The 123,443-nt window shown below is 43.5% G+C and overlaps 2 long non-coding RNA genes across 3 annotated transcripts in view; one reads left to right on the forward strand and one right to left on the reverse strand.

The window, feature by feature from the left end:
- Window positions 1-8,607, forward strand: part of LOC137617019 (uncharacterized) — a 39,932-nt gene extending 31,325 nt beyond the window's left edge. Inside the window, exon 4 of the long non-coding RNA XR_011039547.1 lies at window positions 7,368-8,607. This is a non-coding gene — a long non-coding RNA (uncharacterized lncRNA). The remainder of the gene's footprint in view (window positions 1-7,367) is intronic.
- Window positions 8,608-40,240: 31,633 nt separating this feature from the next.
- On the reverse strand, window positions 40,241-121,118 carry LOC137617282 (uncharacterized). Of its 2 annotated transcripts, XR_011039601.1 has the most exons (4): window positions 121,091-121,118; window positions 61,194-63,592; window positions 52,568-52,799; window positions 40,241-41,495 (listed from the first exon to the last, which is right to left on the reverse strand). It is a non-coding gene; the product is annotated as an uncharacterized lncRNA (long non-coding RNA). The 2 variants fall into 2 exon arrangements; XR_011039602.1 differs by lacking the exon at window positions 61,194-63,592 and having other exon boundaries at window positions 40,245-41,495.
- Between the last annotated feature and the right edge of the window lie 2,325 nt (window positions 121,119-123,443).

The raw sequence follows: 123,443 nt of genomic DNA on the forward strand, positions 1-123,443 counted from the left end.
AATTTGTCATTTTCAGTAACTTGTTTGGTTGTTAGCAGTAGATTTTTTTCTAAACGTCACTTTTTTTCTAAACGTCACTTTTTATTTCGGCTCAGTTTAGTGTAGACGTGTGTCACTCTCCAGTTAACCTTAGCTAGCTGGAATTAATTTCTTTTCTCTTTTTCTCTTTCAGGTGTTCCTACCCGTGAGGTCCAACCATGCCACTTTTTCCAGGCCATGAAGGGCGCCGGTACAGTGCTTGCGTGTCCTCGGAGGAGCCAGATCAACACAGTGTCTGTCCTTCGTGCTGAGGTTAATCGTATTAGAAGGAATCTCCTTGCAGTGTGCTGGGAGTGTTCGCTCTCCCAGTGGGTGAGGTTTGGTGGGCAGAAAAAGAAGTTTAAAATGGATTCTCTCCGTTTGGGGTAATACTCGAAGTGGAAGAAGTCGAGTACGAGTGGCACCCTGGTAATGCTGGGACAACCTCGTTTGGGGTCTCCTCCCATTGTCTCCCCTAGAGAGGCAGTGAGGGAGCCATCCACAGGGGAGTACCTCTCAGACGATGCTGTTCGTCTACTGTGGCCCTCCTTGTGGTTGACGTGTTCCCCATCAAAGGAGAAGCTACAGGTGGTCTTGCGTCTTGGTGTGCATGCGCACTCAAGCGATGAGTCCTCTTCTGCTCTCCTAATAGGTTCGCTAATGTACCTATTAGTCCGGACCTTTCTTCACGTCTAAAGGAACATGTTCCTTTACCCCAGAGGTTATCATCTATCTTGACTGGAGCTGCTATAGTTCCCCCCCAGCTACCCCCACCCTACTGCTCAAGTGGTAGGCAGGCTTACCACCTCGCAGTTGAAATCTAATGGCTACCTTCCAGCTATGCTGAAAGATAATCCACATAAATAACTCTAGGTCTGTATTAGTTAGGGAAAAATACAAATTATCAATGAATTTGTCCTTTTCAGTGACTTGTTTTGTTTTTAGCTATAGATTTTTTCTAGCAGGGGTTTTATATGAACATTAGTTGTCCCGACGCAAGATACAAACCTTCCGCTCTTTGACCTAACATTATTTCGGCTGAGCTGAAAACTAGTCAAAGTTAACCAGGGTTTAACTAACCTGCTAGTTGACGGGGGTGTGTTCACCCACTGCTCCACACCCACTGGTGACTATGTCACTTTTTATTTCGGCTCAGTATAATGTAGACGTGTCTCACTCTCCAGTTAACCTAAGCTAGCTGGAATTAATTTCTTTTCTCTTTTTCTCTTTCAGGTGTTCCTACCTGTGAGGTCCAACCATGCCACTTTTTCCAGGCCGTGAAGGGCGCCGGTACAGCACTCTCGTGTCCTCGGAGGAGCCAGATCAACACAGTGTCTGTCCTTCGTGCCGAGGTTAATCGTATTAGAAGGAATCTCCTTGTAGTGTGCTGGGAGTGTTCGCCCTCCCAGTGGGTGAGGTTTGGTGGGCAGAAAAAGAAGTTTAAAATGGATTCTCTCCGTTTGGGGTAATACTCGAAGTGGAAGAAGTCGAGTACGAGTGGCACCCTGGTAATGCTGGGACAACCTCGTTTGGGGTCTCCTCCCATTGTCTCCCCTAGAGAGGCAGTTAGGGAGCCATCCACAGGGGAGTACCTCTCAGACGATGCTGTTCGTCTACTGTGGCCCTCCTTGTGGTTGACGTGTTCCCCATCAAAGGAGAAGCTTCAGGAGGTATTGCGTCTTGGTGTGCATGCGCACTCAAGCGATGAGTCCTCTTCTGCTCTCCTAATAGGTTCGCTAATGTACCTATTAGTCCGGACCTTTCTTCAAGTCTAAAGGAACATGTTCCTTTACCCCAGAGGTTATCATCTATCTTGACTGGAGCTGCTATAGTTTCCCCCAGCTACCCCCACCCTACCGCTCAAGTGGGTAGGCAGGCTTACCACCTCGCAGTTGAAATCTAATGGCTACCTTCCAGCTATGCTGAAAGATAATCCACATAAATAACTCTAGGTCTGTATTAGGAAAAAATACAAATTATCTATGAATTTGTCCTTTTCAGTGACTTGTTTTGTTTTTAGCTATAGATTTTTTTCTAGCAGGAGTTGTCCCGACGCAAGATACAAACCTTCCGCTCTTTAACCTAACATTATTTTGGCGGAGCTGAAAACTAGTCAAAACTAAAGTTAACCAGGGTTTAACCCTTTTACCCCCAAAGGACGTACTGGTACGTTTCACAAAACTCCTTCCTTTACCCCAATGGACGTACCGGTACGTCCTTGCAAAAAAATGCTATAAATTTTTTTTTTCATATTTTTGATAATCTTTTGAGAAAATTCAGGCATTTTCCAAGAGAATGAGACCAACCTGACCTCTGTATGACAAAAATTAAGGCTGTTAGAGCAATTTAAAAAAAAATATACTGCAAAATGTGCTGGGGAAAAAATAACCCCTTGGGGGTGAAGGTTTGGAAATTTCCAAAGAGTTTGGGGGTAAAAGGGTTAACTAACCTGCTAGTTGGGAGGGGGGGTGTTCACCCACTGCTCCCACCCTCACTGGTGACCGACCGTCACTTTTTATTTCGGCTCAGTATAGTGTAGACGTGTCTCACTCTCCAGTTAACCTTAGCTAGCTGGAATTAATTTCTTTTCTCTTTTTCTCTTTCAGGTGTTCCTACCCGTGAGGTCCAACCATGCCACTTTGTCCAGACCGTGAAGGGCGCCGTTGCGGCACCTTCATGTCCGCTGGCTATTACGGTACAGTAGTGATTTCGTATACAAAAAGAACGAGAGAACCTATATGACTACCAAAATGGTGTCAAATAAGCAGGGTTGTCATCATTATCACATTGTTAATCCCCTTCATATTACATAGAATAAGTGAAGAACATTGGAAAATCACCTCGTAAGTAACTTGAGAGACGTTTAAAAAAGGATTGCAGTGTGCTCTAGATCATCAACATGTCCGTAACACGATTTGCTTTCATTAACTTTTCTTTATAGTGCACACCTAAAACTAGAGCAATCCCCTTAACTAAACAAGACCTAGGTTATAGTATTTATACTAATAATGTGTAACCCTTTGAAGAAATGGTTTTTTTATTGTTTGGAGGGGGCTGTCTTCAATTTAATCCAAAGGCGAATTATTGTTAAGACGCGTGCGATCACTTGTCAACTTTTATATAAACAGCGAATGAACAAAGACCTTTCTTTGACTTCACAAAATTCTATAGTTCATATATGAAAGATCTATTTTAAAGCTATTACTAATTTTAAGGTATTTTATTTAATTTAGTATTTGTTACTTCATATATAGTTTATTTATTAACTAATTTCTGTTCCTCACTGGGTTATTTTCCCTGTTGGAGCCCCTTGGTGTATATCGGGCACTGCAACAATGTAGGAAGCAATATCTCGCTGACTAAAGATCTTTTATGAATTGGTATCGGAATATTTATTAAAAGATAGCATACAATCATCATCATCACTATCTCCTACTACGCCTATTGACGCAAAGTGCCTTGGTTAGATTTTGCCAGTCATCTCTATCTTCAGCATTTAAATCGACACATCTCCATTCATCATCTTCTACCTCATGCTTCACAGTCCTCAGTCATGTAGGCCAGGATCTTCCAACTCCTCTCTTGCCTTCTGGAGTTCAATTAGATATTTATAATCAGGTGGAATGGAAATTAGTATATACCTATAGTTTGGGAATTAGAACCATTTTTTTTAGCATTACATTGCTATATTTCAAGGTTACTCACAAAGAATGTGGGTCGGTGTCTACCGACGATGTGAAGGTCCCGCAAGTACTATCTCCGGAACCAGGGCATGTACACATCATCAACTAAGCACAATCACACTTGAGAAAGAGAAAGTTAGTGTAAAATGAGTGTAAAACAACAATTTTCATCAGTGTCTGTGGGAGCCTTGAGAAGGAGAGAGAGGAGACGTCCGCTCTCTACAAACCAAAAAGAGAAAGTGACTAGCTCATCACTCCGTGAGTTATGTACAGGTGGCTGGTATCACCGGTAGCCCCCTACCCAAGTAATGGCTAGGGTTGCCACCTCCCACTGAAAAGTCTAATTGGCTTCCTTCCAGCTTTGCCGAAAGATATATTTGGGAAAGGTACGGGATGGGGTGAGGGTAGTCGTAGTAGCGGGCAGTAGTCTGATGTAGAACGGCACCTCGTGTATCGAGGGATATTGAGGAAGGAGAGGACTGGTGAGGGACCTTTGGTCGTGGTTCTAACAAGACCCAGTTACTGTACCGACACTCAATTAGAGTGAGCGAGCTGGGTTTATTCCTGGCATTCCATGCATCTTTTTTCTCTGGTATATTTAGCAGTATTTATGACTTCGAAATGGTGCTATAAGGAGCGTTTCACTGGGCGACACAGGTTCCTCGTCCAGAAATAGATTTTTCCTTCGTCAAAATCCCTTTCATATATAAATAACTAAAGGTTTGTATTACGAATTTGTCATGTTACTGGATATGTCTAGCCTGTCATGATGCGTACCAAAATTTATACCTCCAACTGTACTATAATTCACATGCTTATGTCATCAAATTCCTCACATAAATTGGTACCACTGTTGACCTTTATAGCTGTAATATCTGCTTATGGTAAGGAAACTTAGAATATAATTCTTAGTCATTGTGGTTCAAGGAATTGAGTTGTCAGGTACTTGAAAGCATTTAATAGGTATATTACAAATTGTAAGGTAGGATTTTGAAGCCTGGTGATAGTGTAATATGTACTATCATATAAAACCATTTGAATTGATTGGTATATTTGTGAATGATGGTTGGTATTATCATAGTAACTACTGGATGAGTAGCACTATGTAACCAGGGGACTGGTATATTTGTGAATGAGGGTTGGTATTGTCATCGTAACTACTGGATGAGTAGCACTATGTAACCAGGGGACTGGTATATTTGTGAATGAGGGTTGGTATTGTCATGGTAACTACTGGATGAGTAGCACTATGTAACCAGGGGACTGGTATATTTGTGAATGAGGGTTGGTATTGTCATGGTAACTACTGGATGAGTAGCACTATGTAACCAGGGGACTGGTATATTTGTGAATGAGGGTTGGTATTGTCATCGTAACTACTGGATGAGTAGCACTATGTAACCAGGGGACTGGTATATTTGTGAATGAGGGTTGGTATTGTCATGGTAACTACTGGATGAGTAGCACTATGTAACCAGGGGACTGGTATATTTGTGAATGAGGGTTGGTATTGTCATCGTAACTACTGGATGAGTAGCACTATGTAACCAGGGGACTGGTATATTTGTGAATGAGGGTTGGTATTGTCATAGTAACTACTGGATGAGTAGCACTATGTAACCCCCAGGGTGTTTTTTTTTTTCCCAGCACATTTTGCAGTATATTTTTTTTAGATTGCTCTAACAGCCTTAATTTTTGTCATAGAGAGGTCAGCTTGGTCTCATTCTCTTGGAAAATGCCTGAATTTTCTCAAAAAAATTATCAAAAATATGAAAAAATAAATTTTTGTAACATTTTTTTGCAAGGACGTACCGGTACGTCCATGGGGGTAAAGGGATGGCTATTGTGAAATGTACCAGTACGGCCTTTTGGGGTAAAAGGGTTAAAGTAATTGACAGAATTACTGAAAACATGCTTAACGTACAGTAGTCGTGCGGGAATATATGCAGCCGCAGTTCATTCGATCCTGTGATGGGAAGGGCAGAGTTTTGAGTCTGGCAATGTTTATGTCAGACTATTGCTTTTCAGGGGGCCAATTGGCAAAATTGTGGCACCCTAGATATACCGGAAAAGGTACAAATGACACAATTACAGCAATTGATTGTGTAAAACGTAATTGTAAGAAAGGAAGTTAAACCGAGCGGTTCTTGGAGGTGTAAACGTAGTCATAATTCAGTCGTGTTCTGAAATTTCTGCCTTCAGTGCACACAAACCCATTTCCTCATAACCTAACCTAGTCTGTCATTTTGTGTTTTCATGTTGGTTATTAATGAATTTACTAAAGGCCAATTGCTGAACATGTTAATTTTCATCAGGTTTGAACAATGCAAAGTGTGGCTAAAGGTACTCAGACTCTCTGTATAGTACAGTAACCTTTACTGCAGTGCATAGGTAACAAACAGTACTGAAGTACTGCAAGATTTGACAGCATTGTTTTGAAGTGACTACTTGAGGCATCATCCATTTGTTACTGCTGCGCACAATACGTAGATGGCTAGATAAGAACGTGAGATAATTCAACAAGCAATTTCATTGTTTAGTGAAGAGTATTTTATGATACTGTACTGGGCATCTTCCAGCAGCCAGTATATACATACATACATACATATACCAAGGCACTTCCCCCAATTTTGGGGGGTAGCCGACATCAACAAATGAAACTACCCAAAACTAGAGTGCGGGGAGCAGTCACTCTCCCCCCCAGCTTCATCTCTTTGTTGCTGTCTCACAGGATGTAGATACAGGAGAGGGGGTTCCCAGCCCCCTCATCCCGTCCCTTTTAGTCGCCTCTTACGACACGCAGGGATAACATTGGCGCTATTCTAATTTTTATATGCCCCCCGGCCACAGTATATAGTGACAAATGATAGAATTGGAGAAATGATTTCCTAAACTGTAGTTTTATTAATAAATTTCAGCATCAACTATCGAGTCCCTTCATTTTACTTGCTTTTGAAAGCTCCTGTGCCCTAATTTAGTCTTTTTTGCCGTCGGACTCTAGGCGCTTCTACTTTATTATTTTTTAGGTGTTTCTACTTTATTATACCAGCTTTCTTTCTCCCACCCTGCTGTCTTGCCTCTTTGTACTTCATATGGGCTAGATTCTATATATCCAATTGCAATCCTGTCGAGGTGTTTTGTTGAAAATCGTCAAGTATTGAATGTGGTTTTTTTTTTCCATTTTGGCCTTTTTGTCTTGTGGTTTTTTTTTCCATTTTGGCCTTTTTGTCTTTCAGTTTAATGAAATTGGAACCACTATAGTTTTTCAATTTTTAATTACTAATTATTCATAATGTGGGAGGGTGGGGTGGGCTGTGCCACCCTAGCAGTACCAGCCGAACTCGATTGAGTCCCTTGTCAGGCTGGGAGGAACATAGAGAGGAGACGTCCCCTTTTTTGTTAAATTTGTTTGATGTCGGCAACCCCCCAAAATTTGGGGAAGTGCCTTAGTGTATGTATGTATGTAATTATTCATTCATTTGTAGATATAGCTAGGATTTTTTTAGTATTTATTCTCATGTATTTAAATGTTGTAGTAAAATAACTTGCTTTGCTTTGCTAGCTTGTTCAATGTGATCTGGTTTTTTGCTTAGCTTAGTAATAAGTGAATTTGATGTTGAATGAACAAAAAAGTCAATGTTTTTAATACTTAATTTATTTCTACAGGTAATTCTTCACGGTCTGCAATGCAGTACGTCTTATTCGAGTTGATCTGACTATCAATCAATCAATCAAGAAAGAAAATGAATTTCAAATTATCAAGATTGTTTAAAAAATTTGCATCAGGAAAAATTCGAGTTGATCTGACTATCAAGATTAGAAGTGAATTTCATAATCTCAAGAGTATCCTTACGTCATTTGCATCGAGAAGAATTTAAGCTTTTTTTTTACCCAAAAAGCATGGGTAGAAATTTTCTCATCACTGAATGTGAAATTTGAAATAAGACATTGGCTTGATAATTTTTTTTTTTCTTAAGCACCGCATTTTGGGTTCAGTTGTCTTTTAATTTCTATGTAAACTCATTGCCTTCAATCAATTTAAAGTTTAGTGTGGTCTTAAGACCAGCAAGTATGAAGTTTTACTGTATTTTTTTAAAACAAAATACAGTATAACTTCATACTCATTACAAAAGATTGTTTCAAATCAATAATGTGTCTAAATGTGGAGTATTTATAATTGGTCTGTTCACAAACCCTTGGGTGTCTTCACCCTTATTACTGAAAAGGGATACTAATTGTCAAAATTTATTCTGTTACCATTTTATTTGTAAGAAAATCCAGTTTTTGTCTAAAAATCTCTTGATTTATATGTGCCATTATTTTATTGAAACTTACTGGAATTCATTTGCTATTTATTCTAAAACCAGGAGCCCTCTCAATGAGAGAATGCCTTGATGAAGTCATTGAGCTTCAGCCGTGCTATTTATTCTAAAACCAGGAGCCCTCTCAATGAGAGAAAGCCTTGATGAAGTCATTGAGCTTCAGCCATGCTATTTATTCTAAAACCAGGAGCCCTCTCAATGAGAGAATGCCTTGATAAAGTCATTGAGCTTCAGCACGGCACACTTGATGGGCAAGAGATCTCTTGAACTTGGGGAAATTGCTCCCCCAGTTCGAATCTAAATTTCTCTTATCTTTTTCTTCGGCGTCAATGACCTTAGATGTCAGGATGCCTGAAAACCTTCAATCAATCATCTTTTTCTTTCAATATTAATTTGACCTTGTCCTGATTTTATAAACTTTTTTTTCGTGTTGCTTTACCAACTCCACGAGAAAGGTTTCCCCTATTATATATATATATGTATTTATTAATTTTTCTTTTTCCTTTAGCTTGGATGTTTCTACATCCATTATAGCCACTGGCACGGATGGTTATATATTTGCTATTGCTGCCCTGCTTTGATGAATTGGAGGTGGTGGTGTGGTTGGGAGGTATTTGCATTCAAAGCTATATGTGAGCGTATTGGATGAACTCAGCCATCCCGAAGATGGTTTGGACCTTTTTGGCGGAACTATTCTCAAGTGTTGGGTCTTCAGAATCCGGGGGGATCCAACGCTTGGCGTAGGACTCTCGGCTTTTGGGCGGAAGCCCGTCATTGCAGATATGGGGAGGATGATTCCATAGTTAATTGGTCCTAGTCCTAACAGGTGGGTTCAGCTTACACATGTCTCTATATCTGTTATGATGCTATCCTTCGGGTGGGGTATGGAGTGGACCATTTGGGAAGTACACTCATTGTGCTGATAGTGGAGAGTGCAAATTTCCTTTCTGACGTGTGTTGGCCTAATATTCTCGAGCAGGTACAACAAACTAACCCTTTTCTCTCTCTCGTCTAATGGATTCTTTAAGTAACGAACCCCCATCCCCTGGATATGCTGACTTTCCCCCGGCACTGTTGACGTCCTATTGCTAATTCAATTAAGGAAAATTCTGTTGACGACCTAGGAACAAAAAAGGACCCCTCTACTAATGTATTAAAACCAATTAAGTCGGATAATAAAGGGAAACTTTGAATCCTTCATGTTACCCAAATTCCAATAAATACTGATTATGATATGCTATATAAAGCATTCAGATGCTATGGAGTGATAAAAGAAATTAGAATGAAACTTAGAAATGAAAAATGGCATTCATGGATAACTTATAATAATCATGAAGCATTCAATGCAATATGTAACATCAATAATATCAAAATTAATAACTTTAAAATATCATGGGTCCCTATGTGATAAGATACCAAACTATTTGGATATATATAGACCTGCTGACTGGTTTGAGAAAGATATCAATTTAACTGCTCCCCCAAAGAAAGCCAAAACCAATAAGCCACTTGTTGCCGAGCCTAAAGGGAGTAATGGGAATTATTTTAAAATTAGCAAACTAATTCGGAAAAAGGTAGGAACCATTGCACCAGGTGATATATCTCGCTTTGGGAAAAATAGCTTCCTAATCCATGCAAAATCATATATGCAATCAGTAGTACTGTCTAACCTTGAGACAAGCAGTGATGAGGATATGTTAGATGTCAAACCCCACCTAAATTTTAGTTAAGGAAGGGGAGTAGTCTTCAATAAAGATCCGTATGAATTTACAGAAGAGGAAATACTAGCCATGTGCCCATTAACAGCGTGGAAAGTGCATAAGATTCCTGGGACGTCGATGATTATTCTTTACTTTCCAGGATGCTGATGTGCCTTTCCACATCGTTATTGAAAATGAAAGAATTAAAGTTTGACCTTTCAAACAAAACCCCTTTCAATGTTTCAAGTGTTTCAAATTGGGACATCCTTCTGAAGTATGTAGAAATGTATAGCATCTGTTCCAGACCTTATCATGGAGACTACACTTGAGACCAGCTGTTTGAACTGCAATTAAAACCATAAATCCCCTGACAGGAGCTGCAAGATTTATAAGTTTGAAGAAGCAGCCCTCGACAAATCCAGTGTAGAACACACAAGTGTGAGGCATGCCAAAAGACTACTGAAAAAACCAAACTGCTATGCAAAGGCATTGAAATCAAGAGAAAATATACCACAGGAGACATCAAACCCATGTATTGCTGCCAGTAATTTCAAGAAAAGAAATACATCTAATGATAGTAAAGTTTTGCTTGACAAGGTAAGCATATTGCCTTCCAAGGCTTTGCCAATGTATTAAAACTGCGGCACAGCCCACTTCTATACAAACTTCATCCCCCATTACCAGCAATAGTACTAACCTCTCTCAGGCCATGTTCTTGCCTGATTTGATGGAGGTTCCACCCAAAACCAAGATACCAGGTGCACCTGTGGTGGGGAGGATGCAAAAACCTGGTAGGCCCTCTCCACCTATAAATCGGAAAAGAGAGAGACCCCTATCTCTCTCACCCCCTTCCATCAGAAATATTAGAGTTATGACATCAAATAAATATGTTTTGTCTGTTGATGTTTCTAATCAACCAGAAGACATTTTAAGTAAATCAGAAATTCAAGTTCGAGGTCCACCATCCCCTTCAACAATTGGATCAAAAGGACAACAAGAAAAGCTCAAACACAAAACCATATTTATCAAGACCCTCTAATAAAACCACCGGGAAATAGCGTTAGATCAAAAATTGCTAATGGAAAGACTTCATCTAAAAGTTCTTCCAAAAAATAACCCATAGTTTTTCCTCCATTTTGCAATGGAATTGTCAGGGTTTAAGGGCCAAATATGAAGAACTTAAGCTCTTAATTCACGAGCATTTCCCCATAATTGTATGGCTATAGGAGAGCAAGCTTGATGCTAATACCCCTTGTCCTCGTGAATATATTAGTTATAGGACACCTTATGATGACGGAGTAGGGAGCCATGGCGGAAGTCTCACGTAAGTTCGTCGAGGTGTTCCTTCCCCAAATACTTTTATCCGTCCGTACACCTCTACAGGCAGTGGTTGTACAGATTGATATAGGGAGAAAATATACAATATGTTCACTGTACTTGCCTCCAAATGATAACATATCGTATGATGATTGAGTAGAGGTGATTCAACAGCTCCCTCAACCTTTTCTTTTACTTGGAGGTTTGAATGGTAGACATCCTTTGTGGGGTGATGTTTTAGCAAACACCAGGGGCAATATTATATCATCGATTGTGGAAAACGAGGATGTCGGACTCCTTAATACACGAGAGCCCACACACTTCCATGTACAGACAGGTACCTTGTCCTGCATCGACCTTAAAATTGCAAGCGCTCAACTGTCTCCTTGATTTCGATTGGAGGACATTAGATGATTGGCATACTAGTGATTATGCACCAATCATTATAAACACCAACAATGGTCCTCTTTTACAAAGATCTCCATGATGGAATCTTGATAAGGCGGACTGTGATAGATTTCGTGAGCTAAGTGAAATTGAAGGAAATGCAGAACAGTTTGAAAATATTGATGATGCCATAGACTTGCTTAATGGAACCCTTCATACAGCAATTGATTCAATTCCTAAAACAACACGGTTATTCAAACGACGACCAGTCCCATGGTGGTCTCCAGAACTAACTGCCCTGCACAGAGCCACAAGAAGGTCTTTAACTCAACTGCCCAGACACCGCACTGAGGGCAATTTGATTCTATACAAGAAATCTGGAGCAAAGTTCCGTCGTGCCATGAAGGAAGCTAGGCCCCAGTCATGGGTGTCTTTTGTTTCCTCCGTTAACAGTAGAACACCACCATCTGCTGTGTGGAGGAAAATAAAAAAGATTGCCGGCAAATTTACCCCGAACCCTCCACCAGTGTTGAAGGTGAACGGTCAGTATGTGACTGAAGCAAATGATGTCAGCAATGCCCTGGCTGACCATTTTTCAAATGTGTCATGCAAGTATGAACGGGCTCCTGGTCACCAGTATAGGAGCAACGAGGAAAAAAATTTAAATTTTATAACAGAAAGGGAAGTCATATAATTCTCCTTTCACTGAAAGAGAATTTGATTCCGCACTTGCTCATTGCAATGATACAGCCCCTGGACCCGATGGAATTCCATATGCAATGATTAAACATGTACATTTTAATACAAAGCTATTTATTTTAAGTATTATTAATAGAATATGCCATGATCATAGTTACCCAAGTGTTTGGGAACTAGCCATTATTTTAGTCTTTAAAACCCGGTAAAGACAAGTTTTTAGCAGCAAACTATCGTCCTATTGCATTGACATCTTATTTATGTAAAATCATGGAGAAGATGGTCAATGCAAGGCTGATGTGGTACCTTGAAAAGAAAGGTATTTTATCATCGATTCAATGTGGATTCCGAAAAATGCACTCAACGACTGATGTGTTGATACGACTTGAGTCTTCTATTTGTGAAGCCTTTGCTTCCAGACAGCACCATGTTAAAGTATTTTTTGACCTTGAAAAGGCATATCATACCACATGGAGATATGGTATACTTAAAACCATTTATGAAATCGGATTGAGGGGAGAGCTGCCACTATTTATTCAGGCATTTCTTTCACGTAGAGTTTTTCAAGTGAGAGTTGGGGATACTTTATCTGAGAGTAAGTGCCAGGAAGAAGGAGTTCTTCAGGGTAGTGTGCTGAGTGTAACCCTTTTTGCACTAGCAATTAATGGGATATCCTCAGCCATTCCCCAGGATGTTCTCTCAACATTATTTGTGGATGATCTCTCAATATCATTTGCTGGCACTAGAATGGCAATGGTTGAGAGAAAAATCCAACTCGCTATTGATAAAATTATCCAGTGGGCTGACATGAATGGATTTAAGTTCTCGACAAGTAAAACTACCATTGTCCATTTTTGTCGTATCCGGGGAGTGCATCCAGACCCGGATATATTCATTAAAGGTCAACGGATACCATGTGCAAGAGAAGCTAAATTTTTAGGTTTGATATTTGCTTGTAGGCTTACATGGGTTTCTCACTTAAAAGCGTTAAAAGCTAAATGTGTTGAAGCTCTGAATATCTTGAAAGTATTGTCCCATACATCATGGGGGCCAGACCGCAATACTATTTTAAAATTATACAAGGCCTTGATTTTTTCCAAAATTACTTATGGTTGTGAAATATATTCTTCAGCCACCCCAAGCCGGTTAAAAATATTAGACTCGATACATCATGCAGGTATTAGATTATCTACTGGAGCTTTTAAAACCTCGCCTATCCCAAGTCTCCTTGTTGATGCTGGAGAGTTACCTCTAGACTTTTACCGAATGTCTTCCATTCTTCGGTATTGGTTTAGATTGCAGAGACTCCCTAACTCTCTAGCATTTCAGACTGCAAGCCTTGTAAGACACGCATCATACTTTGAGTTGCACCCAAAATCTCCTCAACCTTATGGCTTTCGGGTGAAACGATTATTAAATAGTCTGGATATAATTAGAAATAAGGTACTTCCATTCAAGGTATCATCAACGCCTCCATGGAAGTTACCGGAGATATCTTTTTGTAAATATTTTATTGGAGATAAGAAGAATATGTCAGACCTAGAAGCCAGGTCTCTTTTTAATGAACATGTTAAAGAACATAGAGGATCAACTTTTATCTATACTGATGGCTCCAAATCTGATGCTGGCGTTGGATTTGGAGTACATAGTAATGGTTTTAATTGTAGAGGTGCACTTCCTCTGACCGCTTCCATATTTACTGCCGAACTGTATGGCATATTAACCGCTATTGAGAAAATAGCGTTGGAGAAGGAGGGTAATTTTACAATTTTTAGTGATGCAAGGAGTGTCCTTCAAGCTATGGAAGTTTTTAATTCTAATAACCCTCTAGTTTTAAAGATTTTAGAATGGCTTTTCATTATTGGACGGAGAGGTATAACTGTTCAATTTTGTTGGGTTCCAGCACATGTAGGTGTGTCCGGGAATGAGAAGGCAGATTCACTGGCTAAGGAGGCTGCATCCGAGTTGCTGCTAAGAAGGTATCCCGTTCCCTGTGATGATTTCTTACCTGACATCAAGAAATTGGTTTGCAATAAATGGCAACAGCAATGGGATAGTCAAGATGGCAATAAAATGAGGGAAGTAACAAATGACATATCTCCTTGGAGGTATAATATGATGCCCCGAAAATGGGAGACGTCTCTTTGTCATCTCCGTATTGGTCACACTCGGTTGACAAAGGAGTTTCTGCTGAAGGGCCAATACCAACCGTATTGTGACAACTGTTTAGTACCTCTAACAGTAAGGCATTTGTTGACCGAATGCCCCAATTATAACAACTTGTGGAATAGATATTTGTTTGAGGCTCGAGGTGAGGGTGGCAGGTTCATCCTTGCCAAGATTCTTGGAAATGATGTGTCCTACCATGCAAGTGGCATTTTTAGATTTCTTTCAGAAGCAGGTCTTCTGAAAAATATTTAACTTTTATGACATTCAATTTTTATGATTTTAATTGAATACTCTTTAATTTTTTATTTTATTTCATTTTTTATTTTTGTATACATAAATTAAATGTTACCGGCGTCAATGACCTTAGATGTCAGGATGCCTGAAAACTTTAAATCATTCATTCATTCATTCGACAAGTAAAACTACAATTGTCTATTTCTTTCGTATCCGGGGAGCACATCCAGACCCGGATATATACATTAAAGGTCAACGAATCCCTTCTGTAAGTGAAGCTAAATTTTTAGGTTTGACATTTGATTGTAGGCTTATGTGGGTGTCTCACTTAAAAGCTAAATATCTTGAGGCTCTGAATCTTTTAAAAGTATTGTTCTATACATCATGGGAGCAGACCGTAAAACTATTTTGAAATTATACAAGGCGTTAATTTTTTCCAAAATTAGTTACAGCTGTGAAATATACTCCTCAGCCACCCCAAGCCGATTAAAGATATAGATTCAATACATCATGCTGGTATAAGATTGTCCACAGGAACATTTAGAACCTCGCCTATCCCAAGTCTCCTTGTTGATGCTGGAGAGTTACCTCTAGACCATTACCGCATGTCTTCCATTATTCGGTATTGAGATACTACCGCTAGAGAGTTAGGGGGTCCTTTGACTGGCCAGACAGTACCATATTGGATCCTTCTCTCTGGTTACGGTTCTTTCCCTTTGCCTACACAGACACCGAATAGTCTGGCCTATTCTTTACAGATTCTCCTCTGTCCTCATACACCTGACAACACTGAGATTACTAAACAATTCTTCTTCACCCAAGGGGTTAACTACGGCAATGTAATTGTTTAGTGTCTACTTTCCTCTTGGTATGGGTAGAAGAGACTCTTTAGCTATGGTAAGCAGCTCTTCTAGGAGAAGGACACTCCAAAATCAAACCATTGTTCTCTAGTCTTGGGTAGTGCTATAGCCTCTGTACCATGGCCTTCCACTGTCTTGGGTTAGAGTTCTCTTGCTTGAGGGTACACTCAGGCACACTGTTGTATCTAGTTTCTCTTTCTCTTGTTTTGTTGAAGTTTTTATTGTTTATATAGGAAATATTTATTTAAATGTTACTATTTTTAAAATATTTTATTTTTCCTTGTTTCCTTTCCTCACTGAGCTATTTTCCCTGTTGGGGCCCCTGGGCTTATAGCATCCTGCTTTTCCAACTAGGGTTGTAGCTTAGCAATTAATAATAATAATAATAATAATTTAGGTTACAAAGACTCCCCAACTCTCTAGCTTTTCAGAGTGCAAGCCTTGTAAGGAACTCAACATACTTTGAGTCATACCCAAAATCTCCTCAACCTTTTGGCTTTCGAGTAAAACTATTATTAAACAGTCTTGATAAAATCAGAGCTAAGGTATTTCCATTTAAGATACCATCAACCCCTCCATGGAAAATACCAGAGGTATCTTTTTGTAAATATTTTATTGGTGTTAAAAATAAACAGGACTGAATTAGAAGCTAGGTCTCTTTTTATGGAACATGTTGAAGAACATAGGGAATCAACTTTTATATATACCAATGGCTCCAAATCCGATGCTGACGTTGGATTTGGAGTATATAGTAGTTCTTTTAACTGTAGAGGGGTACTTCCTCCAAATCTTCCATATTTACTGCTGAATTGCTTGGACCTCGTGTACACCGACTCCCTTGGCGTTATAACTAGTAAGGTTGGTTCTCCAGTCGGGACATCTGATCATGCCTTGATTTCATTAGTAGTGAAGACTGAGCAGCCTGTCCCTGATATATCATACTCTTGTAAAATTTATATGAAATCCCAAGCAGACTGGAATGGGGTTTTGCATGATCTTTTGTTCTTGAATTGGTCACAATTATATAGTAGTGTAGATCCTGTTGTCCCTTTGAATGAGAATAAAGTCAACGTAATTGATAGGCGTATCCCTCCTTGTGTGCTAAGGTACGGAGTGAAGGAAACCATGGTTCAGTGATGATAGTAGACCTGCTTATTTGGAGAAGCAGAAGGCCTATCATCTTTGGAATGGTAACCGATCAGATTTGACCTGGAACAACTATACTCAGTTTCAAGTTTTTGCTCAGAGAGTTTATGCCTCAACTGAAAAAAAAAAAAAATTAACCATAAAAGAATCCCTTTCTGGTACAGCTCAGGAACGTAAATAGTGGTCTACCCTTAAATCTGCACACACCGGTGTAGATGCAACAGTTCCTACTTTACTTAAACCAGATGGCTCAGTCACTCGCTGCCCAAAGGAAAAGGCAACCCTTTTGGCTGATGTTTTTGACAGTAAACAGAGCAATGAAAAACTTGAACTCCCTCATTCTTGTTTTCCTGAGGCTAAACTTACTAGTTTAGCTTTTCGATCTTGTGAGATTAAAGCTCTGTTGATGGACCTTGATGCTTATGGAGGTGTAGACCCAAATGATAGTTTTCCTTTGTTTTTTATAAAGACGGCATATTTCTTAGCTCCAAAGTTATTTTGCGCAAGTTAGCAAGAAGCTTTTAGCACTTGTTGGAGAATTGGTAATGTTACTCCTCTATGTGAATGTGTTTGTGGTAGCTCAAGTCCCACTGATTACCGCCCAATTTCCATAATACCCATATTATCTAAAATTTTGTCTTCTGGCTAAACGTCGTAATAGGGAATCGTCTATTCCCTAGTTTGCAATTTGGTTTTCGTAAAGGCCTTGGAGCATGTGATGCCCTTCTTACAATCTCCAATGCTGTACAGAAATCCCTTGATTGGGGTCAGGAAGTTCGTATGATTGGCCTTGATTTTAGTGCTGCCATTGACCGCATTAATCATGAGGCCCTTGTTTTCAAACTCAAACAGTTGGGAGTTGGTGGGTCGTTTCTTAGCATTATTACTGATTTTTTAAGTAATAGATCTCAGAGTTGTTGTTGATGGGCACCATGGTGAGTATAGGAATGTGATATCCGGTGTTCCACAGGATAGGTTTTTAGGCCCATTACTTTTCATACTATATACATGACATGTGGTTTGGGCTTGGAAACAAGCTTGTTGCATATGCAGATGGTGCTACTCTCTTTGCATCAATTCCATCCCCTGAATGTAGATCTGGGGTTGGTGAATCCCTTAATAGAGATTTAGCTAAAATTAGTGCATGGTGCAAATTATGGGGTATGAAGTTGAATCCTAACAAAACTCAAAGTATGATTGTAAGTAGGTCAGGTGGCTCCTCAACATCCAGATCTCGGTATTGATAATGTTTTTCTAAATTTGTATGACTTAAATTTTAGGTGTGATTCTCGACAGCAAATTTACTTTTGAGAAACACATTAGGTCTGTGTTTTCTTCAATTGCACAAAAAATTGGCTTATTGAGAAAGTCTTACAAGATTTTCGGTGATCAACCTATTCTGAAGAAGTGTTTTAATTCTTTCATTCTACCTTGTTTTGAGTATTGTTCTCCTGTCTGGTGTTCAGCTACTGATTCTCATCTTAATTTGTTGGACAGAAACTTACGGTCTATTAAATTTCTTATTCCTGATCTAGATATTAATCTTTGGCACCGTCGTTCAATTAGTTCCTTATGCATGTTGCATGAGATGTTTCATAACTCTGACCATCCTTTACATTCAGATCTCCCTGGACAATTCTATCCTGTTCGTAATACTAGGCAGTCAGTTTATTCTAATAGCCAGGCCTTGTCCATCATGAGGCTCAATACTACACAGTATTCTAGAAGTTTTATTCCAGCTGTTACCAAGTTGTTGAGTGATCTTCCTAATCGGATAGTTGAATCAGTAAAACTTTAAAACTTCAAAGTTGGTGCAAATGTTTTCATGTTGACAAGGCTGACATTGAGTTTTTTTATAGTTTACATATGACTTCTGTTTTTGACATTAATAGTTTATATAGGACGTATCTGTTTTGACGGCGTTACTGTTTTTGGAATGATTTATTGTTAATTTATTCTAATCATTTATTTATTTGCTTATCTCCTTAACTCACTGAGCTATTTTTCCCTATTGGAGCCCTTGGGCTTATAGCATCTTGCTTTTCCAACTAGGGTTGTAGCTTGGCTAGTAATAATAATAATTATATGGCATACTAACCGCTATTTAGCGCTAAAAGGGGAGGGCAATTTTACCATTGATAGTGATTCAAGAAGTGTTCTTCAAGCTTTAGAAGGTTTTAATTCTAGTAACTCTTTAGTTTTAAAGATTTTAGAGTGGCTTTTAATTATTGTTCGATTGTGCTGGGTTCCGGTACACGTAGGTGTGTCTGGAAATGAAGAGGCAGATTCACTGGCAAAGAGTGCTGCAGCCTAGTTGCTACCAAGGTTTCCCATTCTTTGTGATGATTTTTTTACCAGCAATTTGGAATTCTATTTACAACAATTGGCAACAGCATTGGGATAGTTTAAGTGAAAATAGGATGAGAGAAATGGCCATTGGTATATCCCCTTGGAGGTATAATGGGATGCCCCGAAAATGGGAGACGACTATTTGTCGTCTCCGCATTGGTCACACCCGGATGACACACAAGTTTCTGCTGGCTGGCCAACACCAACCGTAGTGCGACAACTGTTTGATACCCTTGACAGGATGCATTTGTTGACTGAATGCCCCACTTATAGCTCTTGAAGAAATAGATCTGTTAGAGGCTCGTGGTGAAAATCGCAGGTTCATCCTTGCCAAGATCCTTGGACGTGTCGTATAATGCCAGTGGCATTTTTAAATTCATAGCAGAAGCCGGTCGTCTTAATACTATTTAACTTTTATACCATATTAACTTCTAGTGGAATTTTTAGATTTTTATCTGAACCAGGTCGTCTTAATGCTAATTAACCTTTATAACTAGTTGTCTCTGGTTTTAATTGAATATTCTTTTAATCTATATTTATAATAAACAATATCGGCGTCAATGACTTTCGATGTCAAGATGCCAGAGAACTTCAAATCAATCAATCAATCAATCAATCAATCAGTGGTCACATGCCAGGAGTATATCAAGACAGTTCAGTTGCACTTTCCTCTTACAGTTTTTCTACCTACAGACGCCTCACTGGATGGATGGTGGGGTCATGCTCCTCTCAAGAAAGTGCAAGGTCGTTGATCCCAGAGTTTCAGGCAATTCCACTTATATATTCTGGGGACCATGGCAGTGTTATTATCCCTGCAAAGTCTATATTTACAAAACAACATTCATTTCCGTCTTGTATTAGACAGCAGAGTAATTGTTCATTGCATCGACAGGCCAGGGTCAAGATCTCCACAATTAAACCATGTACTGAGTGCCATTTTTCATTGGCATAGAGGAGGTGATCTCTGTCTGCATCTCACCTCACAGAATCTGGAATGGGGTGGCAGACTGTATCTCGAACACATCCACTAGAGACAGAAGGGTCTCTAGATGAATCATTCCCTTTCATGCAGGAAGTAGTCCCAGGTCTTCAAGTGGACCTATTTGCAACGAGTCTCAACAAGACATTTAGCAAATGTGGCACCGTATGCAGATCAAAAGGTGACAGGCATGGATGCGTTATTCATGAATTCGAATCATTGGGAGAAGATTAACGTAAGCCTACCCTTCAATCTTCCTTCTCCTGAAGGTGTTAGACAAGTTCTGTTCGTTCAGTTGGACAGCAGCCCTGGTTGCTCCTGTTTGGCCGATGAGCAACTGGTATCTTATGTTGACATGATAACCTCCAGGCTGGTACCTCTACCCAGCCCGGGCCTGTCTCAAGAAGTAGAGGAAAACTGTCTTCGCTTCATCTCAATAACTGAATGTCCTTCATCTCATGATTTTTTCGCATTAAGATTTCAAATTCAACGGGACAAATTGGCATTTGTGGAAAATTATGGAGCTTCCACTACTTTGAATCAGTATGAAACTTAATGGAAGAATTGGGTTCGATATATAGAAGATAAAAATCCTTCTTCTAATTCTATGGATTTTTGTTTAGGCTTTCTGATCGAATTACATGCGACAGATTTAGCATCCTCCACGATTGCGTCATGCAAGTCTGCCTTACCTTGAACCATTTACATAGCTTTTGACCCTATCCTCTTTGCCACGATTCCGAAAGTTTGTGCCAGGTTGAGGCCAGCAGTTCTGCCGAGGCTGGTCTCCCGGTTATCGGATAGTGTTTTATAACTAACTTCGAAAATTGATGATCAAACAATGTCTTTCCGAATTTTATCTCGGTGATTTTCTATTCGCTATGGCTAGTGTTCTGATTAATGGAGTGATGCCTCTCTCTAGAGATGAGGGTCACAGAATTTACAGACAATGGTGAAGTTAATTTATACCCTGAATCTACAGCATTGGGTTAGTCTAAGCGAAAATAAGATGAGAGAAATTGCTATTGGTATATCCTCTTGGAGGTATAATGGGATGCCCCGAAAATGGGAGTCTACTCTTTGTTGTCTCCTTATTGGTCACACCCGAATGACACGAATTTCTGCTGGCTGGCCAACACCAACCATATTGCAACAACTGTTTGATACCCTTGACAGGATGCATTTGTTGACTGAATGCCCCACTTATAGCCCTTAAAGAAATAGATATCTGTTGAGGCTCGTGGTGAAGATGGCAGGTTCATCCTTGCCAAGATCTTTGGACATGTGTCGTACAGTGCCTGTGGCATTTTTAAATTAATATCAGAAGCAGGTCTTCTTAATGCTATTTAACTTTTATATCATAACTTCTAGTGAAATTTTTAGATTTATATCCGAAGCAGGTCGTCTTAGTGCTATTTAACTTTTATAACATATTTACGTCTGGTTTTAATTGAATACAGTATTCTTTTAATCTTTATTTATAATAAACGATATCGACATCAATGACCTTCAATGTCAGGATGCCAGAATACTTCAAATCAAGAAAGAAAGTCTTTGCATTTTATTTTCAGAGAAAGAACTTAACTTTCCAGTTCAAGGTGTTGTGCTTTGGCCTGTCAACAGCCTCATAGGTGTTTACTTGCTTGTTCACTTAGTCTTCCCATTGACAAATGCCATGGGAATAAGACCTCGGTATTACCTGGACAACTGTCTTCTACTTACTGATTCAAGATCTCAGCTTATCCACCAGAGCTTATTCTGGAATTTGGCTGAATTATGAGAAGGTGAGACTCGGCCCTCAGTGTTGTCTGCTGTACTTGGGTGAAAAAATTCCCCTCAAAACCATCCAGCAAAATTCTTGTGTTAGTCTTATTCAAGCTTAACATTTTTTTGGCGAAATAAGTCTTTACACTACTGTAAAAATGGGTATTTTCTTGTCAGGGAAAGCTGCAATTCCTTTTAAGATTGTCGTAGATACAGCAGGGTTTTGTAGACTCCTTGGTTCAAATGTCCTGTGAGGCGTCAATAACTGTAGCACTATTTATTCGAAAATTACAATTTATCAAGGCAAGCTTGTCATCCACAATCTTGCCAAACACCTTGACAGTGTAATTCTTACAGTAGTAACATCATCACAAATGGGAAGGCGGTTGAAATCAGGTTAACACTGCTGCTACCATATTCAAACAATCAGGAGATGTGTGGATATCTTTATTGCGTATCCACAAACATACGAACATGAGGTGCGACACGCGCACGTTATAGGAAAGATTTAGTCCAAGCCAGGTTTTCCATATACAGAGTAGTGATTGTAACAGATCACTACACCTTTTCTCGAGTACCTTCCAGCCCACCTGTGGCAGAAACTCCTGGTTGCCTCGCCTCGCCTCACCTCCCTAGAGAAACTGGTATCCTTTGAGAAGATGCATCTTCATTTAGACCAATGGTTGTAGATATCGGATCCTGTATGGTTGAAGGACGAGAACCTGTTAGCAGGATCACCTCTGCAAATTCCAACTCCAGACTTCTTGCCAGATGCTTCTCGCCAAGGATGGGGAGCCCATCTAAGGAAGAAACAAGTCTCTGGACTATGGTCAGAGGAGCACAAGTTATTCCTCATAAACTATTTAGAACAAAAAGCAACATATCTTGTGTTTCTCCACTTTACAGATACTATCAAAGTCAACAACATGACCGTATTGACATATGTCAACAAGCACTGGGCTCGGTATCTCGCCACCTCAGCCAGTTGGCAGTAAGGATGCATCACTGGGCAGAAATGAATGCCGTTCATGAAGTGGTACCTTGACCTTCTAAATCTCCTATAAGTTCCAAGAAAACTTTCGGATAGGCCAAAGCTTCTATGTCAACCTGTGAAGAAGTTTCATGCCGCAGCTCGCTGCTCATCTCTTCATGGCTGCAGGTTATCCAGCGTCTCCTCCGAAAGAAGGTTTTTCAAGACTGAATGTCCTCCACAGTGGTCTATCAGACAAGGTCGTCGCTTTTCTGTAATTGGTGCTGTAAATATAATGTTATTTTCCTCAAGGCCACTATACAACTGATAGCAAGCTTTTTGGTTTTTTCTGCTGAAGTAGAAGCTCGTCTCAATCAGTGTTAAAAAGCTATCACTTTGCCTTGAGCCATATCTTCAGACCGAAGGGAATTCACCTCTCCTCATGGGACCTTTGCTTTATACCAGAAGTTTTCAGCAGTTTTTCCCACCCCGGGAATTCGAACCCCCTAGCCTTTAGTGTGCTGAAGGTTTCAAGGTCCTTAAAATTACCACCCTACGAAACTCCACAAATCATCAGAGACCTGACTTTGAAAATGATGTTCCTCTTAGCCTGCCCTTATATAAAGAGGAATTCATCCTTTCTTCCAAACATTCTTAACGTGTTTGCAAGTACAGGTCAAAACAAGAAGGGAGTAACCAAGAACACTGTCTATTTATAGTTACGAGAGACAATTATGAGAGCATACAAAACTTTAGGAGAATCATTCGACTGGGGCTCCTCCCAAGGCTCATGACATTCATGGTGTTGCCGCAACCTTGGCATTCCCCAAAAAACCACTAGGTGGCACAGGTTCTCAGTGCTGGAGCTCTGTAGAAGACTAACCACCTTCGCTGCTCATCATTTGAAAGATTGTACCCACAGATCTTTGGTCACATTTTCCTTAGGTCCCGTGGTAGCTACCCGGCAGATATTTCAAAACCTCTGATATATTTATTAGAAATATTCTTACACAAACCACAAATGTGGGTTGTGGCTCTAACACTTATCAAGTGTTTGAGGCTTGCATCATGACTTTGCCTCTCGTCTGATCCGGTCATCGTAGTTGATATTTTTTTTTTCCTTTTGGGTCAAGGGTCACACAGAGCCCCTGATCATTGGCACATGGAGACTTCCTCCCACACAAGGAATACTCCCAAATAAATGACTGATTTGTATTCGCATAGGAACAAACTAACACATTTTTAAATTTGTATTTTTCCTAGTTTTTCAAATCTTATTTTTTTTATATTTTCTGCCTCATCCACCCCCCAAGTCTTAACCAAGACTGAAGTAGGGGTTGACCCTCAGGTTCCGACATGCTTATCCAGCACACATGGGAACATAAGGTAACCATACAATGTTGCCATACTCTCTGGATTTATCAAATTTTGGTTGAAGCAAAATAGCAATAGAATACACCCATATATATGGTGAGCGTTTTTATAGCTAAGAAAAATACAGATTTCTTATATTTCAATTTTTCTGAGGGTTTTTATAGCTAAGAAAAATACAGATTTCTTATATTTCAATTTTTCTCATGTTAAAAACTTTTAACTTTGTCACGGTTATGTCAAATAAATGTTGTAAATATATATCCGTAATAATTTAGCAGATTTTCAAAGTGTAATATGATTTTTTATTCTAAATATCAAATAATTTTATTCAGGTAAATGCTTATATTTTTGCAATAATTTTTTTAATGTGCAAATAATCATGTTAAAAAAAATATTTTTCGTTAGCTTTAACACTAAAAATGTAATTTGTAAGTATGTTTCAATAGGATTTTGAATTTTGCATTTATTTTAGGTTTCACAAAAATATGATGTAACAATAATTTAATATGAAACTGCATTTATCACCATATTCTTTAATAATAATGGTTATTTTCATGAAACTGTATTTTTTAAATGAAATTTTAAAAGTTCCTGGAGTGTTGTGGAAATCCCAAATCACTTTGAGATGTACTGTCCTCATTGTGGCTGAGTGTTATTCACTTTGAAGAAATTGTAATTACTTGAAGTTGTTTGAGAAATGCAAAAAAAAGAATCCTTGAACTGATTTTAGTATCAAGCTATACATTTTCTCTTTATTGTCTTTAAACTATAATAATGGTTTAGATATCTTCCATCGTCAGGTTAAGTTAAAAAATATATGTATACAAAATATAACAGGTAAATGATAAGTTTAAAAGCAGCAAGTTAATGTGGATTGAAACCCTTTTTTGCTGGACAGAGTTGTCCTTAAGTTTGGCTTTAAATTATTCATTGTATATTATGGCAATCGAAGCTCGGTCGTAAATCAGGTTTTCCCTGTAATGCTAAAACAAGCACGAATAAAATTGTCATCAGCCACGTCAATGTTTTATAGGGGACGGAAGGCTTACCTAGTGCTTGGTGGATCCTCAAACCTAGAGGTTCTAGTTTTCGGATCCTCCTGCCGCTAGGTGAGCCGCCACCGTGTCTAAGAAAGAATTGTCTTGGCTCTGGCAATCTTTGTCATGCTGATTTTAGTATCGTGAGGAAAGCTAGATTCAAGACCGAGCTCAGATTGCTTGAAAATAGAAAGAAGAATTTCAAACTAATTTAAACTTAAGACGACACTGTTTTCAGCAGAAAGTTTCAATCTATTTCAACTCTTTAGATTTCATTTACTTGTTATATTTTGTTTAAATATTTTTAACTTAACCTTATGATGGACAGACATCTGATACATTATTATAATTTAAAGAGAATAAATAGAAATGTACTGCAGTTCCTCTCAGAATCAGTGCAAGGGTTTTAGTTAGTTTCTCACAGCTTCAAGTAATCAAATCACTTCAAAGTGATTAACACTCAGCCACAATGAGGACAGTACATTTCAAAATAAATTTGGGAGTTCCATGACACTCCAGGAACTTTAGGGATTTTACATATTCAATTTCTATGGATTTAATTGTTCATTTTATCATGACCCCATTGTTACCATTGTATCATGCCTTTTGCTTATAGAGTAAAAATTATTCATATGAAATTTGACCAACTAAAAATACTATGCAAGATAAAAAAAATGTATGTTTAAGAGGACCAATAAAATTCATAAGTTGACAAGAAAAAAACTTTTATTTCTCATATTTTTTTTGTTTCATTTCTTTGATGTGTATGTGTACAAAGACAAGAAAAAACTTTAATTTCTTATATTACAAAATACTTTATTTAAAAAATTTTTTTTACAATACATTAGTGTCCCCCCCCAAAAAGGGGCTGACCTTACAGAATGATTTCCTGGTGCTAAGAGACCTTCCCTTGTTGCCCTGCAACCCAGAGAACTCATACAGTAGTCTAAACAATTCCAGAGTATAACTACCATGGCAACTGTGGTGTGTGTATTTCTCCTGAATGGAAAATTAATTTGAAAACTGCTTGGTAACTGGAAGCATTCTGTCACTAAGTCATCTTCCTATGTTGGTTAATATTAACTGAAATGAGTTATCTTAAGTAGATAAGAATGTGATTATAGTTTGGGACAATACTGCCAATCTTTTATCCTTCACATAAAAGTTCTGACTTAGATGAGATTCTTAAAGGTGATCAAAATGTTACAGTGGAAGAGGTAATCTTGAACCCAGTACTTGAAAAAAATTCTTTAAGTCACACTTGCATTTTGCCCAATGGCCTGATTTTCAAAAGTTCAACTTCACTAACAAGTAAATTTGCATTTTAAAATCATGACTGGACATTGAATTTAGATTGTTTTACCTATTCAGTTCCCTAAGACCATCTTAGTCGAAACCATTTTCATACTCCTTTTGAAGAAGACCATCAAACTAACTCTTACTTTACATCATGATCTGAAGGAATACCGTACATGGAAAGTATGTTGCATAAGATGAGTGTCTGGGTATTGATACCATATAATTGAAAGCTATCTTCTTTAAAAGACACTAGGGGGTTGGAATTTCATTTTTGTTGCATATCCCTAATTCCATACTGCAATGCATACCATAGAATATAAGTCCAGTTTCAGAATATAGCATGTTCAAGAAGCATTAACATTAGCCGTAAGTTTTACGTTCCTTTCAGATTAATAATACTTGGATAAGCAGGATAAATTCTAACTAAATAAAAGACAAATTTACCAAACTAAGAATATATTTTAAATGTGACTTCAAGGTCAGAGCAAACATTTTCCCAGCATGTACAACCAGATGTTTGATTACAAATGAAATTATTTCACTACTTTTCAAGCAAATGTAATTGTCTAATTTGTCCTGAATATGAACAACTGAGTGTGTGCTCAGTTAAAAGTATGAATCAAGTAATGTAGTATTCATTGATGTGAATTACACAAAAAGTTAACATTCTATTTATACACTTGCATCAGTAGAAATAATGAAAAGCAACTTGAATGTGAATGAATCATCATTAACGTTCAGACATTTGTAATTTACTTGAATGTGACAAGTCACCAACGAAGGCACGAGTCATTATTTCGAGCACAGTTCATTATACCAGGTTTTAAAAACTTCCAAGAAAGCAGTAAGACCAAATACACGTCCGAGAAACACCTTTCGTGCGATGCCTCTTGAATGAGCAAAAGACTTTGGAAAAGGGGATGACATCAATGCAGGGTACTACCCTGACGCCCGCTAACCTCACCCCAGGCGAGACGGCAGATCGAACTAGTGTTGCATTCCCCTGCACCAACGAGTTAGCACAGGCAGCGTACCTACCAAGGCAAGGCTTTGAGAGACGAGCCTATGGCACTGAGGTAATCCTAGATACCATAAGGCAAGCAGTCAAATACCTTCCTTGGCAGGCAATTGCTACCTGACCTTTACATTATATGAAAACCTCTGGACATAATAAAATTATTTCCTGCAATTTCTGTACACCAAAAGGCAAAATTTCTTTAAATGTTTTGAATTATGCATCTTGCTGTAAATGCCCATTTTCAATCATTGGTTGTTCTTAATACTGTATAAATTTGAATACCTTTCACCTATCTTCACCCCAATAGACCAAAACAACAGCAAATTCCAAATAGCTATGGCTTACATCATTTGAGACAAAATCCTCTATCGTTGCAAATGAACTTGCTATGAATGAACCCAATTATCTATTATTTTTACTATATTCATCAAACAGCAACAAACAAATGGACAAAATATTACCAACAGTACAAAGAGAACAGAGACTGGTTTAGGTCAAAGAATGGTAACTGATTAACCTAGGCATTCAAAGCAAAAAAAGACTAAGTCCAATGAGCAAAGACTACAGTAATCAAATGGTAATGTATCTAAAGATCCAATAAAAGCTTCCCATTCATTCTGACCACTAGGTAGTATTCCATGTCTTTCCTTTTTGTAGGGAAATGCAAAAGTCCCTGTCTCCAATAGCAGATAAATGCACAAAGACCATCCAAATCAATTTGATACCAACAAAATAAAAGCAATGAAAATTCAAAATCCAGCTTAAAAAATCCTTAACTCCTATCTTGGAGTAAAGATGAGATTTGGATTTATGAATTCAGGTGAAACAGCACTGGGGCAAAATGAAGGAATATAAAATGGAGAGATAAGAAACCAAGAGGATCAATTGCTCTGTAATGCATCACTTTACTTGACAAGCAAGATTACTGTAGCGTTCTGCAGACCTAGCAAACACAAATGAGCACAGGTATTGAACAACAAGCATGAGAGCAGATTTGCTAGAAATGTAGCAAGGTTGTGAAGCCAACACTTGGCAAATCAAAGACAAATTTTGGGAATGCGTTACTACAAACAGCTTGATGCCTTTACATACCAACTTGAGGGACAATAGCACCATCAAAAGACTCTACAGCAGGGAAAAATTAAGATGTATAATAATATTCCTGCCCTTTTAAAACCTCATTCAATATGCAGAGTTCATATGACCTTCAAAATAGTTTTGCGTAGCAATTAACTACACTACACTTTCAACAAACAAGATGCAGTATACTTAAGTAAATATAAAGAGCAGCAAAGTTATCATTGGTGCATTATTCACCAATGCCTGCTGAAATAGTAGGTCAGCTGATCGGAGCCCTGTTTTAGCAGTCTCATTTTTATTTATGAGAAACAGTGACTGCAGACAATTCCTCTAACCCAAACAAACCTGGTAGCAATCACCATATAATAGAGCAATCTTTAATCAATGAGAAGAAAGCTATAACAACTCAAGTTTAATTTAATAACTCACAAACTAAACCCAAGACAGGATGCGACAAATAGCATTTTCAGGGAACAGAAAATTAATATCATACTAGGGGTAGAAAAATTAATAAGTTATCCAGGGAATATAAAACGGATAGCATATTCATAGCAAAATAGAAACACCATATTCAGAGCACAAACAAACAGCAAAAATGACAGAATAGTCAAAGAAAATTGGATTCCCAGACGTACAGGTGAAGAACCTGATCTCAATTATATAGCAATTACCATTAAAGTTGACCTTATTGTTGCAGACTGATTTGAGAAGTCTACTTTATGAAAGACGGAAGTGTAATATGACAGTGTTACAATATTTCCCAAGTGATACAGAGGCATAAAATCTTCACCTTTAAACCATCACTAAAAACACAAACTTAGATTTCAGTCTAAGGTAACCAGCCATGAATTAAATCTGCAAAACTAGGATGAAATAAATCCATAAAAAAATCCTGCAAGTGCAGGAGAAAAATCCCTGAAAATCCACAGCAGTAATAGCATCATGTATTATCCTACAGCTGCATGACAAGAACAATGCCCCCCAGTAAATTTCATAATAATGATGACCAGTAACTGAAAAAGAGCAATGTATCTTGAAAATACCAGAGGAAGAACCTTGTTTTTTTCTCCTTTCTGACTCCATACCAAGTCGGGATTAACCTATCTTCTTGTCATAGAACATGCATCACTTAACAAATTATCCAGAAAAAAGAACTTCCGTTGTCCCCTGCCTCATTGAGCTATAGAGAATTTAACATCAATGGTAATCACCTTAGATCATTTACCTTCAGCTAGGACTCAAAGCTGTACAAGGGAGTTACAAACATCACCAACTATCCTCCTATCTAATCCAGATACAAGTTACCCATCCAATCCAACAGTAATGCCAAAGTCAGAGCATATGAGCTGCTCAAAATTCAATGCTATCAAAAGACAATATTCATCTAATAGCAATACTTGATCAGTTCCAAATACTAACCAAAGTACAGCCTTTCATAGATTAAATACTAAAAATACCAAGTCATTTACAAATCAAAACCTTTCAAATACAAGGAAAATTGAGTGCTATTTTGCTTTGATTCAACACAAGTGGAAAACACCTTGTGATATGTACAAAAAAGACAAAAGAATTCTTGGATAAAACAGATGCTCTGGAACTTACCAGAAATACAGAGGGGACACTAAAGACATAGGAAGTAAGATCTTCCTGATGAAGAAATTAGAAGTCTGTACAAAAATCGGTATCCCTTATTGTAGACAGGGACCAGAAATCAAGATACAAAACAGGTTCCAAAGTGGCCCAGCATACAGGTGAAGAGTTAATGAGAGGAATGCCCAAAGAAGTGACACCGAGTGGCAGTGAGTCAAGTTTTGACTTCCGTTCAAAAGACAAATGGAGGAACTGATGAGATGAGAGACTTTTGAATGGAAGCTTTAAAATGGACACGAAAAAAAGCATTCCCTTGATGGCGCTTGACATCGTTTTCATCCCTGATTCACAATGAAGAGCTCTTGCAACCTCTTGATAACTTCAAGTACAGTAACTCTTCATACTGACTAACAATGCAACTACCCATGTTCCACATAAGAGTAGGGCAATGTTATTCCTGTGGGACAATCTTAACTGCATTGCTCTGACACATGAATGGAAAGAAATCTTACAAAGAAAGGGTTCACATCAGAGCAGATATACATGAGAGGAATATAGAAAAAGCAAAGATAAATGAGTATATAAAAATACCTTAAAGTCAACTTTGACCATTTTCATAATGGATCCCTAAGGTAAATTCCTTAGATCTGCAAGAAATTCAGCAGGGATTTATCAATGCAAGGTACATCCTGATATTTTACATAAAACAAATTCAAATCCAACATAGATTTACAAGGATTAACCACAAAATAAATCCTTCAGAAAACAGAAAGAAACCCATGGTGAAATATGAACCTTTCATTACCACAAATTGAACTTTTAGATAAGACATTAGGTTTTAATGATTGAAGCAAAAACCAATCCCCCACACCAGAGTGGAATAAGTCCAGGTAAAATACGGAAATGAAATTAACAAAACTAATCTTTCAAACCGATGGGAAAGTTGTTTAGAATAGATTTAGCACAAAAACAATCTCCTAACTGGAATAAAAAAACAAAGTAAATTAAGGTTCAGGTCTTATTGGATTCCCTGTTCTAGCCTTAAACAGGAAAATCTTTGGAGCCCATACAGCATTTTAACACCCCAAAAAAGTAAAAATCCATCTATAGCAGCCTGATGACCACTTCTAGAGAGAAAGAAATATTGGGTGAATTTACGAGAGGCAGATTGAATCCTTCGAAACAGTGAACAGATTTATGAATGCAATGCAAGCAAGAAAACTTTTAGTCATTCTTGGAGTTAAGTGAATCTTGTGATAGCCATTTTATAAGTTGTGATATGCATAAAATACTCTTGAAAATAAAGATACGACACATTGCTTTATAAACTTTGGATTCTAAAACACAAAAGAACTCATGAATGCCAGAAGTGAATACCAAATTCCTGAACAAAGACTGACAGTAGAAATACAGTATCCAAGGTTAATGTGAAGATACGTTTCCCATTACTGTCTCCAAAAAAATACACTGTAATCTCAGTTCTGATACTTAGCAGCAACCAAAGCTACAACAAGAAATTGAATTCTACAAGAACTTCTCCAAAAAAGAGTAAGTTAAAGTATTACCACACAAAACCTCTCAACAGATACTATACACAGAACATTGCAAAGTTTACGCAATCCTGCTTTCGTCTTAACCCTTTAACCCCCAAAGGACGTACCGGTACGTTCTTGCAAAACACTGTTAATTACATATTTTTGATAATTTTATGAGAAACTTCAGGCATTTTCCAAAAGAATGAGACCAACCTGACCTCTCTAGGACAAAGATTAAGCTTTTTGGAGCAATTTAAAAAAATCATATAGCAAAATGTGCTCGAAATCTAACCTTATGGTGGGGGTAAAAGGGTTAACAATCTTGCATGCTCTCAGTGTCACTTATTTCAACCAAAACAATGGGTGTACTTTGGAATCCTTTACTATTAAGTTAAAGCCACTACAGTGTCATAAAATGAAATTAGTCTTGAATAAATGGTAAATTACTTTCACATCATCATGGAAAAATTTCCTAAGTTCTGCACTTTACAAATGCTAAAGCTCAATGATTCTGCAGTATTTAGTACTCTTCCTTTTTGTACTGTGGCAGCTTTCTCTTCAGCGTATGCAAGTTACTAACACTAACAGCCTCAATAAAATGGATGAGATAACAACTTTTAACAAATAATTTGGGTTATTTTGAATTTTGATTGTCAATCAACATCTCAGAATGAGTTATTATCTCCTGTCTAGTGTAATTTTGCTCTGAATTTTGGCCCTATCTAGACAAACTTTTTCTGACATTCTCTACCATTCCTAAAGGTTTTTATCTTGCTGTTTCCATGCTAAGTTTTCTATCCAACTATGCCTCAACTCTTCTCATGAAGTCCAAATCTTCTCAACATGATTACTCCATCCGGAGAGGAACAACGTCCTCTCAGGCAAGAAAGAGCTGCAAGGCCTTCTCTTATGGAGGAACTCCTGCCCCAGAACAGGGAGCCGAAGGACGTATTCACCAATTTTCCAAATGGTTCAATATGCAGATAGCCTAGAGTTCTGTCTCGATACTAGCTATAATATAATCAACACTATATATATCCTTCTGTATTGTACCTGTCATTGGTTCCCTTCAGTCTCTTCTGACTTTGCTGTCTTATTGCTTACTTTACCTGATTCAATTCTAATTTTCTTAAGAGAAATCCTTGTGTAAGTCCTATGTGAGGGTATAGCAACACTGTACAATGACATATCTTGATAACCTACTTTATAAATCATAAAACAGACAATTGTCTTTTCAGCTATTTGGAGCCCTGTAAATTGCACAATAAAGTGACAGAATGGATCTGACTAATGATTACTAAATAAAACCAATCCCCATCATAACCTTATCAATCTGATTAAAAAACAAAAAATCTTTACCAACTCCTCTGCTTCAAAAAATCTTAAGAGTGAGTTTATGTCTAATACAGTTATTTTCAATGGATTTCTGTTCATTATCAACTTCTTGTGTTATAAAAACTAACGGCATAAGAACAAAATAAACAGCTTCAACAGTTGCCATTTTATAACCTCAGCTTAAAGTATGGCCTTCTTACAGGATTCCAAAGTACAGTATGTTTTATCCACAGGCAGAAACATGCAATAACTCAATCCCTCAAAGCATCCGACTATCACATTTGCCAATCTCAGTAAACTGGGCATGACAAAATCTCCAATGACGACTACCAAAGAAATGCAATATTGAAGATTATACTCCCTCCACATTGCATGTAGATTTGCAAATAAATCACCGATTTGAGATTAAAGCAGACTGGCTAAAATCAAACTTACAGGGAATGGGAACATTTTCTTGAAGGGTTTACAGCTTAGCTTTTTAATATTCCCTCACTACACATTAGCAACATACAAAAGCATCCCCCATCTATTAAAATACCTCAAAATATGACACTGACGTCGGTATTTTAAGCTTTCGTGGTATTTCACAAGACGATAATGTCTACATTGTTTCCAGGAACAAAAACCAATTACCTTCAAAACAATGAGTCTACTCAGAATTAACATGCCAATATGCTTCAACTTTTTATACAGTTTGCAGGAAATTCGAATACATGTCCAGATGAAAATTCATATAATGAAAAGGTTGTTGCATCATCTCAGGGTGAAATGATACGACCAAGATGCTTGTTCACTTTCCCTCACTCAATTACCCATAAAGGAAGATCACACATGGTGAGAATAAGACATGTACAGGGTGATACCGGACTCCTTTCTTGGAAGTTTTTAAAATACCTAAATATAAAGGAAAATGTACCCAAACTCTTCTATGTCCTTCGTGGGACATGTTACATCTATAAATAACAAAAGTCCTAGAATTAATAACTCTTAAATTCACATTCTTTGCTTTTCATTTCTTCAGATGTAATTGTATAAAAAGATTATTTAACTGTTATGTTTTCACCTAAAAGTAATGCTACATTCCAAAATTCTTACATGTAATTGAGCACACACCAAGTGTTATGTTCAGATCTAATTAACAAAGACATTTCTCACAAAAAGTAGAAAAATATTCCCTTGTAATCCACCATTTACTTATACATACAGGGCTAATTGCCTGACAAATAAAGTCCTACTTAAAACAAATTTATATTTTGGCAATTTGGCATCTGAATAGCAGAATATTTAAAAGCTTATCCAAGCATTTTCACTCTAAAAGTCATGCAAAAGGCCTACGGCTAATTCCTTTGCTTTCTGAAGACTATTTTCATAAAGCTGGACTTTCAATCTATTTTATACATACACTACAGGAATCAGATTATACAACAAAACTGTAATCAACCTTAGCAGACATCTGGTAAGGAAGAAGCCTTCAATTCTATGGTAAAGTAACCCAAATACTGTACTTATGTTATGAATACTTTCAATCTACTGTATTCTTTTCATTCATCACAATGTAAGTAGGGAATTAATATGAATGATCCAACTTCCTAGATAGGAATACAAAACAGCATTGCCAAAGATGGTCTATCATCACTGAATATTTACAAAAAATCTATTTCCACTTATTGAACCAGTCATAATTTCAAAATGCAATTTTACTTTACATTAGTGAAATGGAACTTGAAAAATATGAGTCGGGCAAATTACAATTGTGACTCAAAATTTTCCTCAAGTCCTCCAAAGTTCAATATTACCTTTTGTTGTGACATTTTAAAAACACCTTTAAGAACTATGATTCATCTAAGTTAAACTTTATACAAAGGATAAAATCAGCAGCGTAATCTCAAGCTATAACTTTCTCTACATTCTTATCAATCTTAACCGAGATAACCCATTTCAGCAAATAAAAACCAACTGGAAGATGACAAAGTGAAAGAATGCTCCCAGTAACCAAAGAGTTGTCAAATAAATTATTTCCTTTTCAAGAGAAAACACGTACCATTGCCACGGGAGTAACTCTGGGACCATTTGACGACTGCATGGCCTCTGGCAAGCAGGGAGGGAGGTCTTTGGTAGCACCAATGAAGTTCTAGTTCCGTAAGCTCAGCCCCTTAAGTGTGGGCCGAAGCCTTTATTTTTTTATTTTCCAAATTCAACATCTACATCTGGAAGATAACTTTAACTTTAGATTCGATACAATGGCAAAGTCAGTTACATAATGGATTTCCTTTTGACATAAGACTGGGATCGTGCTCAACCCAATGGTAAGACATTTGATTAATTCTCAAAATGAACTTATTAAAAAGTGATCTATTACATATATCCCACTATACCTAAAATTATTATAATTCAGAACCTTACATCCTACGTTCATCTTACTAACATTCCCTTCATGGCTATAAAACTTGACTATCAGAAATACTTTCAGGCATGTTTACTCTGAACTAAGAATATAAATGAAATATTGTACAGCTACCTATATAATCTTCACCTAACTCATCATTACTATCACATTTGTATGCAGTACTGTACACTAAATCTCCATTAATGGGTCGATCTGTGACGGCCGGTGAAAAGGGTCCTTCTTTACACTTTTCTAATATAAACCTTCCAAATATACTAGAGAAAGATAAAAGCATGGAATGCAGAGGTTACAACCCTCGCGCGAACATCTTGTTGGTGTCGTGTATTCAACAGGGGCGTGTGAAAACCACTATTCACAGGCTGTCTTCCATTTAGATAATTCCTTCATCAAAGGCGAGGGCCGTGACAGGCCCTAGAGAATACAGTTGGACTACTCCACCGACACCCACCACTCCTCTCCCCAGAAATAGATTTTTCCTTCGTCAAAATCCCTTTAATACATATAAAAAAAATGACCTAAGACTTTACTATTAACTTTCTTCATTTAATACAACACTGAGAAATATTATTTTCCTGGCTAACTGGTGGGAATATCAAAACACAATAAAGAAAGTGATATCAGATTTTCCCTTTAAGTAGTTACTCATGAAAAGATTTGTCTTCATCCAGTTTCTCAATATATATTCTTTTGAGTCTATATAGTCCTGCTATTTTCATATCTATTCATATTTTAGTTATTGCTTCTCATTCTTTCCCATCATAGACATATCCATCCATCCATATACCAAGGCACTTCCCCCAATTTTGGGGGGTAGCCGACACCAACAATGAAACAAAACAAAAAGGGGACCTCTACTTTCTATGTTCGTTCAGCCTAATCAGGGACTCAACCGAGTTCAGCTGGTACTGCTAGGGTGCCACAGCCCAACCTCCCACATTTCCACCACAGATGAAGCTTCATAATGCTGACTCCCCTACAACAAATAATTCTCAGTCTAAACTAAATGTGGAAAACCAGTCTTATATCAAAAGAAATTACAGATGTCAGATATCAAAACATAATTAAGTGACTTTAGATAAAAGTATTCATTAACCCTTTTACCCCTAGACTATTTGGAACTTTCCAACCCTTAACCCCCAGGAATTTTCTTTTTCAAGCACATTTTGCAATATATTTCTTTTAAATTGCTCTAACAGCCTTAATTTTCACCATAGAGAGGTCAGGTTGGTCTCATTCTTTTGGAAAATGCCAGAAGTTTCTCATAAAGTTATCAAAAATATGTAAAAAAATTTAAATGGCAGCTTTTTGCAAGGACGTACCGGTACATCCTTGGGGGTAAAGGGATGAGTTTTGTGAAACGTACCAGTACGTCCATTGGGGTAAAAGGGCTAACAAAAGTAAAACTAAAGTCACAATACCTTTTGAATTGTACAATAATATAAATAAACCACTAGAAACCCACACTGCAACAATGACCAAATTCTTTACTGTAGAAGGCTTTTAAGCATACCATATTCATAATAAACAAATCCTTTTTAAATCTAAGGGTTCACAGCATAAATTACGGCTACTAATTAAGTATGAAATTTCCTAAAAAGGTCTTTCACCTTATCTTAATCATAAAACTCCTTGATAAACATATTTTCCCAAACCCTAAAGACTATTACCTGGTATCTACTAAAAAAATTTGATTGAATGACTTAGATAAGAAATGCTTTTGCTAAATAAATCAATACACAAAAGCTAATGCATTATGGATGCATTTTTCTGTCTGAAACGGAGCAAGATGTTCATAAAGTAACAATCGTACAATGACGGAAACTTACTGATTTCCACAAAAATATCCTGAAAGTTTAATCAAAAGCAAATATAGAATCACCCTAAATATTCTATCATTTCATTGGACTAACATTTTGATGGGTGACAAAATATAAGGCACAAAACCTTTCAGTAACAAAATCTATGTATAAAAAAAGACCCAGTAGCACAGCCTATGCTTGAACAATCTAGCAAAAATCAAATAAATCTACACCCATCATTAAATTTTAGACTCGAAAAGTTAAAGCATGAAGACCAAAAGTCTTTTTATAGTTTATATGTTTTGACGTTGTTACCGTTTTTAGAATGATTTATTGTTAATTTGGTGTCATCATTTATTTATTTCCTTATTTATTTCCTCACTGGGCTATTTTTCCCTATTGGAGTCCTTGGAATTATAGCATCTTGCTTTTCCAACTAGGGTTGTAGCTTGGCTAGTAATAATAATAATACCTAATATCAGTGCCACTTGGACAATTGGATTGAAAAAAAAATGGGAATTTCTGGTTCTCCTTGAAAATTGGGAGTTTTTTAACCTGTGAACTAACTACCATTTCCATATCTTTATCTTTTCACTAACACTTCATCATGAGATTTTTCTCTGCATAATCTAGAAAAAAAAGCCTAATAAAACCAACTTCTTTTAGCATGAACAAACACCTTTTCAAGACTACAAGAAAAACTAAAACTTATCCTTGCAACGAAAAAAACATCCACTAAAATTTCCCTTTTCAACAGAATTCAAAGATCTGGTCAATGCTGCAATGGGATACTATAGAACATCCTAAACATAAAAAATCCTATTATGATTATTAACAGGCAGAACATATTTGCAGTATGTAACAAAGGAAAAATAATCTTATTAACTCCAAAAACTAGACAAGGAAGCTGTCAAACATTAAAAAAATTACTTTTTAAAGTAAAATAAATAATCTTTTCACTCCAAAAACTAGACAAGGAAGCTGTTAAACATTAAAAAAATTACTTTTTAAAGTAAAATAAATAATCTTTTCACTCCAAAAAATAGACAAGGAAACTGTCAAAAATTTAAAAAATTACTTTTGACAGTAAAAAAAATTATCTTTTTCTCCAAAAAATACACGGAAGCTGTCAAACGTTGAAAAAAAAATTACTTTTGAAAGTAAAAAAATAATCTTTTTACTCCTAAAAATAGACAAGGAAACTGTCAAACATAAAAAAAAATTACTTTTGAAAGTAAAAAATATATAAGAAAAGCTTTGAAAACAATCAAGAATGTGCAAAACCGTAGAACTTAAACCACTAAAATGGAATTCAAACCCTTAATCAAAGTAGTTCAAACTAAAATTAGTTAATAGTGACACTTTCAAACTTCCCTTTACAGAACTTGACTATTCACCTTATTCAACAATTTCCCTACTGATGACTGACTAATAAATAGCCTAGATATTTGACTAAGCATTCTGGTTAAGACACTAAAATAAATGTACCCTGCATGATAATTGATTTCATTCAGATCCATCTTTCTAGCTAGAAAAATTCTTGTTAACTTTCAAACATTCAAATACAAGTTTAAAATAGAATCTTTTTGCAGCATTGAAAAGCAAAGTGTTCTGCCTGCTAATAATAAAAAAGCTAAACATAATATACAGTGGACATTAAATGTACAGAGAATGCCAACGAGCTTTTTAAAACGGTCTAAAGAAATCGAGTACAGAAGAGGTATCCACGAGAACCAGGCCCCAAGGGATAACAAACCCTTGAATATACTGTGCCAATTTGATTTTGATTAACTGAGCTTTAGGAGTAAACCAATGATAATGAGAAGTCAATAAAAGATGGCTTAATAGAAATTCTATGAGTCTATACAAAGCTTGAAATACCCAGTTTATAGATTCTTCTTTATAGAGAACCTGATGTCAAAAAAGCATGTTTGTAATAGGAAAAAAAAATAAAGTTGGCTCACTGCACTAGAATCTAGAGGCTAAATAATTGCTTTTGAAATATTGATTTTCATTAAATAAAAAAAAAACATACAGTATTCTAAATAAGAAATAAGCAAGAAATAAACTAATAAACTTATTGGTATTCTTTACGCTCAGCTAGCAAAGTGAAAACGAATATATGAAATCTGTGAAGGACAATGCTTTCAACAAGCCTTATTTTCTTATATCATAACTCATTCTTTAATACAAAATATTTTAAAAGCTTTCCTTCTTGTGCTATTATACAAGGGCTATATCATTCGTTATTTCAATAAAGCTGATTCTGCAAAATTCTTCAAGAGTGTTTCTTCAAGGCTAACGTGAGTCTTATAAAATTGGCTAGCTTTTTTGAAAGACAAAACTACTCGAGAAAAAAAGGGGACTAACACTATACCTGAAGCTGGAAACTTAAGATGATCATGTACAGTATGTAATTCTTCACAGATAACTTGAGATATATGTAAACGATTCACTAACCATTCAAAAATTAAAATAGAAAGCTTGATTATAAAGCAAAATATAACAAATATAGCTGAAAAGCTCCAAGAAGTAATAAGAAACTAACCCTTACTTTATAGGAACAGCAAAACTGACAGAATTAAATTAAACTATTCCTAACTTACTGATCATAAAAAGTAAAATTTCACGGCATTCTGATTAATTTTTCAATAACGGCTCAAAGAATAATTGTCTGTATCTATCCCAAATACAGAAAGAATCAAGTTAAACTATTCCTAACTTACTGATTATACAAGTAAAATTTCACGGCATTCCGATTTATTTTTCAATAACGGCTCAAAGAGTAATTGTCTCAAACTGAATCAAAACTTGTTGTTGACAGCTACATAATTACAACAAATTTGATACTAACGAATCTACGCTGTATAATTTTCATTGACGTATCAATAGGGAATATCCATAATTCCAAACATTGTATTCACATGATAAACTACTTTATCCCTTGAAATCTATAAAAAGTTTTAAGCTCGCTGGCATCTCTAAACCTTTAGAATATTACAATTTGTCATAAAATACAAATAATACAAAACAAGAACCTTACAAAATTCTACAAAATCTTTTTACATAATACACAAATTCCCCCATTCAAATCTTTCACAACACATTCTACCACAAATAGTAATTAGAGTATTCCAACACCAAGGAGTTGCTTTCCTCTTATATTTTTGCTATTCAATTCTATTCTTGGGACCTAAAATACTTTCATCCATATTCACCTGATCTTTTTCTATCAAAGTTGAAAATTTTTCTATTAAGAAAAAAAATTGTGAAACTAGATACTAAATACGCATCAAACCCATTGAAAAATAAACCAAAGTTTCTTAAAAGTTAAAATCATTTGGGAGGAGAAAACTCTACACAAAATAGTATTTTGAAGATAACTAACTGGGATTGACATTATAAAATCAAGTATATACTGTATGTGTCTCTGGAAATGTTAAAATCAAAAGAAATTATATGAACTTGGGGAAACCATTTTTAAAACCCAATAATGGCCCTTCAACTAAACCTTGAACTTAAGAAATCTACTGAAAACAAACTTTTTGTATATATGCTTTTCTGTTGACCAGGTTGATATGTTTAGTTCCATATTGTATATATGACTGATCTCCTTTAAACGTTGTTACTGATCTTACAACATCAATTCTTTATTCATTAACCCTTTTACCCCCAGGCTATTTGGAAATTTCCAACCCTTAACCCCCATGGGGTTATTTTCTTTCAAGCACATTTTGCAGTATATCTTTTTTCAAATTGCTCTAACAGCCTTAATTTTTGTCATAGAGAGGTCAGGTTGGTCTCATTCTCTTGGAAAATGCCTGAAGTTTATCAAAAAATTATCAAAAATATGCAAAAAAAATTTTAATAGCAGTTTTTTGCAAGGACGTACCAGTACGTCCATGGGGGTAAATGGATGAGTTTTGTGAAACGTACCAGTACGTCCTTTTGGGGTAAAAGACTTAATTATATCCAGCTCATTTCTCCCTCTTGGACTTGAGGCATTTGGCCAGGGTTGTAGCTTGCCTAGTAATAATAATGATATTGACAGAACAGTTTAGGTCACAGACTTAGATCTTTGGAAAGGAAGAATAGATCAATATTGAACATATAAATGCACCTATCAATCAATAGGAAGACCCAGTTCAGTTAATATACTCATTCAGTCATTGGTCATTAAGCTGCAAAAGACAATTTTCATGTAAGAATGTATAAATTCCTCAACATAATCATCGATCATCGGTGAAATAACTAACATTCAGACGATCATGCATCGATCATACACACACATGCAAATTACAGAATTAGTCATTATAATGTGGCAAAAAAACAATGGCGTTCCTTGTAAACGAGCAGTAATTTCCATCAAACAATTCTTCAGCGGTGTCGTCAATCCTTCAACTTCATGCCGATGTCAATACTGTAATCTGAAAAAGAAAATTAAATATTCTAGCCATGTTTTTAAAAACATCTTAAAATAATAGGTATGGGAAATTTTTGTAATAAGCGTCTCTATGAACCTCCCTGGATATTTATATTGCTTTATAAATATTTTTGTTATTGTTGCTGTATCAGTTAAAGATGGCCGATTGAATCACATTCCAGGTAATAAAAGCAAGTTTAGTATTCACCCAAAGTAAATCCGTAATGAGCTACAAACTGAGCTTGCAAGCGAGCAGAAATGTACTGTCATCAATAACTTGATGCAATCACCAATACATAACCAACAATTAAAATATTTATAAGATATTATGAACATCAGGTGAGTATAGAAATTACAAATTCTATCATTAACCCTTTTACCCCCAGGCTCTTTGGAAATTTCCAACCCTTAACCCCCAAGGGGTTATTTTTTTCCCCAGCACATTTTGCAGTATATATTTTTTAAATTGCTCTAACAGCCTTAATTTTTGTCATAGAGAGGTCAGGTTGGTCTCATTCTCTTGGAAAATGCCTGAATTTTCTCAAAAAATTATTAAAAATATGAAAAAAAAATTTTTATAGCATTTTTTTGCAAGGACGTACCGGTACGTCCATGGGGGTAGAGGGATGAGTTTTGTGAAACGTACCAGTATGTCCTTTGGGGGTAAAAGGGTTAAAAATGTTATTTTCATTAGTAAAATAAATTTTTGAATATACTTACCCGATGATCATGTAGCTGTCAACTCCGTTGCCCGACAGAAATCTACGGTCGGGATACGCCAGCGATCGCTTATACAGGTGGGGGTGTACTCACCAGCGCCATCTGTGGTCAGGTACTCCAGTACTTCTTGTCAACAAGACCTCAATTTTCTCCTCGGTCCACTGGTTCTCTATGGGGAGGAAGGGCGGGTCATTTAAATCATGATCATCGGGTAAGTATATTCAAAAATTTATTTTACTAATGAAAATAAAATTTTTCAATATTAATCTTACCCGATGATCATGTAGCTGATTCACACCCAGGGTGGTGGGTGGAAACCAGTATACATGTTAACAAAGAAGCTAAGTATCCCGTATTTCATTTTTATTAGTTATTCAAAATAACAATAAAAAATAAATAAGTACCTGGTAAGGAAGTCGACTTGAACCATTACTCTGCCTTTAATAAGTACGTATTCCTTACTGAGCGTAGCGGTCCTCTTAGGATGCTGAACGACTCTTAGGTGGCTGAAGTATAAAGGGCTGCAACCCATACTAAAGGACCTCATCACAACCTCTAACCTAGGCGTTTCTCAAGAAAGAATTGACCACCCGCCAAATCAACCAGGATGCGGAAGGCTTCTTAGCCGACCGTAAAACCCAAAAAGAACAATAAAAGCAATCAAGAGAAAGGTTAAAAAGGTTATGGGATTATGGGAATGTAGTGGCTGAGCCCTCACCTACTACTGCACTCGCTGCTACGAATGGTCCCAGGGTGTAGCAGTTCTCGTAAAGAGACTGGACATCTTTGAGATAGAATGATGCGAACACTGACTTGCTTCTCCAATAGGTTGCATCCATAACACTCTGCAGAGAACGGTTCTGTTTGAAGGCCACTGAAGTAGCCACAGCTCTCACTTCATGTGTCCTTACCTTCAGTAAAGCAAGGTCTTCTTCCTTCATATGAGAATGAGCTTCTCTAATCAGAAGCCTGATGTAGTAAGAAACTGCGTTCTTAGACATTGGTAGCGAAGGCTTCTTAACAGCACACCATAAGGCTTCTGATTGTCCTCGTAAAGGTTTTGACCTTTTCAGATAGTACCTAAGAGCTCTGACTGGGCAAAGTACTCTCTCCAGCTCGTTACCCACCAAGTTGGATAGGCTAGGGATCTCGAACGATTTAGGCCAAGGACGTGAAGGAAGCTCGTTTTTAGCCAAAAAACCGAGCTGCAAGGAACATGTAGCCGTTTCCGAAGTGAAACCTATGTTCCTGCTGAAGGCGTGGATCTCACTTACTCTCTTAGCTGTTGCTAGGCATACTAGGAAAAGAGTTTTTAATGTGAGGTCCTTGAAAGAGGCTGATTGTAGCGGTTCAAATCTAGATGACATCAGGAACCTTAGGACCACGTCTAGATTCCAGCCTGGAGTGGACAACCGACGTTCCTTAGAGGTCTCAAAAGACCTAAGGATGTCCTGCAGATCTTTGTTGGAGGAAAGATCCAAGCCTCTGTGGCGGAAAACCGCTGCCAACATACTTCTATAACCCTTGATCGTAGGAGCTGATAGGGATCTAACGTTCCTTAGATGTAACAGGAAGTCAGCAATCTGGGTTACAGTGGTACTGGTTGAGGAAACTGCATTGGCCTTGCACCAGGTTCTGAAGACTTCCCATTTAGATTGATAGACTCTGAGAGTGGATGTCCTCCTAGCTCTAGCAATCGCTCTGGCTGCCTCCTTCGAAAAGCCTCTAGCTCTTGAGAGTCTTTCGATAGTCTGAAGGCAGTCAGACGAAGAGCGTGGAGGCTTGGGTGTACCTTCTTTACGTGAGGTTGACGCAGAAGGTCCACTCTTAGAGGAAGAGTCCTGGGAACGTCGACCAGCCATTGCAGTACCTCTGTGAACCATTCTCTCGCGGGCCAGAGGGGAGCAACCAACGTCAGCCGTGTCCCTTTGTGAAAGGCGAATTTCTGAAGTACCCTGTTGACAATCTTGAACGGCGGGAATGCATACAGGTCGAGATGGGACCAATCCAGCAGAAAAGCATCCACGTGAACTGCTGCCGGGTCTGGAATCGGAGAACAATACAATGGGAGCCTCTTGGTCATCGAGGTAGCGAACAGATCTATGGTTGGCTGACCCCACAGGGCCCAAAGTCTGCTGCAAACATTCTTGTGAAGGGTCCACTCTGTGGGGATGACCTGACCCTTCCGGCTGAGGCGATCTGCCATGACATTCATATCGCCCTGAATGAACCTCGTTACCAGCGTGAGCCTTCGATCTTTTGACCAAATGAGGAGGTCCCTTGCGATCTCGAACAACTTCCTCGAATGAGTCCCCCCCTGCTTGGAGATGTAAGCCAAGGCTGTGGTGTTGTCGGAGTTCACCTCCACCACCTTGTTTAGCTGGAGGGACTTGAAGTTCATTAAGGCCAGATGAACCGCCAACAACTCCTTGCAATTGATGTGGAGTGTTCTTTGTTCCTGATTCCATGTTCCCGAGCATTCCTGTCCGTCCAATGTCGCACCCCAGCTCGAGTCTGATGCGTCCGAGAAGAGATGGTGGTCGGGGGTCTGAACAGCTAACGAAAGACCTTCCTTGAGAAGAATGCTGTTCTTCCACCACGTTAGAGTAGACCTCATCTCTTCGGAAACAGGAATTGAGACCGTCTCTAGCGTCATGTCCTTGATCCAGTGAGCAGCCAGATGATACTGAAGGGGGCGGAGGTGGAGTCTCCCTAACTCGATGAACAGGGACAGCGATGAAAGTGTCCCTGTTAGACTCATCCACTGCCTTACTGAGCATCGGCTCCTTCTCAGCATGCTCAGGATGCACTCTAGGGCTTGGTTGATCCTTGGGGCCGACGGAAAAGCACGAAAAGCTCGACTCTGAATCTCCATACCCAGGTAAACAATGGTCTGGGATGGGACGAGCTGGGACTTCTCTAAATTGACCAGGAGGCCCAGTTCCTTGGTCAGATCCATAGTCCATCTGAGATTCTCCAGACAGCGACGACTTGTGGGAGCTCTTAAAAGCCAGTCGTCTAAATAGAGGGAGGCTCTGATGTCTGCCAAGTGAAGGAATTTCGCAATATTCCTCATCAGTCGCGTAAACACAAGAGGTGCCGTGCTTAGGCCAAAACACAGGGCTTGGAACTGGTACACAACCTTTCCATAGACGAATCTCAGGAAAGGTTGGGAGTCTGGATGGATGGGGACGTGAAAGTATGCGTCTTTCAGGTCTAACGAGACCATCCAGTCCTCCTGCCTGACCGCTGCTAGGACCGACTTCGTCGTCTCCATAGTGAACGTCTGCTTGGTGACATAAGCATTGAGCGCACTGACGTCCAGCACCGGTCTCCAACCTCCTGTCTTCTTGGCTACCAGGAAGAGACGGTTGTAAAAGCCCGGGGATTGATGGTCCCGGACTATGACCACTGCCTCCTTGTGTAGCAAGAGCGACACCTCTTGTTGCAACGCTAGCCTCTTGTCCTTCTCCTTGTAGTTGGGAGAGAGGTTGATGGGAGATGTAGCTAGAGGGGGATTGCGGCAGAACGGAATTCTGTATCCCTCCCTCAGCCACTTCACAGACTGAGCGTCTGCACCTCTGCTCTCCCAAGCTTGCCAGAAGGTCTTGAGTCTGGCTCCTACAGCTGTCTGGAGAGGAGGGAAGTCAAAACTTGCCTCTTGTGGACTTGGAACCCTTCTTGGACTTGCCACGGTGACTGTCTGCACGGGTACCTCCTCTGCTGGAGGTTCTGCCACGAAAGGGTGGGATGAACCTGGAAGCAGGAGTATCAACTGCTAGAGGGCGGTAAGGTTTAGTCACGGAAGGTAAGGTCTTAGCCTTACGTGCAGAAGAAGCCATGAGGTCATGCGTATCCTTCTGGAGAAGAGAGGCAGTCATCCCCTTAATTAATTCCTCCGGAAACAGACACTTGGACAGAGGAGCAAAAAGTAACTCTGACCTCTGGCAAGGGGTGATACCAGCAGATAAGAAGGAGCACAGATGTTCCCTTTTCTTGAGGACCCCTGATACATAAGAAGCCGCAAGCTCGCCAGACCCATCCCGTATTGCCTTGTCCATGCTGGACATGATCAGCATGGCTGAGTCCTTGTCAGAATGGGCAGTCTTCCTGCTTAAGGCTCCCAGACACCAATCGAGGAAGTTGAATATCTCGAAGGCACGAAAGACTCCCCTTAACAAGTGATCAAGATCTGTAGGGGACCAGCAGATCTTCGAACGTCTCATAGCCAACCTGCGGGGAGAGTCAACCAGACTTGAGAAGTCGGCCTGGGCAGAGGCAGGAACCCCCAAGCCAGGTTCCTCTCCCGTGGCATACCAGACGCCCGACTTAGAAGCCAGCTTGGGAGGAGGAAACACAAAAGAGGTCCTTCCCAGTTGCTTCTTGGACTGCAACCAATCCCCCATAACCCTCAAAGCTCTCCTTGAAGATCTGGCAAGAACAAGCTTGGTGAAGGCAGGCGCAGTAGACTGCATGCCCAGAGCAAACTCGGAGGGAGGAGAACGAGGGGTTGCAGACACAAAGTGTTCAGGGTACAACTCTCTGAACAAAGCAAGGACTTTGCGGAAGTCTAAGGAGGGTGGCGAAGACTTGTGTCCTTCAACATCAGAATGAGGATCATCAAGATGAGCAGCTTCATCCTCAGAAGCCTCCTCACCCGACAGTTGAGTTGTAAGAGGCAAAGGCAGAGCAGCAAGCTGAACGGCTGAATCCTGCAGAACGGGTGCATGCGTACCTGCGGATCCATCATCATGCCTCTGCTGGACAGACTGTGAGCTGGCAACAACAAAAGCAGAGGGCCGGTGTGAGGGAGGGTCTGCGGTGGGCTGAGGAGCATGCGGTGTGGTATGCAGAGCATGCTGTGAGGCATGCGGCTCATGCTGCATGGCATGCGGCTCATGCTGCATGGGATGCGGCTCATGCTGCATGGTATGCGGCTCATGCTGCATGGCATGCGGCTCATGCTGCATGGGATGAGGCTCATGCTGCATGGTATGAGGCTCATGCTGCATGGAATGCGGCTCATGCTGTAAGGTCTGCAGAGCATGCTGCATGGGCTGAGGACTGCGCAACTGTGGAGGAGCTCTCACAGGAGGAGGGATGTTAACCTTCTCTGCCTGATAATCCTGCATAAAAGCCGCAAGCTGAGACTGCATAGTCTGCAGCATGGACCACTTAGGGTCTACTGTGGTTGGAGCAGAGGCCTGTTGAGGGACCACTCTACCTCTCTTGGGAGGTGTGCAGTCATCCGATGACTGCGGCGAGTCCGAACTGACCCAGTGGCTACACCTGGGCCGTTGGACTAGCTCTGAAGGGACTTTACGCTTAAGCGGTCGTGAGACCTTAGTCCACCGTTTCCTCCTGGAAACCTCTTCCACAGACGAGGAATGTAAGGGCTCATTCGTCTGGGAGTGGAAGGGACGATCCTTAGCAGATACGTCCGCAACCACTGAGGATACATCTGTGCGCCGATCAAGGCCTGCCGAACCCTTTGGTCCTTCGACATTGCTTCTCCCCTGGGCTTGGGAGCTTGCAAGAGGTCCCGGACTGGGCGGACGACTGGCACGCACAGATGTATCCTCATGCGCAACACTGACACTGACACTATGCACAGCACTTGCACTAACACTTCCCACTGCACTCTTCGCTTTCAGCTCTCTGACATCTGCCAAGAGCTGATTGCGGTCACTAACCAACGACTCCACCTTATCACCGAGAGCCTGAATGGCACGCAACATATCAGCCATTGCAGGCTGAGCACTCGTAGCAGGTTCGGGGGTCACCACCACAGGGGAAGGAAAAGGTTGAGGGGCATGGGGAGAGGAAATATCCAAAGAGCGAGAAGAACTCCTCCTATCTCTCTCCTTCTCTAACCTACGAGTATATCTGAGGAATTCATTAAAATCGAATTCCGAAAGCCCAGCACATTCCCCACATCGATCTTCCAATTGACAGGATTTTCCCCTACAATTGGAACATACGGTGTGAGGATCAACAGAGGCCTTCGGAAGACGCCTATTACAAGTCCTAACACTACATCGCCTGTATTTAGGAACTTGGGAATGGTCAGACATCTTGAATTTTAGAAGTAGTCAAAGGGGGAATTCCAAAGTAAGCAAAGATCGTTAACCAATGAATCAAATTAATACCAAAAGCTTGCTAAGCTAAGGCTAAAGCTTCCTGTACAGCGAAGGCTAAAATTTCAGAGCAAATACTTCACCAAATCGTGAACGAAAGACTCCAAAATCAACAGCGTATCCATGTAGGTCTTGCCGGTGGCACGACAGAGGAAAAATTGAGGTCTTGTTGACAAGAAGTACTGGAGTACCTGACCACAGATGGCGCTGGTGAGTACACCCCCACCTGTATAAGCGATCGCTGGCGTATCCCGACCGTAGATTTCTGTCGGGCAACGGAGTTGACAGCTACATGATCATCGGGTAAGATTAATATTGAAAATTCTGTTTTTATAAATCTCTCAAGTTCCATTCAAGACTTTTATTTCATAAATGTATAAGCAATGGCATTACTGAACTTGTCTATCTTCAATAATATCTTGATCATTTACTAAGCCTATCTGTATAATTTATCTTCATAAAAAAGATTATCTAATTTTCTAAAGTTTATCTCGCTAGCTATTCCATCTTTAATTAACATGAAATCTATCGTGCGAGACATTTTAAAGTTCAGAAATAACAACACTTGAATTAAAATAATTTTCTGGAACTAAGCAATACATTCCCCAATCAAAGGTAATACTGTACTACAAAGTCCATTACACTTCTCAGTATCTTGGATATGATATTTTTATATTAAAGTCATAATTATTTCAATAACATATGGCAATAATAATAAAATAGTGTTTCATATCATAAAAAACATTTTCTTCAAATGTGTTTAGAAATAGGAATGAATGGCGAGCAATTGTGACGCAGTTCCAATAGGGCCTACTGATTCCTCCGGTGCCTTAGATGACCACGGAGATTGCAGTTATGAAGCTTCATCTGTTGTGGATAACGGGGAGGGTGGGCTGTGGCACCCTAGCAGTACCAGCCAAACTCTGTTGAGTCCCTTGTCAGGCTGGGAGGAACGTAGAGAGGAGAGGTCCCCATTTTTGTTTCACTTGTTTGATGTCGGCTACCCCCCAAAATTGGGGGAAGTGCCTTGGTATATGTATGTATGTATATATGTGTGTGTTTAGTCAATGTTAGTTAGGACGAAAACACACGACAAGAATCATCAGCCAATATATACCCAACAAAATTGGGATGAATACGAATAAGGCCTGAGAGCAAGCACTTCAGGTGCCAATCTGAAGTGGGTCTGACTGAGAAGCTTGAATAACTGTGGGAGTTCCCTAATGGAAACAGACATTTTTAGGGTGAAATGAAGCAACTATGGCATACTTTTAACCCTTTTACCCCCAGGCTCTTTGGAAATTTCCAACCCTTAACCCCCAAGGGGTTATTTTTTCCCCAACACATTTTGCAGTATATTTTTTTTAAATTGCTCTAACAGCCTTAATTTTTGTCATAGAGAGGTCAGGTTGGTCTCATTCTCTTGGAAAATGCCTGAATTTTTTCAAAAAATTATCAAAAATATGAAAAAAAAAAATTTTATAGCATTTTTTTGCAAGGACGTACTGGTACGTCCATGGGGGTAAAGGGATGAGTTTTGTGAAACGTACCAGTACGTCCTTTGGGGGTAAAAGGGTTAAAAGAGGGGAAACTAACTCCATCTTGCTACTTCTGTGTATCATATCCCAGAGATGGATTGGATATTCAGGTGGGCATCCCATGCCTCCCCGAGGCGTCTATGGACGACAGATTTCCCAACGGTGAGGAGATCCCACGTTGAGGATCGTTATGCAGAGGGGATCCCCCGTTGAGGATCGTTATGCAGAGGAGATCCCACGCTGAGGATCGTTATGCAGAGGAGATCCCACGTTGAGGATCGTTATGCAGAGGAGATCCCACGTTGAGGATCGTTATGCAGAGGAGATCCCACGCTGAGGATCGTTATGCAGAGGAGATCCCACGTTGAGGATCGTTATGCAGAGGAGATCCCACGCTGAGGATCGTTATGCAGAGGAGATCCCACGTTGAGGATCGTTATGCAGAGGAGATCCCACGTTGAGGATCGTTATGCAGCTACCAGGGTAGATCATTCAGTGTGGTGAATTCTTGCAGATCACGAGTGAATATTATTTATTTTCATGGCAGAATCACTGTACAGTTTTCAATTCCCCATAGTTTCAGGTTTGTAGTTAGTACGTAGGTGGTTTGGCCATGTTGAGAGAATGGAAAATGGTTGTCTGCTAAAGAAGGTGATGAATGCAAGAGTTGATGGGAGAAGTACAAGAGGAAGGCCAAGGTTTGGGTGGATGGATGGTGTGAAGAAAGCTCTGGGTGATAGGAGGATAGATGTGAGAGAGGCAAGAGAGCGTGCTAGAAATAGGAATGAATGGAGAGCGATTGTGACGCAGTTCCAGTAGGCCCTGCTGCTTCCTCCGATGCCTTAGATGACCGCGGAGGTAGCAGCAGTAGGGGATTCAGCATTATGAAGCTTCATCTGTGGTGGAAATGTGGGAGGTTGGGCTGTGGCACCCTAGCAGTACCAGCTGAACTCGGTTGAGTCCCTGGTTAGGCTGAAGGAACGTAGAGAGTAGAGGTCCCCTTTTTTGTTTTGTTTCATTATTGGTGTCGGCTACCCCCCAAAATTGGGGGAAGTGCCTGGGTATATGTATGTATGTACATAGGCTAACAATTATCCAGATACTGTACTGTTAAAACAGTTATGGCATTCAAGCACTTACCCACGCTAGTCCATTTAGGTTTCCAACGGACACACGAGATGCTGAACTTAAGACGACTTTATTCAGACAAGTACAGGGCACTTACAAAATACTGATGGGGGCATTAGCATGTTGCAAATACACTCTAATTAGTTAAAAACAGTCGACAACTCCAAATAAGGTTGAACAATTTACAAGTCACACTCTTGTGGTTGCTTCTGTGAGCTCGTGACTCCAACTGACTTCCTAACTTGCAGCTCGAACCTCAACATATTTTTGTTTAAATTTTACAAGTGTTTGATTTAAAAAAAAATCACATTCAGAATCACTTCCATGAAATTAATCGTAAAAAAATAAACAATTACAAATAAAATAAAAATAAAAAATTTATTTTCCTCTTTAAAATTTTCATAATTTTTGTAATTTTAACTGAAGCTATGAATACTCTACATCCAGTATTCCTGTTCCCATGGAGCCAGAATAAAGGGAATGCTAGTTGCTGGATAGAAATGCCCTGCATTCCCATTCAGTGGTGGTATGCGCAGTCTGTAAGTTGTGAGAACAGATGTTTTTTCCCATTATGGGTCAACTCTCAACCTTCACAACTGGCACTAAACCAAGCACAAGAAATTTGTGTGAAACTCCACCGAGTATCCAGACACTCGTTAACCCTTTTACCCCCAGGCTCTTTGGAAATTTCCAACCCTTAACCCCTAAGGGGTTATTTTTTCCCTAGCACATTTTGCAGTATATTTTCTTTAAATTGCTCTAACAGCCTTAATTTTTGTCATAGAGAGGTCGGGTTGGTCTCATTCTCTTGGAAAATGCCTGAATTTTCTCAGAAAATTATTAAAAATATGAAAAAAAAAATTTAATAGCATTTTTTTGCAAGGACGTACCGGTACGTCCATGGGGGTAAAGGGATGAGTTTTGTGAAACGTACCAGTACGTCCTTTGGGGGTAAAAGGGTTAATGTTATGTAAACCAATGTTTTTTCCCGCTATTAGACAACTCTTAGAGATCACTCAAGAAGGGAGGTTTCTGAAACTACTGCAACCAGCAATGTCTCTCCAACGGGAGAGAAACGGTAGGGCGTTAACTCCTGTTGATCGGACTTCCTGGACTACTTTCACTCGTTTTCCTTCAGAAGTTAAGGCGAATACTCAGCCAAGACGACACGGTAGAAGGGAGAACTTAAAGACCTTATCTGGAATCGTGCAGGCTGATAATAACACACTCACAGGGGAGAGGCCACAACAGCACAATGACACCGAAAAGTATGTCTTTACTCTTCAGTGGCTTAAGTCAAAGCAAACGTTTTGCTACCTTGGGGGTGGCCTACTTGCCACCCACCAACTACTACGGTGCTACCTCGTTAAAAGTTTAACCGGCCATTTCCAGCCTTGCCGAAGTCGAACGTTTGTATTGTGTGGAGGAACAAAAAAGGGTTTATGAAGCACAAAATATTTAAAGATGTTTTGATACTAACAAAAGATTATAAAATAGAAAAGGGAACACAGTGTTTGCCTACAGCTTGTTTAAGTCACGTCCACACTACTTACCACGGCATATTCATCTAAATGGGATTTTTGTTATTCCAATGGGATCTCCATCGGTAATCTCTTCTACGTCTTATGATCACATGATTTCCCCTGAACTGAAGCTTCTTTTCCATACGAGCAACCACGATGAAATCATCAACATCTGTTGTTCGATATAGAGTCCTCACTTTCTTGCAGACACTCACTGCTGGCCGGGGCTGTCATAAATCAAATGGGGCATCATTAACAAGATCTGCAAAAAGAAAAGAATTAATGATGTATTTTTTAGCGCCAAAACTATTCTGCGGATATCGAAGCTGCTTATAATGGCCATGACTCAACGATAATCAACTTACTCTCAAACCAGAATACTTCCCAATTCTGATCTTTCTCAATATGAAAAAATCCTATCTTCAATATAAGCTATTCTACAATGAATAATAAAGGGTCTTCAAAATATGAACGTCTCGTCTAAAATCATGCACGTCCTACACTCCAATTCCCATGAAACTCAAGATGACAAATTCGAAGATAATTTGTATTTTTCCTAACCATACAAACCTTAGCTATTTACAAAGGGTTATTACTTTTAGCGTAGCTGAAATGGCGAGCCATTAGAATTTAACGAGGGTGTATTACCCCCGCGCTAGTTAGCGGGGGGGTAGGGGAGTGGTAGCTAGCTACCCCTCCTCCCCCTCACACACAGGTGAATACTCACTTTCACTTAGAGGTAGGACTTGTCTTGGGGGACAGGGCTGGCGGGCAAATATGTGTAAATAGCTAAGGTTTGTATGGTTAGGAAAAATACAAATTATCTTCGAATTTGTCATTTGTTCCGTAACCGAAATACAAACCACGCTATTTACAAAGGGTGACTTATCCCTTAGGAAGGGTGGAAAGTCCCCAGCCATACTGGCTTTGGCTTTACCCGGGGACTCAGAATCCGAGTGAGTCGCACTCGAGAAAAGGAGTCCCTGCACCTCACAAGTTCCTTGCACCGCAAGGAACCATGTGGCCTACGTAAGCTTGTGTGTGAAGGAAGAAGTGTGACCCGTCCTAGGCAGTTGACCTGGAGTTCCAGAAGGAACTCTGGGTTAGGACGTTCCCAATACCACCTCGTCAGGGTATGGGGGACGCGACAGTATTGACTCAATACTCGGAACACAAGGAAGCATGGTTTACCTGCAGAGGTTCGAGGTCAGCTATGCAGAGACCAGGATGCTGCTTCCCCGTAGAGGGGATGATGAAGAAAGAAGTAAGGGCCAGACATACTTCTTTCGTTCATGCAGACTAAAACCTGATAACAATGCCCTCAACCTTCTGCTACCTGTCCAAAAAGGAGCCTGAGGTTAGACCAGCTGTTGTGTAGCCACCACAGAGCGATAGAAAACGTATCGAGACTCCTGTGGGTCACGCCCTGCAGGAAGCGGGCTGCGAAGGTCATCAGACGCTTCCAGACTCCAGCTTGTAGCACCTGCGTCACAGAGTAGTATTACTCGAAGGCGAGGGACGTTGCGATGTATCCAACATCGTGCTGTAGGGCGACGTGACGGGGGAGGGTCTGAAGACAGGTCGAGATGAATGTCCTTGAGTCCGGGCTGAAGAGGTATACTGGTGACTCTCCCCCCATGTCCTCCTTGTGTTCCCAAATCGGCTGCAACTGAGGCCAAACTGCAGCTGTTCCCAGCGCTAACCTCTCGATTCCTGTACTGGCAAGAAAGAGAAGGTCTTGGGACATCAGACACAGAATGGAGACTCAAAATCTTGAATGAATCGGACCGAAGGGTCGGGACCCTCAGATTCTGAGTCTAGCCAACAACTCAGGAGCGAGCCTGAATGTTGCCTTCCCCTCTTCCTTAGAAAGGGGGGGGAGTAGTATGAGACCAAGAAGATTGCTTACACACTGGCCGTGGCCAGAGTGAGCAGAAGACCCAAGGCGGAATACAATCCGAGGCCTGTCATAAAAGGGTCTTGAGAAGATCTCTTAAAGGACTAAAAGTCCGAGCCATGCTCCAAGTTGGAGGTCTTCCTCCGACTAGGGCAGGGACGATCGTAGCTTCGCATGAGCGAGGATAGATCCAGCGGGCAGGAAAAAGTTATTCCTTTAAGCCTGAAGGTCAGGGAAAGGCTGAGCGACAGGCTTCATTGCCAAGAGCGGAAAGGAGTTTCCTCCCGCCGAAAGGCAATAAGACCGTTATTGCTGGAGAAGAGGCCTCACGGGAAGAGGTATATCTCCCACGGCACCAACCACCTTAGACTCTTCACTTTGCCTGGGAGACCCCTGTGGATGACTATCGCAGATGACGCGACCTCCGTACCGCGACTGTAGCGGGTTGTCTCTTCTAGAGGAGGAAGCGTAGTGTCTCCAGGCATGAAGCCGAAGCGACGTCCCGGTTCGGGAGAGATGTCGCAGTGTGGTTGCTTGAGTAGTCTGCGCCGTGGGAGAAGCTCTCCCGGGAGTTCCGTCAGGGGAAGCAGAAGGTCCAGAAACCGTTCTGCGCATAGTCCCAGTGGAGCTCTCCCATTGAAAGGTTGACAGACAACCTGGTTTTGTTGAGACCCATTGTCCGCAGACAAAAAGGAGGGAAGACGCAGGCGTCGAAGTTGTCCCACCATCACCGGAATGCATCTTGCCAGAGTCTCGGGGTCTGAGACTGGGGGGAAAACTAGCGGAAGCTTGAGGTTCCAAGCTGTCGCGATCAGGTCCCCCAGACCAGCACTTGCTGGTTACCCAAGGTCAAAGACCCTTAGGTACACTCTCTCTATGAGGCTCTGCTCGGATAGTCTGAGAGAAACATTCCCCTGCCTGGAATGAGAGAGCCGATGGTGGAATTGAGAGAATCTCAATCATCCCGGTATCTCTACTGCAAGATGTGAAGGTGTGAAAATGCGTCCCCTGCTGGTTAGCATGAAGTCGACACGCAACGGGGCGACTTGGCAGGAGCGGTAGGATCTGAAGAGGGGCCAGACTAAGGCCCTTAAGCCTGCCTGAATGATGGAGAGGTATCCTTCAGGTCTTGACCATAGGCCTGGACCGGAACATGCCCCCCCCCCTTTCCTTTGACGAGTCCGAGAACCGCATCAAGAATGTGGGGAAAGGACGAGAATATCCACTACCATCAAGAGGCTCCATAGGTCAACACCCATTGCAGGTTTAATAGTTCCGCTGGTCCCATAGGGCCAGGGAGTCCGGTTAAACATTGCCTGAAGCCACCGGAACTTGGATCGCCCCACATGGAACTTATCCTGAGGCGACCGTTCGGACTATAAACGGGTCAATGAGGAAAGAAGAACTAGGAAACGTTCCAAGGTAGGGCTGAAAACTCTGCTTGACTGAGAACAGGTACTGCGACTCTCCTCAGTCTTGCCACAGTCAACCGAAAGGAAGGCTCGGAGGATGTGGTAACAGAATCTGGCGTCCCCAGGTGGTCACCCATCCAAGTACCGACGTTGCTTAACCTCGCTGGACGGACGAGAAGCGGGGTTTCCAACGTGGTAAGGCGGTTGACTCAATATCATGGCCAGATACTCCAGATGTTGAGGCAGAGGAAGAGAAGGCTCCAAGCAAAATACCATGAGCCCACACTCATGGTCAGCATTCGGAAGCTTTTCCCGGCGCTGAAGAAGGTCGAAACCCGAGCCTACCGGAGTTGACCAGCCCTCCAAACAGCAGAGGAGGCGGAAGTCTGCACCTGAGCGGCCAAGAGGAAGGCAGGGAGAGTTCTCTGGGGAAACAAACCTGCTATGCCACGGCGGGATAGCCACACTGCATCATAAGCAGGAATACTTGCAGTTTAGGCTGAATTCGACGAGCACCCTGGAAGATGGATGGAATGGAAACTGAAAGTACCCGTCCTTCCGATCCAGGGTTAAAGGAGTCCTGTCGCCTCGTTACCAGTCTGATCGATTCTGCTGGTCTACGCTGGCCAAAGTTTGTTCGACAAACTTGATCAGGGCTGAGAGGTCGACTATGGACATCCCCTCTCAGATCCTTCCTTACAAGAAAGGATCGACTGAGGGGGCCGGGGGTGAAGCCGTCGATGATCCTAAGGAAGACCTTCGCCTAAGGTATGGATCATTCTGCCCAACCGGGCAACTCTGCTGATGCTATGGCATAGAGGTTCAGAGACACTGAATTCGCTGACAGAGACGGCAGGCGCGATATCCTTGGCTACTCACAGAGATTGTGCGGGAATGGGCATCGGGAAGCTGTCATTCGGATGAGTAACCTTAAGCATCCTCCCAGCGAAAAAACCTGCAATCCTAGAGTTCGTGAACTCCTTTTAGGACTATGCCCCCCCCGGGGGAGTCTCCCGTGCCATCTGTTCCTGACAGGAGGAAACTGCAATTGGACACCTTGTCCCAGTTGTCGTAGCCGATAACTTAGGCCGACGTGGTTGAAAGAAAAGGGAGCTGGAGCCCTGCAGAGTCTGGAAGAAAGCGCCTTGGAGGAGTGAAACCGGAAGTCGATTTACTCCGCACAGCAGATGTTTAAGTCTCTGTCCTTGGGCAAAGACAAAACTCTTCTCAAGGATGGAAGGGTGTCTGAGGTCGTTGACCTCCACAGATGAGACACCCGAAGGAAGCCTTCAGTCAGTGCGTCCAGATGGTACAACATCGAGCTTGTCCGCAAGTAGATACTTAACGACGAAAGGCCAAGGTGCCTGAGCTCGAGAGGAGGAAAGTACCCTTGATCTTCCTGTAGCTTCCTTGAACCAAACCTCGGGCCGTAACCGAGGAGGGAAAGAACCTGGTAAGCTCCCAGAGGAAGAGGTAAGCAGTCACCCCTTGTCCGATGGAGAAATCTTCAACGGAAAGCCCCCCCCCCCCCCCCCCCCCCCCCCGCCAAAAATCCTTCCAGGGCGGGAGAAGGAGAGAGTACTCGTGCAGGAGAGGGGACCCTCGAGACCGACCTCTTGGGAACCAACTTCGCCCTGGGGGAAGTCACCACGAAGTCCACTCCTCTCTTTCTCTTCAGCGTAGGAGAGACAGCCGCTGGTTTGTTACCCTGGCCGGTGAGTGCTGGATTCATAACCCTCATTAACGCCCGTGCCAGCGGATCAAACCATGTCTGCTGCTCCAAGGACACAGAGTCCGAAATCCTCGCTAAGGTGAAAGGGATCGGGCGATCCTTTGGAGAGGACACGACGGTTCCTGCCTGAAAAGAAGGTGGGAAGAATGCTGTACTGACCTGTCTTCGTCCTGCACTACCAACCTGTGCTTGGATGGAGGTGATCCCGAGTGCCGCCTAGGAGCACGCGTCCCTGCTGCTACCACCGGCTGTGGAATTCGCCGCGAACTATGGTCGCGCGAGGGCGAACGGTCGCGCAAAGGCGAATGGTCGCGCGGGCGCACAGGCGAGTGGTCGCGCGGGCGCGCAGGCGAGCGGTCGCGAGGGCGCGCAGGCGAGCGATCGCGCGGGCGCGCAGGCGAGCGATCGCGCGGGCGCGCAGGCGAGCGATCGCGCGGGCGCGCAGGCGAGCGATCGCGCGGGCGCGCAGGCGAATGGGCGTGACGGCGAGGGATCGTGCTGCCGCGTAGGTGAAGAAGATCGCTGGCGGTAAGCGATGGCGAGCAGCATGTGTAGGTGAATGATCGCGTGATAGGGTGCGATGGTGATCAGCATCCGCAAGAGGGCGAGCGTTCAGGGTTGTGCGATGAGGAGCAGCATGCGTAAGCGGGCAATCGTGCAGGGTTGTGCGATGGCGAGCAGCATGCGCAGGTGAATGATCGCGTGAAAGGGTGCGATGGTGATCAGCATCTGCAGGAGGGCGATCGTTCAGGGTTGTGCGATGAGGAGCAGCATGCGTAAGCGGGCAATCGTTCAGGGTTGTGCGATGGCGAGCAGCATGCGCAGGTGAATGATCGCGTGAAAGGGTGCGATGGTGATCAGCATCCGCAGGAGGGCGATCGTTCAGGGTTGTGCGATGAGGAGCAGCATGCGTAAGCGGGCGATCGTGCAGGGTTGTGCGATGGCGAGCAGCATGTGTAGGTGAATGATCGCGTGAAAGGGTGCGATGGTGATCAGCATCCGCAAGAGGGCGATCGTTCAGGGTTGTGCGATGAGGAGCAGCATGCGTAAGCGGGCAATCGTTCAGGGTTGTGCGATGGCGATCAGCATCCGCAGTTGAGGGTCGCGCGATAGCGATCAGCATCCGCAGTTGAGGGTCGCGCGATGGCGATCAGCATCCGCAGTTGAGGGTCGCGCGATGGCGATCAGCATCCGCAGTTGAGGGTCGCGCGATGGCGATCAGCATCTGCAGTTGAGGGTCGCGCGATGGCGATCAGCATCCGCAGTTGAGGGTCGCGCGATGGCGATCAGCATCCGCAGTTGAGGGTCGCGCGATGGCGATCAGCATCTGCAGTTGAGGGTCGCGCGATGGCGATCAGCATCCGCAGTTGAGCTAGTAGCTGGCGAACCATGTTCCTTCAGAAGTGTTGGAGAACGTTGGCGTGCCAGCTGTAACACACGTGGGCGATCCGGAGATCGCTGGCGAGCTGATGATCGCTGACGAGCTGACGATCGCTGGCGAGCTGATGATCGCTGACGAGCTGATGATCGCTGACGAGCTGATGATCGCTGACGAGCAGAAGGCTACGCGTGGAAGCCTGCGCAAAGAAGAGTCCTTGACCCCGACCTGAACCGAAGTTCTAGATCGCGAGGGCGAACGTGGGCGCACAGGGCACGTAACAGGAACCGCAGGGAAGATCATCTTGAAAGCGCTGACGAACAGGAGAGCGCTGACGAACAGAAGGGCGCGCAGGGAAACCCTGACACGCAAGGGAAGAACCCCCGTGGGGGCAACCCTTTGCCCCGAAGGGATCGTTGTCCGCCGGGAGACTGATGTCCGTCGGAAGACCGCTGTCCGTCGGGAAGACCGTTGTCCGTCGGGAAGACCGTTGCCCGTCGGGAGACGAGATTAGACTGCTGTCCATCTGCACCAAGACGGAAGATCGAGAAAAAGAAGTTGTAGGCTGCAAACGGAGATTCAAAAAGGCGCCTCAAGCACCCTTATAGGGAGATGAGAGGCCCTTACGACGAGGCGGACGGAGGGCCTTACGGCAAGGGAGGCCAACAGCAACAGCAACAGAAGAAACCTCCGAAGAGGAGTCTCTATGAGTGTACTCTCTCGCGAACGACAGAGAAACACTTCGTGGAAGAGACTGGTCAGCCAGTGACCTAAAAGGGGCAATCCTCCGAAGAGGAGCCCCTGCAGTTGCCCAGCCCCTTGAGCGAAACTGCAGGTGCGACCGCTCAGCACCAAGAGCATAGTCGCACGAAAAAAAGGCAAGAGAAGAACCCCCCAAAAGAGGAAAAGCTCAAGCCTGGACAGGAAAAAAACTTCCCTCGGAAGGAAAGTTATCCGCCCAAGGAGGCAAGCCTCCTGACTGTTCTAAAATGAACTGGAGAGCTGTCCGTCGACACGGGAGTACTACCAGTAGAAGGAGACACGCCCCTGACGACAATACAAGGGGGGAGGCAGCAACAGCCGAATCCCCAGGACTCAACCAGACAGCTCACACCGTTGCTATATTACAGAAACGAACTAGATCGGTAACTGTAAAAAAAAAAAAAACAAATAATATTAGTACACATTCATTCCCCCGGGAAGGCTCCGAAGAGGAATCCCGAGGAAAAGGAACAAGAATTACACAACAGGCACGTGCCCTCACAACCACTTACACTCGCGGAAGGAGAGCTGTAACCAAAACAGAATTATAACAATTATAATTATGTAACTATGTAATTATGTAATTTAAAAAAAGAATGAACACTAAAGAAAAAAACGAAAACCCCGAAAGGAATCGTTCTACAAGCTGAAAAATTAACAACTACAATTAGATTCATAAACTAATTGAGACAAAATGTACGGCGTAGCAACCCCACCCACACGGGAAGGAAGCTACAAGGGCGTAGTAAAACATAGTAAAAGGGTGAACGACCTCAAGAGAGAGAGAGAGAGAAAGACCGAAGTCAAACTCGATCGCAACCCATAAAATTAGGCCGTGGTGGCCTAACTGCCGAGGCCTCCACGTAGATATCGTACACTACACACACACATCTGAAAAGGAAACTTACTTATTTCTATACTCAAATATATATACAAACATGAAAACATGTTTACATATATATTGAGTAAAAGAAAAGTAAGCGATTAAGTAAAGACAAAACAGACAATGGCTGCCAAGCGAGGACCAAGACAGAGACGTCTGTCACAGTCCGAGCCAAAAGTGAAAGTGAGTATTCACCTGTGTGTGAGGGGGAGGAGGGGTAGCTAGCTACCACTCCCCTACCCCCCCGCTAACTAGCGCGGGGGTAATACACCCTCGTTAAATTCTAATGGCTCGCCATTTCAGCTACGCTAAAAGTAATAACCCTTTGTAAATAGCGTGGTTTGTATTTCGGTTACGGAACAAACTCATTTTCAGAGTACTGTTTTATCTCTAACAGGCAAAACATCACAGGTAAATTCAGGCACAATACCATAATAAAAAAAAGTTTTTAGATTTAAACAGTATTTTCGATAGACGCAACACAACCCATAAATAAACTACAAACACGTATACTTGACTGCATTGAATTCCCCCTCAGTATAATGATTAAGATTTCCCTAAATACAATACAGAAATAAAAAATTAAATATACCTATGCTGTGTAGGGACTTCTCTTTGAAGTGAGATTTCAATCATGCCTTCAGCTTCCAAATCCTGCCTTCGCGGGGTTTGTAGATAGACAAGACCCAGTCATTTTTCTTCCAACTAAAGAATGATGGAGTGTAAAATCTCGAAGAATCTCAATGACACCAAATGTTCATATCTGATTATTGCACTGTATCATATATTTCTGCATAAAGTCTTCAGATTTAAGTCTTCACACCAACATCTTTTCATCTCCTAAATCTGTATCATTTTTATTTATGTATCCAGTTATTTGTTGTTTCTAAAATGTTCTCAAACTCTTCTCTTTCCTCCTCAAAAGGAAGACTTAAATAACTTTAAAAAGAGATTTATCCGAATTGTGCGTCACAGATGCCAAAGAGACGTACATATCTCTTGAGTCGAGTGACTGCTCGAATGGTATGAAGCTTCTATGCTCCACTCGTTCTCCTCTGCTCACATGAAGATCTTGGCTGCCAATCAATACGAAGTCTACATCAAGGGCCTCAATAAACCTGGGCACCCACGCTGCCACTGGCACCAAGGTATTTTGGAAGGGAAAATGAGTGTGGAACAGCCATGGGGTGGTCATATCCTTTGCTATTCTTCCATCAGCTGAGATAACGGTGACCATGAGTAGATTGAACTCAAGAGTTGGTAAAGTTGTCCTTACTGGAGCCAAATCCAAGTTCGGAGCAAAAGTATTTTCATCATTCGAAAACAGCGAACAATGAATTCTGCACAGGCTTGAATATCCGGCAAGCCATTTGTCACCAATGCACTGTACTTTTCATTGTCAAATTTAGAACAGAGTTTTTCCTAGGCCAATGCTATGTTAACCATTTTCAAATATAACACTCTTTTAGTTCAAGTACTGGGATTTAAATTAATTTTGTAGCAGATCCCACACGACGCAAATGAACTGTGGACTTCTTCCCTCAGGCAATTGCGCTTCCATCTTGAGGTGAACGGTAATAAATACGTCTGATTAACAGCGCCACCGTCTCTGAAGCTCAGTTGAATTTACTGTATGTTGAATAGTGATGACACTGAATGGATCTTGAATCATACAACGATCCCATCTCTTGAATCCAACACATCTGAAAAAAGTTTAGACAATTAATAATCTTTCATATCATTGTATTCCAAACTTTTAACCCTTTTACCCCCGAAGGACGTACTGGTACGTTTCACAGAAGCCATCCCTTTACCCCCATGGACGTACCGGTACGTCCTTGCAAAAAAATGCTATAAAAATTAGTTTTTCATATTTTTTTGATAATTTTTTGAGAAAATTCTGGCATTTTCCAAGAGAATGAGACCAACCTGACCTCTCTATGACAAAAATTAAGGCTGTTAGAGCAATTAAAAAAAAAATATACTGCAAAATGTGCTGGGAAAAAAATAACCCCTTAGGGGTTAAAGGTTGGAAATTTCCAAATACCCCGGGGGTAAAAGGGTTATTGTTATTATCTAAGTACTAAGATATGAGTCTAGAATGTTTAAGACAAGTTAAACAATTATCATTCACGCATTTGACTTTATGAATGAATTTAATGACACTAGCAATACAGAGGGACACCTGGGAGATCACTGTACAGTATACTTATGTTGTCCAAATCTCTGGCAAAAATTTATTACAATAGATTTAATTACAATTAACATTACTGAGGGGACATTTCCACATCAGAATGCTTTCCATAGCACACTAGATATATCTGAACACTGTTTACAGGTGGGGTCAGAGAAGGGTAAGTCACTCGAGTTGAATTAACCGTTTCAATTTTAATTCCGGAAGTGGCATGTTTTTATTCAGCTGAACTACTTTCCTCTTGGTAAGGGTAGAAGAGACTCTTTAGCTATGGTAAGCAGCTCTTCTAGGAGAAGGACACTCCAAAATCAAACCATTGTTCTCTAGTCTTGGGTAGTGCCGCAGCCTCTGTACCATGGTCTTCCACTGTCTTGGGTTAGAGTTCTCTTGCTTGAGGGTACACTCAGGCATACTATTCTATCTCATTTCTCTTCCTCTTGTTTTTTTAAAGTTTTCATAGTTTATGTTGGAAATAAAATATTTATTTAAATTTTACTATTATTAAATATTGTATTTCATTTTTCCTTGTTTCCTTTCCTCACTAGGCTATTTTCCCTGTTGCGACCCCTGGGCTTATAGCATCTTGATTTTCCAATCAGGGTTGTAGCCTAGCAAATAATAATAATAATAACTCATATTGCAGACACAACCAAAACCTGAAGGCTATTTGAAACTGAATTCCATATAATACTATATAAACTGAATCAAGGATACAGTATAGTACTTATCTTGGCATGAGAGAAAACCATTCTCATCTTGCTGCTTAGGATCAATGGTTATTCTTTGTTTGTAGAAATCTGGAATTAAAAAAAAAGAATAATTAAAATATGCTCTGAATGCTCAAGTTAACCCTTTTACCCCCAAAGGACGTAATGGTACGTTTCACAAAAGCCATCCCTTTACCCCCGTGGACGTACCGGTACGTCCTTGCAAAAAAATGCTATAAAAAATTATTTTTTTCATATTTTTGATAATTTTTTGAAAAAAATTCAGGCATTTTCCAAGAGAATGAGACCAACCTGACCTCTCTATGACAAAAATTAAGGCTGTTAGAGCAATTTAAAAAAAATATACTGCAAATGCAAAATGTGTTTGAAAAAAAATAACCCGGGGTTAAGGGTTGGAAATTTCCAAATAGCCTGGGGGTTAAAGGGTTAAGATCTCACATCCCGGGCTGGACTCTGAGCGCAGGAAGATCTAGTTCAGGAAACGTTCTCAGCGCATCCAAAGACCTAGAGTTGGAAGATCTCTGGGACTCTGAGCGCAGGAAGATCTAGTTCGGGAAACGTTCTCAGCGCATCCAAAGACCTAGAGTTGGAAGATCTCTGGACTGGGAGCACTGGGAAGAAACAGATAAGTGGAGACCAGTGCATTTGTTCTCTGGCGACTCAAGGTAATTTTCACCTTAACCCTTTTACCCCCAGGCTCTTTGGAAATTTCCAACCCTTAACCCCCAGGGGGTTATTTTATTCCCAGCACATCTAGTTCGGGAAACGTTCGCAGCGCATCCAAAGACCTAGAGTTGGAAGATCTCTGGACTGGGAGCACTGGGAAGAAACAGATAAGTGGAGACCAGTGCATTTGTTCTCTGGCGACTCAAGGTAATTTTCACCTTAACCCTTTTACCCCCAGGCTCTTTGGAAATTTCCAACCCTTAACCCCCAGGGGGTTATTTTATTCCCAGCACATTTTGCAGTATATTATTTTTAAATTGCTCTAACAGCCTTAATTTTTGTCATAGAGAGGTCAGGTTGGTCTCATTCTCTTGGAAAATGCCTGAATTTTTTCAAAAAAACTATCAAAAATATGAAAAAAAAAAATTTTTATAGCATCTTTTGCAAGGACGTACCGGTACGTCCATGGGGGTAAAGGGATGAGTTTTGTGAAACGTACCAGTACGTCCTTTGGGGGTAAAAGGGTTAAGAATGAGCATGAATTCCGTTCATGTGGCTTTAAATATGTTATTTTTATTAATAAAATAAATTTTTGAATATACTTACCCGATAATCATGTAGCTGTCAACTCCGTTGCCCGACAGAATTCTATGGAGGGATACGCCAGCTATCACAATACTAGAAGGGGGTGTACTTACCAGCGCCACCTGTGGCCAGGTACTCAATCATTTGTTGTTGACACCTCCTCAATTATTCCTCGGTCCACTGGTTCTCTCTGGGGAGGAAAGGGAGGGTCGATTAAATCATGATTATCGGGTAAGTATATTCAAAAATTTATTTTATTAATAAAAATAACATTTTTCAATATTAAACTTACCCGATAATCATGTAGCTGATTCACACCCAGGGAGGTGGGTGAAAACCAGTGTACATGATTAAAGGATAGCTAAGTATCCCATATTTCATATAACAGTTATCTCAAATAACAATGAAATAATAAGTACCTGGTAAGGAAGTCGAATAGAACCGTTACTCTGCCTTTTTATTTAAAGTTCGTCTTCCTTACTGAGCGCAGCGTTCCTCTTGGAGGCTGAATCAACCCAAAGGTGCCAAAGTACACGGGGTTGCAACCCCTACTAAAGGACCTCTACCAAACCTTTAACCCAGGCGCTTCTCAAGAATGAATAGACCACCCGCCAAATCCAAGGATGCGGAAGGCTTCTTAGCCTACCGTAACAACCATAAAAAACAACAATAAAAGTATTCAAGAGAAAGGTTAAAAAAGGTTATGGGATTAAGGGAATGTAGTGGCTGAGCCCTCACCTACTACTGCACTCGCTGCTACGAATGGTCCCAGGGTGTAGCAGTTCTCGTAAAGAGACTGGACATCTTTCAGATAAAATGATGCAAACACTGACTTGCTCCTCCAATAGGTTGCATCCATTATGCTCTGCAGAGAACGGTTTTTATTAAAGGCCAACGAAGTAGCTACAGCTCTTACTTCGTGGGTCCTTACCTTCAGCAATGCAAGGTCTTCCTCCTTTAAGTGAGAATGTGCTTCTCTGATCAGAAGCCTTATATAGTACGAAAGCCCATTCTTGGACATGGGTCTCGAGGGTTTCTTGATGGCACACCATAAGGCTTCTGACTGTCCTCGAATAGGTTTAGACCTCTTCAGATAATATTTGAGAGCTCTGACAGGGCAAAGAACTCTCTCTAGTTCGTTACCTACCATGTTGGAGAGGCTAGGTATTTCGAACGATCTAGGCCAAGGACGTGAAGGAAGCTCGTTCTTTGCTAGGAATCCAAGCTGAAAAGAACATGTTGCAGATTCGGTTGTGAAACCAATGTTCTTGCTGAAGGCATGAACCTCACTGACTCTCTTAGCTGTTGCAAGGCAAACGAGAAAAGCAGTCTTGAGGGTAAGATCCTTGAAGGAAGCTGACTGGAGAGGTTCGAACCTAGATGTCATAAGGAACCTTAAGACTACGTCTAGATTCCAGCCTGGAGTGGAAAGACGACGTTCTTTAGACGTCTCAAAAGACTTGAGAATGTCTTGAAGGTCCTTGTTGGAAGACAGGTCCAAACCCCTGTGGCGGAGAACTGAGGCCAACATGCTCCTATATCCTTTAATCGTAGGTGTTGAAAGGGATCTCTCATTCCTAAGATGAAGAAGGAAGTCAGCTATTTGGATCACAGAGGTATTGGTAGAGGATATTGAATTGGCTCTACACCAGCTTCGGAAGACCTCCCACTTAGACTGGTAGACTCTACGAGTGGAAATTCTTCTAGCTCTGGCAATCGCACTGGCTGCCTCCTTCGAAAAGCCTCTAGCTCTAGCGAATCTTTCGACAGTCTGAAGGCAGTCAGCCGAAGAGCGTGGAGGTTTGGATGCAACCTGTCTACGTGTGGTTGACGTAGAAGGTCCACTCTTAGAGGTAGAGTCCTGGGGAAGTCGACTAGCCACTGAAGTACCTCTGTGTACCATTCTCTTGCAGGCCAAAGGGGAGCAACCAGCGTCAGCCGTGTCCCTTCGTGCGAGACGAATTTCTGCAGAACTTTGTTTATTATCTTGAACGGAGGGAATGCGTACAGGTCGAGATGGGACCAGTTCAGAAGAAAAGCATCCACATGAACCGCTGCAGGGTCTGGAACAGGGGAACAATAAAGCGGAAGTCTCTTGGTTATGGAGGTGGCAAACAGATCTATGGTAGGTTGACCCCACAAGGTCCAAAGTCTGTTGCACACACTCTTGTGGAGGGTCCATTCCGTGGGAATGACCTGATTCCTTCTGCTGAGGCGATCCGCTGAAACATTCATATCGCCCTGGATGAACCTCGTGACCAGAGTGAGGTTTAGACCTCTTGACCAAATGAGGAGGTCCCTTGCGATCTCGTAAAGGCTCCTCGAATGGGTCCCTCCTTGCTTGGAGATGTAAGCCAAGGCTGTGGTGTTGTCTGAATTCACCTCCACCACTTTGCCTAGCAGGAGGGACTTGAAGTTCAACAGGGCAAGATGAACTGCTAACAGTTCCTTGCAGTTGATGTGGAGTAATCCTTGTTCCTTGTTCCATACTCCTGAGCATTCCCGTCCGTCCAAGGTCGCACCCCAGCCCGAGTCCGATGCATCTGAGAAGAGATGAAGATGGGGGGTCTGGATGGCCAATGATAGACCCTCCTTGAGAAGGAGATTGTGCTTCCACCACAGGAGAGTGGTCTTCATCTCTTGGTTGATAGGGATAGAGACTGCTTCTAGAGTCGAGCCCTTGTCCCAATGAGCCGCCAGATGGAATTGAAGAGGGCGGAGGTGGAGTCTCCCTAGCTCGACAAACAGGGCCAGTGATGAGAGGGTCCCTGTGAGACTCATCCACTGTCTCACTGAGCAATTGCTCCTCTTCAGCATGCTCATGATGCACTCTAGGGCTTGGTTTATCCTGGGGGCCGATGGAAAAGCCCGAAAATCCTGACTCTGAATCTCCATTCCCAGGTACACAATGGATTGGGAGGGAATGAGTTGAGATTTTTCTATATTGACTAATAGACCTAGGTCTCTGATTAAATCTAAAGTCCAATTGAGGTTCTCCAGACAACGACGACTCGTGGAGGCTCTCAACAGCCAGTCGTCTAGGTAGAGGGAGGCTCTGATGTTCGATAAGTGTAGGAATTTCGCTACATTCCTCATCAGATGAGTAAAGACCATAGGAGCTGTGCTTAGGCCAAAACACAGGGCTTGGAACTGATAGACAACCTTTCCGAAAACGAATCTCAGGAAAGGTTGGGAGTCTGGATGAATGGGAACGTGAAAGTATGCATCTTTCAAGTCCAACGAGACCATCCAGTCCTCCTGTCTGACCGCTGCTAAGACCGACTTGGTCGTCTCCATCGTGAACGTCTGCTTGGTGACATACTCGTTGAGAGAGCTGACGTCCAGCACCGGTCTCCAACCTCCTGTCTTCTTGGCCACAAGAAAGAGACGGTTGTAGAAGCCCGGGGATTGATGGTCCCGGACTATAACCACTGCCTTCTTCTGCACAAGAAGCGACACCTCCTGTTGCAATGCTAGCCTCTTGTCCTCTTCTTTGTAGTTGGGAGAGAGGTTGATGGGCGATGTGGTCAGAGGTGGTTTGAGGCAGAATGGAATCCTGTAACCGTACCTCAGCCAACTGACAGACTGTGCGTCTGCACCTCTCTTCTCCCAGGCTCGCCAGAAGATCATGAGTCTGGCTCCTACTGTTGTCTGGAGAATCTGAGAGTCAGTTCTTTCCCTTAGATGTCCTGGATCCTTTCCTAGACTTGCTCCTGTGAGAGTCTGGACGGGAGCTTCCTCGGCTGGGGGCTCTACCACGAAAGGGCGGTATGAACCTCGTAGCCGGGGTATCAGCCACTGGGGAGCGATAAGTCTTGGGGACTGAGGTGGCAACCTTAGACTTACGAGCCGATGAGGCTACAAGATCGTGCGTGTCCTTTTGTATCAGGGCAGCCGACAAGTCCTTAACTAGTTCCTCGGGAAAGAGGAACTTTGAGAGTGGAGCAAAAAGGAGTTGTGACCGTTGGCACGGTGTAATGCTGGCGGAAAGGAAGGTACACAGTTGTTCCCTTTTCTTCAACACCCCTGATACAAATAACGACGCTAGCTCACCCGATCCATCTCTGATGGCCTTATCCATGCAGGACATTATTAGCATGGCAGAATCCTTGTCCGCAGGAGAGGTTTTCTTGCTGAGGGCTCCCAGGCACCAGTCGAGAAAGTTGAACATTTCAAATGCTCTGAACAACCCTTTCAGAAAATGATCCAGGTCTGAGAAGGTCCAACAAACCTTCGAGCGTCTCATAGCAGTTCTCCGAGGCGAGTCCACCAGACTTGAGAAGTCAGCCTGGGCAGAGGCAGGTACTCCCAAGCCTGGTGCTTCCCCTGTGGCATACCAAACGCAACCTTTCGAAGCGAGCTTCGTTGGAGGGAACATGAAGGAAGTCTTGCCAAGGTGTTGTTTAGACTGCAGCCACTCCCCTAAGATCCTTAAAGCCCTCTTGGAGGATCTAGCTAGGACAAGCTTAGTATAGTTGGACTTAGCTTGTTGTACGCCCAGCGAAAACTCAGATGGTGGAGAGCGGGGAATAGCAGAGACGAAGTGGTCTGGGTAAATCTCCCTGAGTAGAGCCAAGACCTTACGAAAATCAATCGACAATGGAGAAAGCTTAGATTCTTCCACGTCTGATGAGGGATCAAGGTGTGCCTCCTCATCATCCGACACCTCATCAGCAGAGGGTAGCGAAGCGATCGGACCAGAATGCTGAACCGCAGAGTCAGAACGGGTAGGAACAATAACAGAGGTTTCCTCTTCCAGTAACTGTTGAGGGAAAACCTGAGGCTCAGACTGCAAAGGCTGAACAACAGACGAAGCCGAAGGCAGGCGCATGGGTGAAGGAGGTTGACTCCTAGCAAGAGTAGAACCCAAAGATTGCACAAGCTGAGCGGAGGACGGAGGCGGAGTAGTCCGTTCCTGTTCCTGTGAGATGAGTGGAGCATGAAGAGGTTGAGGTTGCGCAGAACAAGGTAAAGTTCTCGCAAGCTGAGGCTCCTGAGGCGCAAGTCCAGGGTGTAGAGGAGCTTGCCTTGAGGAGGGTTGAGCTCGCTGCAGCGATGGTTGAGCAGACAGACTCACGGAGGGGAGAGGTTGTTGTACCCCAACCGAGAGTTGCACCACTGGTGGAGCAGCAAGGGGAGGCGGAGGAAGAGTGGAATAACTCTCCTGATCCCAAAGCAAGGGTTGCCCTAAAGAAGGCTGAGGCTGAACACCACTGGGAACAGCGAACTCCGAAAGTGGCTCAACATCGTACGCCTGGCAGATGGTGCTGCGACCAGGCGGAGCAAGTGCAGGCTGGGCGAGCACAGGCGGAGCGAGAACAGGCGGAGGGAGTGTAGGCGGAGGAGGAGGTGCAACACTCTCAGCCCGACACTCACGCATCAAGTCCGAAAGCTGAGCTTGCATGGACTGAAGCAGGGTCCACTTGGGATCGGCAGAAACGATAACAGACTGAGGTAAAGTCACAGTCGGGCTCTGTTTTGGCAGAACCTTACTCCTCTTGGGCGGAGTACAGTCGACAGATGACTGAGGCGAGTCAGAGCTGAGCCAATGACTGCAACCTGGCTGAGCACTCGCGGACTGGACTCTACGTTTAAGCGGTCTCGAGACCTGAGACCAACGTTTCTTCCCTGCTAGTTGATCAGCGGACGAGAATAAGACGGGCTCAATCGTCTGCAGGTGGGAGTGACGGTCTAAGGAAGACACGCCCGCAACCACCGAGGATAGTTCTGTGCGCCTAACAAGGCCTGTCGAACCCTTAAGCCCTTCGACATTGCTTCTCCCCTGGGCATGGGAGCTTGCAAGAGGTCCCGGACTGGGAGGACGACTGGCTCGCACAGAAAAATCCTCACGCACCACACTGGCACCACTAGCACTTGGCACTGCACCGACACTAGCACTCGTCACAGCACTGGCACTATTTCCACCCACTGCACTCTTGACCTTCAGTTCTTTAACCTCGGCCATCAGAGACTTATGGTCACTTACCACTGATTCTACTTTATCTCCTAAAGCCTGAATAGCACGCAAAACAATTGACATATCAGGCGGAGGGCACACAGTAGGTTCGGGGGTAGCCACTACAGGGGTAGGAAAAGGTAGGGGATCATGAGGTGAGGAAAACATAGAAGAGTGAGAAGAACTTCTCCTAACTCTACCTCTCTCTAACTTAGATGAATATTTTAAAAGACGGACAAATTCCAATTCCGAAAGTCCGGCGCATTCCTCACATCGATTTTCTAAAAGACAGGGCCTGTCCCTACAGTCAGAACAAGCGGTGTGAGGATCTACCGAGGCCTTCGGAATACGCCTATTGCAAGACCTACATCGTCTATGGGAGGGGGCTTGCGAAACGTCAGACATCTTGTTTCAAAGAGTTAGCCAAAGGGTGATCCAAAAACAAGCAAAATTCATTAACCGTTAATCAGTATTATATAAAAGCTATCTAGCTAATATAAAAAGGATTCCAGTAAAGCGACAGCCGTTAATCTGAGAGAATACTTCACCAAATATCCGTGAATAAACTCGAAGACCATAAGCGTATCCCAGAACGTCTAGCCGGAAGCACGACAGAGGAATAATTGAGGAGGTGTCAACAACAAATGATTGAGTACCTGGCCACAGGTGGCGCTGGTAAGTACACCCCCTTCTAGTATTGTGATAGCTGGCGTATCCCTCCATAGAATTCTGTCGGGCAACGGAGTTGACAGCTACATGATTATCGGGTAAGTTTAATATTGAAAAATGATATTTTAATTATAAAATAAATTTTTGAATATACTTACCCGGTGAATATATAATAGCTGACGCCTCCGGCGGCTCGACAGAAAAGCACAAAAACTCGCGAGCGATCGCTATGAAGGTTGCGGGTGTGCCCACCAGCGCCAACTATCGGCCAGATACCGCATATGCATGTAAACAAGCCTCAATTCTTCTCGTCCCGCTGGGTCTCTATCGGGGAGGAAGGGAGGGCCTTTAATTTATATATTCACCGGGTAAGTATATTCAAAAATTTATTTTATAATTAAAATATCATTTTTAAATATTTAACTTAGCCGGTGAATATATAATAGCTGATTCACACCCATGGTGGTAGGTAGAGACCAGAGTTAATTAAGTTTACAGCATATATGCTTAGAGTTTTTGACAGTTATAACATAACAAAACCCAAATATATAGGTACCTGGTAAGGAAGTTGACTTAGACGATTACTCTGCCTTGTTAGTCTGTCTTCCTCACGAAGCCCAGCGATCCTCTTAGGATGCTGAAAGACTCCCAGGAGCTGAAGTATCAAGGGCTGCAACCCATACAACAGGACCTCATCAAACCCCTAATCTGGGCGCTCTCAAGAAATGACTTTGACCACCCGCCAAATCAACCAGGATGCGAAAGGCTTCTTAGCCTTCCGTACAACCCAAAAACAAGATTAAAAACATTTCAAGAGACAGATTAAAAGGATATTGGAATTAGGGTAATGTAGTGGTAGAACCCTCACCCACTACTGCACTCGCTGCAACGAATGGACCCAGTGTGTAGCAGTCCTTGTAAAGAGTCTGGACATCTTTTAAGTAAAATGACGCGAATACCGACTTGCTTCTCCAAAAGGTCGCGTCCATAATACTTTGCAGAGATCTATTTTGCTTAAAGGCCACGGAAGTTGCTATAGCTCTTACTTCGTGCGTCTTAACCTTAAGCAAACATCGGTCTTTCTCATTCAAGTGAGAATGAGCCTCTCGTATTAAAAATCTGATAAAATATGACAAAGCATTCTTTGACATAGGCAATGATGGTTTCTTGACTGAGCACCATAATGCCTCAGATCCACCTCGTAAGGACTTAGTACGGGCTAAGTAGAACTTAAGAGCTCTAACTGGACACAGCACTCTTTCAAGTTCGTTGCCTACGATCTCTGATAAGTAAGGTATATCAAAAGATTTAGGCCAAGGACGAGAAGGCAGTTCATTTTTGGCCAGGAAACCAAGTTGAAGAGAACATGTGGCTTTTTCTGTAGAAAAGCCGATGTTCTTACTGAAGGCATGAAGTTCACTGACCCTTTTAGCCGAAGCCAAGCACACTAGGAAAAGCGTCTTGAGGGTGAGATCCTTCAGGGAGGCTGAATGTAATGGTTCAAACCTGTCTGACATGAGGAACCTTAGGACCACGTCTAAGTTCCATCCAGGTGTAGCCAAACGACGTTCCTTAGAGGTCTCGAAAGACTTAAGGAGATCTTGTAGATCTTTATTGTTGGAAAGATCTAAGCCTCTATGACGAAAGACCGAAGCCAACATGCTCCTGTAGCCCTTAATCGTGGGAGCTGAGAGGGAGCGAACATTTCTCAGATGTAAAAGAAAATCTGTGATTTGGGCTACAGAGGTACTGGAAGAGGACACAGATGCTGACTTGCACCAGTCTCGAAAGACTTCCCACTTCGACTGGTATACTCTGATGGTAGAAGCTCTCCTCGCTCTTGCAATCGCACTGGCTGCCTCCTTCGAAAAGCCTCGAGCTCTTGAGAGTCTCTCGATAGTCAGAAGGCAGTCAGACGAAGAGCGGGGAGGCTTTGATGAACATTCTTTACGTGGGGCTGACGTAATAGATCTACCCTTAGAGGAAGACTTCTTGGAATGTCTACCAGCCATTGAAGTACCTCGGTGAACCACTCTCACGCGGGCCAGAGGGGAGCAACCAACGTCAACCTTGTCCCTTCGTGAGAGGCGAACTTCTGCAGTACCTTGTTGACAATCTTGAATGGTGGGAATGCATATAAGTCCAGATGCGACCAATCCAGTAGAAACGCGTCTATTTGTATTGCTTCTGGATCTGGGACTGGAGAGCAATAGATTGGTAGCCTCTTGGTCATCGAGGTGGCAAAGAGGTCTATGGTGGGTTGACCCCAAGTCGCCCAAAGACTCTTGCACACGTCCTTGTGGAGGGTCCATTCCGTGGGTATCACCTGACCCCTCCGACTGAGACAGTCTGCCAAGACGTTCAAGTCCCCCTGGATAAATCTCCTTAACAGGGAGATGCCTCGATTTCTTGACCAAATGAGCAGGTCCCTTGCGATCTCGTACAGCGTGAGGGAGTGTGTGCCTCCTTGCTTGGAGATGTACGCCAAAGCTGTGGTATTGTCGGAGTTGACCTCTACCACTTTGTTTCGAAGGAGGCTTTCGAATTTCATCAAGGCCAAGTGGACTGCCAATAGCTCCTTGCCGTTGATGTGCATGCTCTTTTGACTTGAGGTCCACAGACCTGAGCATTCCCGACCGTCCAGGGTCGCACCCCAACCCAAATCCGACGCGTCTGAGAACAACACGTGGTTTGGGTTCTTGACTGCTAGGGATAGTCCCTCTCTGAGACTGATATTGCTGTTCCACCATTTCAAGCATGCCTTTACTGGTTCGGAGACCGGGATTGATACCGTCTCTAACGTCTTGTTCTTGTTCCAGTAAGAGGCTAGATGGAACTGGAGAGGCCGAAGGTGTAGTCTCCCTAGCGAGACAAACTGCTCCAGGGATGATAGCGTCCCTACGAGACTCATCCAATTCCTGACTGAACACCGTTCTCTCTTCAGCATTAGTTGGACTTTGAGCAGGGCTTGTTCTATTCGGGTGGCAGACGGAAAAGCCCAAAAAACTGGACTGCGAATCTCCATCCCTAAATATAGAATAGTCTGGGATGGGATCAGTTGGGACTTTTCTAGGTTGACCAAAAGTCCCAATTCCTTGGTCAGACCCAACGTCCAATGAAGATCCTGCAGACAGCGATGACTGGACGATGCCCTGAGAAGCCAGTCGTCCAAGTATAGGGAGGCTCGGATTCCCGATAAATGGAGGAATTTTTCCACATTCCTCATGAGCCTCGTAAACACGAGAGGAGCAGGACTGAGGCCAAAGCACAGGGCCCGAAACTGGTACACCACATTCCTGTAAACAAACCTCAGAAACGGTTGGGAATCCGGGTGTATAGGAATGTGGAAGTACGCATCTCGTAGGTCGAGAGAGACCATCCAGTCTCCCTCTCTGACCGCTGCTAAGACGGACTTCGTGGTCTCCATAGTGAACTTTGTTTTCGTAACAAAAACGTTGAGCGCACTGACGTCTAGCACCGGTCTCCAACCTCCTGTATGCTTTGGAACTAGGAAGAGACGGTTGTAAAACCCCGGTGATTGAAGGTCCGAGACTTTCACCACCGCTCCCTTCTCTAGCAACAGAGACACTTCTAGGTTTAGGGCTTGTCTCTTTGACTCCTCTCTGTACCTGGGAGAGAGGTCTATGGGAGTTGTCACTAGAGGAGGTTTGCGTACAAACGGTATTCTGAACCCCTCTCTGAGCAACCGAACAGACTCTTGGTCCGCACCCCTCTTCTCCCAGGCCTGCCAGAAGCTCTTCAATCTGGCCCCTACCGCTGTCTGAGGCTGTGGGCAGTCAGACTCTGCCACGTGAGGACTTGGCTCCTCTCTTCTTACCTCTCTTTCCCTCGGCACGAGCGCTTCCCCTGCTGGGAACTCTGCCACGAAAGGGCGGGATAAATCTGGATGCCGGAGTCTCGATCCTGGGTCTTACAGCAAAGGATGTAGAAGGAGCCCCTTTGCGAGCAGAGGACGCCATCAAGTCATGGGTGTCCTTCTGCACAAGCGAAGAAGCTATATCCTTAGCCAGTTGTTGCGGAAACAAGGACGCTGATAAGGGAGCAAAGAGCAGTTCTGATCTCTGACAGGGAGTAACTCCTGCCGAAAGAAAAGAGCAAAGGGTTTCTCGCTTCTTTAAGACTCCTGACGTAAAGGTGGAGGCGAGCTCATTGGATCCATTGCGGATGGCTTTATCCATACATGACATGATAAGTAAGGAAACATCTTGGTCGGCAGACGAGATTTTCCTACTTAAAGCTCCTAATGACCAGTCCAGAAAGTTAAATACTTCAAAGGCCCTGAAAACGCCTTTAAGCAGATGGTCAAGGTCCGAGGAGGACCAACTAATCTTCGAGCGTCTCATGGCCAGGCGACGGGGAGAGTCTACGAGGCTTGAGAAGTCACCCTGGGCAGAGGCAGGGACTCCCAAGCCGAGAACTTCTCCCGTGTCATACCAGACGCTCGATCTAGATGCAAGCTTAGAAGGAGGGAAGGCAAAGGCCGTCTTCCCCAAACTCCTCCTGGTATCCAACCAGTCGCCTAAAAGTCGTAAAGCCCTCTTGGAAGAGCGAGAAAGCACTAGCTTAGTAAAGGCTGGCTTGGTAGCAGGTAAGCCTAGAGCAAACTCAGACGGTGGCGAACGAGGAGCAACGGTAACAAAGTGACTGGGAAAAAGATCCTTGAAAATCAACATGATCTTCTTAAAGTCCATCGAAGAAGGAACCGTCTTAGGTTCGTCTACATCTGAAGGATGATCATCATGATGAGGGTCAGCAACGTCCTCATCTGAAGGATCTTCGTCCAACAACTGCTGAGTAACAAGCAAAGGGGAGACCTGCCTTGGTGGCAATGCTTGACAAGCAGAGTCCACACACACTGGTGTATCAGTAGCAGTCCAGGACGCTACGTCATGTAACTGCTTAACAGCCTGACTGTCAACAACAACAGGAGCGGGAGGACGCTCGACGTCAACTCTAGACTGCCTTGACTGCCTAGACTGAGCAGTCAAAACAACTTTTGACTGCGGTGCTTGACGCTCAGCGTCAAAACAAGTCAACTTCGAAGGTTGGCGAACGTCCAGAACGTCAACAAGAGCATTAGGAAGTGGCTGAACGTCCACATGCGGCTGAAAGTCAACACGGGACTGCATCGAGTGAGGCTCTACAAAACGTGACTGTTGTGACTTAGTAACGCCAACGTCAACAGGACGAGCAAAGGCTCGTTTGGGCGGCTGACGGCCAGGATCTCGATCAGCTAAGCGGCGAGGATCATCGTGAACCTTTTCGGCAGAATAGTCCTCCATAAGAGAGGCGAGCTTAATCTGCATGTCTTGCAGTACAACCCATTTAGGATCAACGGGAATGGGAGCGGTAAGAGACGAGGGTAACGTCTGTGACTGCAAAACCTTGCCTACACCAAGACTCTCAGAGCCTGTGTAACGTTTCTGCTTAGGCGGCGAGCAGTCTTCCGATGACTGCATAGGGTCAGAGCTGTCCCAATGGCTACAACCAGGACGCTGGACCTGTCCTGAAGGGACTGACTTTCGCTTTAAGGGCCTCGAAACCTTGCTCCACGGTTTCTTACGCGAAAAGCCTTCGGATGACGAGGAGAAAACCTTCTCGCTCGTCTTATGGTAGGGGCGGTCTTGATGAGACACGCCTGAAACCATAGAGGGAACGTCTGTTCGCTGATCAAGGCCTCTCGAACCCATAAGTCGTACGACATTACTTCTCCCTGGGGCTTGGGAGCTTGCAAGAGGTCTCGGACTAGGTGAACGACAGGCACGAACAGACGAACCCTCGGTCGCAACACTGATAACACTTTGCGCACTAATCACTTTCCCACGATTTTCCACTGTGGCACTCTGACACTTTAACTCTTTAACGTCAGCCATGAGTTGATTACAGTCTGTAGCTAACGACTCAACTCTTTCGCCCAAAGCATGAATGGCACGTAACATATCCCGCATTGATGGTTCCTGAGTGCTAGTAGAGGGTTCAGGAACAACTACTACAGGGGAAGGATTAGGTTCAGGGTCATGGGAGGAGGAAAATTCTAACGATCTAGAGGAACTTCTCCTCACCCTATCTCTCTCTAGCTTACGAGAATACTTGTCATATTCAAGCCAATCGAATTCCGAAAGGCCCACGCACTCCTCACACCGATCTCCTAATTGACAGGTTTTACCCCGACAATTAGAACACACAGTTTGTGGGTCGAGAGAGGCCTTTGGAAGACGCTTATTGCAATCCCTAGCATTACACTTACGAAATCTAGAAATTGGAGAAGGGTCAGCCATTTTGAAAAAGTCAAAGAAAGTCCAAAAAACAATCCAAAGTCATCAACAATTAAATCTGTCCAAAAAAGAGTTCAAGAGTTTAAGTTGAAGATAAAACACCTGCACTGCGAAAGCTCAAACCAAAATGAAGTACTTCACCAAGTCTGTTGAAAAAATCCAGGTTAACAGCGAGTAATGGTACGTCTTGTCGATCAGACCGACAGAGAAGAATTGAGGCTTGTTTACATGCATATGCGGTATCTGGCCGATAGTTGGCGCTGGTGGGCACACCCGCAACCTTCATAGCGATCGCTCGCGAGTTTTTGTGTTTTTCTGTCGAGCCGCCAGAGGCGTCAGCTATTATATATTCACCGGCTAAGTTAAATATTTAAAAACTGTGGTTTCCAAGGAAGTGGTTTCAAATTGCAAGGCCTCCAATCATGTTTTCAAATCACGTGGTTTAAAATTGCATGGTTTTCAATTTCTCTTCCTCTTGTTTTGTTAAAGTTTTTTTTTATAGTTTATATAGGAAATATTTATTCTAATATTACTGTTCTTAAAATATTTTACTTTTCCTTGTTTCCTTTCCTCACTGGGCTATTTTCCCTGTTTGAGCCCTTCGGCTTATAGCATCCTGCTTTCCCAACTAGGGTTGTAGCTTAGAAATTAATAATAATAAAAATAATAATATTAATAATATTAATAATAATAATAATAATAATAATAATATTAATAATAATCGTGTTATTGCTGATCATACGTTCCCGATAACTGTATGAGGTCGATGCCGTGGCAAATGACGATCACAGAGAAAAAGCGTAAGGAATCCTGTCTTGAGGGGAGAGAACGCAGACAGAATGTTCTTATGAAGACAGGATACAAAGGAAAAACTATAAGGAAACCTAGGCCCTTGTGAAGGGAAAATCTTATTTCACAAGCAATGAAAACGATCATAGGTTTTTCTTCCAACGATATCATAGACTGGAAAAGCTAGAAAGAAGCAGTAATCAGAATGTACAAAGATTTTCTGGGTAATCCCGGCGATTTTCTCGACGTTCTTCTAAACGTTGGCGTCACCGAAGTGTCCGTTCTTCTAAACGTTGGCGTCACCGAAGTGTCCGTTCTCCTAAACGTTGGCGTCACCGAAGTGTCCGTTCTCCTAAACGTTGGCGTCACCGAAGTGTCCGTTCTCCTAAACGTTGGCGTCACCGAAGTGTCCGTTCTCCTAAACGTTGGCGTCACCGAAGTGTCCGTTCTCCTAAACGTTGGCGTCACCGAAGTGTCCGTTCTCCTAAACGTTGGCGTCACCGAAGTGTCCGTTCTCCTAAACGTTGGCGTCACCGAAGTGTCCGTTCTCCTAAACGTTGGCGTCACCGAAGTGTCCGTTCTCCTAAACGTTGGCGTCACCGAAGTGTCCGTTCTCCTAAACGTTGGCGTCACCGAAGTGTCCGTTCTCCTAAACGTTGGCGTCACCGAAGTGTCCGTTCTCCTAAACGTTGGCGTCACCGAAGTGTCCGTTCTCCTAAACGTTGGCGTCACCGAAGTGTCCGTTCTCCTAAACGTTGGCGTCACCGAAGTGTCCGTTCTCCTATACGTTGGCGTCACCGAAGTGTCCTGGAAATCTCCTGGGGTAGGTAAGAGATGAGGAGGTCCTACATATAAAAACTTAGAATGGTCCAAGCTGTTTGTATATCAAATTGTTTGCAAATAAAATTGTTAAATTTTGGCCTAGGGTAGACCTAACCTTACTCCAATCCCTAAGATTTCCAACTACAAAAGTCAACAATTAATATGTTTCGTATGAAATAAACACCAGGCTATTCCAAAAGTCATTTTGCTTATTGTGTTAAATGATATATTTTATTAAAGTATTCTTTTATCTTATTATCTTATCCTGCCCATTGGATCACTCAACTGAGATAACGCAGTCTGTTAACCCTTTTACCCCCAAAGGACGTACTGGTACGTTTCACAAAAGCCATACCTTTACCCCCATGGACGTACCGGTACGTCCTTGCAAAAAAATGCTTTAAAAATTAGTTTTTCATATTTTTTGATAATTTTTTGAGAAAATTCGGACATTTTTCAAGAGAATGACACCAACCTGACCTCTCTCTATGACAAAAATTAAGGCTGTTAGAGCAATTTAAAAAATATATACTGCAAAATGTGCTGGTAAAAAAATAACCCCCTGGGGGTTAAGGGTTGGAAATTTCCAAAGAGCCTGGGGGTAAAAGGGTTAACATCAATGTGCTTGTAACGCTCACTGATTGAACACTTCTCCTGAAGGAAGGGCGCAAGGGCAGCTCTCATCATCCTACAGAAGGGCGCCCGTGGTCAGTTTCATACGAGTCCAAGTAGTGATAGCAAGTGTGAGAACACCTGTACCATATATCAAAACGTATTCTCTTGGAAGAAAACTTTCCCAATAAGAAACCTCTTCATACGTATAAGGTGGGAATGTACTGTACTGAGATCGTCTTCCCAAGTGGTAATCGCTACCTCATTGCAAGAGGGTCGTAACTCCAAATTCCTGATTTTTCAGGAGAAAGTTGCTAAGTCCTATGCATTTGATCATGTTTCACAAATCTTCTTAGTGCCATCTCTCGGCCGCTAATTCACCTAGATTTACGACTCTTTTACCAAAAGATGCAGAATCAATTCGGCAATCTTGTACACCATATAACTCAAAACTAGCAAATTTGGAGTTACGATCCTCTTGCAATGAGGTAGCGTAATGTTCTTGGTACTCTTTGCGATTCTTTCAATGTGTTTCAAAACGGAGTCCCCGAAGTGTCCTGAGAATACAGTGCGCTAGAAGAAGAATGAGGGTTGTTTCTTTCTTAATATCCCTCATACAGCAGCTAAAATCAAAATAGAAGCCCAGTGGCTTGTAGGGTGAGCTGTAACTACTGCCATCTCATTGAAATTTTCATAGCTGTATCCAGCTCCGCTAATAACGGAGGTTTGTAACAAAATAAATCTGCATTTTGGTGTTCTTTAAGATCCTACGTCATATAAAATCATATACAGTATTCAAGGGTTGTAAGGACATCGCTGCCTCCGACATCCAGCATTCTCATCGAATTCTCCATTTCATTTAAATTCTCCTTTCGCCACACTGTGGCTAACTGTATATATTTGTTCCGCTCCCTCAGAGCTACAATTTCATGCATTTATCATTTCGCTACATATTTCTATTGACTTGTATTTCAAGTATTTGTATGTGTGAAAAAAAACACATTTTGTGGCAGTTGGTTCAAGCCAGATTGGCGCCAGCGCGCATGCTACATTGCCGTCTGCACCTTGTATTATATTCTCGCACCTGTTTGAATAAACCGTCAGTTGTTGTTGGTGATAGCTCGTCTCACTGTCCTTACAACTGGTGACACCGGAGTTGAAGTAGCATCAGCGGTTTTGGCTTTGCATTAACGGACTTATTACGGCTGTGCTACCTTCTTTCACTCCGTTACCTTAGGCGTGAGCTTCGGCCTTTGGTGTTCCCACACCTCGGTGCGTTTGTAAAGCAGTAGGATGAGCTTAACCGACATCTCAACTTCCCATCACATCCAGCAGCCTCGCCCCCATGCTCAAAGTCAAACTGCCGCCATTTTCTCAACACAACAACGCTTCCTGGTTCCTGAGAGCAGAACTACTCTTCCGAGTCGCTAGGCTCAGCGACTCCTGCGCCAAGGCCGACATCGTTCTCACCTCCATCCCAGAGGAGGTATTCGACAACATTTTCCCATGGCTCGATGCCCAGGCTGGCCAAGTTTCCTACGACGACCTGAGAACGAAACTAATCGGTATCTACTCACTCTCCGTTTCAGCAAGGGCACAGAAAGTCCTGGATCTCGCCGGCAAACCCATGGGTGACACCTCTCCTGTCGAGGCGTGGGACGAGTTGACCAGCCTGCTAATGCTTCCCGAGACCGACAGCAACGGCTGATGGCGCGAGATTAGCCTATTTCGCGAGATTTTCCTTCGACGCCTGCCACAGGACGTAAGGGCCCAATTGACGGACGCCGACACACTTCCGATGAACGAACTCCTGTCGAAGGCTCAGAAGTTCCACGAGGCCTCCAAAGCATCCCACCTCGGGGCATCATCAGTATCATCTTCGTTCTCCTCCTTCAGACTCTTCAGCAAAGCCTCCTGACGACGAGGACGAGATCAACGCTCTGGCAAGGAGGAAATCACCACAACCGACACGTCCGAGCCCTAGGCCTAATCCAGCGTGGTGTTTCTACCATCAGCAGTTCGGCATCGACGGCAAGAAATGTGGGGCACCATGCAATTTCCCTAGAAGATGACGCCAGAAGAAACCACCTACCACCATCGCAGCTACAGGAAACCAAAGCAAGAATGGTTTCTATATCCTCGACACCGTCTCCAACCATAGACTCATGGTCGACACCGGCGGTATGCAGTCAACGTTCCTGCCGTCACAAGCCGACCTAGACCGTGGTCCCAGCAAAGACGCCCCCTCGCTCGTCGCCGCCAACAGGTCTCCCATACGGTGTTATGGGACTAGGGTCCTCAGGATATCTACCATGGGCCGTTCGTATTCCTGGCCCTTCGCTATCGCTGACGTCAGTCGTCCCCTTCTCAGTGCAGGTTTGCTCACCACGGACTACTCGTCGACGTTGCTGGGAAACGCCTCATCGACACAGGAACCTACCGGTCCCGCGCCCTAAGAGCCACCCCTGCCACAATGTCCGTATCTGCTGTTAAGACGCAGCCCTATGCCGACCTTCTGCAAGAATTTCCTGACGTTTTCAAGCCCGAGCTCTACCAATCGCCGGGATCCCCCTCCAAGCACGGGATCTACCACCACATCACGACGACGGGACCTCCTACACACGCCAAATTCCACCGCCTCCCGACCCAGAAGCTGAGGGACGCCAAACGCGCCTTTGAGGACATGGAACGCATGGGTATCTGTAAGAAAGCATCGAGCCCCTGGGTAAAGAAGCCTGACGGGACCTGGAGACCTTGCGGCGACTACAGGAGCCTCAACCTCATCACAACACCCGACCACTACCCTCTGCCCAACATGCAAGACCTGACGAATGCGTTGCATGGCGCGAAATACTTCACCAAGATGGACCTTCTCAAGTCTTACTTCCAGGTCCCCGTATTTCCAGAGGACATTCCGAAAACTGCCATTGTGACACCGTTCGGATCCTACACCTTCGCATACTCAACCTTCGGTCTACGCAATGTGGGGGCGACCTTCCAACGCCTAATGGATAGCATCCTGGGTGACCTACCATTCTGCGTCTGCTATGTCGACGACATCCTGATATTCTCAAGGACCAAGGAGGAACACCAGAGGCAAGTCCGCGCCGTCCTCAAACGCCTGCGGGAGAATGGCCTGGTTGTACGTTTCGACAAATGCACGTTCGGCGCCGAAGGAGTGGACTTTCTCGGTCATCGCGTGTCCTCGAATGGGGTAAAACCCATAAAAAAACCAAGGTGGACGTCATCAGAAAGTTCCCGACACCTACGACCACCCGCCAACTTCAGGAGTTCCTGGGGATGGTCAATTACTACAGGCGCTTCATCCCCAACATCGCACAGACCCTGATACCCCTCGACAAAGTCCTGAATGGAAAGGCGAAGAAACTTTAGTGGGGTTCCCCACAACAACACGCATTAACCCGGACAAAGGACGCCCTCGCAAACACCACCACCCTGGCTTGCTTCGACGACAACACCCCTCTGCGACTGACGACCGACGGCAGCAACGTCGCCTGTGGGGCTGTGCTGGAACAGCTCGTCGATGGTTCTCCTCGACCATTGGCATTCTTCAGCAGAAAACTGAAACCCGCTGAAACAAGATACAGCACCTTCGACAGGGAGCTCCTCGCCGTCTACCTCGCCGTCCGCCACTTCAGGCACATCCTGGAGGGCACACCCTTCACCATCGCGACGGACCATCAACCCCTCGTACACACCTTCACAAAATCGACAGACGCATGGTCCTCCCGACAACAACGTCATCTCGCAGCAATCGCCGAATTCGAATGCACCATAAGCTACGTTCCCAGAAAGAAAAACCCAGACGCAGACGCCCTTTCAAGGATTGAAATCAACACAATCCACCTGAGAATTGACTACGCCAACCTCGCATCCGAGCAGCACACCAACCTAGAGGCACAGAATCACCTGATGGAGCCATCTGTGCTCAAGATAACTGAGATTCCCCTCGGGCCGGCAGGAGTAACTATCCTCTGCGACACCAGCACCGGCCGCCCACATCCCTGGATTCTGGCTTCCTGCAGAAGAAAAATATTCGACTTCATCCATGGACTTTCACACCCCTCGGGACGCACCACTGCTTGCCTCCTGTCTGAAAAGTTCATCTAGCCAGGGATCAAAAAGGACGCCCGGGAATGGGCGAAGACATGATGCATCAATTGCCAGACGAGCAAGATAGGCCATCACACCGAATCGGGGATAGGTGATTTTCCCCAACCGAAAAGATGTTTCGGTCACATCCCCATCGACGTCGTGGGACCTTTGCCGCCTTCGGGATCTGCTCGCTACCTGCTGACAATCATCAATCGCTCCACGAGGTGGTTGAAAGCATTACTAATGACTGAAGCACCCAAGCATGCGGCGAAGCCCTTTTGTCGAGCTGGGTGAGCAGATTTGGCGTTCTTAACGACATCACGACGGACAGAGGCCCCGCTTTCCTGTCAGCGATATGGCTCACTCTGGCAAACCTGATGGGAACGACACTCCACAGCACCACAGCGTACAACCCCGCAGCAAACGGCATAGTCGAACAAACTCATCACGCCCTCAAGGCGTCCCTGATGGCGAGCTGCACCGACGGAGAATGGAAATCATGACTTCCTTGGGTACTTCTCGGCCTTCGGACCGCCCCTCGCGCAGATGGCGAGCCATCGCCCGCTGAAAAGGTTTACGGAGAGGCACTCGCAGTTCCCGGCGAAATCTTTCCCACATCAACCGACGACACGCCGCTGGATCATCTTAGGGACATCGCCAGGAAGTTCAGGCCATGTCTTAAAACTTACCAGGACAGAACTAAGCATTTCAAGCCGAGGAACCTGGACGACTGTGGCTATGTTTTCGTCCGTGTCGACACCCATCGACAGCCGCTAACGAGACCCTATCGAGGCCCCTACCGAGTAATCAAGAAAATGACAAAAGTCTTCCTTCTCGACATGCATGGCCAAGAGGACTGGGTCTCAATAGACCGAGTGAAACCGGCGTTTCTCGAAGGAAACGACACTGCCTCCGCGGGACCTGGCAGATCCAGAGTGCCACCTCAAGGCACCCAATGAGAAGAAAAGCAACAAACGACGACGAGAGGTAGCGATCCATACGCCGACCACCGACGCGCCCTTCGCTCAAGAACAAGAGGAACCCTCCGGCGCCCGAAACGATACGAAGACTATCCTCATCAGCCTCCTACGCCGCCTGATGTCTTGGGGGGGAGTACTTGTAAGGACATCGCTCCCTCCGTCGTCCAGCATTCCCATCGAATTCTCCATTTCATTTAAATTTTCCTTTTGCCCCACTGTGGCTAACTGTATATATTTGTTCCGCTCCCTCAGAGCTACAATTTCATGCATTTATCATTTCACTACATACAGTATTTCTATTAACTTGTATTTCAAGTATTTGTACGTGTGAAAAAACATGTTATTTTTATTAGTAAAATAAATTTTTGAATATACTTACCCGATAATCATGTAGCTGTCAACTCCGTTGCCCGACAGAATTCTATGGAGGGATACGCCAGCTATCACAATACTAGAAGGGGGTGTACTTACCAGCGCCACCTGTGGCCAGGTACTATAGTACTTCTTGTTGACACCTCCTCAATTTTTCCTCGGTCCACTGGTTCTCTATGGGGAGGAAGGGAGGGTCAATTAAATCATGATTATCGGGTAAGTATATTCAAAAATTTATTTTACTAATAAAAATAACATTTTTCAATATTAAACTTACCCGATAATCATGTAGCTGATTCACACCCAGGGGGGTGGGTGAAAACCAGTGTACAAGATTAAAGGATAGCTAAGTATCCCATATTTCATATAACAGTTATCTCAAATAACAATGAAATAATAAGTACCTGGTAAGGAAGTCGAATTGAACCGTTACTCTGCCTCTTTTTTAAGTTCGTCTTCCTTACTGAGCGCAGCGTTCCTCTTGGAGGCTGAATCAACTCAAAGGTGCTAAAGTATATAGGGCTGCAACCCCTACTAAAGGACCTCTACACAACCTCTAACCCAGGCGCTTCTCAAGAATGAATTGACCACCCGCCAAATCAAAAGGATGCGGAAGGCTTCTTAGCCTACCGTAACAACCATAAAAACAATAAAAGCATTCAAGAGAAAGGTTAAAAAAGGGTATGGGATTAAGGGAATGTAGTGGCTGAGCCCTCACCTACTACTGCACTCGCTGCTACGAATGGTCCCAGGGTGTAGCAGTTCTCGTAAAGAGACTGGACATCTTTAAGATAAAATGATGCAAACACTGACTTGCTCCTCCAATAGGTTGCATCCATTATGCTCTGCAGAGAACGGTTTTTATTAAAGGCCATCGAAGTAGCTACGGCTCTTACTTCGTGGGTCCTTACCTTCAGCAATGCAAGGTCTTCCTCCTTTAAGTGAGAATGGGCTTCTCTAATCAGAAGCCTTATATAATACGAAACCCCGTTCTTGGACATGGGCCTCGAAGGTTTCTTAATGGCACACCATAAGGCTTCTGACTGTCCTCGAATAGGTTTAGACCTATTAAGATAATACTTGAGAGCTCTGACAGGGCAAAGAACTCTCTCTAGTTCGTTACCTACCATGTTGGAGAGGCTAGGTATTTCAAACGATCTAGGCCAAGGACGTGAAGGAAGTTCGTTCTTTGCTAGGAATCCGAGCTGAAAAGAACATGTTGCAGATTCGGTCGTGAAACCAATGTTCTTGCTGAAGGCATGAACCTCACTGACTCTCTTAGCTGTTGCAAGGCAGACGAGAAAAAGAGTCTTGAGGGTAAGGTCCTTGAAGGAAGCTGACTGGAGAGGTTCGAACCTAGGTGACATAAGGAACCTTAAGACTACGTCTAGGTTCCAGCCTGGAGTGGATAGACGACGCTCTTTAGACGTCTCAAAAGACTTAAGGATGTCTTGAAGGTCCTTGTTGGAAGAAAGGTCCAAACCTCTGTGGCGGAGAACTGAAGCCAACATACTCCTGTACCCTTTAATCGTAGGGGCTGAAAGGGATCTCTCATTCCTAAGATGTAATAGGAAGTCAGCTATTTGGGTCACAGAGGTATTGGTAGAGGATACTGCATTGGCTCTACACCAGCTCCGGAAGACTTCCCACTTAGATTGGTAGACTCTACGAGTGGAAACCCTTCTTGCTCTGGCAATCGCACTGGCTGCCTCCTTCGAAAAGCCTCTAGCTCTAGCGAATCTTTCGACAGTCTGAAGGCAGTCAGCCGAAGAGCGTGGAGGTTTGGGTGCAACCTGTCTACGTGAGGTTGACGTAGAAGGTCCACTCTTAGAGGTAGAGTCCTGGGGATGTCGACTAGCCATTGAAGTACCTCTGTGAACCATTCTCTTGCAGGCCAAAGGGGAGCAACCAGCGTCAGCCGTGTCCCTTCGTGCGAGATGAACTTCTGCAGGACTTTGTTTATTATCTTGAACGGTGGGAATGCGTAAAGGTCGAGATGGGACCAGTTCAGCAGAAAAGCATCCACATGAACTGCTGCAGGGTCTGGAACTGGGGAACAGTACAGCGGAAGTCTCTTGGTCATGGAGGTGGCAAACAGATCTATGGTAGGTTGACCCCACAAGGTCCAAAGTCTGTTGCACACACTCTTGTGGAGGGTCCATTCCGTGGAAATGACCTGATTCCTTCTGCTTAGGCGATCTGCTGAGACGTTCATGTTGCCCTGAATGAACCTCGTGACTAAAGTGAGGTTTTGACTTCTTGACCAAATGAGGAGGTCCCTTGCGATCTCGTATAGGCTCCTCGAATGGGTCCCTCCTTGCTTGGAGATGTAAGCCAAGGCTGTGGTGTTGTCTGAGTTCACCTCCACCACCTTGCCTAGCAGGAGGGACTTGAAGTTCAGCAGGGCTAAATGAACTGCTAGTAGCTCCTTGCAGTTGATGTGGAGCGTTCCCTGTTCCTCGTTCCACGTTCCCGAGCATTCCCGTCCGTTCAAGGTCGCACCCCAGCCCGAGTCCGATGCATCTGAGAAGAGATGAAGATTGGGGGTCTGAATAGCCAACGATAGGCCCTCCCTGAGAAGGAGATTGGTCTTCCACCACAAGAGAGTGGTCTTCATCTCTTTGGTGACTGGGATAGAGACTGCTTCGAGAGTCAAACCCTTGTCCCAATGAGCTGCAAGATGGAATTGAAGAGGGCGGAGGTGGAGTCTTCCTAGCTCGACGAACAGGGCCAGTGATGAAAGGGTCCCTGTGAGACTCATCCACTGTCTCACCGAGCAACTGCTCCTCTTCAGCATGCTCATGATGCAATCTAGGGCTTGGCTTATCCTTGGGGCCGATGGAAAAGCCCGAAAATCCTGACTCCGAATCTCCATTCCCAGGTACACAATGGATTGGGAGGGAATGAGCTGAGACTTTTCTATGTTGACTAACAGACCCAGTTCTCTGATTAAGTCCAAAGTCCAGTTGAGACTCTCCAGACAGCGACGACTCGTGGAGGCTCTCAACAGCCAGTCGTCTAAGTAAAGGGAGGCTCTGATATCCGATAAGTGGAGGAATTTTGCTATATTCCTCATCAGATGCGTAAACACCATAGGAGCTGTGCTTAGGCCAAAACACAGGGCTTGGAATTGGTAGACAACCTTTCCAAAAACGAATCTCAGGAAAGGTTGGGAGTCTGGATGAATAGGAACGTGAAAGTAGGCATCTTTCAGGTCCAACGAGACCATCCAGTCCTCCTGCCTGACCGCTGCTAGGACCGACTTCGTCGTCTCCATCGTGAACGTCTGCTTGGTGACATACGCATTGAGCGCGCTGACGTCCAGCACCGGTCTCCAACCTCCTGTCTTCTTGGCCACCAGAAAGAGACGGTTGTAGAAGCCCGGGGATTGATGGTCCCGGACTATAACCACTGCCTTCTTCTGCACAAGTAGCGACACCTCCTGGTGCAACGCTAGCCTCTTGTCCTCTTCTTTGTAGTTGGGAGAGAGGTTGATGGGAGATGTGGTCAGAGGGGGTTTGCGGCAGAATGGAATCCTGTAACCTTCCCTCAGCCAACTGACAGACTGGGCGTCTGCACCTCTCTTTTCCCAGGCTTGCCAGAAGATCTTGAGTCTGGCTCCTACTGCTGTCTGGAGATGCGGAGAGTCAGTTTTTTCCTTTAGAAGCCTTGGAACCTTTCCTAGACTTGCTCCTGGAAGAGTCTGGACGGGAGCTTCCTCGGCTGGGGGCTCTACCACGAAAGGGCGGTATGAACCTCGTAGCAGGAGTATCAGCTACTGGGGTGCGATAAGTCCTGGGGACTGAGGTAGCAACCTTAGTCTTACGAGCCGATGAGGCTACAAGATCATGTGTGTCCTTTTGTATCAGGGCAGCAGACAAGTCCTTAACCAGCTCTTCGGGGAAGAGGAACTTCGAGAGCGGAGCGAAAAGGAGTTGAGACCTTTGACAAGGTGTAATGCTGGAGGAAAGGAAGGTACATAGCTGTTCCCTTTTCTTAAGAACCCCTGACACAAACATCGACGCAAGCTCGCCAGATCCATCTCTAATGGCCTTATCCATGCAGGACATTAATAGCATGGCAGAATCCTTGTCCGCAGGGGAGGTCTTCTTGCTGAGGGCCCCCAGGCACCAGTCTAGGAAGTTGAACATCTCAAATGCTCTAAAAACACCCTTCAGGAAGTGATCAAGGTCTGAGAAGGTCCAGCAAACCTTAGAGCGCCTCATTGCTGTTCTACGAGGCGAGTCTACCAGACTTGAGAAGTCAGCCTGGGCAGAGGCAGGTACTCCCAAGCCTGGTTCCTCTCCTGTGGCATACCAAACGCCCGCTTTAGAAGTGAGCTTAGTCGGAGGAAACATGAACGAAGTCTTTCCAAGGTGTTGCTTAGCCTGCAACCACTCCCCTAAGATCCTTAACGCTCTCTTAGAGGACCTTGCTAGGACTAGCTTAGTAAAAGTAGACTTAGCTGGCTGCATGCCCAGCGAAAACTCAGATGGCGGAGAGCGGGGAATAGCAGAGACAAAGTGGTCTGGGTATACCTCCCTAAACAGAGCCAAGACCTTACGAAAGTCAAGAGAAGGTGGAGAAGACTTGGATTCATCCACGTCTGATGAGGGATCCAGGTGTGCCGCCTCATCATCAGACGCCTCATCACCAGAGTGTAGCGAAGAGATCGGTAAGGTATGCTGAACAGCAGAGTCAGCACGAGCTGGAACAACAATATTAGTGGTTTCCTCTTCAAGACTCTGTTGAGGGAACACCTGAGGCTCAGACTGCAAAGGCTAATCAAAAGAAGTAGCAGAAGGTAGGCGCATGGGTGGAGGAGGCTGACTCCTAGCATGAGTGACTGAACTCAAGGGTTGCGCTTGCTGAGCGGATGGCGGATGCGCAGAAGCAAGTTCCTGAGGAACGAGTTGAGGTTCCTGAGGTGTGAGCTGTGAGCGATGAGGTAGTGGCTGCGCAGAACACAGTAATTGTCTCGCGAGTTGAGGCTCCTGAGGCGCAAGGCTAAGGTGTTGTGGTTGCCTTGAGGAGGGTTGAGCTCGCTGCAGCGAGAGCTGAGGAGACTGACTCATGGATGGGAGACGTTGTTGTACCTCAAGAGAGTGTTGCCTCACTGGTGGAACTGCAAGTGGAAGCGGAGGAAGTAAGGAATAATCTTCCTGTTCCCATTGCTGAGGTTGCCTTAAGGAAGGCGGAGGGAGCTGCACACCACTGGAAACAGTAAACTCAGAACGTGCTAAGGTATTCTGAGGAGCCTCAACATCATACGCCTGGCAGGCAGTACTGCGGTCAGGCGGAGCGATCGCAGGAGGAGGTGTAACCTGCTCAGCCTGACACTCACGCATCAAGACTGCAAGTTGTGACTGCATGGACTGCAGTAGAGTCAACTTGGGGTCGGCAGACACTAAGGTCTGCTGAGGTACAGCCTTAACAGCAGAGATCTGTTGTGGCAGAACCTTACTCCTCTTAGGCGGAGTGCAATCAACTGATGACTGCGGAGAGTCCGAGCTGATCCAATGACTGCAGCCCGGTTGAGTTCTTGAGGTCTGGACTCTGCGTTTGAGTGGTCTCGAGACCTGAGTCCAGCGTTTCTTCCCTGACAATTGCTAAGCAGACGAGTAAAAGACGGGCTCAATCGTCTGCAGGTGGGAGTGACGGTCTCTGGAAGACACGCCCGCAACCACCGAGGATACTTCTGTGCGCCGATCAAGGCCTGCCGAACCCTTTTGCCCTTCGACATTGCTTCTCCCCTGGGCTTGGGAGCTTGCAAGAGGTCCCGGACTGGGAGGACGACTGGCACGCACAGAAGTATCCTCACGCACCACACTGACACTGACACTAGCACTTGGCACTGCACTGACACTGGCACTCGTCACAGCACTGGCACTAATTCCACCCACTGCACTCTTGACCTTAAGTTCCTTGACTTCGGCCATAAGAGACTTATGATCACTTACCACTGACTCTACTTTATCGCCTAAGGCCTGAATGGCACGCAAAACAACAGACATATCAGGCTGAGGACAAATAGTAGGTTCGGGGGTAGCCACTACAGGGGTAGGAAAAGGTAGGGGATCATGAGGTGAGGAAAAAAGTGAAGAGTGAGAAGAACTCCTCCTAACTCTCTCTCTCTCTAACTTGGTTGAGTACTTAAGAAGACGGACAAAATCAAGTTCCGAAAGTCCGGCGCATTCCTCACATCGATCTTCTAACTGACAGGGCCTTTCCCTACAGTCAGAACAAGCGGTGTGAGGATCTACCGAGGCCTTCGGAATACGCCTATTACAAGACCTACATCGTCTATGGGTGGGGGCTTGTGAAATGTTAGACATCTTGAATCAAAAGAGTTAGCCAAGTGGGGTTTCAAAATCAAGCAAAAAGATCGTTAACCGTTAAATCAGGACTAAATAATAGCTATCTAAGCTAATATAGAAGTTTTCCAGTAAAGCGACAGCCGAAATCTGAGAGAATACTTCACCAAAAGCCGTGAAAATACTCGAAGATCATAAGCGTATCCCAGAACGTCTTGCCGGAAGCACGACAGAGGAAAAATTGAGGAGGTGTCAACAAGAAGTACTATAGTACCTGGCCACAGGTGGCGCTGGTAAGTACACCCCCTTCTAGTATTGTGATAGCTGGCGTATCCCTCCATAGAATTCTGTCGGGCAACGGAGTTGACAGCTACATGATTATCGGGTAAGTTTAATATTGAAAAACACATATTTTGTGGCGGTTGGTTCAAGCCAGATTGGCGCCAGCGCGCATGCTACATTGCCATCCGCACCTTGTATTATATTCTCGCACCTGTTTGAATAAACCGTCAGTTGTTGTTGGTGATAGCTCGTCTCACTGTCCTTACAGGGTCTATTTTGCACCAAGAAATACTCTATTGTTTATTATTGATGCCATTTTGCCTATAATCTCCTTCATGCACTTTACACCCAAAAGAAACAGACTTAAGATGTTCTTTCATTCTGTAAATAATTTACTTACCATGATGTGTAAAAGTAATTTTCATTACCACGGCTACTGTGTAACAATATATGAGTCAAAACAAACTTACAGTAGTTTATTGACAGTCCACCCGTCAGGTAACCCATCGTAAATGTTCAAAATGTTTGTTTTTCTCATTGATACCTCAGATCAAATAAACTATTATGACCAAGCTGACACAAGTAGTGCTCAAAAACAGTATACTGTCCGTACAAATGAAGTAAGTTTATAAGAAGCAATACTGTACAGTATTTACCAAAACCTATTCTTAACTTTGATAGTAATGAAAGGATAATATTTATGCCTGCTGTTGTTGCTTTATAAAAAGCATTACTGTATAAGAAGACAGTAGCAATAGAACACATTTTGTTATAAAGAAAAAGGCTGGGATTGTTATGAATTTCTTTCAATTCATTAATTTGAAATATGTACTGCAGCCATCAAACAAAACTTTACACTGAGTATCATAACACCATGCAATATTATTGACGAGGTTTCAATTTCATACCACAGGCCTGTAGTTGAATAATACTGCCACAGCACATTAAACATGTATAAATCTTCAGGTGCGAATGCCAGTAGCCAGACACTTACCTTACCTGCCTGATGGAATTAACTGTCTTAACCCTTTTACCCCGAGGCTATTTGGAAATTTCCAACCCTTAACCCCCAGGTGGTTATTTTTTTCCCAGCATATTTTGCAGTATATTTCTTTTAAATTGCTCTAACAGCCTTAATTTTTGTCATAGAGAGGTCATGTTGGTCTCATTCTCTTGGAAAATGTCTGAATTTTCTCAAAAAATTATCAAAAATATGAAAAAAATAATTTTTATAGCATTTTTTTGCAAGGACGTACCGGTACGTCCATGGGGGTAAAGGGATGGCTTTTGTGAAACGTACCAGTACGTCCTTTGGGGGTAAAAGGGTTAAACTCTGAACAGTGAAGTTAGACCAATGTTCTTAGTTCTATGATAATCTTTGATATTGTCTGCTTTCATATAAAGATTGACCGGTGACAATTACAGCGTAGTTTATTGATACGTAAACAAATAACAGGTGGTAACAACTCCCTAAGTGATTCTTTCTTGCCTAAGCTACACATAATAAGCATAAACGGTCAGTTATATTAAGACCAAATTTAAAATAGGTAACAAAATATTCAAACATAGCCCACCACGTACATTAGTAACCGTGACTAATATGGAGTTTTTATGATAAAACAAAGTTTTATGAATACTTACCTGGCAGTTATATATATATAGCTGAGTCTCCGACTGCGGCAGAATTTAATCGAAAATCGCGGCAACCGCCTTGTGGTGGTTGTGCGGTTAGGTGGTTAACAACCCTTACAGGGTGGTACTTGGAATCATTCCCGTTTTCTGTTCCTCAGATTATCTTTGCCCGACCTGTCTCCTGAGGGGAGGTGGGTGGGCTTTAAAATATATATATAACTGCCAGGTAAGTATTCATAAAACTTTGTTTTATCATAAAAACTCCATTTTTATGAATAGTACTTACCTGGCAGTTATATATATATAGCTGATTCACACATTTGGAGGAGGGAAACAGACAGAAAAACATAGTTGGGGAAACAACAAAAGAGTTGTAGGAGAACAAACACCTTGATTCCTTACCTGCTAAGGTAGCTGACTTCAAAGGTAACTGCCTCTAGAGTCGCTTTCCCTTAGGAGTGTTCAGCCAGGAGTAGACCTGCTACACTTCAAACAACTCAATCGAGTCTGTCAAAGGGGTAGGACCAACAACTTGACTAGACTTCAGAAACTACCTTCCCATATAATAAAAACCTGCAACCTTACTAAAGCTAACCACCTAACCTTGCAGAAATAGATATAAACTATCTATCTGGACTGAGGGAACCGTACCACAAGACGAGGACCTCAGACAACCATAAAAAACACAAACCCATATACAAGAACATAAACTAAGGTTGAGTGGGGGTAGTAACTCCTTTGCCTAATACAGAAGCCGCAGCTACGTATGGGCCCAAGGTATAACACTTGTCATAGTCCACTCTTACCTCTCTGAGGTAATGAGAAGCAAAGACAGAGTTGCTCCTCCAGAACGTTGCGTCCATGATCTGCCTAACTGACATATTTTTCCGGTATGCCAGCGAAGCAGCAATGGCCCTTACTTCGTGAGCCCGTACTTTTAACAGGGCGAAGTTTTCTTCCTCACAAAAGAGGTGGGCTTCCCTAATAGTTTCCCTCAGGAAAAAGGACAAAGCATTCTTTGACAGGGGTTTTTGAGGATCCTTCACCGAACATTATAAGGAGTTGGAAGCACCCCTCACGCTCTTAGTGTGGGCCAAATAAGCCTTGAGAGCCCTAACCGGGCAGAGGAGGCTTTCCTGTTCCTGACCCACTAGATTCGTGAGGTTAGGGACTTCAAAAGTCCTGGGCCAGGGTTTCGAAGAGTTCTCATTCTTGGCGAGAAAGTCGAACCTCAAGGCACAAACCGCTCCATTTAGGGTGAAGCCTACACGCTTCTCAATTGCCTGGACCTCGCTGATCCTCCTGGCAGTCGCTAGAGTCAAAAGGAAGAGGGTTTTCTTAGTCACATCTCGCAGAGAAGCTTGCGAGATAGGCTCAAACTTCCTGGAGCACAAAAACTTAAGCACCACATCCAGGTTCCAAGAAGGGGGTCTTAAGTGCACCTGCTTCGTTGTCTCAAAAGACCTAATGAGGTCCTGCAAGTCCTTATTCTGAGATAACTCTAAGCCTCTATGTCTAAAGACGGTTGAGAGCATGCTCCTGTATCCTTTAATGGTAGATACAGCCAGCTTAGCATCCTGCCTGAGGTACAAAAGAAAGTCTGCAATCTGGCTTAGAGAGGTAGAGGATGAGGAAACCTTGCGCCTCCTGCACCAAGCTCTAAAGGTCTCCCACTTTGACTGGTAGACTCTTTGTGAAGAGATCCTCCTTACCCTGTCAACAGCTTTCGCCGCTTGTGCCGAAAAGCCTTGAGATCTAACGAGCTTCTCGACAGTCTGAAGGCAGTCAGATTGAGAGCGAGGGGGTTTTGGTGAAATCTCTCGAAGTGGGGTTGTCTGAAAAGATCTGGACTTGCCGGGAGTCTTCTTGGAAACTCCATCAGCAACCCTACCACTTCGGTGAACCATTCCCTCGCAGGCCAGAATGGAGCCACTAGGATCATTCGTCCCGAATCGAGGAGAGCGAATTTCCTGACCACCAGATTGATGATCTTGAACGGGGGAAAGGCATACATGTCCAGCCCCGTCCAATCCATCAATAAGGCGTCCACTGCAACAGCTTCCTCGTCCGGGACTAGGGAGCAGTAGTTGGGGATCCTCTTGTTTAGACCGGAGGCGAAAAGGTCTATTACAGGTCTGCCCCACAACTTCCAGAGGCTCCGACAGACATGCGGGTTGAGAGTCCACTCTGTGGGAAGGACTTGTCCCCTCCTGCTGAGCATGTCTCCCCTGATGATTCTCTGCCCTTGAACAAACCTTGTCAACAGCTGGGTCTCGTTCTCGTTCGCCCAAAGGAGAAGTTCTCTCGCAGTTGAGAACAGAGAGAGGAAGTGAGTTCCCCCTTGCTTCCTTATGTACGCGAGAGCTGTGGTGTTGTCGGAATTGATCTCCACTGTCTTTCCTGACACAGAGGTTTTGAAGGCCTTGAGCCCTTATAAAATGGCCATCAATTCCTTCCTGTTGATATGCCAACTGATCTGACTCCCTTCCCAAATACCTGAGACCTCTTTGTTCCCTAGTGTTGCTCCCCAGCCTCACTCGGACGCGTCTGAGAATAACACTAGGTCGGGGTTCTTCTTGAACAAGGAGATCCCTTTTCCCAACAGAGCTGGGTCCAGCCACCACATCAAAAGATCCTTGATGTTTGTCGGAATGGGAAAAGAAAAAGTGTCCTCCTGGATCTTTCTGTTCCAAACCTTTGCGAGGAAGTGTTGCAGAGGCCTTAGGTGCAGTCTCCCCAACGGGACAAACTGCTCCAGGGAGGATAGAGTTCCCAGCAGACTTATCCACTCCTTCGCCGAGCATTCCTGCCTCCTCAAAAAGTCTTTGACTTTGTCCAGGCACCTGGTCTGCCTCTCCTGGGAGGGAGAAGCCTGAAAAAGAACTGAATTCAGAACTATCCCCAAATAGGGAATAGTCTGATTCGGCTCGGTCTGAGACTTCCCCCAGTTGACGATGAGTCCCAGGTCCTGAGTCATCGTATAAGTCTTCATTAGGTCCTCCAGACATTTCTCTTTCGACTGTGACCGGATCAGCCAGTCGTCTAGATAGAAGGAGACCCTTATCCCCTCCTGGTGTAACCAGCCTGCCACATTCGCCATTAGTCTGGTGAAAACTTGGGGAGCTGTGCTGAGACTGAAGCAAAGTGCCCTGAATTGGAAGCACTTGCCCTGGAACACAAACCTCAGATATCTCCTCGAAGACGGATGAATGGGGACGTGAAAATAAGCGTCCTGCAGGTCGAGAGAAACCATCCAGTCTCCTGGACGAACTGCAGCCAGCACTGACTGAGTTGTCTCCATGGAGAACTTTGTTTTCTCCACAAAGGCGTTCAGAGAGCTGACATCTAGGACTGGTCTCCATCCACCCGAGTTCTTGGGAACCAGGAACAGGCGATTGTAAAAGCCTGGGGAGGCGAGGTCTTGAACCGGCTCTATTGCTCCCTTGACCAACATCTGGTCAACTAGCTCCAGAAGAGCCTCTCGTTTCCCCGCGTCGGTGTACTGAGCCACTAAGGCTAGGGGAGTGTCTGAGAGAGGTGGTTTCTTTAAAAAGGGGATCTTGTAACCTTCCTTGACGACTGAGAGGGACTAGGTGTCCGCCCCTCTCCTTTACCAAGACTGCCAAAAACGAGACAGTCTTGCCCCTACTGGTGTCTGGAGGACTTCCATCTCATTTTTTGGACCGGGGCCTAAACGCACCCCTGCTGGTCCTTGGCCCTGACTCTTGTCTTCTCCCCCTAAAATCCGTTCTCGAGGAGATCCTGCCCCGAAAGGGCTGTTGAAACTTCTTCTCTTCCTTCTTCAGAGGAGCAGGAGCAACAGGTAAGGTCTTTCTAGCCGACCGAGACAAAAGGTCCTGAGTAGCCTTCTGAGCCAGAGAAAGGGAGATATCTCTGACCAGAGCTTCAGGAAAAAGATGACGTGAAAAAGGGGAGTAAAGCAGCTCCGACTTCTGGGCAACAGTCACAGATCTAGAGGTGAAGGAGAATAAAAGGGCCCTCTTCTTTAAGACCCCTGCTGAGAAAAGGAAAGCCAATTCATTAGCTCCATCCCTTAGAGCTTTGTCCATGCAGGACATGATACTCGTCAGGTCCTTCTTGTCCTCCAGGAGTCCAGACTTCCTGGCCAGAGTCCCGAGAGACCAGTCCAGTAAGCTGAAAACCTCGAAAACCCTGAAAATCCCCTTGACGAGGTGATCAAGCACCGACATGAACCACATCACCTTGGCAGAGTTTAAAGCATGCCTTCTTGCCGAGTCCACAAGAGCCGAGAAGTCACCTTGGGAGGAGGCAGGCACTCCTAACCCCAAAGGTTCCCCTGTCTCATACCACATACTGGCCTTGGAAGCGAGCCGAGACGGTGGAAAAGAAAAGGTAGTCTTGACAGCTTGTCTCCGTTCCTTCATCCAATCATCCACCTTAGCGAGAGCTTTCCTGGCCGAAATTGAAAGTTTCATTTTGATGAAGGCCGAAGACTTAGTAGCTTTCTTCCGGGTAAATTGAGACTGAGGAGAACGAGGGGCCGAAGGTTGAAATTCATCCCCATAAAGTTCCAAAAGAGAGCGAGAAAGAACCTTGTAATCACTAGAAGAGTCGGTAGGTTTTTCTTCCTCTTCCGAAATATCTTCGAGGTCCTGCTCAAGGATAACATCCTGAAGAGTTGGGCTGCCAGAAGTCTGGCACCGAGAGCTGTTTGAATCCTGGCGCCGAGCGCCGCTAACATCCAGTCGGCGAGAAGCGGTATCGTCACAATGACGAGAAGTGATATCGTCACAATGACGAGAAGTGATATCGTCACAATGACGAGAAACGGAATCGTCCTGAAGATGCAGGCTGCCTTCGCCTTGAAAATGCAGACTGCATTCATCCTGTTTTCTAAGAAACGATGCAGTAACGTCACGGCGCCGAGAACGAGAGGCAGTATCGTCCTGGCGCCGGGAGAGGGGGGAAGGAAATTCCTGGCAGCGTGCCTATGAAGAGGGTGTGCGTTGTCGTACGGCCGACGAAGTGCGCAGAGGTTTCTGGGGAGAGATACTAAGATCTCTCTTAAAAGAAGATCTCTTAACAGGCAAAGAGACGTCCTTACGTCTGACGGACTGAGAAGGGTGGCTGAAAGTTTGAACTAACGATTAAAGTTGTTCCTGCATAACAACCATGAAAGCTTTAGCAACCTCCGCTGTCTCTCGCGGTGCCGAAGACGGCAGTTGTCGTACGGCTTGACTGGGAGCGCTGGCAGAAGAAGTAGGGAGTCTAGCAGGATTAACTGGGCTAAGGACTCTCTGTTTCGCCCTTTTAACAGGAACATCATCGAAATAGTCTTCCGAAGGATCAGGATCTCGGCTACTCGAACCGGGAGAGGGAGAGCGAGACTGCACATCCCGGTTCCACCCTCTCTTCACTGGTCTTGATTCGTAATGCCAATTACGTCTGGGAGAACGATCGGGCGAATACACAAACGTATCCGACACGCCTTTCCTACGGCGGTCAAGAGCAGCCTGGGAGATCGCAACAGGACTGTCTGAGGCGACGACTGACCGAGGATAAGCACCTCTCACCCCCTTTCAGCTTTCGACGTACCTTCTCCCTTGGTCCTGGGAGCTTGGTAGAGGTCTAGACCTAGGGGTATGACAGATTCGATCAGTCGCCACCTCCACTGCACTTTCACAAGCACTAATTTCACTTACACCCTTACCTTTAAAGGCCTCCAATTGTGCTTTAATGGCCTCTAATTCAGCAGCTAATTTAGCATACCCAGGGTCATCCATAGGCACAGATTCTGTAGAAGGGGCAGGAGTTACTACAATCGGGGAAGGAATAACTTCCAAAGAGGTTACAAGCAAAGGGTCAATAGATAAATCTAAGCTAGGCTCACTAGCAGACTTTGACTTTGATTTAGCTCTTCTAACTTTATCAATCTCAAGTTTGCGCACATAGCGCTTCATAGCTAACCAATTATCATCACTTAAAACCTCGCATTCCTTGCACCTATTATCTAAAGCACATTCAAACCCCCTGCAACCCATACAGATAGTGTGAGGGTCAACTGACACTTTCAGCAATCTCACCTTGCAAATATCATTCGCACAAATACGATAATGAATTTTTTCACTCATGATAAGAAAGGAAAAAAGACAAAAAACAAAAAAACAAACACGATTGCCAAATCCCAACACAGTGTACTTCACCAAAAACGAAGTCCAAAAAGGCGATGAAGGGAAAGCGATCCGAAAAAACTCTAAATGGCGGACCAACGATGTTGTCGATCCGGCCGGCAGAGATAATCTGAGGAACAGAAAACGGGAATGATTCCAAGTACCACCCTGTAAGGGTTGTTAACCACCTAACCGCACAACCACCACAAGGCGGTTGCCGCGATTTTCGATTAAATTCTGCCGCAGTCGGAAACTCAGCTATATACATATAACTGCCAGGTAAGTACTATTCATAAAAACGCTTATTATGATATCGAATTTTGGAAATAGGACCCGGCATTGGGGCCAATGGAAGTTATTTGGTGGTAATATCTCACATAAGTTTACCCAAGCACCTTTTTTAGATAGTTTGTGGTGTATGTATGATGGCCACAAGCCACATAAATCCCTTATTTTCAACCCTATCACAAACTCGTATCGAATAGAAACTGTTCAGAATGTTTTAAATACCACAAGTAAGTACTTCCCAGATAGATAGAATGAGCTCTGTACCCACACGCACTTTTTCACTCCAGTAGTTCCTAGAACATTTTGATCAATTCAGCAGGGTGGGGTAACTTAAAACGACCCAATCAGACCCCACTTGACGGGAAATTTCCAGAGGGTTTTTTCTTACAGGTAGTAGGTTGGCCAGGGCACCAGCCACCCGTTAAGATACTACCGCTAGAGAGTTATGGGGGTCCTTTGATTGGCCAGACAGTACTACATTGGATCCTTCTCTCTGGTTACGGTTCATTTTCCCCTTTGTCTACACACACACACACACACCAAATAGTCTGGCCTATTCTTTAGACATTCTCCTCTGTCCTCATACACCTGACAACACTGAGATTACCAAACAATTTTTCTTCTCTCAAGGGGTTAACTACTGCACTGTAATTGGTCAGTGGCTACTTTCCTCTTGGTATGGGTAGAAGGGACTCTTTAGCTATGGTAAGCAGCTCTTCTAGGAGAAGGACACTCCGAAATCAAACCATTGTTCTCTAGTCTTGGGTAGTGTCATAACCTCTGTACCATGGTCTTCCACGGCCTTGGCTTAGAGTTCTCTTGCTTGAGGGTACACTCGGGCACACTGTTCTCTCTTGTTTCTCCTCCTCCTTGTTTTGTTAAAGTTTTTATAGTTTATACAGGAAATATTTATTTTAAGATTGTTGTTGTTCTTAAAACAATTATTTTTTTCCTTGTTCCCTTTCCTCACTGGGCTGTTCTCCCTGTTGGAGCCCCTGGCCTTATAGCATCCTGCTTTTCCAACTAAGGTTGCAGCTTAGCAAATAATAATAATAATAATAATAATAATAATAATAATAATATGTTATTTTGATAATAAAATAAATTTTTGAATATACTTACCCGGTGATTATATAAGCTGCAGCTCTGCTGCTCGACAGAAAACTCTACGGAAAAAATCCGCCAGCGATCGCTATGCAGGTAGGGGGTGTACTTCAACAGCGCCATCTGTCGTGCAGGTACTCAGTACTCATTGTAAACAAAGAACTCAATTTTCTCCTCGGTCCACTGCGTCTCTATTGGGGAGGAAGGGAGGGTCCTTTAATATATAATCACCGGGTAAATATATTCAAAAATTTATTTTATAATCAAAATAACATTTTTCAATATTTAACTTAGCCGGTGATTATATAAGCTGATTCACACCCAGGGGGGTGGGTAGAGACCAGCATTACATGTTTACATTATTATGAGCTAAGTATTTTGTATTTCATTTTAGCAGTTATTCAAAATAACAAACATAAAATAAATAAGTACCTGGTAAGGAAGTCGACTTGAACAATTACTCTGCCTTTTTAAGTACGTCTTCCTTACGGAGCCTCGCGATCCTCTTAGGATGCTGAGCGACCCCTAGGATCTGAAGTATGAAGGGTTGCAACCCATACCACAGGACCTCATCAAAACCTCTAATCTAGGCGCTTCTCAAGAAAAGAATTTGACCACCCGCCAAATCAAGTAGGATGCGAAAGGCTTCTTAGCCTTCCGGACAACCCAAAAACAACAATAAAAACATTTCAAGAGAAAGATTAAAAAGGTTATGGAATTAGGGGATTGTAGTGGTTGAGCCCTCACCCACTACTGCACTCGCTGCTACGAATGGTCCCAGGGTGTAGCAGTTCTCGTAAAGAGACTGGACATCTTTAAGATAAAAAGACGCGAACACTGACTTGCTTCTCCAATAGGTTGCGTCCATTATACTTCGCAGAGATCTATTTTGTTTAAAGGCCACTGAAGTTGCGACAGCTCTAACTTCATGTGTCCTTACCTTCAGCAAAGCTTGGTCTTCCTCACTCAGATGGGAATGAGCTTCTCGTATTAACAGTGTGATAAAATAGGATAAAGCATTCTTTGACATAGGCAAAGATGGTTTCTTAACTGAACACCATAAAGCTTCTGACTGTCCTCGTAAAGGTTTAGTTCGTCTTAAATAGAACTTAAGAGCTCTCACAGGGCATAAGACTCTTTCTAGTTCATTTCCAACCATATTCGATAGGCTTGGAATATCGAACGATTTCGGCCAAGGACGAGAGGGTAGCTCGTTTTTGGCTAGAAAACCAAGTTGTAGAGAACATGTAGCCGTTTCAGATGAAAATCCGATGTTCCTGCTGAAGGCGTGAATCTCACTGACTCTTTTAGCTGTGGCTAAGCAAACCAGGAAAAGAGTCTTTAAAGTGAGATCTTTAAAGGAGGCTGATTGTAGCGGCTCGAACCTTTCTGACATGAGGAATCTTAGTACCACGTCTAAATTCCAACCAGGTGTAGCCAAACGACGCTCCTTCGTGGTCTCAAAAGACTTAAGGAGGTCCTGTAGATCTTTGTTGTTGGAAAGATCTAAGCCTCTGTGACGGAAGAATGATGCCAACATGCTTCTGTAACCCTTGATAGTGGGAGCTGAAAGAGATCGTTCTTTCCTCAGGTATAAAAGGAAGTCAGCTATTTGAGTTACAGAGGTACTGGTCGAGGATACAGATACTGACTTGCACCAGTTCCGGAAGACTTCCCACTTCGATTGGTAGACTCTAAGGGTGGATGTCCTCCTTGCTCTAGCAATCGCCCTGGCTGCCTCCTTCGAAAAGCCTCTAGCTCTCGAGAGTCTTTCGATAGTCTGAAGGCAGTCAGACGAAGAGCGTGGAGGCCTTGGTGTACCTTCTTTACGTGTGGCTGACGTAGAAGGTCCACCCTTAGAGGAAGAGTTCTGGGAACGTCCACTAGCCATCGAAGTACCTCGGTGAACCATTCTCTCGCGGGCCAGAGGGGAGCAACTAACGTCAACCTTGTCCCTTCGTGAGAGGCGAACTTCTGCAGTACCTTGTTGACAATCTTGAACGGGGGGAATGCATATAGGTCTAGATGTGACCAATCTAGGAGAAAGGCATCTATATGAACTGCTATTGGGTCCGGGATTGGTGAGCAATATATTGGGAGCCTCTTGGGGTTGCGAAGAGATCTATGGTAGGCTGGCCCCATGTGGCCCAAAGTCTCTTGCACACATCCTTGTGTAGGGTCCATTCTGTTGGAATGATTTGTCCCTTCCGACTGAGGCAATCTGCCATGACATTCAAGTTACCTTGGATGAACCTCGTTACAAGTGAAATGTTTAGATCTTTTGACCAGGTGAGGAGGTCCCTTGCGATCTCGTACAACGTCATAGAGTGGGTCCCTCCTTGCTTGGAGATAAACGCCAAAGCCGTGGTGTTGTCCGAGTTCACCTCCACCACTTTGCCTTGAAGGAGAGACTTGAAGCTTTTCAAGGCCAGATGAACTGCCAGTAGCTCCTTGCAGTTGATATGCATTGTCCTTTGACTCGAGTTCCAAGTTCCCGAGCATTCCCGACCGTCTAATGTCGCGCCCCAGCCCGTGTCCGATGCGTCCGAGAAGAGAACGTGGTTGGGAGTCTGAACAGCCAGGGGCAGACCCTCTCTGAGGCTGATACTGTCCTTCCACCAAGTCAGTGATGACTTCATCTTCTCGGAAATGGGGATCGAGACCGCTTCTAGCGTCTTGTCCTTTTTCCAGTAAACAGCTAGGTGAAATTGAAGAGGACGGAGGTGTAGTCTTCCTAACGATATGAACTGTTCCAGGAATGATAGTGTCCCTATCAGACTCATCCACTGCCTGACTGAACATCGTTCCTTCTTCAGCATGTTCTGGATGCATAACTGGGCTTGACTTGTTCTGGGGGCCGACGGAAAAGCCCGAAAAGCTAGACTGTGAATCTCCATCCCTAAATACACAATAGTTTGGGATGGGACCACTTGAGACTTTTCCATATTGACCAGGAGACCCAATTCCTTGGTCAGATCTAGAGTCCACTTTAGATCCTTCAGACAGCGACGACTGGAAGAAGCTCTTAGAAGCCAGTCGTCCAAATAGAGGGAGGCTCTGATGTCCGCTAAATGAAGGAATTTGGCTACATTCCTCATCAGCCTCGTAAACACAAGAGGAGCTGTGCTTAGGCCAAAGCACAGGGCTTGAAACTGGTAGACAACCTTTTCGTAAACAAATCTCAGGAAAGGTTGGGAGTCTGGGTGGATGGGGACATGGAAGTATGCGTCCCTTAGGTCTAAAGAGACCATCCAGTCTTCCCTTCTGACCGCTGCTAGAACGGACTTTGTGGTCTCCATGGAGAACGTCTGCTTTGTGACAAAGACATTCAGCGCACTGACGTCTAGCATCGGCCTCCACCCTCCTGTCTTCTTTGCCACTAAGAAGAGACGGTTGTAGAAGCCCGGGGTTTGATGGTCCAGGATTTTGACTACCGCTCCCTTTTCTAGTAAGAGAGACACCTCCTGTTTCAATGCTCGTCTCTTGTCTTCCTCCCTGTACCTGGGAGAGAGATCGATGGGAGACGTTGCTAGAGGGGGTTTTCGTACAAACGGGATCTTGTACCCCTCTCTGAGCAACTTCACAGATTGTGCATCTGCGCCTCTCTTCTCCCAGGTCTGCCAGAAGTTCTTGAGTCTGGCTCCCACTGCTGTCTGAAGAAGCTGGCAGTCAGACTCTGCCTTTAAAGGACTTGGTTCCTTTCTTCTTCCCACGTCTCCCTTCGGCACGAGCACCTCCTCTGCTGGAGGCTCTGCCACGAAAGGGCGGAATAAATCGGGACGCTGGAGTGTCCATCCTTGGTCTAGCTGACAAGGTAGGCAAAGGGGTGGCTTTGCGGGCAGAGGACGCAACCAGGTCATGAGTGTCCTTCTGTATCAAAGAAGCAGCAATCTCCTTAATCAAGTCCTCTGGAAAAAGGCACTTAGAAAGAGGAGCAAACAGAAGTTCGGATCTTTGACACGGTGTCACTCCAGCTGACAGGAAAGAGCAAAGGTTCTCACGCTTCTTGAGGACTCCGGATACGAACGATGCAGCAAGCTCACTAGACCCGTCACGTATGGCCTTGTCCATGCAGGACATGATGAGCAAGGAAGATTCCTTCTCAGTCGGGGAGATCTTCCTGCTCAAAGCTCCCAGACACCAGTCTAAAAAGTTGAAGACCTCGAAGGCTCTAAATATCCCTTTCAACAGATGGTCTAGGTCCGAAGGTGACCAGCATATCTTAGAGCGTCTCATGGCTAGCCTGCGGTGAGAGTCTACAAGACTTGAGAAGTCGCCCTGGGCAGAGGCAGGAACTCCCAAGCCGAGAACTTCTCCCGTGGCATACCAGACGCTCGATCTGGAAGAGAGTCTAGCAGGGGGAAACGTAAAGGCTGTCTTCCCTAGACTCTTTTTGGACTGCATCCATTTTCCTATTACTCGTAAAGCTCTCTTGGACGAGCGTGCGAGGACGAGTCTAGTAAAGGCAGGCGAGGATGACTGCGTACCTAAAGCAAACTCTGACGGAGGAGAGCGCGGAGCCACAGACACAAACTGGTCCGGAAACATCTCTTTGAACAGAGCAAGAACTTTTCTAAAGTCCAAAGAGGGTTGCGTGGACTTGGGCTCGTCAAGGTCCGAATGTGGTTCATCAACGTGTGCCGCATCGTCATCATCAGAGAGTCCATCATCCGAGTATTGAGGAGGAAGCGGCAATGGAGTAGGTATCGGCTGGTTAGCTGAGTCCGGTCGCACGGGTGCAAGAGTGACTGAACCGGACGCAACGTCATGGAACTGTTGCCCAGTCTGTGAGCTGGCAACAACCATAGCAGCGCGGGGACGCACAGCGTCTACTCCAGACTGTCTAGTCTGATGTGGGAGAGCAGTGGCAACCACACTGGGTTGCGGAGGTTGACGCACCGCGTCAAAACAAAACAACTCTGACGGTTGTTGTACCTCGCGAACGTCAACGGAAGGTTCCGTGCGTCGCTGAACGTCAACATGCGGCTGGCAGGGCACACTGGAACACATGGGTGGCGGGACTCTCTCAGCTGGAGTGCGCAAGAAGGTCGCCTCAGCGTCCACAGGACGCACAACCGTGTGTGTGGTTGGTTGTAGGCAAGAGGCTGGTGCAGCAGCAACCTTCTCCGCACAAAAGTCCTGCATCAGAGACGTTAATTGGTACTGCATGGTCTGCAGCAAAGACCACTTAGGGTCTGCAGGAGCAGGTGCAGCGACAGATGGTGTAACTGCCTGAGGCGGTACCGCTTTGCCTCTCTTAGGAGGTGAGCAGTCATCAGAAGACTGCAGCGAGTCCGAACTGACCCAGTGGCTACAACTGGGCTGTTGGACTTGCGCGGAAGGGACCGACTTGCGCTTAAGAGGTCGTGAGACCTTGGTCCATGGTTTCTTACGAGAAACCTCTTCCGCAGACGAGGAATAAATGGGCTCTCTCGTCTTTGTGTGGGTGGGGCGATCTTGGGAAGATACGCCCGAAACCACGGAGGGAACGTCTGTTCGCTGATTAAAGCCTCTCGAACCCATTGGTCGTACGACATTGCTTCTCCCCTGGACTTGGGAGCTTGCAAGAGGTCCCGGACTAGGAGGACGACAGGCACGAACAGACGAACCCTCAAGCGCAACACTATCCACAACACTATCACTCACTTTACCACTTCCCACTGCACTTTTACACTTCAGCTCCTTGACGTCCGCCATGAGCTGGTTACGGTCACTAGCCAGGGACTCAACTCTCTCACCCAGAGCTTGGATGGCACGCATCATGTCAGCCATCGAAGGTTCCTGAGTGCCAGAAGGGGGATTAGGAGCAACCACTACAGGGGAAGGAATAGGTTGTGGGGCATGAGGAGAGGAAAAATCAACAGAACGAGATGAACTTCTCCTGACTCTATCTCTCTCTAGCCTACGTGTATATCTTTGGAATTCGATAAAATCGAATTCCGAAAGCCCAACGCATTCCTCACATCGATCTTCCAATTGACAGGTTTTATCCCGACAATTGGAACAAACGGTGTGAGGATCGATAGAGGCCTTCGGAAGACGCCTTGAACAGTCCCTAGCATTACACTTCCTGAATTTTGGGACTTGAGAAGGGTCAGCCATCTTGAATTGGTCAAAGGGGAATTCAAAAACTATCCAAAGTCATCAACAAATAATCCGATATCAAAAAAAAAGAATGCAAGGATTTATTGAAGAGAAAGCCTGCATAGCGAAAGCTCAAAACTAGAATAGTGTACTTCACCAAATAGTTGTGAAAACAAATCCAGTTAGCAACAGCGAATTAGTAGGTCTTGCCGGTAGCACGACAGAGAGAAAATTGAGTTCTTTGTTTACAATGAGTACTGAGTACCTGCACGACAGATGGCGCTGTTGAAGTACACCCCCTACCTGCATAGCGATCGCTGGCGGATTTTTTCCGTAGAGTTTTCTGTCGAGCAGCAGAGCTGCAGCTTATATAATCACCGGCTAAGTTAAATATTGAAAAATGTTATTTTCCTTAGTAAAATAAATTTTTGAATATACTTACCCGATGATCATGTAGCTGCAACTCTGTTGCCCGACAGAAAAAACCTAAGGTCGGGATACGCCAGCGATCGCTATACAGGTGGGGGTGTACAACAACAGCGCCATCTGTCGAGTAGGTACTCAGGTACTTCTTGTCAACAAGAACCAATTTTCTCCTCGGTCCACTGGGTCTCTATGGGGAGGAAGGGAGGGTCCTTAAATTCATGATCATCGGGTAAGTATATTCAAAAATTTATTTTACTAAGGAAAATAACATTTTTCAATATTAATCTTACCCGATGATCATGTAGCTGATTCACACCCAGGGGGGTGGGTGGAGACCAGCATACATGTTAACATTAGAAGCTAAGTATCCCGTATTTCATTTTAGCAGTTATTCAAAATAACAAACATAAAATAAATAAGTACCTGGTAAGGAAGTCGACTTGAACCATTACTCTGCCTTTTTAAGTACGTCTTCCTTACTGAGCCTAGCGATCCTCTTAGGATGCTGAGCGACTCCTAGGTGCTGAAGTATGAAGGGCTGCAACCCATACTAAAGGACCTCATCACAACCTCTAATCTAGGCGCTTCTCAAGAAAGAATTTGACCACCCGCCAAATCAACCAGGATGCGAAAGGCTTCTTAGCCTTCCGTACAACCCAAAAACAACAATAAAAAGCATTTCAAGAGAAAGATTAAAAAAGGTTATGGGATTATGGGAATGTAGTGGTTGAGCCCTCACCTACTACTGCACTCGCTGCTACGAATAGTCCCAGGGTGTAGCAGTTCTCGTAAAGAGACTGGACATCTTTAAGGTAAAATGATGCGAACACTGACTTGCTTCTCCAATAGGTTGCATCCATTACACTCTGCAGAGAACGGTTCTGTTTGAAGGCCACTGAAGTAGCGACAGCTCTAACTTCATGTGTCCTTACCTTCAGCAAAGCATGGTCTTCCTCATTCAGATGAGAATGGGCTTCTCTAATCAAAAGCCTGATGTAATAAGAAACTGCGTTCTTCGACATCGGTAAAGCAGGTTTCTTAATAGAACACCATAAAGCTTCTGATTGTCCTCGTAATGGCTTTGTACGTCTTAAATAGTACTTAAGAGCTCTTACTGGGCATAGTACTCTCTCTTGTTCGTTTCCAACCAAATTGGACAGGCTTGGGATCTCGAACGATTTGGGCCAAGGACGAGAAGGGAGCTCGTTTTTAGCTAAAAAACCAAGCTGTAAGGAACATGTAGCCGTTTCAGATGTAAAACCTATGTTCCTGCTGAAGGCGTGTATCTCACTGACTCTTTTAGCTGTTGCTAAACAAACGAGGAAAAGAGTCTTCAAAGTGAGATCTTTAAAAGAGGCTGATTGAAGCGGTTCGAACCTTGCTGACATCAGGAACCTTAAAACCACGTCTAAGTTCCAACCTGGTGTGGCTAACCGACGCTCCTTTGAGGTCTCAAAAGACTTAAGGAGGTCCTGTAGATCTTTGTTGGTGGAAAGATCTAAGCCTCTGTGGCGGAAGACTGCTGCCAACATGCTTCTGTAACCTTTGATCGTAGGAGCTGATAGGGATCTTACATTCCTTAGATTTAAAAGGAAGTCAGCTATCTGCGTTACAGAGGTACTGGTTGAGGAAACTGAATTCGCCTTGCACCAGCTTCGGAAGACTTCCCATTTTGACTGGTAGACCTTGAGAGTGGATGTCCTCCTTGCTCTGGCAATCGCTCTGGCTGCCTCCTTCGAAAAGCCTCTAGCTCTTGAGAGTCTTTCGATAGTCTGAAGGCAGTCAGACGAAGAGCGTGGAGGCTTGGGTGTACCTTCTTTACGTGCGGCTGACGCAGAAGGTCCACTCTCCGAGGAAGAGTCCTGGGAACGTCTACTAGCCATTGCAGTACCTCGGTGAACCATTCTCTCGCGGGCCAGAGGGGAGCAACCAACGTCAACCGTGTCCCTTCGTGAGATGCGAACTTCTGCAGTACCTTGTTGACAATCTTGAACGGGGGGAATGCATACAGGTCTAGATGGGACCAATCCAGAAGAAAGGCATCTACGTGAACTGCTGCTGGGTCCGGAATCGGTGAGCAATAATTTGGGAGCCTCTTGGTCATCGAGGTAGCGAACAGATCTATGGTGGGCTGACCCCACAGGGCCCATAGTCTGCTGCAAACATTCTTGTGAAGGGTCCACTCTGTGGGGATGACCTGACCCTTCCGGCTGAGGCGGTCTGCCATGACATTCATGTCGCCTTGAATGAACCTCGTTACAAGCGATATCTTTCGATCTCTTGACCAGGTGAGGAGGTCCCTTGCGATCTCGAACAACTTCCTCGAATGAGTCCCTCCCTGCTTGGAGATGTACGCCAAGGCTGTGGTGTTGTCGGAGTTCACCTCCACCACCTTGCCTAGAAGGAGGGACTTGAAGCTTCTCAAGGCCAGATGAACTGCCAGTAGCTCCTTGCAGTTGATGTGAAGTGCTCTTTGATCCGGATTCCACGTGCCCGAGCATTCCCGTCCGTCCAGTGTCGCACCCCAGCCCGTGTCCGATGCGTCCGAGAAGAGAAGGTGGTCGGGGGTCTGAACAGCCAGTGGTAGACCTTCCTTGAGAAGAATGCTGTTCTTCCACCAGGTCAGTGCAGACTTCATCTCTTCGGATATAGGAACTGAGACCGCTTCTAGCGTCATGTCCTTTCTCCAGTGAGCAGCTAGATGAAACTGAAGGGGTCGGAGGTGGAGTCTCCCTAACGCGATGAACTGGGCCAGGGATGACAGCGTCCCTGTTAGACTCATCCACTGTCTGACTGAACATCGGTTCCTTTTCAGCATGCTCTGGATGCATTCTTGGGCTTGACTGATTCTGGGGGCCGACGGAAAAGCCCGAAAAGCTCGACTCTGAATCTCCATACCTAGATAGACTATAGTCTGGGATGGGACGAGTTGGGACTTTTCTATATTGACCAGGAGACCCAATTCCTTGGTCAGATCCATAGTCCATTTGAGATTCTCCAGACAGCGACGACTTGACGGAGCTCTTAAAAGCCAGTCGTCCAAATAGAGGGAGGCTCTGATGTCTGCCAAATGCAGGAATTTGGCAATATTCCTCATCAGTTTGGTAAACACTAGAGGTGCCGTGCTTAGGACAAAGCACAGGGCTTGGAACTGGTAAACGACCTTTCCAAAGACGAACCTTAGGAAAGGTTGGGAGTCTGGATGGACGGGGACGTGAAAGTACGCGTCCTTTAGGTCCAACGAGACCATCCAGTCTTCCTTCCTGACCGATGCTAGCACCGACTTCGTCGTCTCCATGGTGAACGTCTGCTTGGTGACAAAAGCATTGAGAGCACTGACGTCCAGCACCGGTCTCCACCCTCCTGTCTTCTTCGCTACCAAGAAGAGACGGTTGTAGAAGCCCGGGGATTGATGGTCCCGGACTATGACTACCGCTCCCTTTTGTAGCAAGAGAGACACCTCTTGCTGTAAAGCTAGCCTCTTGTCCTCCTCTTTGTACCTGGGAGAGAGGTCGATGGGAGTAGTTGCTAGAGGGGGCTTGCGCGAGAATGGAATCCTGTACCCCTCTCTTAGCAACTTCACAGACTGTGCGTCTGCACCCCTGTTCTCCCAGGCCTGCCAGTAGTTCTTGAGCCTGGCTCCCACTGCTGTCTGGAGAGGTAGGCAGTCAAACTCTGCCTTTTGATGACTTGGAACCCTTCTTCTTTTTGCCACGTTGACTGTCGGCACGGGCACCTCCTCTGCTGGAGGTTCTGCCACGAAAGGGCGGAATGAACCTAGACGCTGGTGTGTCCATCCTAGGTCTAGGCACGGAAGGTACAGCTGTGACTTTACGTGCGGATGAAGCCACCAGGTCATGGGTATCCTTCTGGATCAACGAGGCGGCAATCCCCTTGATCAGCTCTTCCGGAAAGAGACACTTGGAAAGCGGAGCAAACATCAACTCCGACTTCTGACATGGAGTGATCCCCGCAGACAAGAAGGAGCAAAGGTGGTCTCGCTTTTTAAGCACTCCAGACACGTACGAAGCCGCAAGCTCGCCAGACCCATCCCGAATGGCTTTATCCATGCATGACATGATGAGCATGGCAGAGTCCTTATCCGAAGGGGAGGTCTTTCTGCTTAACGCTCCCAAACACCAGTCCAGGAAGTTGAAGATCTCAAAAGCACGAAAAACTCCCTTCAACAGATGGTCCATGTCTGAAAAGGTCCAGCAAATCTTGGAGCGTCTCATAGCCAGCCTGCGGGGAGAGTCAACCAGACTTGAGAAGTCGCCCTGGGCAGAGGCAGGAACTCCCAAGCCGGGATCTTCTCCCGTGGCATACCAGACGCTAGATTTGGAAGCAAGCTTGGTCGGTGGAAAGATGAAGGCTGTCTTCCCAAGTTGCTTCTTGGACTGCAACCACTCTCCCAGTACCCTTAAAGCTCTCTTGGATGAGCGCGCGAGTACGAGTTTCGTAAAGGCAGGAGCTGCTGACTGCATGCCTAAAGCGAACTCAGAGGGAGGTGAGCGCGGGGTTGCAGACACAAACTGGTCCGGATACAACTCCCTAAACAGGGCAAGGACTTTCCTAAAGTCTAAGGAGGGAGGCGTAGTCTTGGGTTCTTCTATGTCGGAGTGCGGATCGTCCAAATGCGCAGCTTCGTCGTCATCAGATACTCCTTCATCCGAATGCTGAGGAGGAAGCGGCAAAGGTGGAGAAGAAAGCTGAACGGCTGAATCCGGCAGCACGGGTGCATGCGTAGCTGCACTGGATCCAACATCATGCCGCTGCTGGTCAGTCTGAGAGCTGGCAACAACAAAAGCGGAGTGATGGTGCGTGGTGGGGACTGCCGTGGGTTGCGGAGACTGCCGCATTGCGTCAAAACACGGCAGCTTGACAGCACCTTCCCACTGCTGATGCGGTAGCTCACGCATGTCAACGGAGGGTGCCGCATGTCGGCTAACGTCAACATGCGTCTGGCAGGGTCGACTGCGCATCGGTGGTGGAGCTCTCACAGGCGGAGTGTGGGAGCAGGCAGCCGCAGTATCTGCTGAGCGCACAACCGTGGCAGGTTGTAGGTTAACAGGTGCAGTGTCAACCTTCTCAGCACGATACTCCTGCATGAAGGAAGCAAGCTGAGACTGCATAGTCTGCAGCATAGACCACTTAGGGTCTACCGTGGTTGGTGCGGCAACAGACGGAGTGATTGCCTGCTGCGAAACCACTCTACCTCTCTTGGGAGGTGTGCTGTCTTCGGAAGACTGCGGCGAGTCCGAACTGACCCAGTGGCTACACCTGGGCCGTTGGACTCGCTCGGAAGGGACCTTGCGCTTGAGAGGTCGTGAGACCTTGGTCCAACGTTTCTGCCTAGAAACTTCTTCCACAGACGAGGAATGAATGGGCTCACTCGTCTGTTTGTGGATGGGACGATCTCTGGAAGATACGTCCGCAACCACTGAGGGTACATCCGTACGCTGATCAAGGCCTGTCGAACCCTTTGGTCCTTCGACATTGCTTCTCCCCTGGGCTTGGGAGCTTGCAAGAGGTCCCGGACTGGGAGGACGACTGGCACGAACAGATGCACCCTCATGCGTAACACTGACACTGACACTTTTCACCGCACTTGCACTCACTACACTTCCCACTGCACTTTTCTCTTTCAACTCTTTGACATCGGCCAAGAGTTGATTGCGGTCATTAGCTAATGACTCCACTCTGTCACCAAGAGCCTGAATGGCACGCATCATGTCCGCCATCGAGGGTTGAGCACTAGTAGAAGGGTCGGGAGTCACCACTACAGGGGAAGGAATAGGTTGAGGGGCATGGGGAGAGGAAAAATCAAAAGAGCGAGACGAACTCCTCCTGATCCTATCCTTCTCTAGCCTACGTGCATTCTTAAGGAATTCATTAAAATCGAATTCCGAAAGCCCAGCGCATTCCTCACATCGATCTTCCAATTGACAGGATTTACCCCTACAATTGGAACAAACGGTGTGAGGATCTATAGAGGCCTTCGGAAGACGCCTAGAACAGTCCCTAGCACTACACTGCCTGTACTTAGGGACTTGAGAATGGTCAGACATCTTGAATTAGCCAAGGGGGGGAATCCAAAATCTATCAAAGTCGTCAACAATTAATCCAAAACTAATCAAAAAAGCTTGATAAGTTAATGATAATAACTCCTGTACAGCGAAAGCTAATATCTAGAGAGAATACATCACCAAAAAGCGTGAAATCAACTCCAGAAACAACAGCGTATCCAAGTAGGTCTTGCCGGTGGCACGACAGAGGAAAAATTGGTTCTTGTTGACAAGAAGTACCTGAGTACCTACTCGACAGATGGCGCTGTTGTTGTACACCCCCACCTGTATAGCGATCGCTGGCGTATCCCGACCTTAGGTTTTTTCTGTCGGGCAACAGAGTTGCAGCTACATGATCATCGGGTAAGATTAATATTGAAAAAATAATAATTAGAATTCAGTATTTCAAAACTTTGAACAGGGTACTGTGAGCATCAAGCATGAGTCGGAGATGTACATTCTTAGCCCTTAAGACGCAAGGATGGCAACGCATTACTCCAACAGCGACAAAGTTCGACCTGATACTTGTGAATCATTTTCTAAATCAATCAATCTAAAACTATCGAGTGTTACGAACTTTACCCAGCAAAAGGAATTTACATCTTATTGATATAAGATAAGACTCCCGTGTGATTATTCCGGCATTTGTTCCAAGTGTAGTGTTGGTGAAATACATTGTTTATGATGGAAAATCAGCGCACAATAGCAAGCCCACGTTTCTTGGCGATGTCCAAATAGTTAGTGCCAAATATTCCAACTTCAGGGAATTCGAGTAATGTAGGTACAGCTACTGTATTTTTGTTTCAGTTACTATAATTATAGGGTGAATGTAATTTGTTAGGACAAGTGTAAACTTTCTTATTACTTGTAAAATTTATTTCCTTTATGAAATATGATTTTGTGTTATCTTGCCAGGAGTGAAGAGGGTTGGGAAGCAAACACAGGGTAAACTAAGAATATGCCAGTCTAAGGAAGGTAGGTAAGTAAGTTTAGACACCATTCTTGAGTTAGGTCAGGTGGGGAATCTTAGGTAAGGCAGTGTTCTTGTGTAGATGTTTTGCAGTGTGACAGACACAGGTTTTGCTGTACAGTACAATGTCCACGGCTAAGGACGACTAGAAAGTGGGAAGGCAATTTCAATTTTCTATGCACACAAGGGCCCCTGGCTGTCTATATACAAAGTCTCTGATACTTCTTTACCAATGTATAATTTTATATACTTCTTCATCCATATACCTGTTCTAAATCATTCTTGGGGTGTATGTAAGACCGCGGGCACCTGTATGTACACACGACAGCCAGCCTCCATAATTCCCTTACCTTACTAGAAGTAAAACGGGTTACGATTCAGATAAAGGGTAAGCTAAGAATACAGCAGGGTAATATTAAGGTAGAGTCCCACTTAGCGCCACTACCACTTGCCAGTACATAAGAGCTTGAAGTTTTTCTTTTAACGTGAGCGAAGCCAGCGCATGGCGGAGCAAAAACCATTAGATTTAGGTAATATTTTGATAGTCTAATGGTTCCTGCTCTGCCGTACACACGCTTCGCTTGCCTAAAAAGATAAACATCAAGCTCCTATGTGTTGGCAAGCATTAATGGCGCTGGGTGGGACTCTACCGTAATATTACCATACGTCAGCATAAAGGGGTCACAGGGGGACATTAGGCAGCCCATTTAGGTGGGAAAGTTTAAGTTAGGTGGTATTCTTGTGTAGATGTTTTGCAGAACGGACATAGTTTTAGTAGTACAGCTGTCATGCCTTACAAACGACTAGAAAATAGGAAGAAAATTCGGGGTGTACGTATGATAGCGGCCACCCGTATGTATTATTAAGTCAAACTTAGAATATGGCATTGTGGCAGGGAGGCGTTAGCCGGCCCCCGTTAGGTAAGTAGGTCAGGACACGGCTTGTAGGTTAGGTTAGGGGAGGAAGTTTAGGTTAGTTGATGTCCATTTTTAATAAACGCGTGAGGAACTGGCAGCTGATATACAAAGGTTCCAAAAATTCCCATTTTCTATGCACGAGGCAGGAAATGGCCGCTGATATACATAGGCTCCTAAATCTTTACCTGTACACTGTTTAAGGTACTTCAAGGTATCAGAAGTTGGAATACATTAACCTGGCAGAGTTTAGGTTAAACAAGGGTGTTATAGTCCAAGAGCTAGCAGCCATTTATTTACCGGAGATGACCAAAATTCTAGTGGGCATTTTTGGAAAGGGTCTACCATGGGACATCCAAAAATGGGTATCTTTAAGTTGGGCAAGGGTGGGTGTGGATTTTATTAACTCCTTTTGCCCGAAAACGGACTTTTAATTTTTCGGCAAAATATGGGGGTTGGTGAAAGTAAATTGGCTGCAGCTCCTTTCATCCTGGGTCTAGAATAAAGAACTATATACCAAAATGATGCTATTGATATGCAGATTTATTTCATATCAAACAACATCAATTAAATGATTATTGGGGGTCACCAAGGGTCAAAAGGTCAAGGTCAGCCTTTTGCAATGCTGGTTTTGGGTTTTAGCTGTATTTTGGCTAAATAAGACATCAAAATTTGCCCAGGGTTTACTAAATATGAATAGAATATAAAGAAGAGACATAAATAAAGTTTTTTGAAGAATATGGGATCTATTCCAGCAATATGACTGATATGACAAAAGTCATTATTAAACGGTTCCTGTGAAATGTACTCCTCAAACCGTTTCAAATTTAGTTGATAGATGGTTCACCTATATTACTGAGATTTGTTTTATTGACTCTATGTTTTATTGACTCTATGTGTGTACCTGTTTTGTCTTTAAAATATTATAAAAACAGCCTCTACATTACGTTTTAACATCCTTGAAATTTGTAAGTGTACACCTGAATTGCCTGTGTCCTTGTCACTTGAGGATTTTAAGAAAGGGCAAGTAGAAATTCCAGACCTTCTTCATTTGGTTTTTACCACTTCTCTGTGTCTTGCAGAATAAAGATAAGCCTAGTGAATAAGTAAAGCTAAGGGTAGTCTCACTATATCAGGATGTTATTTACTGTACCAGCCAGGGATGAGTAAAACCATCCAAGCATCTTTGTCTGGGAGTCGGAATGAAAAGCCTCACAGGTAGTCGCAGAGCTGTAGAAATTCCTAATCACTAGGGTCATGCAGTAAGTTATCACACAGCTGAATCAATTGAGACGGATATAGCGTCAAAAATCACAGCAGAAGGGCAGCTTTTACCTGATATGCTTTTACCTCAAGTTGGTCTCTCCACAGGTCTTGCTTGGGATAATTATGACGAGCTGACAGAAACCCTATCTGGCAAAGACACTCATCATGACACCATTGTGATATGCTACCAGAATAGGCCTGCTGCAGGTGTGATGCAAGGTGCTGAGACTGAAGGGACCACGAATACTGATGCAACTACTGACCGAGTACCTGTGAAAAGACGACGATTATTTGATGCGCCTCAGCGACAAATCATGCCATATAAAAGAAAGCCATCACTGCCGAGGTTCAAATTTGAAAATATTCACAAGATCCACAATCCTGCCTGGAGATAGCAAAGAAAATGAATATTATCCGGTTAATGTGCTGCTGCCTGATGTCCAGCACCCCTCTGTGGCAGGCTGGAATTTCTTAGTCCCAGAGGACAGACTCCCTTTGCAGTAGATTGGGTATATGGAAAATATTGAACTGCCCCCAACAAGATTGGATGTAGTTAAAGAAACTTTGGTCAGGTCTCAAAAGGTTGCAAGTGAGTGCAGTGAGGCATATGCTATAGTGACATGTGACCTTGTTATCGCAAAACCTGCACTCCAGAACCAAGCACAAGAATCCTCTTTCTTTGACAATATCTTCGTTTGTTTTGGTGCATTTCATATTTCCATGGCCTATTTCAACGCGTTAGGTTATATTGTTGAATCATCTGGTTGTACCGAGGTTCTTAGCTTGGCTGATGTGTTGGCTCATGGCTCAGTATGAGGGTTCATTGGTGAAAACATTTTAACAGATGCAAGCGTATTCATCCACCGTTTGCACTTGCCTTGCAGATTCTGCATTTTAAGCAATTTTTGGTAGCAGGTGGAATACCAGATGAATGCATGGTGTTGCTGAATTCATTTTCTGCAGACCCATCACCCCAATCACTTTTGACATTATTGGAGTCCGCTGTAATTTGTAATTTGTTGGAAAGATATGGTAAATTCTGTTATCAGACTTGTCAGGGTCATCATGGCTCTACTGCTAGGTTCTGGTTTCTCTACATTGATCTCGTTCACATATTCATGCTTTTTGACAGGGCCAGCAGGACATATGACCTAGACCTCTACATCTATGCTTTAGGCTCAATGATTCCTGTATTCTTTGCAACTCACAAGCCAAGCTATGCCCGTTGGATGTCATTGTATCACCTCAATCTGCTCAATATGGAAATGACACATCCCGGAATCAAGCAAAGTTTTGAAGCAGGTGCACTCTCTGTGCGGAGAACTAGGAATACCTTTTCCAGAAGTGCATTTGCTATTACCTTACAGCAAGCTGTGAATAGGGATGCCGCATCCAGCCAAAAGGGTATTGCTGCATTTACACAGAATGTTGCAGTCCGTATGGGGTTGACAGTGACAAGATCTTTTAGGGGAGTATTTGTGAGTTGTCTCCTGGAAATGGCTGGAATCACACTGGTGAATGATGCAATACAGGAACTAAAGCCATCAAGGATAGCCAAAGACAATGCATACCTTAAGAGCACGATCACAGAGGTGGAGAACACTCTCAATCCATTCACTGTTAATGATGATACTCTGTATTGCCTAAACACTGGATGGTGTGAAAGAAAGACTTCTGCAGTCAAAAGAAACTGGATCTACTTGGCCTTGGCATCAAGTTTTTGTTAATGAATGTAATGTAGATGGTGGGCGTTTTGAACGGACTGTTAAGCAAAGAAAGGTGATAAATGTCACACAGGATGCAGTAACAGTTAAATTCACCACAAAGGACAAACAGATAAAGGAAGAAAAATGCACCAGAGACATATTTAGAAGGCTGCTGTATTTGTCAGTAACGCAATAACTTGATCTCAGTATTGACCTGTCCTATCCTCTCACTCCAGTTCCTTTCTCATTGTGTCATATAACTGGTGATATGAACAAGACATCAAAGAGGACATTAATGGAAAAATTAGAAGCAATGGGAAACTTGAATGCCATACCAAACAGGACTGATGTGTATATTATTGATCCTATATTCTTCTTCCGTACGCTTGACATGCCATCCACCTAGGGGGGCATGGCAATGTCCATTTTGAAATAAGCTTGTAGCACTGGTGAAATTGTACGCATAGTCTGTGACACATATCCTAAGGGCCAAGTATCAAGGACATAGAACATGACTTGTGTGGTAGGACACCCACTAACTACATAATCACTGGCTCGTCACAGAAAAGACCACCTGATCTCAACACGGCTTGGAGCACATCACATTTCAAAACAGAGTTTTTGGTCATCAGATAGATATGCATCGACTCTTCAGGGACATCAGGTCTACTTTACAGTGGAACATGAATGCTACCTTTACACTTCAGCACGTGAAACTGTCAACAGGATCCTGGTTCATGAGCTTCAGTGCAGGCATGAAGAAGCTGATACACGGTTACTGTACCATGCAAACTTTGTTGCTGTTAACCATGATGTGGTCCCAGTGATTGTCATTCGCAGTAACGACACTGACGTCTTCATCCTCATTCTCTACCATGCTAGGTTTCTTAATGCACAGATTTGGATGGATGCTGGATTGAGTTCTAGAAATTCCATGCGTTTCATACATATGTCACATCTCGCATCTTGCAACCAAGCTTCCATGCGCTGACAGGCTGTGATTACACAGCCTGTTTTATGAGAAAAGCAAAGTGGAAGCCATTTGAAATAATGAAAAACAACCCTAGGTTCACATCAGCAATTAGTCACCCTGGAGACTCAGATGTCATCGATTCAGATGTTGCTGCTGTAGTTGAAGAGTACTTGTGCATTGTCTATGGAGTTCGGAACCAGACAAGTGTTGATGAAGCCAGGCTTCAATTTTTCCGCAAGTTGTATGCCCTTAAGAAGGAAACTGATTCGTCGGATGAAATGAAAACTACAGACCCCTGTTGTCTTCCTCCTTACCAAAGAGTGTTGCAACAGAAGTTGCTAAGAACTAACTTTGTTGCACACAAATGGAGGAATGCAAGGAAAGCCGATCCAGACTCATTTGCTCCTGAAGGACATGGCTGGAAAGTCCAGAATGGTAGATTGATGATTGTCTGCTTCTCTGGCTCAAATATTCCTGATAAGTTAACCGTTGAAGAATCTGATGTACAGTAAGATGATGATGATGATGATGATGATAATGATGATGATGATGATGAGATCAGCCATTCCTCGGATGAAGAAAAGGAAATAGATTTTTAGAGAACTCCATACTAGTAATATAGCTGGAATAGATCCCACGTTCTTCAAAAAACTTTATTTGTATCTCTTTTTTATATTTTATTCATATTTAGTAAACCTTTTGCAAATTTTGATGTCTTATTTAGCCAAAATACAACTAAAACCCAAATCCGGCATTTCAAAGGGCTGAACTTGACCTTTTGACCCCTGGTGACCTCTAATAATAAATTAATTAATTTAGTTTAACATCAAATAAATCTACTCATCAATAGCATCATTTTGGTATATAGTTCTTTATTCTAGGCCCGGTGTGAGAGGAGCTGCAGCCAATTTACTTTCACTAACCCCCAAATTTTGCCGAAAAATGAAAAGCCCGTTTTCAGACAAAAGGGGTTAATAAAATCCACACCCACCACTGCCAAACTTAAAGATACTCATTTTTGGATGTCCCATGGTAGACCCTTTCCAAAAATGTCCACTAGAAATTTGGTCATCTCCGGTAAATAAATGGCTGCTAGCTCTCGCTCTATTAGGTTAGGTAGGCAATATTCGTCGTGCATGATGATTCATTGTAATAAATTCCTTTAGGAGGTACAAGGGTAAACCTACTACCCTCTGATGATGCACATTCAAAATAACTTATTGCATAAGATCTATGGGCTATTTCAGTTAAGGAATGACGTACAATGTCTATAATAAATGTCTATAATCTCTTAAAAATCTTACATAATGAGGTAAAGGTTATTTATCGCCCAAATGCTTCTCTAAACCACGACGATTCCACACAGCCAGTCTAACCTTAGAAATGAAGCGATTATTGGGTGTAATGGCTTCAGTGGTTATAATATCCCTTTCAATTCCTATCTACAATATATCCTACGTTATTAAGCATGTAATTTTACTAATAAAAACGATAGGTTACCCATAAAATAACGCTAAATAACGCTTACCGAGTTACCGTAACTTTTTCACTTTTCATATTTAAAACGTGACTGACTTTGTTTCAGGGTTGCCAGGTTATTTCGACTGAATTATCGTACATAAGCCTTAAAATTGTCGTTTTTTACCCAAAATTATCGTGTACACTTTCAACATAATTATCAAGGATTAACATAACTTATTTCAAGGTGTTTTAGTAAAATTATTTTATTAAATACACATATTTATATATTCCTAAGCTATGTATCGTACATCGTACCGGACATAATATATTCGTACATGTACGATAATTATCGTACGAATGGCAACCCTGCTTTGTTTACGCTAGTAAAGAAGCTTTGCACTTATGCGGTTCCTCTTCTTCTTGAGTGGCCGCAAACTTATTTTGCGGAGTGAGCAGTTATTCTTTAATTTTTTATATATTTCCTCTTCAGATAAGACATTTCACATTGTTTTATTATTTTCCTCTTCAAATGGCTGTTGTAATTCTTTTATCTTTCCTTATAAATGACCAATTCTTATTTTCCTCTTCAAATGGCTGTTAAAATTCTTTTATCTTTCTTTAGAAATGACCAAGTTAAGGTTTATGAATGGTAATGTTAGAAGAGATACGTGAGCTTAACACTTAGGAAGAAGTCGAGACAAAGTTGCTTATGATAAACCTACAAGAAAATTATAGAAATAGGAAAGAAAATTATAGAAATATGAAAGAAAATTATAGAAATAGGAAAGAAAATTATATGCTTTGTGGGTTGTGCAGTGAAGCATATGACACAACAGAGCATCAGTTTAGCAGTAACATAGAATTAAGAAAATTGAGAAGCAGTAGCATAAAATTAAAGAATTGAGAATTATAAAAGATATATTGCCCAATATCTTATTATCATTTGCAACTCTATTTGAAAAAGCAGAATGCCATAAGCCTGAGGGCTCCAACAGGGAAAATACCCCAGTGAGGAGAGGAAATAAGGAAACTACAAGAAAAGTCATTGAAAATTAAAGTAAAATAGTTTAAGAACAGCAAAAGCATGAGAATAAATATTTCATATATAAACAATAAAAGCTTTTAAAAAAAACTAGAGGAAGAGAAATAAGATAGAATAGTGTAACCGAGTGTACCCTCAAGCAAGAGAACTCTACCCCAAGACAGTGAAAGACCATGGTACGAAGGCTAAGGTACTGTCTCCTAGAAGAGCTGAACTTTCTGCAGAGTAAAGCTCTTTGCACCTACACATCAATAAAAGCTTTTAAAAAAAAACTAGAGGAAGAGAAATAAGATAGAATAGTGTAACCGAATGTACCCTCAAGCAAGAGAACTCTACCCCAAGACAGTAAAAGACCATGGTACAGAGGCTAAGGTACTGTCTCCTAGAAGAGCTGCTATGGAAGTACACAAGTTGTACTCTCTGTCTAAACCAGTGGTTCCCAAACTGGGGGGTGCGCCCCACTAGGGCGGGCGTAAGGATGATAAAAGGGGGGCGTGAAGTCATCTGCTCGAAATTACTTGTTTAATAGAATAATAAAATCATTAAAAGAACAACTATCTGTCATTACATACATGCATCCATCTCACCCAATTTGACCAGAAATTATGCCTTAGTCTCATAAGTATTTCCAAATATTATATGCCATGTTTTCAAATTATCTATTCTTAAAATTGCAACTCAATTTTGCCAATTTGCTAATGTTCAAACTTTTTTTTCGCTCACTTTGAACCAAATGTTTCGCTTTTAGTTACTGGAGTGAACTATTATTTGTTTGAGTGGCTTTCATTATTAAAATGTAATACAAACAGAAATCTGTTTTCCTGTGCAATGCTAAGTAATAAATGTAAGAATCATTTCATATAAAAAAAAAAGAGAGGTCTACTGGAAGCGAAAAGGGGGCGTCAGGTAAGATAGTTTGGGAACCACTGCTCTAAACTTATATTCAGTAATGAAATTGAGCTGTTTTCCTATCAAATAAACAAGTCTTAATAAAGATCTTTAGTTTTAATCTTATCCTAATGTACCTTGTAACCAGCTGGGATATAATATTTTGTCAGTTTTGGCCCATAATTATGGTACTTTAAATTCTTCTTTCAGATTCATGGCCCAGCTTATGCATTCTGCCTGACATCTGTTAGGACTTTGCAACACATCTACCCTTATATTGTATCCTGTTCCTTTAACTTTACTCATTTTGGCATGCAAATAAATGTTCATTATTTATTTTGTCTTTGCATAGGTCACAAACATCATCTATGTATCCTTCCCATGATATCTTATTTTATTTTGAGCCTTTCAACTTTGTTTTCCCAATTCATTATTATCAGGATTGCCTTATCCATATGGATTTCTCTAATATATGGATGAGGGCCATTCC

Source organism: Palaemon carinicauda, chromosome 23 (assembly GCF_036898095.1).
Source record: "Palaemon carinicauda isolate YSFRI2023 chromosome 23, ASM3689809v2, whole genome shotgun sequence".
Lineage (NCBI taxonomy): Eukaryota > Metazoa > Arthropoda > Malacostraca > Decapoda > Palaemonidae > Palaemon > Palaemon carinicauda.